The 144179-nt window shown below is 37.0% G+C and overlaps 1 protein-coding gene across 1 annotated transcript; it reads left to right on the top strand.

The window, feature by feature from the left end:
- Nucleotides 1-42600: 42600 nt before the first annotated feature.
- LOC114100130 (steroid transmembrane transporter SLC22A24-like) lies at nt 42601-105863 on the top strand. The gene is made up of 10 exons (XM_027944772.2): nt 42601-43002; nt 43812-43915; nt 64310-64464; nt 64564-64732; nt 66825-66948; nt 87346-87461; nt 102350-102564; nt 104161-104269; nt 104709-104912; nt 105803-105863. Exons 1-10 carry the CDS (start codon nt 42601-42603, stop codon nt 105861-105863), a joined length of 1659 nt encoding a protein of 552 aa, XP_027800573.2.
- The last annotated feature ends 38316 nt before the right edge of the window (nt 105864-144179 follow it).

Here is a 144179-nt window from a genome sequence, read left to right on the forward strand (position 1 = left end):
CTCCCCCAAATCATTTTATCTATCTTGTCCTCCTACTAAGTGACTTCTTTAGATTTCTCTTTCATGTTTTCTAAGACCTAATAACTCTATATCCTCACCTCCTACCCCCTCAACATCTCATCCTACACCTCACCCATGATTCTTTGTTCACCACCAGAATCTGTAGGCCCATTTGCAAACCTACTGTTTACATTGCAGATAATAATTTTACTTACCATTTCTGTTTATTGTGACAAAACCATATATGTCTTAATACCAGCTATTTGGTTTAAGGTTGTAGATTGTTTGTATTTGGATCTGTTCACATTGTTCTCCTACTTGAAGGAGAGGTTTTGGAAACCTGTAGGGACACTATAAGCCTATAGGGTAAAAACTGCAACACCTTGGATCCACAGTGCTAGAAGGGAAAACACAAGAACAATATAAAAAAAATAAGGGAAGAAGATGTCACCAACAAGCCAAGATATTACATCATTAGAATCCATGGCCAGCACAATAGAAGAAATTACAGAGAAGGAGTTCAGGAGTACATAATTAAAATGTTCTGTGAATTTAAGGGTGATATAAGAGAGAAAATACAGGTAGCAAAAGATTATTTTAATAAAGAGCTACATAAGCAAATAACAGGAAGCACAAGATTACTTCAATAAGCAGATAGAGGCTCTGAAAAAAAAGCCAAACAGAAATTCTTGAAATGAAAGAAAAAAAATAAGCCAAATTAAAAGTTCAATAGGAAGCATCAATAACAGATTAGACCACTTGGAAGACAGAACCTCAGAAAATGAAGACAAAATATGTAATCTTGAAATGAATGTTGACTACACAGTGAAGATGGTAAAAAACCATGAGCAGAACATTTAAGAATTATGGGATAACATAAAAAGACCAAATTTAAAATTCATTGGGCTAGAGGAAGGCATAGAGTCCCAATCACAAGCAAGGAACAATCTATCCAATGAAATAATACCAGAAACTTTTCCAAACATGGAGAATAAATTGAAAAATCAAATAGAAGTGGCATACAGGACACCAAATATACAAAATCACAACAGATTCACACCAAGTCATATTATAATGAAAATGCCTAGCATATAGTTTAAGGAGAGAATTTTAAAAGCCACAAGAATAAGGAATCAGATTACATATAGGGGGAAACCAATTAGGATATCAGCAGATTCTTCAACCCAGACCCCAAAAGCCAGAAGAACAACCCATACCAAACTCTGAAAGAAAATAGATGTGAACCAATAATCTCATATCCAGAAAAATGAAGATTTATATTTGATGATGCAATTAAAAACCTTTCATGATAAATAAAAGTTAAAAAAATCTACAACTGGAAAGCATGCACTATAGTTCATCCTCAGCAAAATATTCCATGATAAGGAAATAAAAAACAACAATGAAAACCAGCAAAAAGTTGTATTACACTAAAGGAAATACTAATTAAAAGAGAAACAAAGTCATGGTAAGTACCAAAAATAAATATGGCCAGGAATACAAATCCTGTCTCAATAATAACGCTGAATGTTAATGGCTTAAATTCAACAATCAAAAACATAGACTGGCTGGATTTAAAAAAAAGACCCAACAATATACTGCCTTCAAGAGACTCATCTCATAGGAAAATACATCCACAAACTGAAGGTGGAAAGTTTGGAAAAAATATATCTCTCACATGGACTGTGAAAACAAGCAGGTGTTTCCATCCTTCTATCAAATAAAGTAGACTTCAAGCCAAAGTTAATCAAAAGGGATAAAGAAGGGCATTTCATACTGCTTAAGGGAATCATACATCAAAAAAACATAATAATTATAAATATATATGCCCCAAACAATGGAGCATCTACATTCATCAAAGAAACTCTTCTCAAGATCAAGAGTCAAATAGACCACAACACAATAATTTTTGGTGACTATATATTTATTTTAAAAATACACTACAATAATTTTTGGTGACTTTAACACACCTCTTTTACTGCTGGATAGATCCTTAAAACAAAAGCTAAACAAAGAAACTATAGAACTCAATAATACAATCAATGATTTAGACCTAACAAACATATATAGAATATTTCATTCATTAACAAGTGAATACACTTTTTTCTCAGCAGCTCATGGATTCTTCTTTAAATAGATCAGATATTATGCCACAAAGCAACTCTTAGCAAATACAAAAAAACAGAGATACTACCCTTAATATTATCAGATCATAATGGAATTAAATTAGAAATCAATGATAAAATAAAAAGCAGAAGCTACTACAATACCTGGAGACTAAATAATATGCTACTGAATGAACAATGAGTTGCAAAAGACATCAAAGAGGAGATTAACAAATTCCTGTAGGTAAATGAGAAAACTGATAAAACATATCAAAATCTCTGGGATGCTATGAGGGCAATACTAAGAAGAAATTTCATTGTATGGAGTTCATTTCTTGAAAGAAGAAAAAGTCAACAAACAAATGACTTAACTTTGCATCTCAAGGCCCTAGAAAAAAGAACAAGTCAACTCCAAAAGCAGTAGAAGACAGGAAATAATTAAAATCAGAACTGAAGTCAATTGCCACAGTCTGGCTGGGCACACAATCACGAGCCACCACACAGCTTGTAGATTCAAACAGCAACTCTTTATTCCCGAACTCACACCAGCCGTCTACAATCACGTTCTGGGGAAATCCACGTTCTCTGCCCAAATCCACCCCCACTGGGCTTCTGTCTCCCAAAAAATACTGTCTGAATCCCTGAGAACTCAAGGGGAACTCAGGCAGCAGGATACGCCCTATTCCCAGCAGGAATAACCTTAAACCTGGAACGCCCTAAACTGGGAACGCCCTAAACCCGATTATCCTAAACCAGGAACACCCTAAACCCGGATCCGCCCTGGTCCTTGAGCAAGGTCACCTACATGCAATGTCACTGCAAAATGTCCTATTTCCACGAGTCCTTCCACTAAGCAACGTGGGGTACGCTGGCAAGGAAATTGTCATACCTACTTGGCTAATGGCTCCCAGCAGTCAATGAAATTGAAAAAAAAAAGAAACTATGGAAAATCAACAATACAAAAGTTGGTTCCTTGAAAAAATAAATAAAATTGACAAATCTTTAGCCATGCTAAGAAACAGAAGGAGAGAGAAAACTGAAATTACTAACATCCAGGATGAAAAAGGAAATATCACAACAGACACTACAGAAATGCAGAAGATAATTAGAAACTATTTTGAAAATTTGTACTCCTATAAAATAGAAAATATTGAAGGCATTGGCAAATTTCTAGAGTCATATGATTTGGCCAAACTGAATCAGGATGATATAAGCAAGTTAAACAGATCAATTTCAAGCAATGAAATAGAAGATGCATCAGAAGCCTACCAACCAAGAAAAGCCCAGGACTAGAAGGATACACAGCTGAGTTCTACAAGACCTTCAAAGAAGAACTAATACCAATAATTCTCAAATTGTTTCATAAAATAGAAAAAGAGGGAACATTTTCAAACTCATATGAGGCCAATATCATATTGATTCCAAAACCAATGCAAAAAATTCTCAATAAAATACTGGCAAATTGAATACAAAAACATATCAAAAAGATAGTGCATGACAATCAAGTGGGTTCATCTCATGGATATAAGGTTAGTTCAACATACAGAAATCAATAAATGTAGTTCATCACATCAATAGACTTGAAGATAAGAACCATGTGATCATTACAATAGACACAGAAAAAGCATTTAACAAAATACAGCACATCTTCATGTTCAAAACACTAGAAAAACTAGGGATAACAGGAACATATTTCAACATTGTAAAATCTATTTTACAAGCCCAAGGCTAACATCATTTTAAATGGAGAAAAATTGAAAGCATTCCCTCTGAAAACTGGAACAAGACAGGGATGCTCTCTTTCACCATTTCTTAAAACAGACCAATGTTTTGCAAAAGATATCAAAGAGGAGATTAAAAATTCCTAGAGGTAAATGAGGACACGGATACTCTAGCCAGAGCAATTAGACAGAAGAAAGAAACTAAAGGCACACAAAAAGGAAAGGTGGAAATAAAATTATCAGTATTTGCTGACAATATGAGTTTACACCTAGAAGATCCAAAAAGTTCCATAAGAAAACTTCTAGAACTAATAAATAAATTCATCAAAGTAGCAGTATATAAAATCAACACCCATAAATCAAAGGCATTTCTGTACATCAGTGACAAACACTCTGAAAGAGAAACTAGAAAAACTACCCCATTTACATAGAAAAAAAAGTCCCTTGGGAATCAATTTAAGGAAAGAGGTGAAAGACCTCTCAAATGAACATTGCAGAATGCTAAAGAAAGAAATTAAAGAAGTCCTGAGAAGATGGAAAGATCTCCCTTGTTCTTGGATAGGGAGAATTAATATTGTCAAAATGACCATACTACCAAAAGCACTATACAGATTTGATGCAATTCCAATTAAAATCCCAATGACATTCTTCATAGAAATAGAAAAAGTTGTTATGAAATTCATCTGGAAAATTAAGAGACCCAGAATATCTAAAGCAATCCTCAGCAAGAAGAGTGAAGCAGGTGGTATCATCACTATACCAGACCAAAATTATACTTCGAGAAATAGTAACAAAATTAGCATGATATTGACACAAAAATAGAGGACACAGAGAAAAACCCACATAAATGCAGTTATCTCATATTAGACAAAGTCACCAAAAACATATATCAGAGAAAAGATAGCCTCTTCAACAAATAATGCTGGAAAAACTGGAAATCCATACGCAACAAAATGAAATTAAGCCCCATCTCTCACCATGCACAAAACTCAACTCAAAGTATATCAAGAACCAAGACCCTGTGCCTAATAGAAAAAAAGTAGGCCTATATCTTCATCATGTCTAATTAGCCCCCAAATTCCTTAATAAGACTCCTATAGTGCAAGAAATAAAATCAAGAATAAACAAATGGAATGAATTTAAACTAAAAAACTTCTTCTCAGCAAAAGAACCAATCAGTGAGATTAATAGAGAGCTTAGAGAATTAGAGCAAATTTTGATCACTTGCACATCAGACAGATAATCTATAGGATATATAAAGAACCCCAAAATCTTAACACCCCAAAACCAAATAACCAAGTCAATAAATAGCCCATGAAACTGAAGAGACATTTCTCAGAAGATGATATATAATCAATCAACAAATATATGAAAAAATGTTCAACGTCTCTAGCAATTAAAGAAATGCAAATCAATAGTACTCTAAGATTTCATCTCACTCCATTCAGAATGGCAGTTATTAAGAATACAAGCAACAATGATTGTTGGTGAGAATATGGGGAAAAAGCACACTTATACATTGCTGGTGGGACTGCAAATTGGTGCAACCAATCTGTAAAGCAGTATGGAGATTCCTTGAAAAATTTGGAACGGAACCCCCATCCCACTCCTCTGCTTATACCCAAAGAACTTAAACAGAGTGTACTATAGTGACTAAGTCATATCAATGTTTATAGCTGCACAATTCACAATAGCTAAATTGTGGAACTAACCTAGATGCCCTTCAGTGGATGAAGGGATAAAGAAAATGTGGTACATATATACACAATGGAATATTACTCAGCATTAAAAGAGAATAAAATCTTGGCATTTGCAGGTAAATGGATGGAGTTGGAGAATATTATGCTAAGTGAAGTAATACAATCCCCAAAAAACAAATGCTGAATTTTTTGTCTGAAATGAGGATGCTGATCCATAATGGGGAGGGGGAGGGGGAACTTAGAAGAAATAGAGGAATTTTAGATAGGGCAAAGGGAAGGGAGGGAAGTGGAAGGTACATGAGGGTAGAAAAGATAATGGAATGAGATGGACATAATGACCCTAAGTACATGTATGGAGACACAAATTGTGTGACTCTACTTTGTGTACAACCAGAGACATGAAAAATTGTGCTCTATATGTGTACTATGAATTGAAATGCATTGTATGTCATATATAACAACACATGTAACAAAGTAGAATAAACAAATAAGTTTGAAAAACTAAACATGGAAATGAATTATGGAAAATAACAAAAATATGGAAATTTGCTTTTTATTTTGTTATATAAATACATATGTAATAGCTTCAACTTTGCATCTTGGCCTACAGATCTTAAACCATTTATTATCTACAGGTACATTTCTTACACCTTACAGAAAACATCTGCCAATCCATGATACAAGATTCTTCATGTCTGAGTTTTGAGCCTCCTGCCTCATGATCACTTCCAGAACAGAGTCTCATTTTCACTTCCTTGATGGGCAGTTATTAAGCAACAGAAGAATGAGAACATTTGATCTGCAGGATAAAGATGATTCTTTTGTTCATTTCTTTAAAATCTCTTCTCCAGTTATGTACCCTCTTTACTACCTGACTATGTTAAGAAAGCAATGACTGAACAATGATACCAGGTTCCTCTGCCCCTCTGTTCATAGTTGGGTGCTTATTATCACTCTGCCTGGAATGATCTTTTCCCAGTGTTTAATTCCACCAACCCCTTCTTTAATGCTTGAGGGCTCACTCATCCTCGGATACCAGGTTGGAACTTCATCTCTACAGCTGAGCCTTCCTTACTTTGCATTTACTCAGTACTACAAACACAGTCTCTTTGGTTCTTCTACAGCACGTTGAACATCCTGCCCTCACAAACTGAACTCTTCATTTTTTGAAGAACTATGAGACCACTATGAACACTCAACATGTCCTGTGAACTCTTGAGTTCCTAGCAAGCACAGATGATGTTCTAAAAGTATGTGAAATAAATGAAAAGGTGCAGAATATAAACTGCTTCATCAGAGGGACTGCTAATTCTCCCCTGCCTCCACTCTAGGTCCCAATCCATTTCCCAATTTCTATGAATTTAAAATCATTCTGAACTCCTGGTTAGATGTCCATTGAGGTAAATCTCCAGTTAATAAAATTAATATTTTACATTTAACATTCCATCTGGATTTAATTTAACTCATAATTGAGTGTTTTAACTCATTTTTTAGCTGAAATGTAACACTAACTAAAGATTCACCCTTTATTCTAACAATGAAAAAAAGTTTGAACCTGTATCAACATTTCCACGTTAGAGGAAAATTGCTATAGACCCTCAAGCAGGTACACTTTTGTTTACTTATTTTATTAAACTACAAATCATTTCTGGTTTTCTAGTTGTCCACTGAAGTTAGGGATATTCCCAGAAGAGGAATTGTTTATCAGTTGTTAGAAGAAATATTTAAATAATTTCCTCTGTGACTCTACTGAAGAATTTCTCTGCCTGAACTAACAAAAAGCCTTGAGAAACTGCTAACATTATTTTCCTAAAGCATTGGGGAAGGGAATGTTGATGGATAAGTAATGTTAGGATTAATGCTGGGTGTGTGAATTAGTGGCAAGAGCTATGTTCTCTCTATATAAAGTCATTCTTTGTCAGCAATCACCTGTTCATCCTTGATGATATTTGAGGAGCCCCTAAATCAAGCTGGAAAGCATAGGGAAATTCCGAACCCTTCAGATGGCTTTCTTCTTACCTCTGTCAAGGAAAGGTGTCCTCACATTGTGTTAAAGAACTGCACCAAAAACTTCCCTAGTCAGTGCTGACAGAATTTACTTCCTTGACCATGATGTCTTTTTCTAATGGCACCGAGATTATAATCTCAAATTCCCTCAAGTGAGTTTGCATCACACTCTATACAAAACTGAAGCCATGTGACTGTTATAATATCCTTCACACTCAGGAACAGCTCCTACATCTTGATGGGATTTTTCACATACATGAATGTGTAAAAGAAACCAGATCATTCCACAAAGACCAGCTAAATAAGTAATTCTGTGCATGGCTCAGAAGTTTAAACTTGGTGTATTTATTTGAGTGATTGACATATGCCAAAGTTAAAAGCCACTGTGCTAAATGATGAAAAGAGTGTGAAAGGATGGTGAAGAAGGAGTCCTACTATAATGTACAGGGATCAAGAGAGCATCCTGGAGAAAGTTATGTTTCAGCTGACACTTACTGAATGTTTATCAATTGTTGAACTACTGAGAGTTGATTGTGTAATAATTAGCAAAAAATGCTATTCAGATGAGATAGGAATATTGCTTGAAGCCTAGTAGGTGAGAGTCTTAATTAGTTTAAAAACTGATAGAAGTAATTTTTGAGTGTGGTATTCCCAGGAAAAGTAGCCAAATATAAGGATGGGAGGAAATGGGGCCATATTAGTTTCCTGTGGCTGTCATAGAGTACTACAGACTTAGTTACTTTAAACAATGTAAATTTATTCTTTCACAATGTTTGAGTCCAGTTGTCCAAAACCAAGGAGTCATCAGAGCCATGCTCCCTTTAAAAACTCTGTGGGAAGATCACTCACTGCCTCTTCCTAGATGAAAATTCTTGGATTTCTTTGGCTTGTTAAAAAACTCAAATATCCACCTCCATCATCTCATGATATTCTGCCTATAAATCAGTGTTCAAAATTCTCTTCCAATAAGGACATCAGTCATTGGAAGGGCACACTCTAATCAGTATTAACTTCTTAACTTGATTACATCCGCAAAGACCCTGTATCCAAGCAAGGCCACACTCATGGGTCCCCAGGTTTAGGATTCAACATATATCTTTTAGATTGTGCAGTTCAATCCACAACAGCCCACCCTCTGGAACCTCAAATTCATATTCTTTCCATGTGCATTCATCCCATTTTGACATCCCCCAAAGTCTTAACCCATTACAGAATCAACTCTAATTCTAAAATTTTAACTAAACATCAACTCAAAAAGTCCCAAACCTTATTTAATCATCTAAATTAGGAATGGATGAGAGACCTGAAGAACTAGGGGAAAAGTTATCTGCTTCCAAAATACAATGGTGTAATAGACACAGGGTAGATATTCCCATATCAAAGGAAAGAGTATGAGGGCCTGGGATTGTAGTTCAGTGATAGAGCACTTTCCTAGCATCTGTGTGGCACTGGTTTCAAATCTCAGCACCACATATAAATAAATAAAATAAAGGTCCATCAACAGCTAAACCAGTTTTTAAGAAAACAAAAGGAATAGAATGAGAGAAATGAGGGGATTACTAATATAGATTATATTTGGGATATAGTATAGCAAGTTCAATTAGGTTTTGAGACCTCAGTCCTCCGTCCTCTGAGCCCTTCATTGCAGCAGTCCAACTCCTGGCTTCCACATCATCTCCCTTTGAGTCATTTCTCTTTTGTTTCCTGCTCCTGTTCCTTTCAGTACAATCTGACAGTTTCATGCTGGGCAAATCCCCACCCCCACCCCAAAACACAAAACCTTTGTGGTTTTTCACCTGTGTTAAGGAGATTCACATCATCAAACAAGAGGGTTATCCACAAATCCTGCCCAGATAACCACATCTCTATTCCTGGCTTCTGCTGAAAGGCTGATTATGTCAACAAGTCACATATTTATTCTCTTTAGCAAAAGGTTGTTCATCCACATCCTGGATTCTATTTCCAGAAAATACTATCTGTGAACAAGCTCAAAAGTTTTCTAACTATCAAGTGCTGGTTCCTTTTTGGTTAACAGTTCAATACTCGAGTTGCTTCTTTCTTCTCACACTTTGCCTTAAGAAGCAAAGTCAAAACAAGCTTCTCATAGCATGGGAATTTCCTCTGCTAAATATCCAAGTCCATTGCTTACAAATTCTATTTTGGACCCGGCAGCAGAATTCAACTTGGCCAAAATTTCTGACACTTTATAAAGAGGATTGCCTTGTAAAAGTTCAGCATTAATGTGTGATTAATGGATCCATTAGACATTCAGCAGAGGACAGAAATAAGAAATGGCATTATCCAAACAGTGTCTATGGATAATGTCTAATGATAGGGCACTCCTTGACACTTAAGAGACCCACGAAGGTTTTTGATAGTTTTACCAGCAGGAACACTGCATGACTGGCCAGGTAAGGACAGATACCTCACCAGCGGAACCTTTGCTAATCATATTTCTAGATACCAATATTCTGTTCTCTTTACATCTGTATTAGCCTTCGTCTTAACCAAATTTAATATCTGTTTTTCTCCCAGAGAATCTATACTTTTTCTATTATATACCTCAAAACTCTTATATCCTCTACTTCTTACTGGATTCCAATTCCATCTCCAGGTTTTTAGGTATTTGTTATAACAGCATTCCCATCACTAAATTCTATATTAATTTCCTAAGTTCTACCATACAAAGCACCACTAACTTCATAGCTTAAAACAACATAAACCGATTCTCTCAGTTTGAAACTAGATATCCAATATCATAGCATCATCAGGATCATGTTCTAATAAAGCCTCCAAGAAAGGATCATTGCTGGCATATTCCTAGCTTTTAGTGGTTGATTCCCTGAGTTGTATATGCATTACCCAACCCCTGCCTCCATTATTACAAGGACTAGGGCACACTCTAACCCAATATGACCTCATCTTAACTTTACTACATCTTCAAAGACACTATTTCCAAATGAGGCCTCATTCCCAGGTACCTGGATTTAGGACTTCTATATATCTCTGAGAAGGAAAGTCAACCCATAGGGCCTCATGGCAAAGAATCTTATAAAGTGTGTTAACAACATTGGAATTAATTAATATTTAATTGTTTATACTTGCTTGGGTCAGATTTTTTTTAATCTGTGTCCAAAGGTCTTTATAAAAACAATGTAGGGGAGGAAAAATTTATTTTGCCTCAGAGTTTCAGAGGTCTCAGTTCATAGACAGCACACTCTGTAGCTCTGGGCTCAAGGTGAGGCAGAGCATCATGGCACAAGGGCATAGCAGGGGAAAGCAGCTCAGGACATGGAACAAGAGCCCAAGAGATCTTTTATTGTCAGGTACAATATATAAACCACAAAGACATGCCCTCAGTGACCTACTTCCTTCAGCCACACCCTACCTGCCTACAGTGGATTGTAATCCATTGACCAGGTGGAAAATTTCATGATGTAGTCATTTTGCCTCTAAACAATCTTGCATTGTCACACACATGAGCTTTTGGAGGACACCTCTACTTTCATCTCCTAACAAATGCCTCACATACATTATGCTTCATAAAGTCTACCATATCTGTGATTTTCTCACAAAAATTTTAGAGACACCAGGCACAGTGTGGTGCACATCTGTAATCCCATTGACCTGAGAAGATGAGTCAGACTCAGCAACTTAGTAAGAATCTGACTTAAAAAAAAAAGAACAGGTAATGTGGTTCAGTGATCGAGTACCCCTGGGTTCTAGGTTCAAAACCCAGTTTCTCTCTCTCTCTCCGTGTGTGTGTGTGTGTGTGTGTGTATAGCTTAGATCCAAAATATACCATCTAGGTCAACCCCAACATCATTGGAAACCACTGTACTTTGGATAAATGATACCCTATCTTTTACTCTGAGTTCCGAGAATTCCGTAAGGAATTTTCTGAATACTCAGGTGACTCTTTTAATTGTCAACATTTATTGGGTCTGTTTAACCATAAAAGAATGAACATGTCCTTTCCTTTCTGAATTTTATGTTTCTTGTTCCATGTGCCTAGATTAAAAGAGCCCCAGTTTATTTCTCTCTCACTCTCTCTTTCTCTCCATCTCCCTTTTCTTTCTTAATTCATATAACAAATGTTAATGAAGGCAAACTACTGCTTGGATTACAAATTTGAATAATAAAATTCTTCTTTTTTTTCAGTGAGCACATGACCTAGAAAAACAACTGGTAAAGGCCAGTGATTACTGAGCAGTATGAAGGATAATCTGATAGATGTGTCTACATGTGAGGAAAGCCTTCCTGAAATTATTGCACTGGGAATTCATAGAAGAATAAGACAGGCCTTCTGCTCTCCTGTAGCTTACATTTTAGTTGGAAGAGTGAGTCAAGGAGCCGGTAAACAAAGTAAAAAAAAAGGTCTGATAGTGATAAATGTTCTAAAGGAAACACATGGGGTAAGGGGACAAAGAGTGGCCTGGGTCAGGGAGGGAACCTGCTTTAGATAGATTGGTCAGGGAAATTTCTGAAGAAGAGGCATTTGAACCAAGACATGAAAGATGATGGTGAGGATGTTGTGGAATGGGAGATGATAAAGAGTTCAAGGGGCAAAGGGCACAGCAGATGGACATTCTCCAAGGAAAGGACCAGCTTCATGATGGAGGCAGAAAGTGAAAGTGTGAACAGAGGAGAGGGGAAGAGGAGATGATGAGGCAAATGAACAGAGAGGCCAAATGCATGAATACTAAGGCAGTGCAGGGCATGGTAAGGAGTCCAAGTTGTATTCTAAGCAGACTGGAAAGCCAATAAGATTTCTGCTGCAAAGTTTATGATATAGTGTTTTAAACATTACTTTGGCTGTTTTATTGAGAATAAAGAGTAAGAGAGACAGAAGGAAGAACAGGTAGAATATTACTGAAATTATTGTGTTTGCTTGTTTCTTAGCAATGGGCAGAAATTGATGCCTAAATGGTGCTTTCTCCAGCTGGACATCACTGAGACCTTTATTTCAACAATTCACCTTTACTGCTCTCTATTCTTTCTGGCAGAATTTTTTGGCCTTGATATCATGTTCAAAGTAGTTTGCTCAGTAAGTTGACATCTACCAAAATTAATTTTCAAAGTCCACCTTTGTCTGAAATGAAAAGCATATGTGGACATTGTATCAGTGTTAGGGTGGACTGTGCCTCAATCCCAAACTATGGGTATTTAGTTTTTGTGAATTGTGCTGCTAAAACATGAGTATTCAAATATCACTATAATATTCTAACTTTAGTTTTTCTGGATAAATATCAAGTAGTATAGCTGGCTCATATGGTGGTTTTATTCCTAATCTTTTGAGGAAGTGTCAGGGTTCTGTGTTTGGGATTGAGGTCTCTGATAGCTTCATGACTGTGGCATGCCTGGTGGCTAGGAAGTTTCTGTGCAAGACACAGAATACCTGGCTGCTGGGAAAACTTCTGTGCAAAGACACAGGACACTTGACTGCTGTAGCAATGTCTTTCATGATGAGGTTCCATGCTAGAACTCAACTTTGACCTTAGCCTCAACTTTGACCTCAGGCACACAGCTTCTGGGAATATAGGGACTCTATTTTTAGAAAAGCACAATGTTTCACAGAACTTAAATCTGTCCACATAACAGTAACTTTATACAATGGACTTTCTTGAGAGATACACAAACCTCTTAACATTGCAAATTGCAACTTAGTGTGTCACTGAGCAATAAGCTGCATAATGTTGCTAAGTCTGTAAGCTGCCTAGTAATACAATAAACAATATGTACTAATGACCTAAAGTAACTTATTGACATAAATAATGCTTGGCAGCTTGGCCCTTCTGCCACTCTGCCACCTTTCTTTCCTGCCTCTGCATCTTGCCTCTGTGTCTCCTTTTATTTTCCTGACAAGGAAAATAAAATAACTATCATATGCGTCTCTGTGTCATCTATTCTATTCAATTATACATGTCTACATATTGACATTTATAATGCTTATATTAATTTAAAGGTCCATCAACATTGAATAAGTCTTCCTTTCTGTCTCTGTGTCCTCATCAGTATTAGTTCTTGTAACTTAATGGTTACCATTCTAAGTGGAGTGAGATGAAATTTCAGTGTACTTTTGATTTGCATTTCCCTGATTGCTAATGATATTGAATATAGTTTCATTTATTTGTTGACCCCTTATTTGTATTTCTTCTTTTGCAAAATGTCTTTTTAGTTTGTCCATATATTGATGGATTATATGGTTTTCTGGTGGCATTTTCTTTTTAGTTCTTTTTATATTTTGGACATTAATTTCTTGTGAAAAGTTTGACTGGAAAATATTTTTCTCCCATTGTGTGGGTTCTCTCTTCATTCTTTTTTTTCCCTTTTCTGTGAAGAAGCTTTTAAATTTCATGCTATTCCATTTATTACTCCTGGTGTTTATTTCCTGAGCTTTAAGAGCCGTTAGAGGAAGTTGATGCCTGCACCTATATGTTGGACCTTTGAAACTTTTTTTTCTTTTATCAGTTGCAGAGTTTCTAGTCTGATTCTTAAGTCATTGATTCACTTGGTGTTGACTTTAGTGCAGACTAAGAGGCAGGAATTGTGTTTCATTCTTCTATATATAGCTATCCAGTTTTTCCAGCATGATTTGTTTAAAATGCTGTCTTTTCTCCAAACTGTTCTTGTGGCCCTTTTATCAAGAATCAATAACTATCAGTGTATGTATCTGTGTCATCTAGTCTATTCCATTATGCATGTCTGTTTTTGTGCTAGTACCATGCAAGTTTTGTTACTGTAGTTCTATAGTATAATATGAAGTAGGAAGTTAGGATACATCTAGCATTGCTCCTGCTCACCTTAGAATCGCATTAGCTATTCTTAGTCTTTTATTCTTTCATATGAACATTAAAACTGTTTTATTTTCTAGTTCAGTGAAAAATGTCATTGGCATCTTGATGGGAATCACATTGAATATGTAGATCACTTTTGGTAATATGCCCATTTTAACAATATAAATTCGGAGTATCCAAAAATAAGGGAGGTCTTTCTAACTCTAATTTCTTCCCTCAGTTCTACAATTCTCATTGTAGAGGTCTTTTACATCTTTAGTTAGAATTGTTCCTAGAATTTGATTTATTTTATTTTACTTTATATTTTATTTTAGTTTTTTCATTAGGCTGTTGTGAATGTTTTCCTTCCTTCGTGTTTAGTGAATTTCTAGTTGGCATGCAGAAATCTCTTGATTTTTTATATGTTGATTTTGTATCTGAGTTAGGAGTTTAGGGATGTCAAGGTGGCAGAGGTAGGATGTAAGAAAAATTAATCAACATGCTCCTGAAGAACCAATGAGTCAAAGAAGAAATTAAACCAGAAATTTTTTAAAATATTGAGATAAATGGAAATTGATACACAAAATACCAAACTTATGGGATGCAGAAAAAGACATTCTTTTTTTTAAAAAAATTTGTAGTTGTAGATGGACAGAAGGACTTTATTTTATGTGTTTATTTTTTATGTGGTGCTGAGGATTGAACCCAGTGCCTTGAACATGCTAGGCAAGCACTCTACACACTGAGATACACCCCCAGCCCAGAAAAAGACATTTTAAAGGGAAGATTTAGCAATAAGTTCCTAATAAAGAGAAAGAAAAATTTTTGAACAAGCAGCATAGCTTTCTATCTAAAGGATTCAAAAAGTAGAATAGCTTAAGCTAATGGTGATGGAAATATGTAATAATCAAGTTCAGAATACAAATACATAAAATTAAATCTAGAAATACAATAGAAAGGATTGATGACTTTGAGTTGGCTTTTGAAAAGACAAACAAAATTGACAACTCTTACTAGACAAAAACAAATAAAAAGAGAAAAGATTCAAATAAAATCAGATATGAATGAGGAGATTTTACAACTGATAATACAGAAATAAAAAGAAGTATAAGAGACTACTACATTATTCCAACCATTTGGATAACCTAAAAGAAATGAAATAAAATCCTAGACACATGCAACCTACCAAGACTGAATCATGTAAGAATGGGAAGTCTGAATAGGCCAATAATGAATTTGGAGATTGAAATAAAAATGTTTTTAGACATCTCATCAAAGAGAAGTCCAGGACCTGAAGTCTTTATTGTTAAATTCAACAAAAATTTAAAGAACTAATACCAAAACTTCTCAAACTTTTCAAAAACCTGATTCAAAGAGAATACTCCCAAACTCATTTTACAATGTCAACATTACTCTACACCAAAGAAAACCAAGAAAGAAGGTTATAGGTCAACATCCTTGATGAACATCAGTGCAATAATCCTCAACAAAATACTAGCAAACTAAATCCAATAGCACAGTGCATGGAGTTTGACCATGATCAAGTGGGATTTATCCCAGGAAAGAAAAAAGTACCCATGGAAAGTGATGGATATGTTATTTTGCAAGCATTTCACTATATGCATCAAACACATTGTGTAGTACACCTTAAACACAAGCAAAAAATAAAACTAAAAATTCAAAGAAAAAGAGAAATACAAGTGTGGAAGACATGGGATTTTCCACTTGAGAGAATAACGAGCCCAAACCAGTTGTTAGTTAAACTTTATTCTGTTTTTTAAAGTTTATAGAAAACATTGAGTTAAAATAAAGCAAAGTACAATGTTCAGTATAAGCTTTTGGTTTTTCATTATGTTCCAATGATGGAGAGAAATTATTCCTGTTGGTTTTCCAGAGAAGGATCATGAAGAATTCTTAGGTTAAAGGTCATACATAATCAGAAAGATAAAAAGAGAGAGAAAAAAATTACAATTTAGAGAAGAAGCCACCACCTGAAATGATAAGAATTAAAATGGAAAGATCTGAAATTATCAGGTTGGGCACTTGTACATAGTGCTTGTTCCTCTTAGCATGCAGGAAGCTCACCATGACCTGATCTATGAGGAAAAACATTTCTAACACCTGGTACTTATTTCTCTGAAGAAGAGAGGATAATGAGTTATGATGCTTACTCTGTATTTGTTGGGAAAATATCCAAACAGGAGTTGGTTACTTCTAGAAGGAAGAACTACAGCCACTGTGAGAAGAGTCATCAAAGAGCAACAGACAGAAAGAAACCCCACAGAAAGAAGTCAGGAAACCCTCTGAGCTCCTTTCTGATGATGCCTAACAGGGCCCAACCAGAAAAACAGAAACTTGCTTTGCTTATTTCCAGCACCAGGATCACAAATCAAAACTGATGGATGGATGTGGAGTAGAGACAGTAATGAAAAAACTGACTTAATTAGTAACAGAGTTTCTGCTTCATTGCCAATACAACCACTGCTAACTCAGTGATTTTGAGTTCCAATAAATTGGAAAACAAGAATAGGAGTCATGCCAAGTAAGGTCATGGTAAAAGAATAACTCAACTGGTATGAAAATTTAATTCTCCAGGTTATTATTCAAAGAACATATTAATCTACTCAGAGACAGAGTAACATGAATAAGAAGTTCATTGTCCTTACAAATGCTATACCCATTAAAAGATAAATGATAGTAATGAGGGTTATATATGGTGAATTCACCATATCCACTGAGTACTAGAAAAATTATTTAATGTTTCCTGTGTAGATGACAAAGGACACAAAACATTCTACTGTAAAAGTGAACTCTGAGTCAGGCATTGAAGGACGAAAGTGACTTCCTGAAACAAAGAAAAGTTGGGTGAAAGAGTGAGGAAAGACTATTTTAGGTAGAATAAAAAGTAAACAATGATATGCTTAGAAAGAATACAAAGTAATTGTGAAACTTAATATGTTTAACACCTAGAGATCAAAAATTTTTCTTAATCTGCTGTTTTCATGATTTTGAATATTTCTCTACTGAAGGCTTGAAATTTTACATGTACATCCTGAAATAATTCCCTAATCATCAGAAGTGTACAGCCATGATATTCATGGCTCATCATAGGCCCAGAAACAACAAAGCCTGGTGACTCTGGACTGAAATCTCTGAAACCATGAGCTAAAATAAGCCTTTCCTCCTTTAAGTTATCTCAGGTATTTTGTCATAGATGACTAACACATCAGGTTAGTTGAAAAGTTAACTAACACATCAGTTCATGAAAATCTCTCCTAGATGAAATTATTTTTAAGCTAAAACCAAAAGAATGTGTATCAATTAATGAAATCAAGGGAGTTGTGGGTATAAAGAAAAACACAAGTGAAAGTCGCATGGGAAGAAGAGACTGATGAAGGTTCTGGGATGAGGGTGAGCCAAGTGCATGTGAAGAACTTAAAGAAGTATTACCAGTGTGTGGGTTGCTGAGAGACAAGTGGCATGAGGCTATAAAGAGAGGCAGGGGCCAACTACCAGAGGAACTAGCTATTCAGGAAAGGAATAATTTGTATTATGTTGCATATCAAAGTGCCCAATTCACTAAGACCTCAGATTTAGATACAGACCTGGGGAGAATGTCATATGATTATGGAGGCAGAGATTGGAGAAATGAGTCTACAATAAGGGAGGAGGTAGGAAAAAATAGACGTTTCTTTGGATTAGAAAAAGGGGAGTACACGGAAGGGAGAAGGAATGGAAATAGGAAAGATATTAGAATGAATTGGTCATTACTTTCCTGTGTGCCCATATGATTACATGACCAATGTAATTCTTCATCATGTACAACCAAAATAATGAGAATTATACTCCATATATGTATAATATATCAACATATTCTACTCTAATGTGTAACTAATAAGAATAAATAAAAAAAATAAAGCCCCAAACAACAAAATATGGTGAGAGTGCTTGAAAAAGGAACATTTACACGCTGTTGGTGGGAATATAAATCAGAGTAGCCACTATGGTGGTTCCTCCAAAAACTTAAAATAAAACAAACATATGATCCAGCCATACCACTCATGTGTGTACCTGAAGGAAATGAAGCCAGCATACAAAAGAGACATGTGCATAGCCATATTATTGCAGCATTACTCAAAATATTCAAGATATGAAACCAGCCTAGTTGTCCATCATCAGATGAATGGTTAAAAATGTAAAATGTAAAAAATATTTTGTAGCTACAAAATGGAATATTACTCAACCATAAAGAAGAACAAGATCATGCCATTTGTAGGAAAATGAATGGTACCAAAAATCTTCAGGTTAAGTGAAATAAGTCAGACTCAGACTAACATCCCATGTTTTCTCTCATGTGGAATAAATAAAGAGTAGAAGGATTGCTAGGGAATGGGAAGGGAGTCAGGGAGAGGGGATTAAGGAAAGGTAATAGGGAGGATGGATATGATCAAGTATATTAGAGACATGTATGAAAGTGTCACAATGAAACCCATTATTTTATATAATTAATACACACTAATAATTATAATAAAATGAAAATAAATTGACTTTTAAATTCCCTTCACCAATTACCACTGAAAGTGAATTTCTCAGAGTGGTGAAATGGAGAAGGTGATGGTGCACAGAGGAGTCAGTCAGTGGTAACCTCACTGTTTTACTGCCTTGATGATTCAGTCAGATAGTATTCATGAGCCTCTTTTCGGTTCTAATAGCAGAAATATGGTAAGTAGAAGAAAATTTCAAGGAACTTATAGGTCAGTAAGATGAAGGTACATAAATATACTTTGATATTATTGTGTACCCATATTCTTGTTTTGCATGCATATATATGTGACAAAAATAGATATATAGAGGACTTTAAGAGAATCATCAATTATTTTAACCTCTTTTGATACTCTGACCCTTATTATTGCTTGATTTTATTGATATCATTATAAATTGGACTCCTGTTAATCTAGGCACCCAAGAAATATACTTAGAGTTGAGTTCTTAACTTTCTTTTATTCACTCAAAAATTTACGCCAGCAAAATCAGTTAATTCTGTCTACCAATTTTATCCTCATCACCATGGTAAAATCAGAATAAAATTTGTAGCATTTTTTGACCTGATATAGTTTCAACACAAAGTGAAGAAATAATATTCAGGTTCTAATTTTGTGTAATAAAGTGTTAACTCAGTGGTTTGGGATCCTTAAACCCTCCCCATTCCAGGCAAAGGAGAGCCCTGTTACTGCTTTGTGGGAGATATACCTCTTCAGAGTATCTTACCTATTAAAAGTGATGGTGTATAATTTGGGCTTTGGGCCATGAAAGTTTATTAGTTCTTTTCCATCATTATAACAAAATGCCCAAGGATGTATGATCCATTCCATGGATTTGGAGAATGATAATCCTAACTGAATGGTTCCATCTCTGATGAGTATCCCTCAGGTTGTGTCCTTTCATGCAGATGGCATCATAATAAAATCACTATCCAGAGAGAGAAGTCACATGGTGAGACAAGAAGGCAGAGAGCAGAGAGGGGCCAGTCCTTGGCTAGCAGTTAGGGGAAAGAAGGTCATGCTTCATTGTTCCTTATGTTTTACCCCTTTGTGCTCCACACATGCATTTCCTTAGTATAGAATGTTCAATTCAGTAGGGGATGGCTCCTTGAATAAAACCTGATATAAAGAACTTTGAGGAGGAAAACTTTATTTTGGACCAAGATTTCTTTTTGTTGTCAGCTGGTTCCAAGGCAGAAACATCATGGGATAAGGGCAAGACAGAGAAAAGATGCATGACACATGGCAGCCAAGTGGGGGAGAGGCCAGGGACAAGACAGTCCCCAAAGGCATGCTCCCAGTGATCTGCTTCCTCCATTCATGTTCCACATGTCTACAGTTACGATCAATAGTCCATTCAAATTATTTGATGAAATATAGCCATCATGATCCACACATTTCTGAAAAGCCCCACCTCTGATCATTTCTACATTGTGGATCATACTTTGGACACATAGGCTTTAAGGGATATATTTCAGATCTGAACCATAATAATCCCCAAGAGTACCCTCCAGTGACCTGTTTCCTCTGACCATGCCACCAGCCTACAGGTAGCACTTGGTAGCAATTCATTAAGCAATCTGTGAAGATATCCAAGTTTTTGTGATTTATCATTTTCCCAAAGCTCCATTTGTGATCATTGCAACTCTTTAGATATTTATGTCTTTAGTTAGTTATTTTGTCATGTTAATTTCATTATAATAGTTAACCTTCATGGGTTTTGCTTGGGTACAATTGGGTAAAACTGTGCACAGTAGGGACTTAAAAATCTAAGGCAAACCTCCTGTCCATCAAAAGTTGAGAGTTAGCACCTACCAAGACTCTCTAGAAACTTCCCCAAGATTCCAATATAAAACTAGGGAAAAGAGGTTTCATCACCCCTTTCTTTCTACGACCCACCAAATCCCATAACAACATCTTTTCTTTCCTTTCTCATAAATTTTTAAACTTTTACTATATTTTTGGTTTTGCCTGAAATTTTCTCCTGAGAGAATACAAACATCTAGAAACAAAACACAACAACTCAGATTCTCAGGACGCCTGCTAACACAACCCTGAAAAAGAGCAGACCAGGAGGAGTGGCCTAAGGAACACAGTGAGTCCCTGTTTCTAAATAAAATGTAAAAAAAACATGTCTGGAGATGTGGTTCAGTGGTTGAGAGCCCCTAAGTTAGACATTTTTCTGCATAATAGGTAATTGTTTTAGTCAGCATTTTCATTGATGTGACTAAAGATCTGACCAGAAAAATTGTATAGGATGAAAAGTTTATTTGAGATCTTATGGTTTCAGAGGTGCCAGTTAAAAAATATCTGGCTCCTATTCCCTATCCACCATAAATAGCCATGATGTTTTTCCTCACCTCAAGCCAGGAGGCTGGCTTTGTACATGTGATCCTACAGCCTCAGCTTCCTGAGCCACTGGGATTACAGGCATACAACACCATGCCAGACTCTAACATAACCAATTTGACATTAAAGTACTTGGTGGTCTTCTTAAGGAATGATGTTATATTGAGAGGAAGCACTTTTGGAAACAAGCTTTTATTAGAGGGACTCTGTTCTTAGAAGGTTCTAACCATAAAAGGCAGATGGGTCATGACTACAAGGGAACAGGTGAGTATAACTCAACCCTAGGGGCACACCCACAAAGAAGACCTCCTTACTAACCAGAGGGTCTCTGCCCAAGCCACAGTGAATAAAATGGTTGGTCAGAGCCTGAGGCATCAGGACTGGAAGAGGTGTTCATTCAGTGTGGATCCCCACATATTTCTCTTTCTTTCTTTGAAAAAGCAGGTGATGAGTCACAATCTTGAGTCTCTGAATTCTTATTCTGAAGGTACAACATTCTACAATTACAACACAAGAGAGAATTAGTAGCAAAGAGAAAAATTCAAAGATATACCATGTAGAGTGTTTAAGAATGTTTCCAGGGTTAAAGTCATTTAACTCTCTAAGTATTTTATCAGCTAAAGAAGTAGGATCTGAAAAATCAATCTTCCTTTTTTTGTATATATTGAATATGATGATGTAACTCCAAAAGATCCAAGCTCTTATTATTATTCTGCTAAATACCTAAAAAATGGTTTTTAACCTTCTCCCAAACCAATTGGTAAGCATTGTATCTGGCAGCAGTAACACATGCGTACTTGTAGTCAGTGTGACATTAAAGTCTTTCTTGAATTTCAAAGCTGAAAGTTCATTACAAATATTTATGACAGTAGCTTCTAAGACATTTAGTGTAGTCTCAATCCTTTCATCAATATTTATTGGATTATTAAGATCTTTGAAATTTTCTTAGCCAAATTGTTAAGAAAATCTGCATGTTAAATATTTTGAGATATGGCCACTGAAGCTGTGACAATTGAAGCAATAAAGGAAACTAAGGCAACTACTCCCAATACTACGTATGAATCCAAGAGCACATTTGTATTTCACTAGGTGGGCATGTATTTTTTGAAAACCAGCATCAGTGCACCATAGCTCTGAAATATTAGCTGGCAATAAGACAAAAGAGGGATCATGAAGTATTAGTGTTTGTTCCCCTCTATTATATCTGGTGATACAATTAGTTAAATTGCATTTATTACATGCTACAAGATATCTATCATATTTTCTTTTAACTTTCACATTTCCAATAATTTAAACATAAGGAGACTGAACACTGGCCTGTAGGCCATAATAAACACCCTCCTTAGAGTTTTTGCCTACAAAGTCCGGTAAAGTCTTGTCAGTAAAATGTAAGAATTCTGAGGCAGCAATTAAGCACCAGACATCTTTCTGAATGCCACCTTTGCTGAAGGTCAGCATGTTACTAACAAATCCTCCAAGGGTAATGGCAGCACCTTTGCATACTTACTTTTTGTCAATTCTAGGAGACCAGTCCACAAAGTACCCACTATTTCTAGACACCTTGTGCTGTACTGGGAAAGTATTTATACAATCCATCCACTTAGGAAAGGTGCCAATTTCTATCACAGAATGGTTAGGACAATGAGGTATTAGTGGACGTTCTGCTGAAATGACTGCTTGTTATGATGAAGTCCCATTTTACTAACTGATCTGATATAGGCTTTGAGTCTCCAGGAATAGCACAATTAGCTGGTCTAGGTTCCCCAACTGCTGTCTTTTCCTCAAAGGACACTTTTAGACCGCCAGCATGTATATCGCAGTAACAACACATAGGTAATGTGTTGAGCCCTATAGCCAGAATAATTAAATACAGTCATATGGGAGTCTGTAAATCCTCCCATCATGTATGAGTCATTATTAAATACTAGGATGAATTTTCCAGTCCACACCCTGAGTGTACTAAATGTGGGATCTGGAAAATATGTCCAGTAGGTTTCTCCCTGATTTCCCTTTACCTTACAGCTCAATAGAGCTTGTACTGCCACAAACATCATCATTGGAGATTTAGCTTTTCCTTGCTGTTGAATCATTTATTCAGCCTCTAGTGTCAGATTCCTCAGCTCATTTCACGAGGGTAGCTTCACCTTTGGGTCTCTCTGGGCCATATTTTTTCCCATTTTCCTTTGATAATTCTTCTTGACAGTAAGAGTCAGGTCTGGCATCTCTGGATTGATCCTCAGTTGTTTGAATCTTGGTTCTAGGTTCTCCATGTCTGATGGTACATTCAGATACCCAAGCACCTTCTGTGAAAATATAAGCATGGTCTGTACCCCATATAATCGCTGGATCTGGTTCTCTCCATTGGCCAGTCTGCAAATCCTTCCACCAAACACAGCCTGAAGGGCCTGTTGCTGTGGAAGACATGTGTCACTCAGAGGCAGTGCAACCTTCTGAGTCACAGTTTAAAAAATTTAAAGTGAACAGAGCATGATCAAGGTTATTTTAGGGGGGTCCTAGTTCTATGTCCCCCTTTCTGTTTTTGTAATTGTTGCTTAATAGATAAATGAGCTCATTCAGCAACAGCTTGATCTTGAGGGTTGTAAGGAATACCTCTTTTATGGTCAATATGAAACTCTTGGCAAAATTTTTAAAAAGAAGAGTTAATATAAGCCAGTGCATTATCAGTTTTAATCTATAAAGGACATCCTAATACTGCAAGAGCCCCTAGGCAATGAGAAATAACATGTTGGGTATTTTATTTTGCATGGGCTATGGCAAAGATAAATCTAGAATAAGTATCTACAATTACATGTCCATACATTGTTTACCAAATTGAGGAATGTGAGTTACATCCATTTGCCATAATTGATTTGGTTTTAGTCCATGGGGATTTACCTCAGATTGTAAATATGGAATGTGTATAACACATTGGGGGCAGTGATGTACAATTTGATAAACTTGTTTTCTAGTAATATGAATTTTTTTATGCAAGCTAGAAGCTTTTTGATGATGCAAAGAATGTGAAGCTTGTGCATCGTCATACAAAGACATTTGCTGACAAACAGCAACCAATTTATCCATCTTATCATTACATGATGTTAAGGCCCTGGAAGATTAGTGTGGGCCCATCTGAGGTCTATAAAACATGGGTGTTGTCATATTTTTTGTACTATCCTTTGCAAGGTATTAAATAAATTGAATAACTCTTATGATGGTGCATACCAATTAGTTGAAGTTTCGATATTCTTAGTAACTCCAACTGCATATAAGCTGTCAGAATAAATATTAATGGAATAATTTGCAAAATGATTTAAAGCATAAGTGAGAGCTTGAAGTTCTGCTCAATGGGCAGAAATATATGAGGTTTCCATTATGTCACTTTGAGTGTGACTATAAAAACCTGCTTTACCTGAGCTTGAGCCATCAGTGAATACCGTTAGTGCTCTACCTATTGGTTGTGCATGAACAATCTTTGGAAAAATAAATGCAGCTACCAAGGCAAATTGAATAATTTTATCATGAGGATAATGACTTTCTATATTGCCAGGAAAATTAGCAAATGCTACTTGCCAAGTATTAGAAGTTTGGAAAAACCAATCATTTTATTGAGCAGAAAATGGGATGATTATAATATTAGGTTCTGATCCAACCAGGTGTAAAACTCTCATTCTTCCCCTAATAACTAATTGAGAAATAGAATCATTGAAAGGAGTTAATGACCTTTGAGGAGAGTGGACTAAATGAATCCATTATATAACTTCCAATGATTGCCATATCTCTCCTGTAGGAGCATGAGCAATTGGGAATATTAATAAATATATAGACTCTTGTGGATTATTTCTAGTATGCTGAGCATTTTAAATATCAATTTCAACTTTTGTCAAAGCTGTTCTCACTTCTGTTGTGACCGGATGAGAAGAAGTTGGAGAAGGATCTCCCTGTAATATTTGAAATAAGGGACTTAAATCTGCAGTAGTTAGTTTCAAAGGTAGTCTTAGCCAATTAATATCAAATAATAGTTTTTTGAAAATCATTAAGAGTGTGCAGTTCCTTGACCCTTATTTGTAAATTTTGAGGATGGATTATGTGTCCTTCAATTAGAGGACCTAGATATTGGAAAGTAGATGTCCTCTGTACCTTTTTAGGTGCAATTCACAAGTCCATTGCTGTGAGTGAAGTTTCTAATTGGGCAAGACTTTTAAAAGTACATATGGTTAGCATGAGCTAAAAGTATATCATCCATAAAATGAATAATATATGCATCAGGGAATTTCTTCCTCACAGGCATAATGGCCTGTGTCATAAAATTTTGACATAGAGTAGGGCTGTTACACATCCCCTGAGGCAACACTTTCCATCAGTATCTTTTAACTGGTTTTTTAAAATTTATTGCCAGGACACTGAAGGCAAATCTTTTACAGTTGTCTGAATGCAAAAGTATAGAAATCTATTTAAATCTATTACTATTAAATGATAATTCAAAGCCCTTGTTGTAAGGCTTCCATGGGCTCAGTAACATAATTAATTGCCTGAGATCTTGTAATAACCTCCAGTTGCCAGATTTTTTTTTTATTAATTACAAGGATGAGTGTATTCCAAGGACTGAGCATAGGTGATAAATGGCCAGCCTGAAGTTGTTCCTGAACTAGCATGTGGGCTATTTTAATTTTTCCTCTGTTAAGGGCCACTGACTAACCCAGATTGGCTCTTCTGTGAGCAACTGACCTTTTCGGCTGTTCTCTGGGTTAGGGATAAAGTCAGGGCCCCTACCAAAAAATTTTGGTTGGGTGAATTAATTAGTCTTTGCTGGGAGGACGGTTATAGGTAAATACCCTTCTTGTAAATTTCCCTAGAAATAAATTTTTGATTAATTCCCTCAGATGGCATGATAGAATTTGGAGTTATTAATAGCAAATCTAGGTTGCTTAGAATATCTTGGCCCCACAAATTTACTGGAAAGGTGTCTAAGACATAAGGCTTAAAAATCCCAGAGTTACCATTTTTATCTTTCCATCAAAGATACTGAGCATTTTGTGCAGGCTGAGAGATCTGATTAATCCCCTCCAATATGGAAAGGGCAGCTCTTAGGCCAGAATCTGCTAGATAGAATAGATCTTTCAGCTCCAGTATCCACAGTACCCTGAATTATTTTATGATTTATTTTAATATCCAGCAGAGGGCGCTCTTGCTGAACTAGCTGAACCCAATACATCTGGTCAGGGACCAGGAAGTTGAGCTCTCATCTGGGCCATTTGTGGAGTGGGAACGCAAAAATATTAGCTGCACCCATATATATATATATATCTTGAAGAGAGCTCAGTAGTGGAATTTGACTGTACAATGATTTTGATTTCTCCTCCAAAGTTTGGATCAAGCACTCCTGGCAGCACCTGGATTCTCTTTTGTAAATTGTTTTGCCCCCATCAGGCCTATGGTATGTGGTGGTAGTGGCCCATGAATCCCAGTAGAAATTCGTTGTTGCCCCATTTCAGGGATTAGGGTTATTCCCATGGCTGGCTGTAGCTGTAATGTCTCTGAGGAGCCAGCTGGTAATAATGACAAGAGGACATGGCCTGCCCTGATGATGTCTGAGTCTGTGACTTTTCTTCCGATGCATACTGTAATGCCCCTACTGTTTTATTGGGCCAGGACAGGCCTTGCCCCCGGTTTCCTGGTAGCGAAGAAGGCAGAAGTGAGGTTAGAAATGGTGGTGAGCTGCCCCCTCCATATCTGTTGGAGTTCCCCCATGCCATGTGATCATCTCTCTGGTAGCAACATCTACACAAACCAGGAGAGGTCTCTGCCCTATTGCGCAGAGACCTGTAGTCCCAAGCCATATGCCCAGTTCCACCACAGTTGAAACACTGCCCTTGAGAATGGCATCTCGAAGACTGAGGTCATAGTACCTGTTTCAGAGCCACAGCAAGAGTTAAACCCTGTAGCTGCATGGGACACTCATCCACACAAAGGCAAATAAATCTGGAAACAGTCCCCCTTTTTCCATGGGGTCAGAGTATCTCCTGACAAACTTTATTAGCATTTTCAAATGCTAACTGCTTGACCAGGAACTCAGAGGCATTAAAGACTCCTATTGTTCTGTTTGTTGCCTGGTAGAGTTATGCCATGAAATCTGAGAACCACTCCTTTGATCCCTGGTGTAACTTATTAAAAGCCAAAGCTAATTCATCTCTATTAAGTAGTTCCCTCCATGCCTTTTTGGTACATGCAGCAATTTGATCATAAATTGCCAGATCATAATTTAGCTGCCTTTCCAAATCTGCAAAATTTCCAATTCCAGTTAACAAGTCTAAAGGGGCATCAAAGCCTTGCCTCTGGTTTCTCTCAGCCTGTTCAGTGCAATTATCAGTCCAGTGGAATCACCAAAGCTAATAGTCAGCCCCTGATAAACAAGACTTGGCCAGAGAAATGCAATCATGTGGAGGTAAGGGCTCATTACATAAGGATTCAAGCAGACACTGAATGAAGGCTGAATTGGGACCATAAGTACAGCGAGCAATTTTGAGCTCCTTTAGAGTCTTAAAAGGAACTGCAGTCTGCACAGGGACATGCTGTTTTTTCTGGTTAACCTGTTCAAACATGGAAAAGCTGAAAACCTGTAGTATCTTCCCTCTCTTCCAGAACTGCCTTAAGACCACATTGGAGTGGCAAAAGTGTGGTTACCACCAGTTCAGAGTAGTTATTGAACCTTGTTTTCTCACAGGAGAGTGGCTGGGTCCAAATGGCAGGTGTGGGGCCAGCCAGACTTAACCTACTAAAGCCCTCCTGTAACTCATTTTCACCCTCTGACTGGAGTCTTCAGACTGTGGCTCAGCTTTGTCAGTATCATCCTGTCCATTTTCCTTTCCTTCATCTTCATTTTGACCCACAGAAACCTGATCAGGGCTGGATCCTCTCTAGGATATGCTCCTTGGTGCACTTGCAAATCACTGGTTCTGTCTTGTTCAGCTGTGACTGAAAGTTTGGTTTTAGGTTCAGCCCCAAAGTCACCGTCTGAGTTTTTCAAGCTGCAGACTGAGGGAGAATTGACTGTGCCCTCAGTCTGGCTACAGATAGAGAAACCGCCTAGGAGCTCCATTGGGCAACATTTTTGCTCTAAACTTCTAATTGTCTTCTGGAGCCCTTTCAACAAGTCTTTCAAAGATCATTGGTCCTTGTCTCAGTCCTCAAAAAGACACATTTCTAGAGCAGTTCAGACTTTTTGAATATTTTCTATTATACTTTGAGACAGCTTGGCAGAGAGGCAACCTTTAGACAATTTTCTATTGAATCCCTCCCAAGTATGCAAATCTGGTGAATCTTCTTCACAAAACCATGGGCAAACATCACTGTTTTCAGGAATTGAGCCAGTGGGGCTCTTTTGACCTGTTTCCCTACCCTGTTAATTAAACTCTCCAGGATAATCAGATAAATATGTTTTTCTGAAGACATGGAATTGCCCATGATAGTTCTTTAAAGACCCTGGCTCTTAGTCTGCCTGCTTCTTCTACAACCGCAAAACACAATTCGCTGAATTTCTAAAGCATGCTCCACTTGAGTGTACATGGAAATTCACCCCGAGCGATTGCTGTTCAGAAGCCACCTGTTGCCCTTTACCAGAATGGGCAGCTGAATTAAGATTGCTAATGTGAATTTGCAGGGATGCAAAATAAAACACAGACACAATTTACCTTTACACAATCTTCAGGATGGCTTCCCCAGCTCTCAGACTCAGGCTCCCCCAAAGGGGGAGCAAGACAAAGTCACTAGGGCTGATGAGAGAACGGGAGCATGTTCAGAAACAAGATTTTATTGGGGAGACTTTATTCTTAGAAAGTTCTATCCATAAAAAGGGCAGAAGGGGCAGGACTACAAGGGAACAGGTGAGTGTAACTCAGTTCTAGGGGCACACTCACAAAGAAGACCTCCTTACTATCTGAGTGGGTCTCTGCCACGCCACAATGAATGCAGTGGTTGGTCAGAACCTGAGGCATCAGCTGGAAGGCATTTAGTGGGGCTCCCCACAGGGCCCAATGTTTATGGTCTGATGTTTCTGTAGAAAAATTTGAAATTGAAAGAAAATTTAAAGTAAATAAGGTTTTGTTCAAGGAATTGTGAGGTACTTGATATAGTTACCCCCTCTGTTTGGTAGCATGGTTTTTAATCCCTTGTATGTTCTTTCTATGATGCCTTGAGTCTGAGGATTATAGGGGATCACAGTTAAAGGCTGTATATGCCAATCATTGCAAACTGCCTGAAATGTCTTGCTAGTATAGGCTGGCCCATTGTCAGTTTTAATAGACATGGGAACACCCATGATTCCAAACCATTGTGATAAATGGGAAATGGCCTTTTTTGTGGTTTCTCCTGTGGAGGCTGTGGCCATTATACAGTCTCAATAGGTATCAATGACTACATATTTTAAATTTCCAAAAGGTGCATTATGAAGGACATCTATTTGTCATAAAGCATTAGATTTTAACTGTCAGGGATTCACTCCAGCAGGTTGTAAAGGGCCATTGGGAAGGAAATGTGCACATTTTTTTTTTTTTTGCAATTTCTGACTAGCTGTTTGCATGCCTCCTTATTCCAGATTTTATGCAACTATCATGGTTGAGGTCAGCAGAGAGGCTTGAGCTTCTTTTGTCCCTCTATTCTGGGTGGCCAAAATCCAGTCAACCAGTGTGCCATTTTGTACTGGTGCAACTTCTGCTGTATGCTCCTTATTTAGTCCATCCCAGATCAACTCCTTGGCTAGGGCTGCCCTAGCTTTTTCATGAGACATGTTTCCTTCTACCACCTTGCTTACTCTGTCAATAAACTGTGGTAAGACTTCAGTGGCTTTTTGCCTTAGACCTTGTATAGAAAATGTACCTCTTCCAGCTGGTAACTTCCTTCAGGCTCTTAAAGCACAGAGCCACACCCTATAAAAATAATTTGGTGGATCTGTGGTTTTTACCACAGGGGAACTGTAGATTCCTGCTCCCTGCAAGCATTCAGCTGGGATGTTAACATTTGTGATGTGGTTACAATTCCCCTGCTGTTCACATTCATCGTAGAAAAATGCCTTCCATTTCAAAAATGTTGGGGGCTCAAGAGCCACTCTAGCTATGTCTTTGCAGTCTTGAGGGCAATTAAGTTCAAGACTGAGTGATTTGAGCATTTGCTCTGCAAATGGCCCATGGGGCCCATCCTCTTTTACTGCCTTCTTCAACTCTTTCAGTGTACCCCAATGTGTGCAGATACCAAGTGGCAGGGTGCTGGGGCATGAGGGCAGTGTCGACTGGGAAGGCTTTTATTCCCTTAATCCACTTTTCATCTCTTATCTTATGTAGACCTTTAAAAGGATCTCTGGAATCTTGGAATGAATTTCTGGGATCCATGGCTGAGGCCTGTCTGGTGGCCTGATTATTTCACAGTCCCTTTCTGGCTTTTGCATTGCCTCATAAGGAGGCACTTGCCATTGACTCAGGGAAGGATATAACATTTGCCTGTCAGTAGAAGGTGCACTTGCACCACTTGTGGTTACCTCCTCCTGCACCATGAAGGCTAGTGGTACCATTTCCTGTCTCTCTCCCTCCTGCATATATTGTGGTTGCTTGCTTTGAAATAGATTTTTGCCCCCACTTTTTTTCCCCCTTGTCTGTCTCTCATAGCCTTGTCTTTCCTCAGGGCCATCATTAAATGAAATCGGTCTGTTGTAGGGTCCTCTAATCGTTGGTAAGTGGCTGTCACAATAGGAAAAAATGCATTGGGAGAGTATATCCTTGTCTCACTTCAGCTTTCTGCTCATTTGCCATTATCTTGTCCCATATCTTAGGATCAAAACATCAGCCGCACCAATCCAGGGGCTAATGTCTATTATGAAATCCCCAAACTTCTGGGCTTCTTTCTTATTCATGGTTAAACCTCTAGTGTCTAAGAGAGTGCTCAGCAATTGCAGCTGTGAGTCTTTAATGGAACTTGGTAGGTTCCCCATTTCCCTTTCCTCATTGCTCTGTGAGGGGCCACACCATTTTTATAGGCTTACTTCAAGTCCCTGTAAGGATGCCAGCTGCATGGTCTCTTTTGTCCAGTGAATAATGTCCACAAAACAGGTAGAGGAGACTGTAGCTACAGAGTCATGAATCAAGACCTCTGGAGACCAAGCTGGTTTCTTTTGTGCCAATAACTAACAAATATAGCTCTCAGTTCTAGAGGAATGAGGTGTTGTCCTGATTAATAGCCATGAATGTGTTTGGGGTTTTTCAACCAGACAGTGGGTAGATGAAAGCTTTATTTTTTTTGGAAACTGTTAATGAAAATCTGAAGATTTTGAAGAAATTGTAAAAATATTCTATCCTTTCAGTAAACTATGAAGGAGCTAAAGGGAAGTTAACATGTAAGTGAAAAGTAGATGAAGGAGGATCCTGGTTATATAATGGTAGATTATGAGAAACTGTGCTTCATGGGCTACATAAGAAATTATGTACTCAGACTTACTTGCACATGGATCTGAGTCTTATGACCAGATCAGAGACTTTGATCAATGTATAATAAGAGTAAGAATTAAGGGACCTTGAGAAGGATGAGTGTAGTTTGCATGTAGAAGACATCTAAATAGTTGGTGTCCAGAAGGGAGTCTCTGGGGGATTTAATCATACGTCCAACAGTTGTTTGTTATTCTTCCTATCAGGAAGTGGAGTCTGATTTTCATTCCCATGAATGTGTGCTGCAATTATGGCTTAATACTAATAAATGGAATGCAACAGAGAGGACATGCTCTTCTCTGTAGACAAGGTCATAACAAGGCAGTGATATTCACTCTCAATGCCACAGTACATCACAGATCACCCTCTGCTGGGGAAGCAGCTACTATGTGGTGAGAAATTGAGCCTCTTTTCAAATTCCCAGCTAGGAACTTCATGGTTAGAGTAGCTTCTATTTTTATTTTGTCATTGATTTCTAATTTTATTCCATTGTGATCTGATTAGAATTCAGGATATTATTTCTCTCTCTCTTTTTTTGCATTACTAAGTGTTGCTTTGTGGCATAAGATATGATCTATTTTACAGATGGAGTTGTGTACTGCTGGGTGAAAGTATATTCACTTGTTAAAGGATAAAATATTCTATATATGTCTGTTAAGTCTAAATTGTTGATAGTATTATTTAGTTCTACAGTTTCTTTATTTAGGTTTTGTTTGGAAGATCTGACCAGTCATGAGAGAGGTGTGTTAGCATCACCCAGTATTATTGTGTTGGGGTCTATTTTATTTTTGAAATTGAAAAGGGTTTGTTTGACGTGCATAGATGCTCCACTGTTTGGGGTATAAATGTTTAAAATTGTTATGTCTTGCTGATATATAATTCCCTTAAATACTATGAGATGTCCTTCTTTGTCCCTTCTTATTAAATTTGGCTTGAAGTCTACTTTATCTGAAATGAGGATGAAAACCCCTGCTTGTTTATACAATTCATATAAGTTATATGTTTTTTTCCCCCATTCTTTCACCTTCAGTTTGTGGATGTCTTTGCCTATGAGATGAGTCTTTTGGATTCAACATATAGTTGGGACTTTTTTTTTTAATCCAATCTACTAGTCTATGTCTTTTGATTGATGAATGTAGGCTGTGAACATTCAAAGTTAATATCAAGATACGATTTGTATTCCATAATTTTGATTTATTTCTGTTTTTTAAATTGACTCAGTTTCTCCTTTGGTTGACCTTTAGTCTAGTTTCTCCCTATGCTGGTTTCATTTTTTTCCTCCACTTCATTCTCATGAAATATTTCTCCAAGGGATCATGGTGTATGAGATCCCTGGACCTAAGTCTCAAATCCATCTCCCCAAAGAAAAGGCTTAGGGATATTTATGGGATATAGAAGCTGGGTGGTAGAGCATGGCGGTGCACATATGTAATCCAAACTCAGGAGGCTGAGGCAGGAGGGTCACAAGTTGAAAGACAGCCTTAGCAACCTGAATCCTTAGGTAACATATGTAGACAATGTCTCAAAATAAAAAATAAAAATAGCTAGGTATGTGACTCAATGGTTAAGTGCAACTGAGTTCAATCCCTCGTACCAAAACAAACAACAACAACAACAACAACAATAAACAACCAAAACATGATGGTCAGAGATATGTGGAAAAGGTGACCAAAAGAAGGGAAAAAATAGCAAAATATCTGAACAGATAGCTCTCAAACAAAGACCTGTGGACGTACAATAGGAAAAACAACAACAACAAAATATTCAATATTATTAAAACACAGTAAATGTACATCAGTCCAACAATTAAGCACAGCATGGTGGCATGTGCTTGTAAGTCCAGCTATTTGGGAGGCTGAGACAGGAGAATTATGAACCTGAGCCCAGCTTGAGCAATTGAGTGAATCCTTATTTCAAAATAATATAGTTGAGGAGATACTGGGGATGTAGATTAGTGACAGAGCAACCCTATGTTCAATCCCTGGCATCAGAGAAAACATAATTGCAATGATATATTTACCTGTCCCCACTTAGAATGGATGTTTTTAAAAAATCAAAGGATTACAAGTGTGGATGAGAAGGTGAACAGCAGGAAGCCTTGCACACTGTGGAAATAAAAATCAGTAAAATCATTATGGGAAATAGCATAGAGTTTCTTAAAAAATAGAATTGCTATAATCAGGGTATATGTCCAAAGGAAATAAAATCAGTGTGTCAAGGAGACATCTGCATCTTGTTTCGTCTACCTATATGTACTGATGTCTGGGATATAAATATTTATTATTGATATATCTTTATACTGGCTTGGTCCCTTCTTTGCCTCTTCTGATTGATTTTATTAGTTCTTTTTTTACTTTTTATTTATTTATTTTTAATTTCTTTTATTTTTTAACTACATGACAACAGAATGCATCACTATTCTTACAACACATATAGAACACAATTTTTATTTCTGTTTTTTAAATTGACTTGTTTTCTCCTTTGGTTGACTTTTAGTCTAGTTTCTCCCTATGCTGTTTTCATTTTTTTCTCCACTTCATTCTCATAAAATATTTCTCCAAGGGAGCATGGTATATGAGATCCCTGGACCTAAGTCTCAAATCCATCTCTGTTTGTATATAAAGTATGTTCACACCAATTCATGTCTTCATACATATACTTTGGATAATGATGTCCATCACATTCCACCATCATTGCTAACCCCCTGCCCCCTCCTTCCCCTCCCACCCCTCTGCCCTATCTAGAGTTCATCTATTCCTCCCATGCTCCCTCTCCCTACCCCACTATGAGTCAGTCACCTTATATCAGAGAAAACATTCACCATTTGTTTTTTTTTTTTTTTTTGGGGGGGGGATTGGCTAACTTCACTTAGTATTATCTTCTCCAACTGCATCCATTTACCTGAAAATGCCTTGATTTTATTATCTTTTATTGCTGAGTAATATTCCATTGTGTATGTATGCTACATTTTTTAATCCATTCATCTACTGAAGGGCATTTAGGTTGTTTCCACAGTTTAGCTATTGTGAATTGTGCTGCTATAAACATTGATGTGGCTATATCCTTGTAGTATGCTGTTTTAAGTCCTTTGGGTATAGACCGAGGAGAGGTATTGCTGGGTCAAATGGTGGTTTCATTCCAAGTTTTCTAAGGAATTTCCATACTGCTTTCCATCTTGGCTGCACCAATTTGCAGTCCCACCAGCAAAGTATGAGTGTGCCTTTTTCCCCACATCCTCACCAAAATTAATATTGTCAAAATGGCCATATTATCCAAAGCACTACACAGAGTCAGTGTGATTCCAATTAAAATCCCAGTGTCATTTCTTATAGAAACAGAAAAAAATATGAAATTTATTTGGAAAAATAAGAAACCCAGAATAGCCAAAGCAATTCTTAGCAAGAAGAGTGAAGCAGGAGGCATCACAATACCAGAACTTAAACTATACTACACAGAACTTCTTTTTATTTGTGTGTTTGTATGTGTCCTCTTTAATTTCTCCTTCTCCTCCTCCCCCTCTCCTCCGTTTTCTCTCTCTTTCCTTTTATTTTTAACCTAGCACAGGGGATTGATTTATTGTGCATGCTAGATAAGTATAAGTACCATTTAAGTGAGATACATTCCCAACCCTTTTATATTTGAAACAAGGTCTTGCTCAAGTACTAAGACTGGCCTTGATCTTGCAATCTGCCTGCTTCAGACTTATGAGTAGCTGAGAAAGCCAGGTATGTACCACCACATTTGGCTCATTTCATTTATTCATTTTTGAATAGTTTTCACTGCAGAGATTTTCCAAATCTTTTGTCAAATTTGTTCCTAAGTATTCCTCTATTCCCAGGGAGCTATGTGCCTGAGATCAAGGTCAAAGCTGATAAGACTCTTTCACAGAGCCTCCTTAGGCAGGGTGTTACCAAAGGAACTGGGAAACCTATACTCTTACACATAATGCACAGAAACATTTTCAGGCACCAGTCATGAGGTCATCAGAGACCCCCAATCTCAGTCACTGTTCTCTATTCTGTCACAGCTCTCCAAATATATATATATCTCCTCATCTATCCTGTAACTATACAGAACTGGTTTATCACCAGCAACTTGAGAGGCTGAGTCAGGAGGATTATAAGTTCAAAGCCAGCCTTAGCAACTTAGAAAACCCCTAATCAACTTAGTGAAACACTGTCTCAAAATAAAAATCTTTAAAACACGAGGCTGTGTATGTAGCTTAGTGGTTAAGTGCCCCTGGATTCCATGACCAGTACCAAAAACCAAACAACCACCAAATAAACAAAAAATATAACACACAGATTTGGTTTATCAGTTCTAAGAATTTTTTTTAGTGTAGTATCTTGGTTTTGCTATATATTTGTTTATGTCCTCAAAAAAGGCACATTTTGAGTATTACTTCCCAAATTATATCCTCATAATTTCTATGAATATAAATTTGAATACTAGTTAAGTAAAAGTGTGGGAATTGGAACTTTTTTTTTTACTTCAAGTCTTAGAGGAAAAGCTTTCAATGTTTTCTGATTCAGTCTGATATGAGTGGTTGACTTGTATACCTGGACCTTAAGGTATTGGGGTAAGTTCAATCTATACCTAATTTGCTCTGAGTTTTCAATCATGAAGGAATATTTCCATAAAAAATACCAGACATGAAGACCTACTTTTATGGTCTAGATATAATGTGTCCCCCATAAACTCATATATGACTCACTGCAAGAATGTTCAGAGGAGGAATGATTAAGTTATGAGAGTCTTAATCCAATAGATGACTTAATGCCCTGGTGGGATTAACTAAATGGAAACTGAAGGTGGGTGGGTTGTGGCTAGAGGAAGTGGGACACTGTGGTACTGCCTTTTTGGTATATATTTTGTATCTGGCAAATGGAATCTCTCTCTGCTTCTTGATTATCATGTGTGGAGCTTCTCTCCACTACACTCTTCCACCATGATGTCATGCCTCACCTTGAGCTCTAAGGAATTGAGCCTGCTGTGTTTGGAATGAAACATCTGAAACTGTGAGCCCCAGACAAGCTTTTTCTCTTCTAGAATTGTTCTTGTCAGACCTTTTAGTCACAGGAGCAAAAAGCTATCTAAAACAGAAATTGGTACTGAGAAGTGGGGCCTTTGCTGTCACCATGTTGTTTGGAAGCTTTGGGGGGATTTTTGGAATCTGGGGGAGGAATTTAAGCTGTTTAGTAGTGCAGGCTGGAAATGTTTTAGATTGTTGTAAGCAGAGCTTAATGGCTGATTCTGGTGGGAGCTCAGGATACCAGAATGCCAATAGAACCATGGATTGTAAAGACAGGGCTCAAGAGGGTTCAGAGAAAGAGAACTGTATTGGAATTTGCAGTACAGACCATTTGTGTTATGTTCTGTCTGAGAAGTTGTCTGCATTTTGCCCATATCTATGAGGCTGATTTAAAAGGATTGTACTCTCTAATATGGTGAAAGAAGTATCTAAGCAGCATAGAATTTGGATGGTGGTATACATGTTGCTGGTGGCTTTTAACCACATTTATTGTGATAATCAAGAGAAGAAAGCAGAGCAGAAATATTTGAAAAATTTTGACTTGGAAGGTGGAAGTAAAACTGGGTCTATGGAAGTTGCTGTTGTGAAAAACATTACCTAACTAAAATGCTAAAACGTTTTCCTAGAGACAATAAGAAAGATGGCTACAGAGCATCACAGAAAATGGCAAGATCATATCCATCTCAGACTCAAGAAAGTCAAAGTAAAACTTCTCTTGAGAAGAGACCAGTGGGGACCCCTTCTTGCAGAAGGGGACCTAGGAGTTTTTTTTAACAGAGTAATATACCCAGGCACTCAGAGGCTGCCGCAACCAGGGTCCCTGGAGGCTTGGCTAATGTTCAACATGGTGGCAGACCTTGCTGTCAACCACTTAGTTCTGCAGGAATGTTACATGGTGGAGTCTGGAGGTCAGGGAAGGCTTCATCGAGATTTCAAATGAAGGTGTGGGAGTCCAGAAAAAGTGCACCAGCATCATAGTTCCTGCAAGCAAGGAGGGCAATGCATACAGAATGTGAGGAAGAAGCAAAAGCTGCAGTGGAGACCATCAAGAATAAGAAATTCCAGTACCATGGAATATCCATTGAGAAAGGCTGCAGCAACCGAGGTGAGTCAAACCAACAGATAGGCCACATGGGCTACAATCAACAAGGCCACAGATTGGAGTTAAACAAGCCCTTTGGACAGAACATCATGCTATGTGCCCCAGATGCCAGATGTGGAACTACATGACTTGTTTGCCCAGCTGGATTTCAGACTTGCTGAACTCCCTGTACATTTATATTTTGGATGCATGTACATTGCTTTTGATTTTTTTACAGGAGCTCATGATATGAGCTTAACCCTGAGTCTCAGAGGAGATTTTTTTAATATATAAACTTTTGGGCAGCTTGAATTGTTCAGCCTATGGGAACTCTTGGAAATGGACTAAATGTATTTTCCATAATGAGATGAATATGAGCTTTTGGGGGTCAGGTGTGGAATGTTATGGTTTAAATATTAGTTGTCATCCAAAAGCTCATGTGTAAGACAATGTAAGCATGTTTAGAGGAGAAATGATTAAGTTATGAGAGCCCTATCTCAATTAGTGGATAAATCCCCTGATGGGACTAAATGAATGAAAACTGAAACCGGTAGAATGTGGCTTGAGGAGGTGAGTCATTGGGGGTATGCCTTTGGGGTATATATTTTGCCTGGCAAGTGGAGTCTTTCTCTGCTTACTGATTATCATGTGATATGCTTTCCTCCATCATACTCTTCCACCATGATATTCTGCCTCACATGGAGCCCTGAGGACTGGACTTTGCTGTCTAGGGATTGAGACCTCTGAAACTATGAGCCCTAAACAAACTTTCTCTCTTCTACAATTGTTCTTTTCAGGTCTTTTAGTCACGGTAGCAAAAAAACTAACTAAAACATGAATAGAACAGAATAGAAGATATAAATACAAAACCGCAGATGTATAGTCATTTGATACTCAAAAAGGTGCTAAAAACATAGGTTGGAGAAATGATGATCTTTTTAACAAATGGTGCTTATGAAAACTGGATATTCATATGTACAAGAATGAAAGTAGATGCTTACTTTTCACACTGACAAAAGTCAACTCAAAGTGGATCTGATGCCTAGGAATTAGACCAGAAACTTCAACTGTTGGAGGAAAACATAAAGTCACCACTCCAATATATTGGAGCAGGCAGCAACTTCCTTAGCAAAACCCCTAAAGCTCAAAAAACAAATCCAAGATCAATAAATGGGATGGCATCAAATTAGAAATCTTATGCACAATAAAGGGAATAATTAAGTGTATGAAAAGAAAGCCTACAGAATGGGAGAGAAATCTTTGCCAGCTACTCCTCATAGAGGTATTAATGCCCAGAATATGTAAAGAACTCAAAATACTTAACAAAAAGGAAAAACCCCAGTCAACAAGTGGGAAGAATAACTAAATAGATATTTCTCAAAAGAAGAAATATAAAAAGCCAACAAATAAATGAAAAAATACTCAATATTTCCAGAAATCACGGAAATGGACCTCAAAGCAATACTGAGATTTTATCTCACTCAATTTAGAATGTAAATCATTGAGAATGCAAAGAATAAAAAATGCTGGCAAGAATGGTACACTCAAACATTTTTGGTGATACCGAAGACTAGTACAACCACTTTGGAATGTAGTTTATAGATTTCTCTAAAGTCCAGGAATGGATCAACCCTATGACCCAGCTATCCTGTTCCTTGTCAGACATGAAAAATAAATAAATGAATAAATAAACAAATAAATAAATAAATAAAATTAGGCCATTGTATCTTGTATCACTGTAGTGATACAAGAACATCAATATTTATAGCAGTGCCACTCATGAATAATAACAAGTTATGGGCCCAGAACAGATAAACATTAATAAATAAATAAATAGGATATGGCATACATACACAATGGGTTTTACTCAACCATGAAGAAGAATGAGATTATGGCATTTGCTAGGAAATGAATTGAACTGGAGAACATAACACTAAGTAAAATAAGTTAGACTCATAAAGTCAAAGATTGAATATTTTCCTTCACATACAGAAGCTAGAGCAAAATAAGAGAAAAAAATAGGTGGAGGGCAGTTACTTGAAAATAAAAGGCAAGAGAGTGGAGTAGTATAAAAGAATAGAAGGGGAAGGAAAAGAGAGAAAAAGTAAGAGAATGTGGAATAAAATGGACGACATTATTCTATGTATGTATTTGAATACAAGACAGTGGCTGAGCATGGTGGCACTCCCCTGTAATCCCAGAAACTCGGGAAGCTGAAGAAAGAGGATTGAGGGTCCAAAGCCAATTCAGTGAGACTCTGTCTCTTAATAAAATATTTTAAAAAGGGCTGGAAATGTGGCTCAGTGTTTAAACACTTCTGGGTTCAATCCTCAGTAAACCAAAAAAAAAAATTTAAATACAACACTGTAGAGTTTTCCTTTATGTATATCTATAAAACATCCATTAAAAACAATAAATTAATCAAAGAAAGACCAGGAGAACAAAGGAAGGGGAATATGGGACAGTGGAAGGAAAGCAAAGAGGAGGTAGTAGGGACTGAAGAGGAGCAAATTATTTTCTATGCATCTATGGTTGTGTGAAAATGAATTCCACTATTATATGTAAGTATAATGCACTAATAAAAACATTTTTAAAAAATTGAAAAGAGAAGCCATATGATCCAGCAATTCTACTACTGAGAATATACCCAAAGCGCATGAAATCAGTGTGGAAAAAGATACCTGCGTGCTCATGTTCATTGCAGCCATATTCATAATAGCTAAGAAGTGGAAACAAGCTAGGTCTTCATAGATGAATGAATGTATAAATATAATATATATTCATATATATACATATGTATTCATTAAGAAAATGTGAAGGAGGAGGATTGCAAGGTGGGGGAAGGGGAGGCAATGGAATGTGGAGTAATGGGGATTGAAATGGAGCAAATTACATTTCATGCATGTATGAATATGTCACAATAAACTCCACTACAATGTATAAGGCACTGATAAAAAATATTTGAATTTTTTTAAATGCAAGAGCCTAGAAATTAGTGAAATGAAAAAACAGAAATGAAATCCTGACATTTGCAAAAACATGGATGGATCTGGAGGTCTATATGTCAAGTTAAATAAAACAGGCCCAGAAAGACAAGTATTGCATATCATACATATAGAGAATCTTAAAAATTGAGAGTACAATGATGTTTCCAAAAGGTAGGGAGAATGTAGTGGAGAGATGGCAAAAGTCTGATCAATGTGTACAAAATGACAGTTTGATGGGAGTATAAAATTTTGGTGTGCTATTGTACAGTGGGAAGACTATAGCACACAATAATGTGCTGTACATTTTAAAAGTTATAATAATAATAATTTTAATAGTTTTCACCATGAAAGAAATGATAAGGACTGGAGCTCTGGCTTAGTGGTAGAGCACATGCCTGGCATGTGTGAGGCACTGGGGCTGATCCCCAGCACCACATTAAAAAAACCTACATAAACAAAAAGTATTGTGTCCATCACAACTAAAAATATTTTTAATAAAAGAAATGGTAAATGTTTAAGGAAACAGATGTTTGGCCTGATTTAAATACCATGCAATGTATACATGTGTCAAAACACAAAAGGGTACACAAAATAGGTACATTATTAATGCTTTTATATACGACTTAAAACATTTCATTTAAATTCTCAAAAAGTCATTTCCTGAAAGAATTTGTGCATTCTGGACAGAAATCTGCATTTTAAGATGTTGCACAGGTGATGGATTTAAAGTTAAAGAATAAAAACCTCTAGTTTGCATAATTAATTCCAGATATTCTGTTTGGTTGCTTGTTTTGGTTTTGTTCAACCAGTCCAACTCCTCCTATTATTACCCTGCATGTTCTTCCCCTTTGGAATATCCTGCAGGTACAGTTATGTCAAACCTTTTTAGAATAATTAGGTACTTATAATTATGTACTTTCTTGTTCAGAAACTGTCCTTTTAATCATTCATTGTCTCAGGAATTCTCCTTCACAAGTTCAAAGTTTTACTTCTAGAGGGATGACTCTCCTGTCCCATTCTACCAAGGAATCATTAAACATTTTCAGTGAAATTGTTTATGTATCTATCTCTCACTAACTGGAACATAAGACCTTCTAACAGGAAACTCATATACTGGTTCCAAATTTGTAATTAAGCACATAAATATACTGATATAAAAGGCCAAAAATGCTATTTGAATAAATTAATAAATCTGACAAAATAAACTATGGCATAAAAGTACTGTTTCCTTCCTCCCTGTCCCTTATACTTGTTTCCATATTTTGAAAACTTTAAAATCACTGTCACTATTTAAACTGAAACAGAATTTCAGTTACCAACAGTCAGCATTTACATTCAATATCTCATTTTCCTTTATTTTAACCAAGAATATTTATCAGTAACTTCTAGTGAAAATTCAGTCCTAACTAAGAAAAGCCATGCTCTATTCTTTACACAGTAATATCAGAAAGCTTTTTACTTTTGAGGTTCCAACATTCCTTTTCTAAAAAGGACAGATCATTGAAAGGTATATTTAGGGTCATGTGGAGATTACACCCACTGAAAGTCCACGGTTGACTTCTCAGAAAGCTCAAAGATCAGAATCATTCACAGAGTAATCTTTTAAGCAAGTTTAGTTGTCAGCAAGTAGAAGTCTCTTTGCCAAATATTTCTGTAGCTTTATTGAAACTATCTGCCTGCCTAAACCCATTATTCTGCAGCAGTGAGTCACAGCCCATCAAGGAGAAAGTTGAATGAGGATCAACACATTATAGGTCTTGGAAAAGGAAGCATTTTCTCTTTCCGAATTTGCCTTCATAAAGTGGTTCCTTAAGGTGATCCCCTGTTCAGCCTAAATGTCCTTTGAAGAGCTCCTGGATCAAGCTGGAGGCCTGGGGAGATTCCAAATCTTTCAGCTAGTTCTCTTTTGTATCACCAACCTCCTAACATACCCACATATTGTACTGGAGAATTTCACTGCAGCAATTCCTGATCATCGCTGCTGGGTCCAGATTCTGGACAATGACACTATCTCTGGTAATGAAACCAGAAATCTCAGCCAAGATGCCCTCCTGAGGATCTCCATTCCACTGGACTCAAACCTGAAACCAGAGAAATGCCGTCGATTCATCCATCCCCAGTGGCAGCTCCTCCATATGAATGAAACTGTCACCAACACAGCTGAGGCAGACACAGAGCCCTGTGTGGATGGCTGGGTGTATGACAGAAGCTACTTCCCCTCCACCATCATAACTGAGGTAAGGTGCCTCATCCAAATATACTGTTTGTATGATCAAAGAGTTTGGAGGTAATACCAAGAAAAAGCTTTCTTTATACATTTAGTCCTTCTGCAGGTAGCAATTGCTTATCTACTTACTCTTCGATGCTGTGGAGAATGTACAGTATTGGAGTTAATGAACTGAACAAACAAAACATATACCTATAATTATCATTTAATCTAGTGAGAAAGATCTGTAATTTTAAAAGTATTCAAATGTTACACTGTCAGTGGTTCTCAACACTTGCTGAAAAACTGACCCTGAGAGCAAATCTGGGCATAGGATCCAAACACTAATTTTTTGATGTTCTATAAGTGATTCAATGTGTGGCTGAGGATGAGAGATATTGTAGTAGTTGAAGTATGGACTGCTAAGAAAAGTCAATGGCAAGACCCTAAGTCACTTACATGATGAGAAAAAAAGATAGGGTTTTAAACATTTTTGGTAACTGTATTTTTATATGTTTTAATTATAGTAGCTGAAGAATGTGTGTAATGGAATAAAGAGAGTTGGCGGCCTGAAGCTAAATATGAATAAAGACATGAAGAAAAAAGGTGCAGAATATTGGAAGGTTATTAGGCAAGAGAGAGGCAAGTGCACTTGAAGGGCTAAAATAAGTGGAGGAAGGGTGACCAGGGGAGAGTGACTGTAGGTGAAGCTGGAGATTGGGCAGGATCCACAAAGCAGAGATCATATGTGGGAGTTTGCACTCTGTTTTCACTGACTGCAAAGATTTTAAAGGCTCAAAACCTTCTAAAACTCCACTGTGCTTTTTTATTTTCCTCCAGTGGGACCTGGTTTGTGAATTCCAGTCATTAAAATCAGTGGTTCAAACTCTGTTTATGACTGGGTCACTGTTGGGAAGTCTGATATATAGCCTTCTTTCAGACAGGTGAGTGTCACCTCACTTTCTTTTGGACTGTTGGTAAAATTAAGTATTCAGTACATACTTATTTCTTTATTCATGAAATCTTGACGAGGTCTCTGTGCTTTACACTGAACTGTGTACTGGACTCACTTTCTGACTCCAGGAAACTAAGTATTAGCGCTTAATACATACACTGGAAGTAAAAATTTGTTGTGAAAAATTAATTGTTCTGCATTAAGGAGGACAGAAAAGGGTATGTCTATCATACTAGTTTCAGGGAGCAATTTTCAGAGCAAATCCAGAATGTGAGGTGTATGATTAACAGTTAGTTCAACAAAGGGAAAGAAAGGAGAGTCAGGGAGAAGGCACTTCCATGATTAAAAGTATGTTCCTGGTCTTGGCAATATTCTGAACCATCTAGATCCTGTAAAATAAATGAGCATAAATACTTTTATACTGGCCATCATTTCACACATGCAGTGTAGGCACACATACAGAGGTAATCATCATTATAAAATCTGAATCTGAGGATTGAGTAGCACTGTGGCCCTGATGGGATGGTAAGTCACTGGACCTGTAACCTGGATGCTGGTCCTTGTGAAATGACTTTAATAGGTAACATTTGTAACCAGAAAAGTTAATTATTAAGAAGTTAGGAGGATGAAACTTGGAGGTGAGAAGTTTGTGGCTTCTAGCTCCCTGGCAGAGCTACAGAAGGCAGTCAACCATGGCTCTCATCCATGCATGTCTCCCACAGGAACACTGATGGGGGTGCTGATTCTGAAAGCCACCTAGTATTCTCAGTTCAAAATTGTGACTTTGAGCATACAACAGATAATTGGGTGCCTGTATGGCTTTCTAGATCAGAGAGTTCATTTTCCCCTGGTTTTCAAGTCTCTGTACTACCAATTTATACTGGAGAATGAATAAACAATACCATTAAGTGAAAAATACGAATAAGTAAGTTTTCTTTGAGCATAGATTCAGGTTACTATCCATAAACAGTAGAATAAAAATATACTATATTCATATAAATTTCTATTGAGCCACAAGAAAGAACAAACTACTGCCACATGCAATAACTGGAGCAACATTACATAACCCAGGACTACATAACACATGATTTCAAGTTCCATGAAGATCAAAGCATACAGAATAATATATGGCATTAAAGTTCATGATATTAGATATCTTTGGTGAGAATGGTGTCCAGGAGAATGTTTGAGAACAACAACTACTTCATGAGACTGATGTTCTATTGGTTTAGGACTGGTTAAATAGATAGAGTGGTTTTGTGAAAATAATTAAACTTGTAAACATTTGTTATCTACACTTTTATGTTTAATGTAAATTTCAGTGAAATGCTTAATAAGGGATGTAACAATGGTAGGGATGTGACTATTGGATTAGGAGTATAATTTGATAGAAGGCAATAGTAGCAGCTAGGAAATCAGTTGTAAAAGTATTAACTTTAGTACTGATGACAGAAATTTGTAAGATGGCCCTTTCAGATCTAAAGTAGTAAATGATGGAAGGCAGTAAAGAAACTTACTTTATTAATTATTTTACTTCACAAATTTAGGGAGTACATTAATTTGGTGTGTTTATATACATTAAATACATACAAACAGTGTGTAATTATCACAACAATATGGTTAATATTTCCATCACATTAAACATTTAAAAAATATATATAAACACATAATAATTGTAGTATGAAGTACTATGTGATATTTCATTATGAGTATACCATATATACTGACAAAATCCAGGTAATGAACGTTTATTTCCATCTCCTTATCAATATTTTGGTATACAGCTTTCAAGCTCCTCTATTCTAGTGATTCATAAAATATACTATAGGTTATTGTGAAGTATAGTCACCCAGCTTTGCTGTAGAACATTAGAATTTATTACTGCCATCCATTTGTTCTTTGGTGTCAATTATTCAACTACCTTCTACCCCCCCCCACCTCTCTCTGCTTCTAGTACCAGAAGTTATGGAGTTCAACACCCCTATCAAATGAAGGGACCTCTGCATTCCTGACAAATAACCACCCAGATTCTCTTAGAAAACTTTAGAGAATGTGCAGCTCACATTTACAGCTAGCATTTGACATGCGTTAATAACACACATTTCATCCACACATTATGTTGACCTGTGTCTTCTCAACCTTGAAAATTTTCTGCTTTTCTTACCCAGGTAATATCCAGTGATTTTCTGTCATACATGGAATAAAACCCTGAGTGTTTTTCAAGTCTTGCCATTCTGCGATATGGTTCCTGCCTCCCTTCATCACCTTGTCTACCTACTTCTCCATTCTCTGCTAGTCTTCAGAACATCTAGCTGGATTCTACCACATGGCATTTACGTTTTCTCTTCCTTCTGCCTATTTCTTTTCCCTGTACACTGTTCAGCCCCACTTCTAGGTACTCAGATTCAAATCTTACCTTCTGAAACATCTCTTCCCTGACTCCCTATTTAATGGTACCTCTACCCAAGTTACTCTTGTTGCAATTCCCAGCCTTTAAATTTAATGGGTGTGTGGGCTCTCTCTTGTCCAGCAAGGAGGTCCATAAAACAGGGTAGAGGACTGTGTGGCTGTGGAGTCACTAAACAAGATCTCCGGAGACCAAGCAGGAAGCAGGTCTGATTTTATTGCACAGTTACCATGTATTTATACTCGGGCAATAGCTAAGTAGATTACAGGTAGCCACCAATGCAATTTCTGATAACTGTCCTTGCAGCAACCAATTGAGGAGTGGGCCATGGAGCAAGCACAGGCCTCACACCTAAGTCCTCAAACTCAGATCTGTGCCTACAGGGTAAACAGTTTTCCACTCACATGCCTAGCATGAGGGAAGTGGCCTGCCACTCAAATGCCCTTAATGTATGTGATGTATGCAGTACTCCATGCATTTATCCCCACAAATGGGAATTTTATTACTTTGCCTTTTAAATGTCTTATTTCTCCACTGAGTGGTAACAAGGACCATTTTCAGCCTATTGAAGTATCCCAGAAGAAAATGATAGGAGTATAAAGTAAGTAAATATCATGGAGATGGAATGATGGAGATGGATTTGGGGAACGTTTTAAAAGTAGAGGAATCAAGAACTTCTGGAGATTAAGATTATTTTCCAACAGAGCAGGCCCAGCGGCCGGCTGAGGGGCAGAGCCGCCCCCCACCCGCCTCGCCTGCCAGGTAGGGGAAGGGTGACCACCGACAGAAAAGGCCCAGTGGCCCGCGGCGGGACAGAGCTTCCAATCACTCCTGCAAGGTAGGCAGGCCTGCGACCCTCCGGCAGAAGAGGAGCAGCCGCCTGCTGAGAGGCTGAGCCGCCCCCTCCCCCTGCGCCGGCATAGTAGAGGGAACTGTGACCAAACACAGAGCAGGCCCAGCGGTCGGCTGAGGGGCAGAGCCGCCCCCCACACCCCTCGCCTGCCAGGTAGGGGAAGGGTGACCACCGACAGAAAAGGCCCAGTGGCCCGCGGCGGGACAGAGCTTCCAATCACTCCTGCAAGGTAGGCGGGCCTGCGACCCACCGGCAGAAGAGGAGCAGCCGCCTGCTGAGAGGCTGAGCCGCCCCCTCCCCCTGCGCTGGCATAGTAGAGGGAACTGTGACCAAACACAGAGCAGGCCCAGCGGCCTGCTGAGGGGCAGAGCCGCCCCCCACGCCCCTCGCCTGCCAGGTAGGGGAAGGGGGACCAACGACAGAAAAGGCCCAGTGGCCCGCGGCGGGACAGAGCTTCCAATCACTCCTGCAAGGTAGGCGGGCCTGCGACCCACCTGCAGAAGAGGAGCAGCCGCCTGCTGAGAGGCTGAGCTGCCCCCTCCCCCTGCGCCGGCATAGTAGAGGGAACTGTGACCAAACACAGAGCAAGCCCAGCGGCCGGCTGAGGGGCAGAGCCGCCCCCCACACCCCTCGCCTGCCAGGTAGGGGAAGGGGGACCACCGACAGAAAAGGCCCAGTGGCCCGCGGCAGGACAGAGCTTCCAATCACTCCTGCAAGGTAGGCGGGCCTGCGACCCACTGGCAGAAGAGGAGCAGCCACCTGCTGAGAGGCTGAGCCGCCCCCTCCCCCTGCGCCGGCATAGTAGAGGGAACTGTGACCAAACACAGAGCAGGCCCAGCGGCTGGCTGAGGGGCAGAGCCGCCCCCCACCCCCCGCGCCTGCCAGGTAGGGGAACTGTGACCACCAACAGAAAAGGCCCAGTGGCCCGCGGCGGGACAGAGCTTCCAATCACTCCTGCAAGGTAGGCGGGCCTGTGACCCACCGGCAGAAGAGGAGCAGCGGCCTGCTGAGAGGCAGAGCCGCCCCCTCACCCCCGCGCCTGCAAGGTATTCGGAACTGTGACCACTATCAGAACAGGTCAGACCTGCAACCGAGAGACAGAACAGGCCCAGTGGCCTGAGGAAGGGTAGAGCCGCCCCCCCCCCCAACGCCTGCAAAGTAGGCAGACCTGCGACCCACTGGCAGTACAGCCCAAGAGGCCTGCAGAGGGGCAGTGTCGCTGCCTGCGCCTGCAAAGTAGGCAGAACTGCGACCACCGACAGAACAAGCCTAGCGGCCCGCAGAGGGACAGAGCCGCCGCCCACGCCTGCAAGGTCGGCGGACCTGCTACCGACTGGCAGAGCAGGCCCAGCGGCCTGCCGGCGTGGTAGGCACATTGCCCCAATTGGAGGAGGGGCAGAGCCGCCGCCCGCGCCTGCAAGGGAGGCTTTGCAACTATACAAGACCAATATAAATATATAGGGGAAAAATTCAATAGCACAACAGTTTCACCAAGTAGAAAGGAACGCGAACAGTATGAAGAGACAAGGAAAGAAAGGACCACAAGCATTGCAGGTCAACTCAACGTTAGAAGAGGTAATAGCTGCAGCTGATGGAATGTCAGATAAAGAATTCAGGATATACATGCTTCAGATGATCTGGAGTCTCAAGGAAGACATCAGACAGCAAAATCAGACAATGAAAGATCACTTCAACAATGAATTACATAAACAAATCCAAGAAGCAAAAGATCAACTATACAGGGAAATAGAGGTTATAAAAAACAAATAAACAGAAATCCTAGAAATGCAGGAAGCAATAAGCCAACTTAAAAACTCAATTGAGAATACTACCAGCAGAGTAGAACACTTAGAAGACAGAACATCAGACAATGAAGATAAAGTATTTCAACTTGAAAAGAACATAGACAGCTCAGGAAGACTGTTAAGAAACCATGAGCAGAACATCCAAGAAATATGGGATAACATCAAGAGACCAAATTTAAGAGTCATTGGGATACAGGAAGGAACAGAGTTTCAAACCAAAGGAATGAGCAATCTATTCAATGAAATAATACGAGAAAACTTCCCAGACTTGAAGAATGAGACAGAACCCCAAATCCTAGAAGCCTACAGGACGCCGAATGTGCAAAATCATAAGAGATCCACACCTAGACACATTATAATGAAGATGCCCAACATACAGAATAAGGAGAGAATTTTAAAAGCTACAAGAGAAAGGAAGCAGATCACATTTAGGGGTAAGCCAATCAGGATAACAGCTGATCTTTCAACACAGACTCTGAAAGCTAGAAGATCCTGGAATAACATATTTCAAACACTGAAAGAAAATGGGTTCCAACCAAGAATTGTTTCCAGCGAAATTAAGCTTCAGGATGGAAGATGAAATTAAAACCTTCCACGATAAACAAAAGTTAAAAGAATTTGCAGCTAGAAAACCATCTCTTCAAAACATCCTTGGCAAAACATTACAGGAAGAGGAAATGGAAAATAACAATGAAAACCAACAGTGGGAGGTAGGACACTAAAGGGGGGAAAATACTCAAAGTGGAAAACAAACCATGTTTAGTAACAGAAATAAACAAATATGGCTGGAAGAACAACCCATTTCTCAATAATAACCCTAAATGTTAATGGCTTAAACTCACCAATCAAGAGACACAGGCTAGTAGAATGGATCACAAAACAAGACCCAACAATATGCTGCCCAGAGGAGACGCATTTGATAGGAAAAGACATACATAGGCTGAAGGTAAAAGGTTGGGAAAAATCATATCACTCATATGGACTGCGGAAACAAGCAGGAGTATCCATACTCATATCAAATAAAATAGATTTTAAGCCAAAGTTAATCAAAAGGGATAAAGAGGGACACTACATACTGCTCAAGGGAACCATACACCAACAAGACATAACAATCATAAATATATATGCCCCAAATAATGGTGCAGCTATGTTCATCAAACAAACTCTTCTCAAGTTCAAGAGTCTAATAGACCACCATACAATAATCATGGGAGACTTCAACACACCTCTATCACCACTGGACAGATCTTCCAAACAAAAGTTGAATAAGGAAACTATAGAACTCAATAACACAATTAATAACCTAGACTTAATTGACATATATAGAATATAGCACCCAACATCAAGCAGTTACACTTTTTTCTCAGCAGCACATGGATCCTTCTCAAAAATAGATCATATATTATGTCACAGGGAAACTCTTAGACAATACAAAGGAGTAGAGATAATACCATGCATCCTATCTGATCATAATGGAATGGAACTGAAAATCAATGATAAAAGAAGGAAGGAAAAAGAATACATCACTTGGAGAATGAACAATAGGTTACTGAATGATCAATGGGTTATAGAAGACATCAAGGAGGAAATTAAAAAATTCTTAGAGATTAATGAAAACACAGACACAACATATCGGAATCTATGGGACACATTGAAAGCAGTTCTAAGAAGAAAATTCATTGCTTGGAGTTCATTCCTTAAAAAAAGAAAAAACCAACAAATAAATGATCTCATACTTCATCTCAAAATCCTAGAAAAAGAAGAGCAAAACAACAGCAAAAGAAGTAGAAGGCAAGAAATAATTAAAATCAGAGCTGAAATCAATGAAATCGAAACAAAAGAAACAATTGAAAAAATTGACAAAACTAAAAGTTGGTTCTTTGAAAAAATAAACAAAATCGACAGACCCTTAGCCATGCTAGCGAAGAGAAGAAGAGAGAGAACTCAAATCACTAACATACGGGATGAAAGAGGCAATATCACAACAGACACTTCAGAAATACAGAAGATAATCAAAAATTATTTTGAATCCTTATACTCCAATAAATTAGAAGATAGTGAAGGCATAGATAAATTTCTTAAGTCATATGATCTGCCCAGATTGAGTCAGGAGGATATAGACAACCTAAACAGACCAATATCAATTGAGGAAATAGAAGAAACCATCAAAAGACTACCAACTAAGAAAAGCCCAGGACCGGATGGGTATACAGCAGAGTTTTACAAAACCTTTAAAGAGGAACTAATACCAATACTTTTCAAGCTACTTCGGGAAATAGAAAAAGAGGGAGAACTTCCAAATTCATTCTACGAGGCCAACATCACCCCGATACCTAAACCAGACAAAGACACTTCAAAGAAAGAAAACTACAGACCAATATCTCTAATGAACCTAGATGCAAAAATCCTCAATAAAATTCTGGCCACTCGGATACAAAAACATATCAAAAAAATTGTGCACCATGATCAAGTAGGATTCATCCCTGGGATGCAAGGCTGGTTCAATATACAGAAATCAATAAATGTTATTCACCACATCAATTGACTTAAAAATAAGAACCATATGATCATCTCGATAGATGCGGAAAAAGCATTCGACAAAGTACAGCATCCCTTTATGTTCAAAACTCTAGAAAAACTAGGGATAACAGGAACATACCTCAATATTGTAAAAGCAATCTATGCTAAGCCTCAGGCTAGCATCATTCTGAATGGAGAAAAATTGAAGGCATTCCCTCTAAAATCTGGAACAAGACAGGGATGCCCTCTCTCACCACTTCTGTTCAACATAGTTCTCGAAACACTGGCCAGAGCAATTAGACAGACGAAAGAAATTAAAGGCATCAAAATAGGAAAAGAAGAACTTAAATTATCACTATTTGCAGATGACATGATTCTATACCTAGCAGACCCAAAAGGGTCTACAAAGAAACTATTAGAGCTAATAAATGAATTCAGCAAAGTGGCAGGATATAAAATCAACACACATAAATCAAAGGCATTCCTGTATATAAGCGACAAATCCTCTGAAATGGAAATGAGGACAACCACTCCATTCACAATATCTTCAAAAAAAAAATAAAATACTTGGGAATCAACCTAACAAAAGAGGTGAAAGACTTATACAATGAAAACTACAGAACCCTAAAGAGAGAAATAGAAGAAGATCTTAGAAGATGGAAAAATATACCCTGTTCATGGATAGGCAGAACTAACATCATCAAAATGGCGATATTACCAAAAGTTCTCTATAGGTTTAATGCAATGCCAATCAAAATCTCAACGGCATTTCTTGTAGAAATAGAGAAAGCAATCATGAAATTCATATGGAAAAATAAAAGACCCAGAATAGCAAAAACAATGCTAAGCAGGAAGTGTGAATCAGGCGGTATAGCGATACCAGACTTCAAACTATATTACAGAGCAATAGTAACAAAAACAGCATGGTACTGGTACCAAAACAGGCGGGTGGACCAATGGTACAGAATAGAGGACACAGAAACCAATCCACAAAACTACAACTATCTTATATTTGATAAAAGGGCTAAAAGCATGCAATGGAGGAAGGATAGCATCTTCAAAAAATGGTGCTGGGAAAACTGGAAATCCATATGCAACAAAATGAAACTGAATCCCTTTCTCTCGCCATGCACAAAAGTTAATTCAAAATGGATCAAGAGCTTGATATCAAATCAGAGACACGCCGTCTGATAGAAGAAAAAGTTGGCTACGATCTACATACTGTGGGGTCGGGCTCCAAATTCCTCAATAGGACACCCATAGCACAAAAGTTAATAACTAGAATCAACAAATGGGACTTACTCAAACTAAAAAGTTTTTTCTCAGCAAAAGATACAATAAGAGAGGTAAATAGAGAGCCTACATCCTGGGAACAAATCTTTACTCCTCACACTTCAGATAGAGCCCTAATATCCAGAGTATACAAAGAACTCAAAAAATTAGACAATAAGAGAACAAACAACCCAATCAACAAATGGGCCAAGGGCCTGAACAGACACTTCTCAGAGGAGGACATACAATCAATCAACAAGTACATGAAAAAATGCTCACCATCTCTAGCAGTCAGAGAAATGCAAATCAAAACCACCCTAAGATACCATCTCACTCCAGTTAGATTGGCAGCCATTATGAAGTCAAACAACAACAAGTGCTGGTGAGGATGTGGGGAAAAGGGTACACTTGTACATTGCTGGTGGGACTGCAAATTGGTGCAGCCAATTTGGAAAGCAGTATGGAGATTTCTTGGAAAGCTGGGAATGGAGCCACCATTTGACTCAGCTATTCCCCTTCTCGGTCTATTCCCTAAAGACCTAAAAAGAGCCTGCTACAGGGACACTGCTACATCGATGTTCATAGCAGCACAATTCACAATAGCTAGACTGTGGAACCAACCTAGATGCCCTTCAATGGATGAATGGATAAAAAAAATGTGGCATTTATACACAATGGAGTATTACTCTGCATTAAAAAATGACAAAATCATAGAATTTACAGGGAAATGGATGGCATTAGAGCAGATTATGCTAAGTGAAGCTAGCCAATCCCTAAAAAACAAATGCCAAATGTCTTCTTTGATATAGGAGAGTAACTAAGAACAGAGTAGGGTCGAAGAGCATGAGAAGAAGATTAACATTAAACAGGGATGAGAGGTGGGAGGGAAAGGGAGAGAGAAGGGAAAATGCATGGAAATGGAAGGAGACCCTCAGAGTTATACAAAAGTACATACAAGAGGAAGTGAGGGGAAGGGGAAAAATAATACAAGGGGGACAAACGAATGTCAGTAGAGGGGGCAGAGAGAGAAGAGGGGAGGGGAGGGGAGGGGAGGGGGGATAGTAGAGGATAGGAAAGGCAGCAGAATACAACAGACACTAGTATGGCAATATGTAAATCAATGGATGTGTAACTGATGTGATTCTGCAATCTGTATATGGGGTAAAAATGGGAACTCATAACCCACTTGAATCAAATTGTGAAATATGATATATCAAGTACTATGTAATGTTTTGAACAGCCAACAATAAAAAATTAAAAAAAAATAATTAAAAGTTAGTAAATCAAAAAAAAAAAAAGATTATTTTCCATTATTATAGAGCTGCTAGTGAGAGAAATGGAAGAATCAAAGAGGATATAAGCTTCTAACCCCAAAATATGACTAGACTCCAGACTTAATGCCACTATAGAAGATGGAAGACAATTAGAGAAGAAGTGGAGAAATGTGGTGGAGAAAATCAAGAAGTCTGTTTTTGACTTGCTGAGTGGAGGCTATTTGGCATTGTTTCAGTCAGCTTTTTTGGTGCTGTGACTAAAATACCCAACAAAAACAAATTTAGAGGCTCTTAGGGCTCACAGTTTCAGAGTTCTCAGTCCATAGGTGGCTGACTCCATTCCTTGAAGTATCATGGTGGAAGAATATGGTGGAGGAAAGTATGAGCCAGGAACATGGCACAAAAGAGGGAGGGGGAGAGAGAGAGGGAGAGAGGGAGAGAGAGAGAGAGAGAGAGAGAGAGAGAGAGAGAGAGAGAGAGAGAGAGAGACATAGAAAACACTCTCCTCACCAAGACAAAATATAATCTCCAAAGGCATACCACCAGTGACCTATCTCTTCTAACCACATGCTACTCAACTATAGTTACCACCCAGTTAATCCATTCAACTGGATTTATGCACCAATTAGTTAATATTCTCATAACCCAATCATTTCACCTCTGAAATTTCTTGGATTGTCTCACGCACATCAACTTTTTGGGAACAATACATGGCGGTGGGCACGGAGAGATCAAGTCTCTGACCTCTTCAGCTGTGCGGGCATAGGGAGTCTTAAACCATCTAAATGCTGTTTGCTCAGGATTACTAGGCAATGCTGAGCTGATGTGGATCTGGGGCGAACAGTTTGCACCTCTCAGAACACACACGGAGCCCAGATCGGCTGAATTCAAGCTCCCGTTTGCCTGCATCTCGAAGACAAACCACTGTGACTCAGCGCTAAACGATCCTGCTGAAACAACTGGTCGGCCCTTCTGAACCTGCGGAGGTAAATACCAACCGAGCCTTCATAGGCAGTGGCCACAGGATTGAGACAGGGCTTGGGAGAGCCAGTCAGGACCCACCCGTTGCATCGGTCACCCAGCAAAGGGAACGAACTGTCACCATTTGCATGGGATACCACCATGGCAGAAAACTGATGTCACAAGAATGTGGCGGAGGAGATAACCTCATTGAAACCCGCGGCGGCAGGTGTGTAACCCCCTAGCCTTCCCTCTCCACACAGCGGGGAAACCTCAAGGGCCCCTCCCAGCTCTCCCGTGAGCGCGAAGGTCAGACCGAGGGAATCAGGAGTGGCGCGGGACCCGCGGCGGGGGACCCCAGGCTACCGCTCCCACCAGTGCTGACAACTGAGGTCTCTTGCACCAGCTACTGGGCGCATGGCTACCGGAAGGCAAGCAAAATACGCTGAGGGTTCTCAGCCCCAAGCTCCACAAACTTAGGGTCTGAGGGAATGGCAAATAGGGAGATTGTGCCCAATCATTCAAGAAAATAGGGCTCCAGGGAGCAGCAGACCTGGCATGTAGCCAGTATTGTGGTGAGCATCACCGGTGAGTGGGGCCTGGCTGGAGGAAAAGTGGGGAAGTGACTAGACACAAGAAAAGGCCCTAGGCACTCAGTATTGGAGACCCGCCCAGTCGGGGAGGAGGAGCTGCTGCACAGTGATTGGTTCCTGTGTATTGAGAGGAGAAGCTTGGCCCAGTGGGCACAGCTCCACCTATTTGGAGAGAAGTTAATCAAACTCTAAGACTGCATTTTTTTAATTTAAAAAAATTATTTTTTATTTTTTATTTTTATTTTTTTTGATTATTTTTTTTAAATTTTTTTCTTTTCTACTTTTTTCTTTTGTCTTTTCATTTCTTTTCAATTTCCTTATTTCCCCTTCTTGAATTCTACCTGTTTACTCTCATTCTCTTTAGTGACTTCTTCCCTTCCCTTCTAATACCTTTCCTCCCAAGCATCACGATGCTGTTTACGTGTAATTTACTAAATATGTATAGGTCAAAGTTCTGAGGTGTTATATAGTGCTACCAAGTCCCTAGCTACCCCCAAATACTCCAGACCATTCTCCTGTTAATATCCGTTGTCAGTAGAGCAACCCTCCAAGGTTGCCAAGAGATACCACCCTCAATACCATCACATCATTTGACCTAAATAAAAGTCCCAAGACCAAACTGTAGACCGCTATATGCCATCAGAATCCGTACACAGTTTAGGAATTGAATGAATCTGCATTAAAGTGCAACAAAACTCATCGTCTCTAGTCATAGTCTCCCATCACAAAAGAGAGAAGCCAGAGACACACAAAACCAAATAAATTTATAGGAGTAAACAGTAACTCAGCAGTCAAACAGAACAAGAAGTAACATGAGCAGCATGAAAAAGCAAGGAGGAAAAGGAGTACAAACAATGCAGTGCAGCCTAAATATTCAGGAGGACCTAGAGGCATTAGAAAAATGGTCAAATAAAGAACTCAAGAAAAACCTTAGACAGATGGAATGGAATCTTAAAGAGGATATGAGACAGCAAATTCAAACAATGAAAGAACACATTGAAAATGAATTACATAAACAGATAAAAGAAGCAAATAAGCATCTTTATCAGGAGATAGAGATTATAAAAAAATCAAACAATAATTCTAGAAATGAAGGAAACTATAAACCAAATTATAAACTCAAATGAGAGTATCACTAACAGAGTGCAGCAAGTAGAAGCCAGAATGTCAGATAATGAAGACAAAATATATCATCTTGAAAACAGTCTAGCCAACTCAGAAAGGCTGGTAAAAAATCATGAGAAAAACATCCAAGATATATGGGATAACATAAAAAAACCAAACTTAAGAGTCATTGGGATAGAGGAAGGTATAGAGGTTCAAACCAAGGGAATGAACAACCTGCTGAATGAAATAATTATAGAAAACTTTCCAGAAATAAAAAAGGAAACGGATGTACAAATTGTAGAGGCATATAGGACACCGAGATATAAAATCACAGTAGACCAATGCCAAGACACATTGTTATGAAGATATTCAATATACAGAACAAAGAGAAAATATTAAAAGCTACAAGAGAAAGGAGGCAGATTACACTCAGGGGTAAACCAATAAGGTTAAGAATGGATTTTTCATCACAGACGCTGAGAGCGAGAAGATCCTGGAAGAACGTATTTCAAACACTGAAAGACAATGGATGCCAACCAAGAATTTTGTATCCAGCAAAATTAAGCTTCAGGTATGACAACGAAATACAAATCTTTCAAGATAAACAAAAGTTAAAAGAATTTGCAGCCAGAAAACCAGCACTGCGAAGCATCTTGAGCAAAACACTACACGAGGAAGAAATGAAAAACAATAACCAAAACCAATAGTGGGAAGTACCTCAGTAAAGCCAGAGGGCAGGGGGAAACCTAATCATGGAGAAACAAACCAAATTAAAAAAAAAGATAAATAATCAAACATGGCTGGAAGTACAAACCATATGTAAATAGTAACTCTAAACGTTAATGGCTTAAACTCACCAATAAAGCGACATAGGCTGGTAACATGAATTAAAAAAACAAATCCAACAATATGCTGCCTCCAGGAGACACATCTGTTTGGAAAAGACGTACACAGGCTGAAGGTGAAAGGTTGGGAAAAAACATACCATACACACGGTCCTCGTAAGCAAGAAGGGGTGGCCATCCTCATATTGAATAAAATTGACTTCAAGACTAAGTTAATCAAAGGGATAAGGAAGGACATTATATACTGTTAAAAGGAACCATTCACCAACAAGTCATAACAATTATCAATATTTATGCACCAAATAAGTGTGCTGCGACGTTCATACAACAAACTCTCCTCAAGTTCAAGAATCAAATAGACCACAACACAATAATTATGGGTGACTTCAACACACCTCTCTCACCATTGGACAGATCCTACAAACAAAAGTTGAATAAAGAAACTATAGAACTCAATATCACAATCAATACCTAGACTTAACTGACATATATAGAATATATCAACCATCATCTAGTGGATATACTTTTTTCTCTGTAGCACATGGATCCTTCTCAAAAATAGACCATATATTATGCCATAGGGCAACCCTCAGTAAATATAAAGGGGTGGAGATAATACCATGCATCTTATCTGATCATAATGGAATGAAACTGGAAATCAATGATAAAAGAAGGAAGGAAAAATCCTACATCACATGGAAAATGAACAATATGTTACTGAATGATCAATGGTTTACAGAAGACATAAAGGAGGAAATCAAAAAATTCTTAGAGATAAATGAAAATACAGACACAACATATCGGAATCTATGCGACACAATGAAAGCAGTTTTAAGAGGGAAATTCATCGCCTGGAGGTCATTCCTCAAAAAAAGAAAAAACCAACAAATAAGTGAGCTCACACTTCATCTCAAAGCCCTAGAAAAGGAAGAGCAAAACAACAGCAAATGTAGCAGAAGACAAGAAATAATTAAAATCAGAGTGGAAATCAATGAAATTGAAACAAAAGAAACTATTTTAAAAATTGACAAAACTAAAAGTTGGTTCTTCGAAAAAATAAATAAGATTGACAGACCCTTAGCCATGATAACGAAGAGAAGAATAGAGAGAACTCAAATTACTAACATATGGGATGAAAAAGGCAATATCACAACAGATGCTACAGAAATACAGAAGATAATTAGAAATTATTTTGAAACCCTATATTGAATAAAATAGAAGATAGTGAAGACATCAATAAATTCCTTAAGTCACATGATTTGCCAAGACTCAGTCAGGAGGATACACACAATTTGAACAGACTAATATCAATGGATGAAATAGAAGAAGCCATCAAAAGACTACCAACCAAGAAAAGCCCAGTACCGGATGGGTACACAGTGGAGTTTTACACAACCTTTAAAGAAGAATTAATACAAATACTTTTCAAGTTATTTCAGGAAATAGAAAAAGAGTGAGCTCTTCCAAATTCATTCAATGAGGCCAACATCACCCTGATTCCAAAACCAGACAAAGACACCTCAAAGAAAGAAAACTACAGACCAATATCTCTGAGGAACCTAGATGCAAAAATCCTCAATATAATTCTGGCGAATTGGATATAAAAACACATCAAAAAAATTGTGCACCATGATCAAGTAGGATTCATTCCTGGGATGCAAGGATGGTTCAATATACAGAAATCAATAAATGTTATTCACCCCATCAATAGACTTAAAGATAAGAACAATATGATCATCTCAATAGATGCAGAAAAAGCATTAGACAAAGTACAGCATTCCTTTATGTTCAAAACATTAGAAAAACTAGGGATAACAGGAACTTACCTCAACATTGTAAAAGCTATCTATGCTAATCCTCAGGCTAGCATCATTCTGAATGGAGAAAAATTGAAGGCATTCCCTCTAAAATCTGGAACAAGACAGGGATGCCCTCTATCACCACTTCTATTCAATATAGTTCCCGAAACACTAGCCAGAGCAATTAGACAGACAAAAGAAATTAAAGGCATAAAAATAGGAAAAGAAGAACTTAAATTATCACTATTTGCGGTGACATGATTCTATACCTAGCAGACCCAAAAGGGTCTACAAAGAAACTACTAGAAAAAATAAATGAATTCAGCGAAGTGTCAGGATATAAAATCAACATGCATAAATCAAAGGTATTTCTGTATATCAGTGACAAAACTTCTGAAATAGAAATGAGGAAAAACACCCCATTCACAATATCCTCAAAAAAAAAAACACAAAATACTTGGGAATCAACCTAACAAAAGAGGTGAAAGATTTATACAATGAAAACTACAGAGCCCTAAAGAGAGAAATAGAATAAGATCTTAGAAGATGGAAAAATATACCCTGTTCATGGATAGGTAGAACTAACATCATCAAAATGGCGATATTACCAAAAGTTCTCTATAGGTATAATGCAATGCCAATCAAAATCCCAATGGCATTTCTTGTAGAAATAGATAAAGCAATCATGAAATTCATATGGAAAAATAAAAGACCCAGAATAGCAAAAGTAACTCTAAGCAGGAAGTGTGAATCAGGCGGCATAGCGATACCAGATTTCAAACTATACTACAGAGCAATAGTAACAAAAACAGCATGGTACTGGGACCAAAACAGGTGGGTGGACCAATGGTACAGAATAGAGGACACAGAGACTAATCCACAAAGTTACAACTATCTTATATTTGATAAAGGGGATAAAAGCATGCAATGGAGGAAGGATAGCATCTTCAACAAATGGTGCTGGGAAAACTGGAAATCCATATGCAACAAAATGAAACTGAATCCCCTTCTCTCACCACATACAAAAGTTAACTCAAAAATGGACCAAGGAGCTTGATATCAAATCAGAGATCTGCATCTGATAGAAGAAAAAGTTGGCTCTGATCTACAGATTGTGGGGTTGGGCTCCAAATTCCTTAATAGGACACCCATAGCACAAGAGTTAATAACAAGAATCAACAAATGGGACTTACTTAAACTAAAAAGTTTTTTTCCCAGCAAGAGAAACAATAAGAGAGGTAAACAGGGAGCCTACATCCTGGGAACAAATTTTTACTTCTCACACTTCAGATAGAGCCCTAATATCAGGAGTATATAAAGAACTCAAAAAATTAAACAATAAGAAAATAAATAACCCAATCAACAAATGGGCCAAGGGCCTGAACAGACACTTCTCAGAGGAGGACATACAATCAATCAACAAGTACATGAAAAAATGCTCACCATTTCTAGCAGTCAGAGAAATGCAAATCAAAACCACCCTAAGATACCATCTCACTCCAGAAAGATTGGCAGCCATTATGAAGTCAAACAACAACAAGTGCTGGCGAGGATGTGGGGAAAAGGGTACACTTGTACATTGCTGGTGGGGCTGCAAATTGGTGTGGCCAATTTGGAAAGCAGTATGGAGATTCCTTGGAAAGCTGGGAATGGAACCACCATTTGACTCAGCTATTCCCCTTCTTGGACTATTCCCTAAAGACCTTAAAAGAGTGTACTATAGGGATACTGCTACAACGATGTTCATAGCAGCACAATTCACAATAGCAAGACTGTGGAACCAACCTAGATGCCCTTCAATAGATGAATGGATAAAAAATGTGGCATTTATACAAAATGGAGTATTACTCTGCACTAAAAAAATGACAAAATCATGGAATTTGCAGGGAAATGGATGGCACTAAAGCAGATTATGCTAAGTGAAGCTAGCCAGTCTCTAAAAAACAAATGCCAAATGTCATCTTTGATATAAGGAGATCAACTAAGAATAGAATAGGGAGGAAGAACATGAGAAGAAGATCGCCATTAAACAGGGATGAGAGGGGGGAGGGAAAGAGAGAGAGAAGCAAAATTGCATGGTAAAGGAAGGAGACTCTCATTGTTATACAAAATTATATATAAGAGGAATTGAGGGGAAAGGGGAAAAAAACAAGAGAGAGAAATGAATTACAGTAGATGTGGTAGAGAGAGAAGATGGGAGGGGAGGAAGGGGAGGGGAGGGGAGGGGGGTTAGTAGAGGATAAGAAGGGCAGCAGAATACAACAGACACTAGTATGGCAGTATGTAAAAAAGTGAATGTGTAACCGATGTGAATCTGCAATATGTATACTGAGTAAAAATGGGAGTTCATAATCTGCTTGAATCAAATGTATGAAATATGATATGTCAAGAGCTTTGTAATGTTTTGAACAACTAATAAAAAAAAGTGCCAAAATCAAACATTGGCGAAAAGACAGACTTTTTAACAAATGGTGCTGAGACAACTGGTTATCCATATGTAGAAGAATGAAACTAGACCCTTAACTTTCACCCTGCACAAAAAAATCAACTCAAAATGGATCAAAGATCTAAGAATTATATCAGAAACTATGCAACTCCTGGAAGAAAACATAAGGTCAACAATCTAATACATAGACAAAGGCAAGAACTTTCTCAGTAGAATCCTTAAAGCTCATGTAATAATGCCAAGAGTTAAAAATTGGATGGCATCAAATTTAAAAATTCTGTACATAAAAGGAAAGAATTAGAAATGTGAAGCAAAACCCTACAGAATAGAAGAAAATCTTTACTAGCTACTTTTTTGACAGAGGATTCATATTTAGAATATATAAAGGACTCAGAAAACTTTACACCAAAAAAATCAAATAACCCAACTAGTAAATGAGAAAATGAAGTAAGCAGACAATTCTCAAAATAAATACAAATGGCCAACAAATAAATGAAAAAAAAGTTCAACATCATTAGCAATTAGAAACTGCAAATCAAAGCTACACTGAGATTTCATTTCACATCAGTCAGAATGGCAGTCATTGAGAATACAAATAATGATAAAAGTTGGAGAGAACATGGAGAAAAAGGAACACTTTTACACTGTTTGTGGGACCATAAATTAGTATAATTGCTATGGAAATCAGTATGGAGGCTCCTCAAAGAGTAAGAATGGAATCACTATATGATCCAACTATACCACTCCTCAGTATTTATCCTGCAGGAAGAATTAGCCATCTTCCTACAGAGACATATGTATACCCAGGTTTACAGCAACACAATAGCCAAACTATGAAACCAGCCTAGGTGTCCATTAATGGATGAATGGATAAAGAAAATGTGATATATATATATATATATATATATATATATATATATATATATATATATATATATATATATACATACACATACACAATGGAGCTTTATTCAACCATAAAAAAAATGAAATTGAGTCAACCACCAGAAAATGGATGGAACTAGAGACCACTACATTAAGCAAAATAAGTCAAATTCAGAAGGTTGAAGGTTGTACATCTTCTCTTATATGCAGAAGCTATAAAGGAAAAAAGAAAAAAATGGGGTGGATCTCATGGAAATTATAGAGAGATCAATAGAGGAAAGGGACCAACGGTTTGGAGGAGTAAAGCACTGGGGAGTGCTATTGGCCAAATTATATCGTTATATTGTGTGCATGTACGAATATTAACAACAAATTCCATCAGTATATACAAATATAATGCACCAATTAAAAATGTGAGAAAAAAGAAGTCATTCCTATGTATCATTGATGTGGAAACTAAAAAGAAAAAAGATGATCTGAAAGCAGAAGATGAACTATTATAGACTAGGAAGTGGGCCAGGGGAGCAGAAACAGGAAAGGGAGGGAATTAAAGAAATGGATGGACATGATTAATACACAATATATATCTGTATGGAAATATCATAGTACATCTCAATAGCTTTAATGATAAATATGTTAATAATTATAATTTTAAAAAACTAAGACAGCACCACATAAATAAATAAAATAAAGGTATTGTATCCATCAAAAAAAAAATCTTTTTGGGAACAGCTCACATTTGTTCACATCTAAACCATAATGGACATATACATGTAGATTCAGGTATCTAGTTGTACACGTACATTTGGGTCATAGAAGAGTTCCAGGCTATGAATATCTTGAAATTTTCTATCACACAAATATTTATTTAGTTAGAGGAGTGAGGATAGGAAAAAAATCAATACAGCACAGTGATACAAAGTAGTTTAAACCTGCCTAAAGCAATAACACACCATGTGCACCATTTTACATCACTGTAACTGAACAGGTCTCAGGTGATCAGGCAAGTTTTCCAGTCCTGACATGTTTCTTCTTCAGATTTCAAATACATACAAATTTATTTATTATGTACAGTTCAGTATCCATCTATACTTTTCTTCATTTTACTCGAGGATACTGTCTTGTCATTCTTCTCATCTACAATGTCTTTATTGGTTTGGGCAAAGACCCTTTTCCTTGTGTATTCCCATTCATATTCATGAATTCCCATTAATCTCCATTCCCATCCATCATGACAGAGAAATATCTCATGTGTTTACTATTTCTCTTTCTACATGATATGAAATATGTAATGTTTTGAGTATGATAGTTTTCAAGTCTATATAAGATGTATCTTTTTTGTCTAATCTCTTTATTACTTTTCTTGATATGGTTCCACATGGCATCAAAGTCCTCTACCATGTGCTTTGCTGCACATTCTGGCATCACTCTCAGATTAGCAGGGATGCTTACATCTGTGATTTTTGTTGTTGACTAGTATTGTGATTCTGCTAGATCACAGTACAATGTCCTACTTGTTAAACATTTTACCCTAAATCTCAAGTTATTTTATCTTTTCTTGTTTTCCACATATTGTTTTTGTTCTGAAATAAGCTTACCTGTTCTGATCTTCCTTAGGTTTGGGCGGAAGGTGGTGTACCTGTGGTGCTTACTCCAGCTGGGCATCGTTGACACCGCTGCAGCCTTTGCCCCCACCTTCCTCATTTACTGCATATTACGCTTCTGGGCTGGGTTGAGTGTCGCGACTATTATGATAAATTCTTTTTGTCTTAGTAAGTCAATAATTTGAAACTTTCATTTTCTCCATGCCTGAATTGACTGTGAAATTACCCTTTGCCTGGAATGACAATTATGTACATATTTTCTTCCAGTGTCGGAATGGACAATATCCCAAAGGAAGTCTGTGGGAATAGTCCTGATGATGTCTTCCTACAATATTGGGCAAATGTTCCTCGGAGGACTGGCTTTTGCCATTGGAAGCTGGTACACACTGCACCTGGCTGTGTCTATACCCTTGCTTGTCCTCCTCTATCCCTCCAGGTATGAACAATCTCCAAATTATTTACAAGAGAGGCCAAGGTGATAACAGAAGAGCTATGTCACTGGGTATGTTTTTGGTCCCAATACTGGTCCCCATTAACACCCTTTGTGCCATCCAAGGTGAGGAAATAGGATGGCAATTTAAGTGGAGGTTGGCACTATATGTCACCATTTTTGTATAATAGGCAGAAAATTGTCATGAAATAATTGTAATAGAAAAAAGTCACAGCTGGGGATGTGGCTCAAGTGGTAGCATGCTCGCCTAGCATGTGTGAGGCACTGGGTTCAATTCTCAACACCACATAAAAATAAAATAAAGATATTGTGTCCACCTAAAACTAAAAACTAAATATTTAAAAAATCAAACATTTATTATACTTTTATGAGGGCAGTATAATAATGCATAATAGTGAGGATCATTGTGACATACTCATAAATGCATATACTATAATTTCCTATATCTCATTTTCCCTTACCTCCCTTTTGCCTGCCCTCTCACTTCCTCTGATTGTCTTCCTTATGGTCTCTCTTCTATATATTTATTTTCTTAATTGGTGCACAATGATCATATATAAACATGGAGTTCATTGTGATTTGTTTATACATGCACATAGCACAGTTTGGTTAATTTCAATGCCAGCACCTCTCCTTGGCATCCTTTCCTCCCTCATCCTTTTCTGCCTTTCTCTGCTATACTGTTCTCCCTTCTAGTCTCATGAGCTCCTTTTATTTTATCCATTTGTTCTTCTCTACATTCCACATATGAAAGAAAATATTCAATCTTTGACTTTCTGAGTCTGGCTTATTTCACTTAGCATTATGCTTTCCAGTTCCATTCATTTACCAGCAAATAACATAATTTCATTCTTCTTTATGGCTGAATAAAAGTCTATGTGTGTATATACCATATTTTCTTTATCTGTTCATCTGTTGATTGACACTAACAATGGTTTTATAACTTGGCTATTGTGAATTGCACACTTACAAACATTGAAATTCGTGTATCACTAGAGTATACAGATTTGGGGGTTTTGGCATAAATTTCCTAAGTCTGGAACTGCTGAGTCATGTGGTGGTTCCATTTCTAGTTTTTCGAGAAATCTCCATACTGCTTTCCAAAGTGATTTTTACCAATTTGCAGTCCTACCAATGATGAATGTTATTTTATTCAGTTTTTTCCCCACTGTTATTTAAAGACCAACCAGAACAATTGTAGAGGAGGAAAAGTTTATTTGAGTGCTTGGTTTCATAGGCCTTATTCCATAGAAGGCCAGCCTCACAGCTCATGGTTTGAACATGAGATGTGTATCTATTGATTTTAAATTTTCGTTCTCTTTTTTCCTTCAGCAATTTTTTTGCAGTTTTTATTTTATAAGTCCTTGGTTAATTTTTAACCATTTATTCTGATTGTTGACATTATAAATGGAATTATTTTATAATTATCTCTTCATGTTCTTCATTATTAGTGTATATAAACACCACTAACCTTCTATGTTGAGTTTGTATTGTGCTATTTGGCTGCATTTTCTATTCATTAGCTAACATATCTTTTTTTTTTTCTGGAATCTTCAGGATTTTTTACATGGAAGACCATACCATCTGCAAACAGATAGTTTTACTTTCTCCTTTTTTTAATATAGATGTCTTTTATTTCTTTTTCTTGCCTAATTAATCCACCTATAACTCTCAGTACTATGTTGAAAATAAGTCGTGAAAGTGGGCATGCTTGCCTTGTTTCTGATCTCTGAGAAATATCTTTTAGTCTTTCACCATTAAGTATGATGGTCACTGACTTGGGTCCTACAAAAACATTATAATGTGTGAATTATATATAAAAAATTGAAATGGAAATGGATGATTTATACCTTTTGATCCTTGTTTACTGATCTCTATAATTATTTTCACACATTAGTGGCCAGATATGTCCCTCATCTTAGTGAAAGACAAGTCCAGTGGAAAAGGAAGATTTGGTTAGAAATTACACTGCTACAATAATAAAGTAATAATAAATGGAAAGGCAAATGAATCTCAAGGTTGTGTGAAAATTAAGTAGTTGAATATTTACTGTACCTTCCTTATCTTCTTTAATCAGGAAGCTGGTGGAGTCCTTCCGGTGGCTGATTGTCAGAAATCAGCTAGAAAAGGGTGTAAAGGAACTTAGAAGAGTTGCACACATAAATGGAAAAAAGAATACTGAAGAGACCCTGACCATAGAGGTGATCTGGAAGGGGGACCTGGGATGAAATGAAATGACCTCATAATCATGTTAGGCTATGTTCCTGGGCCTCTGGGGTGACTAAAGGGTCTGAATGAGAATGCTGAATGAGCTCTTACATCTCTGTCCTGGTTCTCCATGGATTCACTGTAGAAAGAAGACAATGAAAAAATATATCAAGTATTTGGACATAGATATTGCAATTCATTGATGGAAATACACTAATTGTATACTACTTCATTGCTCACTATTTAAGTAAATCATGATCCATTTTAAGCAAAATCATAAAGCCAGTAAGACAAAGAGTAATTGAGCATGCAAAAGATAGCATTAAAATTATTATTTTAATTCCATCCATTTACTTAGCAATTCAACAAATATTTATTGTGCAACAAATGAGTCATATACTCTTCTACACAATATAAACATGACAGTAAAATATATTCTGCCAAGTGTCAAGTGCTGGCTTCATTAAATAAGGTTCAATTCATGAGAAAATGCTAGGGAGTTTTAAATTAAAGAGACAAGACTCTAATTACCTTTAAAACCAGCTCCAGGATGGCTCTTCCTAGCTCCAGCCTCCAACCACCTAATGTGGTAGCAAGGTTTACTGAAGAGGCTAGCAAGAGAGAAAGAACATGCCAGGGAGTGGACTTTTATTGGGGAACAAAAATTCCAGGGGAAATTCCATCCAATAAAGGTTAAGGGGGTCAGCATCCCAAAGTCAGGGACGATGATTGGGTTTTCGGGGCAGTGGCCAGAGACGCCTCTGCACGGACAAGCCCTTGGACCTGGAGAAGGGTGGGGAAAGCTCTGACACACCTGTGTCTAAGCACCTTTCACCCAGCCAGGGAGGTAACTCAAATCACATGTGAGGATGGCCTCCCCCATATTTCCCCTTTTTTCTTTTAAAAAGCAAGCGATGATTTACTCTCTCGAGTCTCTGCACTCTTGCTCTGAAGACTCGCCATCCTATAATTACAACACAAAAAAGAATTAACAGCAAAGAGAACAATCTAATAATGTACCAGGCTGAGTGTTTAAGAATATTTCCAGGGTTAAATCCATTTAATTCCTTTAATATTTAATTAGCTAAAGACGAAGGATCCGAAAAATCAGCTCTATTATTTTGAATATCTTGGATATGATGATGGAGTTCCAAAAGATCCAAGATATTATTATTATTTTGCCAAATACCCAACAAATGGTTCTTAACCTTCTCCCAATCCCAGAGAGAAGCATTGTACTTGGCAGTTGTAACACACACATAACTTGCATGGCATTTAAGCCTTCTTTAAACTTTAAAGCTGAAAGTTCATTACCTATAGTTATAACAGTCACCTCTAAGGTGTTTAACTTAGTCTCAATCCTTTCATCAATATTTACTTGATTGCACAGAGCCTTGGAAGTATTTTGGGATAAATTATTAAGAGATTTTTCATGTTGAATATTTTGAGATAAAGTTATCAAAGCTGTGATGGTGGATGCAATGAAAGAAACCAAGGCCATAACTCCCACAATTATAATTACAATGGCATGTCTAGGTATTACTAGCTGGGTATGAATTTACTGTAAGACTTGAAAACCAGCATCAACATACCATGGCTCTGAAATATTAGCAGGAAATAAAACAAAAGAGGGCTGATGAAGTACCAGCACTCCTTTTCTTCTATTATATCCAGTAATACAATTTGTTAGGTTACATTTGTTACATGTTACAACATATCTGTCATCTATCCATTTAACTTTTACATTTCCAATTATTAAAATGTAAAGACATTGGACACAAGCTCATAAGCCATAGCAAGATCCTTCCTTACAGCTCTTGCCAACAAATTTTGGTAAAGGCTTGTCTGTAAAATATAAGAATTTCGAGGCAACAATTAAGGGCCAAACATCTTTTTGAATACCACCCTCACTGTAAGTCAAAATATTGCTAACAAATCCTGCAGATGTCATAGCAGAACTTTTCTATAATTGTCTTTTATCAATTTTTGGAGACCAGTCTAAAATATAACCACTATCTTTAGACACCTTAGGTTGTACTGGAAAACTGATCTTATGGGAAGATGTGGATACTTGAAAAGTATTTACACAATCTATCCATCTAGGAAAGGTGCCAATCTCAATTGTAGAACTATTAGGACAATGAGGTATTCATGGAGATTTTGCAGAAATGACTGGTTTGTTATAGGAAAGTCCCATTTTGATCACTGATCTAGTATAATGTTTTAAGTCTCCATAAATGGTATGATTAATCAGTCTAGGTTTCCCAAGTGCTGTCTTTTCCTCAAATGATACTCTCAGATAGCCAGCATGTTTATCAGAGGACCAACACAAAGGCAATTGGGCACTGTAGCCAGAATAATTAAATCTAGTCACATGATTGGGAGTAGTATGAGTATCTGTAATTCCTCCCATCATGAATGAGCCATTAGTAATCACTGGAATAGATTCTCCAGTCCACACAGCTGGATGTACCAGGAGTGGATCTGGCAAATATGTCCAGTAAGTGTCTGCTCAACTCCCTTTTACCTGATAGCCCAGCAGGGCAATCACTGTAGCTACCATCATCAATGGGGTCTTATTTCTTCTAGAGTCAAATTATTCACGAAGTGTGTGTTGTCAGCTCCTTCACATTTTCCCATGAGATCAGCTTTTCAGCTGGGTCATGTTGGTTCCTCTTTATTCTTCTTCAATGTCTCTTCCTTTTGAGTGGAGGCTTCTCCAGGTCGATTTTCAGTCACTTGAATCCCGGCTCTATCTCTTCCATGTCTGATTGCGCATTCAGGCACCCAGATAGGATGGAAAGTACCTTCTGGAAAAATACAAGCATGACCTCTGCCCCACATAATCACTGGATCTGGGCCTTTCCATTGATCAGTCTATAAGTCTTTCCACAAAACTCTGCCTAAAGGGCCAGTTGTGGCAGAAGACATATGTCTCTCAGCTGCAGTGTGACATTCTGTGTCACAATTTAAACAATTTTAAAAAAACAAGGCATGGTTGAGGCTATTTTGGGGAGTCATAAACCTATTCCCCCCTTTTAATTTTTGTAATTGCAGCTCTCGTTCCACAATGGCTTGACCTTGGAGGTTATAAGGAATTCCTGTTTTGTGGTCAATTTGAAACTCTTGGTAAAATTGTTGAAAAGAAGAGCTCACATAAGCTGGTGCATTATCTGTTTTAATCTGTAAAGGGCAACCTAACACAGCAAAGGCTGCTAGACAGTGAGAAATTACATGTTGAGTATTTTCCTTTGTATGTGCTATGGCAAAAATAAATCTGGAATATGTATCAACTATTACATGTACATAATATTGTTTCCAAATTGAGGAATATGAGTTACATCCATTTGCCATATTTGATTTGGTTTTAATCCATGGGGATTTACCCCTGATGGCTGAGATGGAGTGTTAACAACACACTTAGGGCAGTGACTTACAATTTGATGAGCTTGTTCTCTGGTAATATTAATTTTTTTACATAAGCTAGAAGCATTTTGATTATGTAAAGAATCTGAAGCTTGTGCACAATCATATGGAGACATCTGTTGACAAATGGCTACCAATTTATCAATTTTGTCATTACCTGAAGTTAAAGGTCCTGGAAGATTAGTGTGAGCCCGTATGTGTTCTACGAAACATGGGTGTTTTCACATTTGCACCATCTTTTGTAGATAATGAAATAATTTAAATAGCTCTTGTGATGAGGTATATCCAATAACTGAAGTTTCAATATTTTTGGAAACTCTGACTGCATATAAGCTATCAGAATAAATATTAATAGGCTCATTTGTAAAGTAATTTAAGGCACAAATGAGAGCTTGTAACTCTGCTCTTTGGGCAGAACTATATGAGGTTTGTATCACCTCTGTGTGAACATGGCTATAAAAACCTGCTTTACCTGAACTTGAGCCATCAGTGAACACCGTTAGGACCCCATCTATGGGCTGGGCATGTACAATTTTTGGAAAAATAAGCAGTGTTATTAATGCAAATTGAATAATTTTATCATGAGTGTAAAGACTTTCTATCTGACCAGGAAAATCAGCAAAAGCTATTTGCCATAAACTTGAAGCTTGAAAAAGCCAATTATTTTGTTGAATAGAAAATGGAATAATTATAGTATCAGGTTCAGATCCAATTAATTGTAAAACTCTTGTTCTACCTTTAATTACTAATTGAGCAATAGAGTCATAAAAAGGAATTAATGTCTTTTGGGGAGAGTGGGCTAAATGAATCCACTCAATGACTTCCAATCTTTGCCATATGGCTCCTGTAGGGGCATGAGCAGTTGGAAATATTAATAAATATACTAGCTCTTGAGGATTAATTCTGGTAAGCTGTGCATTTTTAATTACACTTTCAACCTTTTTTAAAGCTGCTCTAGCCTCTATTGTCAGCTGATGAGGAGAGGTTGGAGAAGGATCTCTTTGTAATATCTGGAATAAAGGATTTAAATCAGAAGTAGTTAGTTTTAAGGATGGCCTCAGCCAATTGATATCTCCTAATAGTTTTTGAAAATCATTAAGGGTATGTAACTTCTTAACTTTTATGTGTAGATTTTGTGGACATATTGTATATCCTTGAATTATTTGACCCAAATATTGAAAGGGAGGCATCTTTTGTATCTTTTGAGGAGCAATACAAAAACCCATTGCTGTAAGTGAAGCCTCTAACTGAGTAAAATTTTCTGAAAGTACTTCTGGATTAGCATGAGCCAATAATATATCATCCATAAAATGAATAATATATGCATCAGGAAAGTTATTTCTTATAGGAGCTATCACTTGACCCACAATTTTTTTACATAAAGTAGGACTATTACACATCCCTTGAGGCAAAACCTTCCAGCAATATCTTTTAACAGGTTTTTAAAATTAATTTCTGGGACACTGAAAGCAAATTTTTCACTATCCTCATGATGTAACCTTATTGCGAAAAAATAATCTTTTAGATCTATTACCATTAACCTATAATTTAAACGAATTGCTCTGGGGGAAGGAAGTCCAGGCTGCAATGATCCCATAGGCTGAATTGCATTAACAAAAATGGGGATGTTCCAATAATTGATTCTATATGACCAGCCTAAAGTTGTTCCTCATTTAACATGTGAATTATCTTAAGTTTTTCCCCTGAGATGGGCCACTGAAAAATCCATATAGGCTCTTCTGTGAGCCAGGTGATCTTTTCTGCTGTTTTTTGGATCAGGGAGACACTCAGGGCCCCTAGTAAAAATTTTGGTTTGGTGTATTTACTAATCTCTGTCAAGGAGACTGGTTTATAAGCAGATACTCTCCCTGATAATTTCCCTCATTATCTTCAGGAAGAAGCCCTTGATTAATTTCCTCAAATGATCTCATAGAATTTGGAGTTACTAATAATAATCCTATTTTGCTTAATATGTCTCTTCCCCATAGGTTTATTGTTAAGGACTCTAACACATAAGGTTTAAAAACTCCACTGTTCCTATCAGGATCCTCCCAATGGAGATAATTAGCACTTTAAGCAGGCTGTGAGATTTGTCCAATTCCTTCTAAGTTAGCTGGTGCTATATGTAAGGGCCAATTCTTAGGCCAGAAGTGACTGGACAAGACTGATATATCTGATTCTGTGTCCACTACACCTATGAACCTTTTATGATTAATTTTAAGTTCCAGTAGGTGGCACTCCTGCCTCACTAGTTGAGACCAGTACACTCTGTCTGGTGGTTTGGAAACTGAATTTACTTGTGGGTGTTCATCCGAATTACAGGGTTATAAAATTAATTAAGCAATAGTATTTTTTGGGAGTAAGCCAAAGGGCACAATTTGCCTTATAGTAACATTTAATTCTCCCTCAAAACAAGAATCTACCACTCCAGGTATCACCTCGATGGCCTCTTTTAAATTATTAGGTCCCAAAATTAACCCCATACTTTCTCTAGGAAATGGCCCAAAAATACCAGTAGGGATTGGTTGTGGCCCTAATTCAGGATTTAATTCAATTATCATTGATGGTTGTAAATAAACTGTCTTTGAGATCTGCTCTGGTAGAAATGTCGGCTCCCCATGGTTGGCTGTGATGATGTTAAATTGCGCAACCTTTCTTTTGGTTCCCCTGTTTTTCCAGCCCGGGAATGGGCAGATTGGAAGTTTTTGACTCCCTACTAGGTGGAAGTAAAGGCCAGAATGTAGGCTGATCAGTGCAATCTTGGCCTACCACGTGGTCTTTAATAGATCGGTTTGCAGTCTGATAGATCCACCAGATAAAATTAAAATAGAGTTTATTGGCACCCCAGTCACTGGAAGGGAGTGGCTGGCTGCGAATTGTCTTAAGCAAGCTCTGTACAAGTGGCAGATTAGGACCGTAAACATCATAAGAATTCTTTAATTTCTTAATAGTTTTAAATAGAATTACTGCATGGATGCAAACACACTGGTCTTGGTTATTAACCTGTTCAAAAACCGGGAAGAGTTGGAAGTCACTAGTGTCTTCCCCAGCTTCCTGTGCCTTTCTAATTTCCCTCTGGAATGGAGTAAGGAAAGTCATCACCAGTTCAGAATACCTATTAAAATTCATCCTTTTAACAGAGAGCAGCTGAATTTGAATGGCTAGGGCAAGTGCCGTTAAGCAAATTCTGTTGAAATTCCCTGGAAAATCTTGGACTTCATTGTCTGACTCCTCTCCCTCAGACTGCGATTCCTCCGTGGACCCTTCCCTGTTGCCATGTTGACTCTGAGATTGTAAGTCTCATGGAGGAGAACTCCCTGTCTCCCTGTGAATCTCCTCTGGATCCTCCTCTCCAGGAGAAGGCCCTTCTATCCCCCTGGAGGCCTCCTCTCTATGACACTCCTCTCTGTGGTCTTCCTCCAGATTACTCCGGTTTGGCTCAGGCAAGGCAAAGATTTTACTTTTGGTCTTGTTCTGAGGTTTTTTTGTTTGAATATAATTTGTTTTAGTTTTTAACCAACTTAGAGGAAAAGAGGTTTCCTAAGCCTCAGGCAATTTTTCCAATTGAATAGACTTAATGGCTCTCTGAATACCTTTCAATAGATCTTCAGGGGGCCACAGACTATGGCCCATGTAATCAAAAAGACAGATCTCTAATGCAGTCCAAACCTTTTGAATATTGTCAATGTTTCCAGGTAATTCATTAGAAAGGCAAATTTTATGTAATTTCCTTCCTAATTTTTTCCCATGTATGTAAATTTGGTGAATCTTGGTCACAAAACCAAGGGCAAAATTCACCTACAATCTTTAAGAATTGTAGCAACTGGGTCTTTTTGACCTGCTTTCCCTTCTGATTAATTATTGTCTCTAAAATAGTCAAATACATGTCTTTATTGGTAGAAGTTAAATTTCCCATCATTAAAGTTTTTTTTTTTTTTTAATGTCTCTTTGCTCCAAAAACTGCCTGGTAGTTTCGTGACCCTAAAAATTGTCACAAATTCTGCATTTCTATAGCACGCTTTCTAACTCAACCTAGTCAATTTAACTCATGCCTCATGTTGGGTGCCACTTTGCCAAGTGTCCAGTGCTGGCTTCATTAAAGAAGGTTCTATTCATGAGAAAATGCTAGGGAGTTTTTAATTAAAGAGACAAGACTCTAATTACCTTTAAAACCAGCTCCAGGATGGCTCTTCCTAGCTCCAGCCTCCAGCCACCTAATGCAGTAGTGAGGTTTACTGAAGAGGCTAGCAAGAGAGAGAGAGAGAGAGTGCATACTAGAGAGTGGGCTTTCATTGGGGAATGAAAAATTCCAGGGAAAATCCCATCCAATGAAGGTTAAGGGGGGCAGCATCCCAAGGTCACGGGCGATGATTGGGTTTTCGGGGCAGTGGCCAGACAAGCCTCTGCACTGACAAGCCCTTGGACCTGGAGAAGGGTGGGGAAAGCTCTGACACACCTGTGTCTAAGCGCCTCTCACCCAGCCATGGAGGTACCTCAAATCACATGCAAGGATGGCCTCCTACAATATATAAAAGTCCTCTCCTACTTCTTTTGACATTAACATTATTCTCACTAGAGAGTAATAAAATTTTACCTCTGTGAAAAATCTTTGGACAAATCTTGTTTACTTTTTTTTCTCTCTGAAGTTCCCTCCTCATAGGAGCCAGATTCTGATGTGGCTTATTCAAAAATACTCTCATTAACCCATTTAAAAATACTTATGCATCTACTGTGTGCCAGCATTTTAATATATATTAATGAGCAAATAAATCAGAATCTCTGCCTTTAAGGAACATACATTTTAATTTGGGACAAAAATTAAGAGACAATTACAAAAAGAGTGTTATGACAAGTCATATGAAAAGAATTTTTGAGATAACACAGAGAATCTTAGCTTTAATCACCAAAAAGTATTCGGGGATGATTGATAAAAAGAAAGCTAAAAAGCATTTCAGGCATCACACAAACTGCTTGGTGGAAGGACAAATGATAGACTTTCCCACATTAACTCTGAAAGAGAGTAAATGCCCTAGTGAAGAAATTGTTAATAAAGGAAAACAGATAAAAAGGGATAGATTCTCTGGCTACAAAATTATTCTATCTTTCTGACCCACTAAATAAATTGATACATTCTCAATTTCCCCAAAAGTCTTATTTTTATAGCATATTCTTGAAGTCCAGAATATTTTTAATTGCCATCATTTGAACTAAAGACTTCACACTTGATAGGAGTGCACTCTAACACTGAGCTACACCCTGACCCCCAGAATCTAAACACTTAAATGAGGTCCAAGTGTGGATGAGACTACTTATGTGACTACTTTTGTCTTGTTCTCTAATCATAGAACCTGTATTTGTAAATCCATGAAACTAAAGGGACAAAGCACATGTCTGAGACATATCCAACATATACAGATGATACAAGTGTAGAATAACTACTGTACACATTCCTATTCAAAAAGGAGATTGAGACACAGAGTCTATAGCAATTATGAAATGAAGAAAGGCAAAGTTTAGAAATGCTGTGAGTAGGTTTCAAGGCTTGGAAAATTGAAGCAATCTGGCTCTCACAACTGCTTGTCCCTTGGCTACAACTTCTGAATTTCTTTCCTCTCATAAAATGTATAAATATATTTTCATTTAAAAGGTGTTTTAAGCAGCTTATCAGTGGTAGCATTTTTGGGAGCCTTTCTCACTTGATACTATTTTTGTTCCCTTCAGTCAAGTTTGAAATGTTTTTTGTGACAAATATTTCTCAAAAACATTGTGGAGCTCCTATGGACTTCATTAGGGTTTACAAAAAATTGTAACACTTCAACAAATATCTTTGACATAAGCCCTTCTCTGCTTTGTGTGCCTGAAATGGCTGAGAGAAAATACACTAAAGTATCTCAGAAGTTCTATTGTTTGTTTGAGATCTGTTCCCTCTAAGATCTTTAGAAACATTGCACAGGAGGTGATGTATATGCTAATTACCTAATTTGTCCATGTATACAAAACATACATTGTACTTTATAAATGTCAACTAAAGTTATAATTAATTACTAAGAAATATTGTTCTTTCACTTGCTGGACTTTATCTGTAAATTAGGATTTATTTCCAGTCATGTTTTCCTGAAAATGTTCCAAAGCTATTCCTCAATGTTAGTCTCAATTGCCAAATGGAAAGGCTGAAAAATCCTAGTTTCTTTTATTTAGTTTTACTTCAATGTACTTTGCTCTCCTTGTTTTTATTATTAGCAAGAAATCAGAATATTTCTACCCACTGCCCAATTCTACATCCATTTCAAAAATTTAACCTTTTTTTTTACACTGGCATTTCACTCCTAGTACCAACATGTAATGAGTTCTCTGTTGTTATGGAGTAATTTGAACCTTGCCGCAGTCTGGCTGGGCACAATTCAGGAGCCACTTGTCAAAAGAAACGAACTTTATTTTTAGAACCACACATCCCAAACCACACAGCTCTTCAGGAAAACCTTCAGAGCCCAACTGCCACCACTGGCTTCCCACAAGCCTCTCAACCTCCCCCACTCCTCCTGCTCTTGAGGCCGATTGGCTGGGTCACATGGGCGGAGCCAAAAAAAGTCCCCCAATTATCAGCTCCATGGTCTGAAAGGGCGGGGAAACAGCCCAATGAGCATCACTGCAAAGGAGCTAATTAGTTGGCAGCAAGAAGTTTGCTGGGGCAGCTGTGAGCCAATTATCAGCTGGCAGCTGGAAGTTTGCTGGCAGCTGGAAGTTTTCTGGGGCCCCTTAGGCTGTGGCTCTCAACATCTCCCCCTCTCTGTTTAAACAACAAGCGTGTAGCTTAGGGACCGTGCCTACCTTAGGTTGTCCAATAGTACATATGGTCCTTACCATTCATAGGATGAGCTGACCTCAAGGCGTCAGCCTCCTGTCTTAGGTTGGTACCATTGCAATTGGATCTTACCCGTCATTGACTACCGGTCCAGCATACAGTCACACCTGTGACTGTATAGGTCTTTGTACCAGCGGGGGGTGGGGGGGGTGAGGTTCTTTGCCTCACCTCTGTTGGCCCCCAAATTTTAGTTGAACGACCATGACAAGCAGAAGGGAGGAAGATACACCAAGCCAATTGACGGCTCCTTTTGGAAAAATTGTACCACCGATGACACCATCAGCAAAAATACCCCAACACTACCACAAGTCGCTGCACCAACAGATAGTTCACAATGCATACAAGTGAGTTCACAATGCATACAAGTGATACATAGTCCAGGCAAGTTTTGCAAATAGTTCAGATGCAGAAGCTGTAGATTGGTTTTATCTTTGTCTTCACTGGCACTGGGATGAAGATAGGAATTCTGACAATAATGGCTAAAGAAAAAATTATGTAACATTCCAGAAGGCACTAAAAGAAAACAATTTTCTTAACAATTTACATTATCTTGAACAGAATTATTAAATATAATGAAAAGGAAAGGTGAAAGTAAACAAACAGATCTGTTAACCTCCTTTTTTGTTCACATATTAAGACAATCCTCAACAGCTGTTTACCAAATTTAAATTAAACCATTTAAATCATGTGAATAAAAAAATATTTGGATCCATTTTTTCATGAGCTCTCATCATATATGATATATGGACATACATACATACAAACATACAACATAAAACACAAGTGTGCACACATAATATAATACATACAACACATAACATAATAGTAAAGGCCTTATAACTTTTTACAGGTTTAATCTCCATTGCAGTGTTTAAAAACTCTATAGTCAAAAAATAGAATTGATCAGCAAAACATTAACCTGGGTCTGTATGAGCTCAAAAAACAAAATAGAACTTCATGATGTGGGAAAGGGTAATAATAAAATAGATATTGAAAAAAGCATCCTGGTTCTGTCGCAGATGTAAGGATAGCCAAACTGGAGTTATGGATATCAGCTGTTATGGATTTGAGCCAAATCATCTTCTTTTTGGTCTGTAGAAATCGCTTTAGTTAATCTCTCTGGAATCCAAATCGGCTGCTGATCTCCCTGTGGAAACACACAAACAGACCCCCAACTCCAGACAATTACTGGGTCAGGACCTTTACATTGTCCTGTTAGAATATCCTTCCAAAGTACCTTGGGCTTATGTACATTTTTTGGACACATATGCCTTTACGCAGCAATAAGCCCTGATGAATCCAAATTTAAAAAGTTTAGAGTAAAAAGGGTTATTTTAAGTTTATCTTTGGGGAATATATACCCCTTCCCAATTCCCTCTTTTTGCTTTAATAAGTACATTTTAATAGTTTGATGAGCTCTTTCAACTATGCCTTGTCCCTGTGGATTGTATGGGATTCCTGTTATATGAGTAAGGCCAAATGATGAGCAAAATTGTTTAAAAGAGGTAGAAGTATAACCAGGGGCATTATCTGTTTTTAACTGTTTTGGAACGCCCACAGTGGCAAAATTTTGTAAGCAATGAGCTATAATGCCGCAGTCCGGCTGCAGCAAAATAACCGGGGGGTGACGATTAAATTGTGTACGTTGATACAGCAGGAGTGGAAGCCGTTTATTGTAGGACAGGAGCAGTATTTATACATTCCACACAGCTTATCTAATTAACATAAACTAGATACATCAGTCAACCAATAAGAAATCTCCACACTTAATGGCTCGCTTTTGTTACTTCTCAAACCACTCCCTCTGGCATTTTGCCAGGCACCATCCAGACTTGTTTACGAACTCTAACATTCCCCTGGCAAAATGCCAGGTGTTATTTTGACTTGTTTACAGACTCTAACACTATAATATCTTTAGTTTTTTCTCCAGCATGAAGGGAGCCCATCAAAAATCCAGAAGAAGTATCAACTGTAACCTTCCAATATTTTAATTTTCCAAATTCTGGCAAGTGTGTGACGTCCATCTGCCAAATATGGTTAGGTATCAGTCCTCTAGGATTGATTCCAAGATTAACTTGTGGTAAAAAGGTCACACAATTTTGACATTGTTTTATTATTTTTCTAGCTTGTTCCTTAGTTATTTTAAAATGCTTTTGTAAAGTATTAGCATTGATGTGGAACTTTTTATGAAAATTTGTAGCTTCTTCTAGTGTAGAGAAAATATGTATGTCATGTGTAGTTTTATCTGCTAAATCATTGCCCAAACTAAGGGCTCCAGGCAATCCTGTATGTGCCCTGATATGTCCTATAAAGAATGGATCTTTTCTGTCCCAGATTAGACTTTGTATAGTGGAAAACAAAGAGAAAACAGTAGAGGAAGGGGAAATCCTACCAGCATCTTCAAGGGATACTATAGCATTAACTATATGCTGACTATCGGAAAATAAATTAAATACAGAATCTTTAAACATCACAAAAGCTTGTAATACTGAATTAAGCTCTACCTTTTGAGCTGATTGTTTGGGTACTAAAAATGTAAAAGTTTGATCAGGTGTAACTATTGCTGCTGCACCATTATTTGACCCATCAGTGAATATATTTGGAGCATTCATGATAAGTGTTTTTCTTGTCATTTTTGGAAAAACTACAGGATGCTTAGATCCAAAAGACAATAAAGGATTAGATGGTAAGTGATTTTCAAATGTAACATTAGATTTACACATGATTATTGCCCAAGTATTTACCTCATTAGCTATCTCATCAATTTGATCCATAGTATATGGAGTAATAATTTTATTGGGAGAAATTCCAAACACTCCCTTTGCTGCTTTTATTCCTTTGAGTATTAATTGTCCTACAGCCTCAGGATACCTAGTAAGAATAGTGTTAGGAGAATAAGATAAATGTATCCACAATAATGGACCTTCTTGCCAAAATACTCCTGTAGGAATATTTTTTGTTGGTAGTACAATAAATAATAAAGGCAAACATATCAATTCTATCCAAATGCATATTTTCCATATATGTTTCAATAATTTTTAATGCCTTTCTTGCTTTAGGAGTTAACATGTGGGGTGAATTTGGATCTGATGGACCTTTTAGAATATCAAATAAAGGTCCAAACTCTCCTGTTGGTATGCCTAGATAAGGCCTTATCCAATTTATGTCTCCCAATAACTTTTGAAAGTTGTTAAGTGATTTGAGTTGATCTACTCGTATTTGAATTTTTGGTGGACGGACCATGGTTGAGGATAATAGAACTCCTAAATAATTAATTGGAAAATTTAATTGTACTTTATCTATTGCTATCTCTAGATTATAATTTTTTAATAAGTTTGTAAGTGTGGCATAACATTCCAGCAATGTGTTTTTATCTTTATGTGCTAATAACACATCATCCATATAGTGAAATATTTGTAGTTCAGGATTTTGATTTCTAAGTGGCTGGATTGCTTTGTTAACATAGATTTGACACATAGTTGGACTGTTAGCCATCCCTTGAGGGAGTACTTTCCATTCAAATCTCTGATCAGGACCTTCATGATTCAGTGCAGGGATAGTAAATGCAAAACGTGGACTATCCTCAGGATGAATTGGTTGAAAAAAAAAACCCAATCTTTAATATCTATAGCTAAAACATGCCAGGTTTTTGGCAAAGCAGACAATTGAGGAATCCCTGATTGAGCAGGTCCCATAATAACCATCTCATTATTAATGGCTCTTAAATCTTGCAATAATCTCCATTTACCAGATTTCTTTTTGATGACAAAAATGGGAGTATTATGGGGAGATATGGAAGGTTGTATATGTCCCTCCGCTAATTGTTGTTTGACGAGATCATGGGCTACTTGTATCTCTTCTTTAGTCAGGGGCCACTGAGGAACCCACACTGGTCTTTCTGATTTCCAAGTAATTTTGATTGTCTCAGTGGCACTTTCTGAAAATCCAACCCATGTCTCTCTGTTCCTTGATCTATTTGTATTGGTGCTGCTATACCTTGTTCTTGTTCTCCTAATCTTTTTTCTTTCCTAAAACCTTGTCTAGCCCTAGTAGTGGGCACATTAGGATTGATGTTATTTGTTAATGTCAAACCTAATTGATCTAGGACATCTCGTCCCCATAAATTTATAGGAAGATGATCCAATACATATGGCTGTATATTTCCTTCACATCCTTCAGGATCCTTCCAATCTAATATCATAGAACTTCTATGGGGATTAGTCGCCACTCCTAGGCCTCGAAGTGTTTGAGTGGCTTGTTGTAATGGCCAATGTTTTGGCTGGCCATTCTTGACGAGATATGATGCTAAGGTCAGCTGCTGTGTCCAGTAGCCCATTAAACTCATGACCTTGAATATTTAGTTTTAGCATTGGGCGAGAATCTAAATTTAAAGACAACATAGCCCAATCTACACCTGTGGAGCCTAATCCCCTGGAACCTCTTTCTACACTATGACTAGGAAATTTATTATGTAGGCTGGGTATTATTAACAACTGTGCTATTCTATCTCCAGGTGAAATTACTGATATACCTCTTGGAGAACTAGCTATAATTTTTATTTCACCTACATAATCAGGATCAATTACCCCAGGATATATCATAAGTCCTTTTAGTGTAGATGAACTACATCCCAATAATAAGCCTACTGTTCCTTGGAGAAGAGGTCCTTTTACTCCTGTGGGAATGATTTGAACTCCCATCACTGGAGTTAGTACTGCTCTGGCAGAGGCGCAGATGTCCAACCCTGCGCTCCCTTGGGTTTGTCTGATGAGGGATTTCATGGACAATGTGTCCTGGGCACTACCCTGATGGTGTTGCTGGGTTCCTCTACTGCCCCGTATATTTGTGGTTGTGGGCCCCGGAGCATTGGGCCCCCCAGTCTGTTTTTTGGCAATGGAGCCTGATGCCTTTCTCCATGATATCGTGGGTAAATACCTGGTCCTTGTCTGTTTTTTGATAAGGGAGTACCCTCTATGGTGATTTGAGAACGGCATTCATTAGCCCAATGTCTCCCTCTATGGCATCGTGGGCAAATACCCGGTATTCTATTCCTTTGATACCTAGTTTTGTTAAACCCTCCTCCTATGGGGCAACTCCTTTTAAAATGTCCTGTTTGTTCACAATTATAGCATGTATTTGGCCTGACATCTAAAGCCTGTTGTACTGCAGCTGCCAAGACTTGCCCTTGTTCATTAATGTGTCTACATAATTTAATATATGTGTTTAAATCTTCATGTCTCCATGGTCTAATGACCTCTCTGCAGCAACGATTTGCTTGATCATAAGCCAGTTGTTTTATTAATGGCATTGCCTGTTCTGTATCCCCCAAAATTCTGGAAGCTGTTTGAATAAGCCTATCTACAAATTCAGCATAAGGTTTATTAGTTCTCTGTATTACCTTAGATAGCTGACCTTGTAAATCTCCATGTCCTTGTAAAGTCTTCCATGCCCTAACTGCATCTGCAGCTATTTGTGCATATATAGCAGGATCATATTCAATTTGTTGCTGTTGACCCTCATAAGGTCCTTTTCCTAACAACATATCTAGATTTCTTTGAGGGTAACCGGCTGCTCCATTTTGCCTAGCTGTCTCCGTGCAAAATTCCTCATTGGCAGCCTTCCATAACAAATATTGTCCTCCATTTAGTACAGATTTACATATGCTAGCCCAATCTGCTGGCGTCATGTCCAAGTTAGTAATGGACTCGACCATGCTTATTGTGAAGGGTGCTTGGGGACCATAGGTTGTTACAGCCTCCTTTAACTGCTTCACTGTTTTAAAATCTAAAGCACGGTGAATTCGCTGACCTCCTACCTGTTCAAGTACAGGGCATGCTAATCTTTGAGGTCCTGTCTCAGGATCCCATTTATCATCTACAGGGTTTGAGGGCCACTCAGCTGTCTCCATAGGTGGGGCTGTTGGTTGAATTACACCCTCTGGTGATAAAACGGAGTTAGTAACAGCCTCCTGTTGTAGCCTTTTTCCTAATAACCCCTTTTCCTTTAAATTTTCTTCCTCTGTCTGACTAGCTCGAGAGACCTTCTCTTTTGCTTGTTCTAAAATGTCTTTCTCCATGGTCTGAATCTCTAACAATTTACCTAACACCTTTTTGGTTTGTTTTTTATGAATTTCTAATCTACTATAAAGATAATGCAACCCAATACGATAACACAAAACAAAACCGAAACTGAATGAAACAAAAACGGAATAAAAAATTGTTGTATCAATTTTCTCTTCCTCAGGGCCGACAAACTTCAAACCTTTAGCCAACCATTTTTCCCAGGTTGCCTGAGAAATTTCTAGGGATAGGCAGCTTGAAACAAAAACAAAATAAATCAAAATAAGAACACATTGTTTTTTGAAATGGTCACCCATTCTCTCACCTTCCCTCAGGGGCAAGCAATTTCACTTACCTCTAAGTTTCAGACGTTCCATGTACAGGCCACCAAATGCTGCAGTCTGTCTGGGCACAAAATCACGAGCCACTCACAGCCTTGTAGATTCAAACAGCAATTCTTTATTCCCCAACTCATACCGGCACTCTACAAACACGTTCTGGGGAAATTCACATTCTGCGCAAAATCCACACACTCCACCGGGCTCTGAATCCCAAATACTCTCTGAATCCCGTGAGAACTCAATGGGAACTCGAGGAGCAGGTGTGCCTGAGGCAGCAGGATACGCCCTATTCCCAGCAGGGTACACCTTAAACCTGGAACCGCCCTAAACCCAAGGAGAGGGATACTCCCTAATCCCAGCAGGATACACCCTAAACCTGGATCCGCCCTGGTCCTTGAGCAAGGTCACCTTACATGCAATGTCACTGCAAATGACCTGGGTCATGCCATGCGTCATACCTACTTGGCAATGGCTCTCAGCATACACTAAAGATACATTCACAGAAATGTCTATGGCAGCAGAAATCACAAGAGCCAATGTATGGAGCAGGTATTCATCAATAGATGAAGGGATAAAGACAATGCTATACTTATACACAACAGAGTTGTATTCACCATAAAGAAGAATAAAATTTTGTCATTTGCCAAAAAATAGATAGAATGTGAGATCATTATGTTAAGTGAAATAATCCAGACTCATAAATTCAAGGTCATATGTTTTCTCTCATATGTGGAAGCTGGATAGAAAAAAGGAAAAAAGGAGAATCTCATGAAAATTGAATAAGACTGTCAGAGTAAAGAAAATTATAAGTGGGAGGAAATGTAATGGGGGTGTTACTTGGAAATGAAATTAACCAAATTATGTTATGTGCATGTAGGAATAAGACACAATGAAACCCACTATTCTGTATGATTTCTATTTGCACCAATAAAATTTTGAAATTAAAAAGTTATTCCCCATGTGTGCTCTCAAGCTGATGATTTTAGCTTGCTACTTGAGCACTTTGAGCATATAGGCACTTTTCCTCTCAGTAGACAAAACTCCTCCCAAACACATTATATTTTCTTTTAGTCATCTGGTAGGAGGAATATAGTAATAAATCATGGCAGGGAAATTATGTATTTTCTTGCAAGCATAAACCTCTGTACTATCTTTAAACCAGGCAGTAGTACTAGATTTTAGCAGGGAGGAGGGGTCAATATTTTTTCATGCCAAGTAGTACTCAGGAATGAAGGGATTCAAAAGGATCAAATGCCTCAACTCAGATATAACCATCCCAAAATAAGTTCTATTTCTCAATTAAGGCCAGGTCCTTTCACACAGAAACAATACAAGGTTCATATCTTCAGATTTTATTGACATTATTTTTAAGCATTAGTCCTGGGTCTTGGTCTTCAGATTTTTCTGTCCTCTACTTGTGGAAGATGAGGGTCTCCTTATACACTGCTCTTTATATACATCTTCTGGTTTTCACATTCCACTTTAGATTGGTAGTCAATCACTACTAGTCTTCCATTGTCTTTCTTAAATGCATTCATAGCACTTTACAAGAGCTACTGAATTCTGAAGTCCTAAAAATTATTCCTTTTATAAAAGCTTTTGAAATCCTGGGATCATAAACAACCCATCCCAGTTGATCACCAGTGAAAATTTTAATACCTGAATTACAACAGCATGTACCAGCTACCACCACTATGGGATATTTATTGGATGATGTAGTTCTAGATTCTCATTATAGCATCAATTTATTTGACTACTACCATACAATTACAAGTATTATAGATATGCTTTCCCCAAAACTGGGAAATCTGAGATTTGTGTGCAGAATGTTTATTGAGGTGTTTTTTCAGGACATTATCTGTGAGGAGAAAAAGTGGAATTAGGCAGAAATAAAAGTCAGAGTATAATGCAGTTGTAATAGAGAACCCAGGAGATCTTGAAAGAAATACTAGGATTGCCCATGAGAATTCCTCTGCCTTGAAGCAAGGAAGCATGATTCTAATATGCTTGAATCCTTCAGTTATTGGATAAGGACAATGGTATGGCATTGGGTGAGGAGGTTTTCTTTATCTAAGGGAAATTCCCAGTGGGGGCCACAAGAACCAGCCATCAACACTCCCAGAAACTGGAGAAGTGAATAAAACACGTGAGTAGGATATAACAGCATCCACTAACCAGAGATTATTGTAAATAAAATATTATTGGAACATAGCCAAACCCACTTCATCTTGTATAATGAATGACTTTTTTGTGCTACAGCATCATAATTAAGGCGTTGAAATAAAAATCATTGCCTGTATGGCCTAAAATATTTATTTACTGGAGCTCAGGGGAAAAATTATCTGTGGTATCCTGTGCTAAGTCAATATAGTTTTTTTTGTTGTTGTTGTGGGGAGGGTGCTTTTTTTTGTTGTTCATTTGATTGTTTTTGTTTTGTTTTGGTCTGCTTTGGGGGAGTTGATTTGTTCTGCACCAGGGATTGAAGCCAGGGAACTTAACCACTGAGCCACATCCCAGGCCCTTTTTATATTTTATTTTGAAACAGGGTCTAGGTAAGTTGCTTAGTGTCTCACCAAGTTTCTGAGGCTGGCATTGAACTTGCAACTCTCCAACCATGGCCTCTTGAGCTGCTGGGATTACAGGCATGTGCCACCATGCACAGATCACTGTATTTTTATTATCAGAAATAATGTATTACTATTTTAAAAATTATTAAGTGCCTTCTCTTGTGATGATATTTATATTGTAACATTGAGTAATCTTTAATAACTCCAGTAAGAAGTGATGGGCTACATTCACTTTTTAACTGATGTGTAATAAATTTACATACTTGGTGATATTATGTGACATTCTGATGCAAGGATACATTGTGTAATGTTCAACTTGGAGTAAGGATATCTATCATCTCAAACAGTTATTCTTTGTACTGAGAACATTCAAAATTCTTTATTCTAGCATTTCTGGAAATACACAATATGTTATCATTTTCAATAGATACCTGCTGTACCATAGAACACAAGAATAGAACATTTAGGTACCTATTGACCAAACTTCTCTAAAATATAAAGTAACAGTAGTGTCAGGCCTAAAAGTTCTAACTCTGAAACCAAATGTTTTTGCAACTATTATATTTCACTTGGAATTTCACCAAATTTAATCTGCTATAACATCTGGCCTAGGTGTAAATCATACTCCATTGACAGATACCCTACTTTTTATACTCTTGTAACTCTGTACATTCCAATCATGAGTGGAGGCAGCATGCCTACAATACCTAGAAAATGTCTACTTGGAACCAAATCATAAAGTGGACCTAGCTTTATAAAATTCATTGATTTACAGAGATAAACTTTAATTCTAACAATGAGGGAAAAGTCTCATTTCCAGTGAATAGTGAAGAAAGTCCAAATCATTAAACAAGTACCTTTTCATTGTTTTCAATTTACAGTGCAAATCTTTTGGTTAATCCTTTTTACCTCTCATAAACTAAGTCTTTAAACTGGCTTTATTCATAGATAGTTTTCATTCTCCCCAATCCCATTGTAGCTCTCCCTACATGAGGTAGATCATTTAGCATCCATGTTCCCAACGAGTCAGAGGTTTCAACGATAATGAGCATGTTTATCTCATCCTATAGTACTTTACCACTATATCAGACCATTATTGACATATTATAAATGCTTGTTGTTTTTGTTGTTTAAGTTTGTGAAATCTACCATACAGAAGGAGTTGGATGCAGTCCAGGTCAAACCATCAATTTTTCAATTGTTCCATGCACCCAAAGTGATTATGAGAACCTGCTGCTTGTGCTTTTTCAGGTAAATTCCATCTGGTGTTTAGTAACTTCAAAATGTTTAAGATGTAATTGCATTCCTCCTTTCAAAAAATATTAGCCATGAGGGACAAATATGGTAGAGTAGAGAAAGGTTGCACCTTCCAGTTTCTCTATGGCTTTGAATTGAATCAACGGAAATACTGTGTCTCAGTGAGGTAGATATTAAGGGAATTCACTAAAATTCAATACTGGACAGTCAGAGATTTGGAGAGGCCCAGAAGTACTGATATTTCAAATAGAGGATATGAAAGAGTACATCAGTGCCATGACAGTGGTGTCTACACGACACAGGGGAGGGGTGTCACAAAAAGATTTTAAAAAATCAGAAAAAATTGTCATGGAGGTACCCATAGAATAGAAAGGTAGCCTGAAATTAGCTTACTCTGAGTCTACACTTGGAGTTGGTGATTGAAAAGTGCTCTGTGTTTCTCAAGTTGGGAAAAGTGGGAAGCCAACTCATGGAAGTCATACTAGATGTGGGGAAAACCTTTGCTACAGGAACCATTAGAAAATATTGGCACAGAATCCTGAATGGTATCTACCATAAGGTCTAGAATACATGCTGTTGAAACAGGTACACAGAAGATTTCATCCAGGAGAATTCAGTTCAGGGATACAGAGAGGAGTGTGACTTACTTTCCCATGGAGTCTGGCAACTCATTTAATCAGCTGAAGATATTTAGGAAGCCAAATAGGCAGGCATGATTACATTCAAGGATTGAGCCTTGGAAGGCCATAGTCAAGGGTGGTGAAGTGTGCTGTGACCTGCTGTGCCCCCTCCACCCAGGGAACTTGGTTACCCTCTGAGTGAAATTATCAAAAAGTGTCCGGGATTGGGACAACCAGAATAGATTGCCATCTACCTGGTTTTATTGGTTTCTTTTACTAATATCTCCAGAATATGACAAAGAATATGACAAATAATGGATAGATCCCAACTGTGGGAACTTTCCATTTAGATCTTTGCCTCATCTCTGCCCTAAGCGTACATTGACCTAGACTTTCTAGACAATTTTCCAACAGATGGTATTTCTCATACATACTACCTTGTACTGATGAACTGAAAACCTGAGAGTCATTTCAATGAGCTTTGAGTCAGACCACTCCATATTTGGTTCCAGGTATTTAAATTAAGAAAAAAGGAGAAAGGGTAAATAATCCCCAAATCTTTGCTATAAGATGCACATACCCCAGGAAGAAATGGAAGGAAGAGTAGTCCGGCATTTGTAGTAAATAAGTATCCTTGGTCAGTTTCAACCACCACAATGAAGATAATTCTTTCATTCGTTGTTAACAAATTTTTTGTTCTTCCAGTTGTATTTGCAGTTTGGTTTGTATGTATAAATAAGTATGTGTGAATGTATGTATGTATATACATTATCTTTTTCATATTTTATCAGATTCTTTTTTTATTATTTTGTTTTTTTAGGGTTAATGAGGTTTTTTCTCTTTCTTTTCTTTTCTTCTTTTTTTTCTATGTGACTTTCTCTCCTATACTCTCCTTCTAATACTAAAATTTTTCTGTTATCTCTCTCTCTTTTTCTCTCACTCTGTACCCCCATCCCTCTTTCTCTCCACTTTATTTCATTTTTTACATATTTGCATCTTTTTTTGGCATCACTTTATCCCTCTATTTTGCTTTATTTCTGTCCTTTATAATATTCCAATCTTTCTTTTCACTTTTTTCCATTTTTTCTCTTAATGAACTAAAGTTTTCCCATATTTTAACACTATTTTATGTAATTTATTCTCACACCATTCACATTGTTACAGTTATTATTATTTTGGAAGTCATAGTTGACACCTGGTATTTCCATTAGTGATATAGGCTGATTGTAATTTTTGCTGTTGCTAACTTTTGACCCCACTATTTCTGTTTTGTGGCTATTAGTGCTGAAAATGTCAGTTGGCATCTGGTATTCATTTTAATGCTATGTATTGTTTGCTACTATTGTTGCTGTTATTTATTTTTCTTTTTCTGTGAGATGCTAGAGATCTGGTATAACACTTTAACTTTATTGCGTAGATATTACGCTTCTGAACCACACACTCTACCCATTTAGGAGACAGCACATTTTTCTCCATATATTACCTAACTCACTCAAACTTTAGCAACACAACATCACAAAGAATAGGACAAATTGACAACCAGGAATGACTAGAGGGACTCAGTGGTCACTCATTAATATCTTTTCTTCTAGAAAAAGCAAAGAGAAATAACACAAAGACTGTGAATACCACATCTATGAAGTGTTTCAAAATAGATTGCTCCCATACCCCTTTAATATACACAGAATTATCAAGTCTAGAAAAGCAATCACAGAGGGTATACTACTAATGCCCTTCCATATATAACACAATTTCCTGACTTACCAAAATGACCTCCCTCTTTTGAGATCTCATAGAAAGTGGAATTCTCGAGCTCCAATGCAATACACACTATTAGAATATACTAAGCTTGATATATATTGTTCCCAGGATCTTCTAGCTTCCAAGCTCTGTTTGAAAAATCTGCCATTATCCTAATTGGTTTTCCCCCATAGGTAATCTGATTCCTTTCTCTTGTGGCTTTTAAAATTCTTTTCTAATTCTGTATGTTGGGTATTTTCATTATAATGTGACTTGGTGTGGATCTGTTTTGATTTTGTACATTCAGCATCCTGTAGGCTTTTTGAATTTGGACTTCCAATTCATTCTTCATGTTTGGAAAGTTTTCTAATATTATTTCACTGAATAGATTATTCATTCCTTTGGTTTGTACCTCTATGCCTTCCTCTATCCTAATAACTCTTAAATTTGGTCTTTTTATGCTATCCCATATTTCTTTGACTTTTCTGTTCATGGTTTCTTACCATTATCACTGTGTGGTCTATGTTCTTTTCAACTTTATATATTTTATTCTCGTTGTCTAATGTCCTATCTTCCAAGTGGTCTACTCTGCTGGTGATGCTTTCATTTGAGCTTTTAATTTGGTTTATTGTTTCTTTCATTTCAAGTATTTCTGTTCTTTTTTTTTTTTGGACCTCTATCTCCATGTTGCTTCCTGTATTTGTCAAAGTGATCTTTCACTGCCTGTATTTGCTCTCTTCCTTGAGTTCACAGAACATTTTAACCATGCATATCCTAAACTCCTTCTCTGTAAATTCTTCTTCTGTGGCTTCCAATGATTGTAATGATGTGGTGTCTTCATTTGTTTGGGGCACTTTCTTCCCTTGTCTTTTCATGTTGCTCGTGTGTCTTCCTTTCCATCTCTATGGGTCTGGAGTGCTCTTGTAGGGTTCCAAGACCTCTCCTTTGTGGGGAAGGGCAGTGTTAACAGATCCCAATATCAACAGTATACCACTTATGAACAATTTGTTGTTATTAAGATTTCTACCATTTAATCTCAATGTCCAGAATTGTTGGATTCAATTATTATCTAAAATATAATCAGTAGTTTTATAAAAAGGTTTCCAGTTTCTGACAGTGGAGAATGAACTGGGGGTAGGGTGTAGGACGATATGCTGAGGAAGTAGTATAGTGAGGATATAGAGCTAATATATATTAGGAAGTGCATAATAGAAATCTAATGAAAAGGGTTAGTAGCAAGAGAATAGACAGGAAGTAATTTAGGGTAGACAAGTACGTGGGAAGACAGTGGAGTACATAAAATAAACACACATATGTATTTAGAAAAATACAGATGTTAAAATAGTAAAATTTGCAGGAGAAAAGAAAAATGAAAGAAGAAAAAGGAAAAGAAAAAGGGAATATACAACACCTCTATATTATATTATTCAGATGACTCAATCCTCAAATTCTATTTCATGCAAAGTTCTTGGTTTCACCTATGTTGGAGATGTGAGTGCCAGAGGATAGAGGGGTAAAACAAAACAAAACGAAACTAAACAACAACAACAACAACAACAAAAAAAAAAAAACAAAAAACAAAAAAAACCAACAACTTGAAGGAGGAAACCAGGTTTGTTGCTAGCTTTAGAGTTTTCCACTTCTCTTCTCATCCAATAGGTGGGGTTGTTTGTTGTAAGCTGGTGTCTCTGCTCTCGGGATGGTAGAGGTAACCTGGGTTGGAATCCAGGTCCTGATTCAGGGCCCTGGAAGTGGGGAGTGGCACCCACCAGTCCCTGCATGGAGACTGCAACTCATGGGTCTCCTTTTGGGACTGCTCATATGACTTTAGTGCTTGGTCCTATCTCCCTATCTTTCCTGGAGATTTCCCAGTTCCTGGTCTCTCTGTTAGGCTCCAAACTTTAGCCCCATCTCCCTCTCCCTTATCTGTTCCCAATTGAGGAAATGCTCACCCTGGGGCTCCCATGGGTGGCTCCCTGATCACACTGCACACCTGTGTTGGGCAGCTACTGTGTTGGGTTACCTCCACTGGGGAGGAGGGGAGATACTAAAATACATTGCAAAACAAGTATCAGGAAAGCTATACTATTAAACACACCTGGAAATATATTCAACAATTTACAACACCCTGATATCAAAAAACACTTCAACAAGAAAAGATTGTACCCTACAAAGTTCTTGACATAAAATTGGAAGAGAAATCCACCCCAACAGATGCACTAACCTCAAAACTGGAAATATGAAAAATTGTGGTACAATAAAATCTCCAAAGGTTAATAACTCACAAGCAAAAGATATTGCAGTATATAAAATGCTGGATAAATAATTCAAAATAATAACTATTTAAAAAAGAGGATTGAATACCAAGAAAAGTCAGGAAAACTGAGTAAACTAAGGAAGACATTACAGAATATGAATGAGAAATTCAACAATAAGATACAGATATTAAAAAAAACTGAAAAGAAATCTTGGAAACAAAAGGTATAGTGAGTCAAATAAAAAATACAGCTGAAATTAAATCCTTTTAATGTATTAGAGCAGGTAGTAGATACTCAAACCTTAGAGATAATGTCATCATTCAGACAGTATTTAAGAAAAAAATGAAACTACAATAACAAAATACAATATCTCTATGACATTATGAGAGAAATTGAAGGCCCATAGACATTGAGTAATGAGAAAAAATGTAGGACTACCAGGTGCCTGAGAGTGACCATAGGCATCAGCACCCACATAAAACTTTCATCCACTCACCTGAGCAGAAGTCCCAGATGCAGCTCCCACACAGGACACCTGACAGCTACCCAAACACTGGATCTGAAGCCACCACTCCTGTGTGGACCCCCAAGTTACTTCCATCTTGGGATTCTGCAGCAACAGAGATAGTCCCCTATGCACCATAGCCTGCCTGCACAAGGGAATGTCACCTAGGCTCTGAAGAAAGCCACAGCCACACACTGCATGCCACATATCCAGTCTCTAAACTCATTGTCCAAAACCATTGCCTTTCTCCCCCCCCCACCCAACCCGACACCCCATGGCTAAAAGCAAATGCCTCAATTTTGGGTCACCTTCATGAGCATCTTTAGTGGGGGCAACTCCAGCTAGCCAGGTTCTCAGTTTCTAACTCCTCCTGCTCCCCAGCAGATGCTTACCTGGCATAGTGACTGCCCAACACAAAGCAGCTCTTAGCAGGGCAGGTGCACAGGATGCTCAAAGCCCCAGAAAGAAATGTCCTGTATTAGGAAGCAGTAATGAAGAGGGTGAGTGTGATACGTTTAGAGATAAAGAGACTAGGAACTGGGAGGCCTTCAGGTGAGATAAGGAAATAAGACCAGGTCCTCACATCACAGGAGCAGGCCCCACAAGAGATCCTTCTGGTGCCGTCTCCCCTTGGGGACAAGTGGGTGTCACATCCCACTTCCAGGTGCCCTACACCCAGGACCAACTCAACCTCCCCTGGTTACCTTCACCATCCTGAAGGTGGAGATACCAGCTATCAACAGAGAAACCCACCTATTGGATGAAAAGGGAAACAGGAAAGATACTGATCCCCAACCAACACAATCTGTATTCCTTCCTTCAATTTTTTTTTCATTCTTCTCTCTCTCTTCTCCTGCTCTCATATCTTCCACATATGTGAAACCAAGTTCTTTGCATGAATTAGGATATGAAAAATGAAGGGCTGGAGATGTGGCTCAAGTGGTAGCGTGCTCGCCTGGCATATGTGCGGCCCGGGATCGATCCTCAGCATTACATACAACAAAGATGTTGTGTCCCCCGAAAACTAAAAAATAAATATTAAAAAAAAAGGATATGAAAAATGAGATGACTGAATAGTAGGATATTACAGTTATGTTGTATATTCTTTTCTTTTTCTTTTTCTGCAGTTTTTACTATTTTAACATTTTTTATATTTCTTAATATTTATGTGTGTTTGTTTCATGTACTCTACTGTCTTCCCATTTACTTGTCTACCAAAAATTATTTTCCCTCTACTCACCTGCTACTAACTTCTTACTTAGATTTCTCTTTCACACTTCCTAAGATATAATAACTCTATATCCTCACTTTCTACTTCCTCAGCATATCATCTTACGCCTCACCTCCAGTTCTTTTTCCACCATCAGAATCTGTAAACCCTTTTACAAATCTACTGATTATATCATAAATAATAATTGAATTCACCATTTCTGTAAATTATGACCAAACTGTAAACATCTATTGCAGCTATTTTTTTTTGCTTGGTATATTGTTTATGTTGGTATCTGTTAACATTGTACTACCCATAAAAGGAGAGGTATTAAAATCCTACAGGGGCACTATAAGATTATAAGGTAAAATGGTAATGCCTTAGATCCACAATGCTAGAAGCGAAGACACACAAGCAGCATGAAAATACAAAGGAAGAAAATGCCTCAAACAAACCAAGATACCACATTATTAGAATCCATGGCCAATACAGCAGAAGAAATTACAGATAAGGAGTTGAGGATGTACATAATTATAATATTCTGTGAATTAAAGGATGATATAAGAGAGCAAATACAGCGAGCAAAAGATCATTTTGACAAAGAACTACATAAGCAAATACAGGAAGCAAAAAGATCACTTCAATAGGGAGATAGAGGTTCTAAATGAAAACCAAACAGAAATCCTTGAAATGAAAGAAATAATAAACCAAATTAAAAGTTCAATTGAAAGCATCACCATCAGATTAGACCACTTGGAAGACAGGATCTCAGACAATGAAGAAAAATATGTAATCTTGAAAAGGATGTAGACCACACAGTGAAAATGGTAAGAAACCATGAGCAGAACATTCAAGAAACATGAGATAGCAAAAAAGACCAAATGTAAGAGTTATTGATAAAGAGGGAGGCATAGAGTTTTAAACCAAAGGAATGGACAATCTACTCAATGAAATAATAGCAGAAAATTTTCCAAGCATGAAGAACAAAGTGAAAAACCAAAATCAAGTGGCTTACAGAATGCCAAATGTACAAAATCATAATAGATCTACACCAAGGCACATTATAGTGAAAATGCCTAACATACAGCATAAGGAGAGAATAATAAAAACCATGAGAGAAAGATATCAGATTACATATTGGAAAAACTAATTAGGATATCTGCAGATTTTTCAACCCAGACCCTGAAAGCTAGAAGATCCTGGAACAATATATAGCAAGCCTTGAAAGAAAATGTATGCGAACCAAGAATCTTGTATTCAGAAAATTTAAGCTTTAGATTTGATGATGAAACAAAAACCTTCCATGATAAAAGTTAAAATAATTTACAGATAGAAAACCTGTACTATATAACAACCTTGGCAATATATTCTATGAAGAAGAAATAAAAAAACAACAATGAAAATAAACAGAGGGAGGTATTACACTAAAGGGAAAATTAATCAAAGGAGAAACCAAGTCAAATTAAAGAACTAATTTAAACAAAAATGGCTGGGACTACAAATCATGTCTCAAAAATAACGCTGAATTTTAGTGGCCTAAACTAACCAATCAAAAGACATAGACTAGCTGATTGGATCCAAAAAGAAAAAAAAGAAAAAAGAACCCAACAATATCCTGTCCCCAAGAGACTCATCTCATAGGAAAAAACATACACAGACTGAAGGTAAAAGGATGGGAAAAATCATAACATACATGTGGACTGCAGAAGCAAGCAGAGGTTTCTAATCTCATTTCAAATAAAGTAGACTTAAACTAAATTTAATCAAAAAGGATAAGAAGGACAATTCATACTGCTCAAGGGAACCATACACAAACAAGACATAACAATTATAAATATATATGCTCCATTATTGTTCATCAAACAACCTCGTCTCAAGCTCAATTGTCAAGCTGACCACAATACAATAATTCTGTGTGACATTAACATACCTCTTTCACACTGTATAGATCTTCCAAGAAAGGTGAACAAAGAAACTATAGAACTCAATAATACATTGAATTACATAGACATAATTGATATATATATATATATATATATATATATATATATATATATATATATATAAAATATTTCATCCTTCACTGAGTGAATGCACTTTCTTCTAAGCAGCACATGGATCCTTCTCTAAAATAGACCATATATTATGCCACAAAGAAACTCTTAACAAATACAAAAAGTAGACACTACCCTGCATTCTATCACACATCATTGGAATAAAATTAGAAATCAATGGTAAAATTAAGAATAAAATCTGCCCCAACACTTGGAGACTAAATAATATGCTACTGAATGAACAATGGGTTGCAAAAGACATCAAGGAGGAGACTAAAAAATTCTTAGAAGTAAATGAGAACATTCATACAACATATTGAAATCTCTGGGACACTATGAAGGCAGTACTAAAAGGAAATTTCATTGCATGGAGTTTATTCCTTAAAGGAAGAAAAAGTCAACAAATGAATGACCTAACATTGCATTTTAAAGCCCTAGAAAAAGAAGAACAAATCAACGTTGAAAGCAGTAGAAGACAGAAGTAATTAAAATCAGAGCTAAAATCAATAAAATTTAAACAAAAGAAAAAACTGAAAAAACCCCTTAGCCATGCTAACAAAGAGAAAGAGACAGAAGACTCAAATCACTAACATACTCATGAAAAAGAAATATTAAAACATACACCACAGAAATACACTATACGATTAGAAATTATTTTGAAAACTTGTGCTCCAATAAAATAGAGAATATTATAGGCATTGACAAATTTCTAGAATCATATGATTTGCCCAAATTGAATCAGGATAATATAAACAATTTAAACAGATCATTTTTAAGCAGTGAAATAGAAGACACCATCAGAATCCTACCAATTAAGAAAAGCCCAGACTAGATGGATACACAGCTGAATTCTACAGGACCTATAAAGAAGAAATAATACCTATACTCTTCAAATTATATTGTGAAATATAAAAAGAGGGAGAATTTCCAAATTCATTATATGAGGCTAATATCACCCGGATACCAAAACCAGACAAAGACACAACAAGGAAAGAAAACTTCAGGCCAATATCTCTAATAAACATAGATGTAAAAATTCTCAATAAAATTCTGGCAAATCAAATACAAAAACATATCCAAATGATAGTGCCCCTTTATCAAGTGAGGTTCATCCTAGGGATGCAAGGTTGGTTCAACATATGGAAATCAATAAATGTAATTCATCACATTAATAAACTTGAAGATAAGAATCATATGATCATCTCAATAGATGCAGAAAAAGCATTTGACAAAATACAGAACCCATTCATATTCAAAGCACTATAAAAACTGGGGATAAAAGGAACATATCTCAACATTGTAAAAGCTATCTATGCTAGACCCTAGGCCAATAACATTCTAAATGGAGAAAAACTGAAAGCACTCCATCTAAAAACTGAAACAAGAAAGCAATGCCCTCTTTCACCACTTCTTTTTAACATAGTTCTTGAAAAACTGGCCAGAGCAATTAGAGAGAAGAAAGAAATTAAAAGAATATGGATAGTAAAAATAAGAACTCAAATTAGCACTAATTGCTGATAATATGACTCTATATATAGAAGACCAAATATTTAAACAGAAAAATTCTAGAACTAGTAAATGAGTTCATCAAAGTAGCAGGATACAAAATCATAAATCAAAGGGATTTCTGTACATCAGTGACAAATACTCTGAAAAGGAAATGAGGAAAACTACCCCATTTGTGATAGCCTCCTCCCAAAATAAAATACTTGGGAATTAACCTAACAAAAGAGGTTAAAGACCACTACAACAAAAACAATAGAAGGCTAAAGAAAGAAATTAAAGAAATCTTTAGAAGATGGAAAAATCTCCATTGTTCTTGGATAGGCAAAATTAATATTATCAAAATGACCATATTACCAAAAGCACTATACAGATTTAATGGAATTCCAATCAAAACCCCAATGAAATTTATCATAGAAATAGAAAAAGTGGTCATGAAATTCATCTGGAAAAAATAAGAGACCCAGAATCACTAAAGCAATCCTTAGCAGGAAGAGTGAGGCAGATGGTATCAATATACAAGATCTTAAACTATACTACAGAACAATACTAACAAAAACAGCATGCTATTGGCACCAAAATACAATGGTAGACCAGTGGTACAGAATAGAGGGCACAGAGACTGTCCCACATAATTACCGTTATATTATACAAAGTTGCCAAAACATATTGGAGAAAAGATAGTGTCTTCAACAAATGGTACTAGGAAAACTGGAAATCCATATGCAACAAAATGAAATTAAAGCCCTATCTCTCACCATTCACAAAACTCAACTCAAAGTGGATCAAGGACCTAGGAATTAAATCAGAGACACTGTGCCTATTAAAAGTTAAAGTAGGCCCAAATCTCTATCATGTCAGATTAGGCCCCAACTTCTTTAATAATACTCCTATAATGCAAGAATTAAAATTTAACAATTAATAAATAGGATGGATTCAAAAGCTTCTTCTGAGCAAAAGAAACATCTTGGGAGCAAATTTTTACCACTCTTACAATGGATAGAGTGCTAATCTCTAGGGTATATAAGGAACTCAAAAAGCTAAACACCAAAAAAAAACAAAAAAAACAAAACAACAACAACAACAACAACAACAAACAAATAGCCCAATGAATAAATGGGCCAAGGAACTGAACAGACACCTCTCAAAAGATGATATACAATCAATCAACAAACATACAAAGAAAGTTCAACATCTGAAGCAATTAGAGAAATGCAAATCAAAACTACATGAGATTTCATCTCACTGCAGTCAGAATAGCAGCTATTAAGAAGACAAACAACAATAAGTGTTGGTGAGGATGTGGGGGGAAAGGCACACTCATACATTGCTGGTGGGACTGCAAATTGGTGCAACCAATATGAAAAGCAGTATGGAGACTCCTTGGAAAATTGGGAATGGAACCACCATTTGATCCAGCTATCCCACTCCTTGGTCTACACCCAAAGGACTTAAAAACTACATACTACAGGGAAATAGACATATCAATGTTCATAGCAGCACAATTCACAATAACTAATTGTGGAACCAATCTAGATGCCCTTCAATAAATGAATGGATAAAGAAAATGTGGTATATATAGATAATGGTATATTACTCAACAATAAAAGAGAATAAAATCATGGCATTTGCAGGAAAATGGATGGAGTTGGAGAATATAATGCTAGATGAAGTAAACAAATCTCAAAAAAATGCTGAATGTTTTCTCTGATATAAGGAGACTGATTAATTGTGGGGTTGGGAGGGAAAACATGGGTGGATTAGACAAACTCCAGATAGGGAAAAGGGGAATGGATATAAGGGAAGGCATACGGCAGTATAAAAAGATGGTGAAATGAGATGAACATAATTACCCTAAGTACGTGTATAAAGACAGGAATGGTGCAAATATATTTTGTATACAATCATAGATATAAAAAATTGTGCTTTATATGTGAATATGAATTGTAATGCATTTTGTTGTCATATATAACAACTTAGAATTTTTTAAAAAAGAAATACTACACACAAAAGATCTTGCAAACAAACTACAAAGCTCTGCAATTGATTACACTCACTAGAGGAGCAGTTACTAATTTTTAAATTTAAATACAAGAAACAAATCAAAATGGCAGAAAATAATTATGATCTCTTCATAAGAACTCTGAATAAAAGGGCTCAACTTCTGCTAGTTGTAGACAAACAGAATGTATTTAAAAACAAGACCCAGGTATATGCTGTTTGCAAAATTCATCAACAAAGATAGCCATAAGCTGATAGAGGAAGAAAGAAAATTATATTCTATGCTAATGGAGTTAAAAAAGTAGTTGTCACTATACTCATGTGTAACAAAGAGATTTAAAGCAAAAGTTAATCAGATGAGACAAAGAAGGTTAGTACACACTTGTAAAGGGAACAATCCAATAAGAAGAGATAATCATAGCGATATTTATGGCTAAAGTAAATATCAGTGCACCTAATTACATGAAATAAATTCTTCTTGACATTAAGTCTAAGATAGACCTGAATGGAATAATACTGGTGATTTCAACATGTCCCTCTCATAAGATATAAAATCAACAGATATGTTATGGCTTGGGGATGAGGTGCCCCGCCAAAACTCTTGTGTTAATGTTCTGAGGTGGAATGATTTAATTATGAGAGCTGTAACCTTATCATAGGATTCATTCATTTGATGGATTAATAATTTTTTTATTTTAGGGGTACTGGGGATTGAACTCAGGAGCACTTGACCATTGAGCCATATCCTCAGCCCTATTTTGTATTTTATTTAGAAGCAGTGTCTCACTGAGTTGTTTAGTACATTGCTTTTGCTTTTGCAGGCTTTGAAATCATGATCCTCTTGCCTCAGCCTCCCATGCAGCTGTGATTATAGGCATGTGCCATCCCCCTATCTGGGTAATAATTTGAATGGACTAACTGGGTGTTACTAATAGGTAGATGGGATGTGGCTGGAGGAAGTAGATCTCTGAGGGTGTGACCTTGGAAACTATATCTGGTTTCCCTGGCCCCTCTTTGTCTCTCTGTGTTTCCTGATTACCACAATGTGAACAATATTCTGTCATAATGTTCTTTCTGCCTTATCTTGGGCCCAGAGCAATGGAGACAGCTGACCATGGACTGAACCTCTGAAACTATGAGACTAAGTAAGCTTTTATTCCTCTAAATTTTTCTAGTCAGGTATTTTGCTTACAGCAACAAAAACAACAAACACAACCCTTCTGATCTAAATAATACCATAAATTGAATGCACCCAACAGAAAATTATAGGCTATTTCATCCAATAACAAGCAAATTCACCTTCTCTCAATAGCTCACTGAACATTCTCCAAAATAGACCATATTTTAAGTTACAGGTGTTTGAAAATACAAAATAATCAATATAATCCCTTTGATCAGATCATAATGGAAATCAATTAGAAATAAACATGAAATTACATAAGCACATGGGGAATAAATAATTCTCTTTTGAAAAGAAAAGGGTCTTAGATTAAATGATAAGAGAAAGTTTATAAATTTCTAGAATCAAACAAGAATAGTAATACAACATTAAAAAGTTCTGGGACATTATGCAGAGTTGTTGCTAAGAGGAATTTTATAGAAGTAGATGCCTACATTAAAAAAAGAGAAACAAGTCCCAAATAAATGATCCAATATTATATCTCAATGTGCCATAAAATCAGGAAAAAAACTAACTCCAAAATGAGAAAAAAAGTTTAGAGACAAATAAATGAAATAGTGTGGGGTTGAGTCGGTGGAGGATCAATATAACAAATACTTCATTCCTTAAAAAGTTCAAAGATTGATAAACCCTTAGGCAAACTAGCCAAAAGAAAGAGTTTAGAGACCAAGTTAATAAAACTAGAGATGAGAAAGGCGATATCACCACAAACATTTTTGAAATCAAGCGGATCATTAGGGACTACTTTAAAAATTTATATTCCAATAAATTTTTAAATCTAGAAGATAATGACAATTTCTAGACATCTATCACTTACTCATACTGAGAAAAGAGAATATGGGAAACATGAATAGAACAATATCAGGGAATGAGATTGAAGACATAAAGGAAGCTTTCAACAGACAACTAATGTCAATCATCATCAAATTATATCATAAAATAGAAAGTGAGGGAATACTTCCAAATTAATTCCTTGAAACCAGTATCAGTATTATCCTGATGCCAAAACCATGAGGGAAAAAATACAGACCAACATCTCTGATGAATATAGACACAAAAATCCTTACTAAAAATATTAGAAAAATGAATTTGAAAACACACTAAGGGGATTGTACACTGTGATCAAGTTGAATTAATCCCAGGATGCAAATTAGTTTCAGCATATACAAATCAATAAATGTAATTCTCTCACTAAGTTGCCCAAAGTGGCCTTGAACTTGCAATGCTCCTTCCTTCGTCTCCTGAGTCACTGGGATTGCTAGGTGGACACCTCTGCAGCTGCCTAGGTCATTATACTCTTAAAAACCAGGAAACACATGGAAAACTCTTCTCCCTAGTGCCCTGCACCCTTACTTACTAGGATTAAGGTGAAAAAGGACTCCATACCAGGGATCAAACTAGAGAGACTCACTGTTGCAAAGAAACAATTTACCTAATTTCGAATGTCTACCCCTATCTATGTTCATTCCTTTATCCCCTTAAATTGAATGATTAGCTCAGATTTCAAATTACCTTTTTCTGCCTAGAATTAAGCAGTTCAAAAATTAACTTTTACTGGAATATGTGTGTATCTGCTATATATTCTTTTGTGGCCTCAGTAAAAATTATACAATAAAGAGCCCATGGTAATTTATGGTAATTTAAGATCACTGCCTTAAAAACAATTGTTCTATTATTCCATTCTACAATTATCATTGAATATTTACCATCTTGAGCCAATATAATTATCATGTAGGAGTCTCCTTCAAAATCTTAGGGAATGTTCCTTAGGCTCTAAATGTTATTAGATGTCTCTTCTCCTTTCACTTCAGATTTTCAAATGCTGTATCCTTTTATGGCCTCGTACTCAACCTGCAGCACCTGGGGAGCAATATCTTCCTGTTCCAGGTTCTCTTTGGAGCCATCATGCTCACAGCCAGCTTTCTTTCCCTTTGGACTCTGAATTACATGGGTCGTCGGACAAACCAGATATTGTTCTCATTCCTGGCTGGAGTTTCCATTCTAGTCAACACATTTTTGCCCCAAGGTGAGAGAGAACAAGGTTTGGGGAAAGAAAGTGTTTCCCTCATTCCTTAGGAATTAAATTATCTTACCTGCCTGATGCACAAAAATATCATTAAAAGCCAAGGATTCTTTGTAGTTAATATGAAGATTTGAAATGGATTATGGCAAGCTCTTGGAAGGACTTAGGCTCCAACTGTGCCTATGTCCTTAAGGTATGGTTCAGACACAAAGCTGTCCTGACCACATCCAAGATGAACCTGAACAGCAGTTCCAATGGTACAAAACAGTGTCTTTAGAAGAGGAGCTAATGCCTCTGGCTAATGACAATTTTCATAATAATCCTGGAGGATGTAGGCCTTGCAACTGCATCTCCAAGTGGGCATGTGATACTCTCCCTGAGACTCTTCCTGATTTTTAAGGCCTCCCTAACTCATAATATTATTAGGAAAGGTTTCTTGTATTCAGTGAAATAAAAATCCTTTGTCTTCAGACAGAAAGCAAGAGCACAGCAGGAGTAAGGGAATCATTTAATCTTAATATGTCTTCTAATCTGTTTTGTAATTTGTCCTTAGAGAAGAAATGAATAATGACTTCTACTTTTACATGTAATTATAATGCACCAATTAAAAACAATAAATAAATGAAAGGAAGATCAGTAGAATAGAGGATCAGGGAGATGGAGGAAGAGAGTGAAAGGGGTTGAAATGGAACAAATTATGTCATATGCACTTATGAATGTATCACAACTAACCCCACTATAATGTATAGCAATAATGCACTAGGAAAAACACTAGAAACAGATTAAGAATCTAACCCAACCTATTTTACTAATTTACCCAAATGATCTCATTAATGATTGTAGGATTTCTGTGGTCACCATGCTCCACCATGTTCCCAGAGGAGGAAAATATTTTGTAGGATTTCAGACTGGAAGTTTCCATTCTTCTCCCAAAAGAAGTTTTCTGCCATACAGGAGAACAATCTGTATTCTTTTAAAGTCCTATTTTGATTATTTTAGTGAATTAAAGATAATCTGTTTAACCTCTGTTAATTCTGTAATTCAAAAGTATGTGATTAATACCCAGGATGACATTATTCACTTCTGAACAGACTTTCTAATACCAGGCCTTTAAAATCCTGAATTATTGCCTAGAACTTGCCTCTTTTCAGATTGTCCAATCTCGTTGTCACTATGTGGAGGAGGACCTGCCCCACATCACACATTGTTCTCATAACCTTAGTTCTAAGCTATTCAAGACATGGGTCATAAACTCCTCAGTTTTTGTTCACATATAGTTCTAGGCCCTTCAGAAAATGCCCTGAAAAACATTGACAGAATTAATAAAACAAATATTTCCTGATTTCTCTATTCCCACCATTATGAGCAATACACACATGTGCAGAGAAAATTGAGGCAAGAGATTTAGATCCTTTTGTTTAGTGTTTCAGCCCAGTGTTCAGATGCTCATCAACCTCTCCATCATCTCTGAGGGGTTGCATTTTGTCTGTCATTTGTTTCTCACCTGCAAACACTACAACAGAATCACCTCACAATTAGTTAGAGATAGCATATTTCTTCAGCCAAGATTTTTTATTCTTCCTGGTCCTTTCTCTCCAGAAATGCAGACTCTGCGTGTATCTTTAGCAACTTTGGGAATTGGATTTGTTTCTGCTGCCATGACTGGTTATGTTCTTCACCAAATTGAGCTCCTCCCCACTGTATTCAGGTACAAGAGCTCAAAGACCTTCTATCTGCTTTCCAAACAGGACTTTCTGAACTAATTGACACTTAATGCAGGAATAAAAATGAGGCTGCTGATGTGTCCAAGACATGAATTGTAATACAAATTTTAAAAGAAACTAATAATCCACAATTATTTAAAACAGACTTTATGCCTCACAATGTGCCAAGTCTTTTACTGCAGTTTTTCACTTAATCTGAAGAGCCACTCTACAGGATGCTATTAATATTCTTGTTTTAATTATGATGAAAATGATTAATTAGAAATCAATAGTGGTCAATATCACAATTAAGACCTGGTTGTCAAAGCCCATATGTTCAATAACACTGCCGTTTTGTCTTCCCAAATGAAATGGAGTTGACAAGTGACAACATATATACAGATTTGTAAAAGATTTCCTTTGTTTTGTTATTTTCATCCTAAGGTCAATACTGATGGGCATCATTTCAGGATTCCACAGAATAGGGGCAATAGTGGCTCCTCTCCTGATGACCTTACTGGGGTATTCTCTCCGTCTGCCCTGGATCATCTATGGAGTCATCACCCTCCTTGCTGGCCTTGTTATCTTGCCCCTTCCAGAAACCAGGAATCAGCCTCTTGCTAACACCATCCAGGATGTGGAAAATAAGTAAGCAAATGTCCTGGTCATCACCTGAGTAGGAAGTGACTATGTTCTATAGCTCTGTGATGAAGAAGCAAATGACCATTTTCAGCCATCTGTCCTTCACATAGACTCAGATCTGAGCTATTTCTGCTTGACCCATGTCTTTAATTCAGTAGTAGCTCTCCTCTACCCACAAAACTGTATCACTCCTTTTGAGACTAGATCACACAGACCATCTTGCACCAGTCCTTTAATAGTGAAAAGGTCAAAATTAGTCCTACTGTGAAGGGCACACACTCTCTGCCCTTAAGGAAAGCCCACTTCTGGTGTTTTCTTGTAAATATGTGAAGACTCAAATACTTAATTCTCATACTTGTGGTGTTATCAGGCATCAGTCCAATGAGTGCTCAATATATTATGGGGAGGAAATGGCATGCCTCAAAGATACAAACTTGATTACTGCTTAAGTCAGAAAGGATTATAGGACTAAAACAGAACAACCTTACTTATAAATATGACAATATATCTAAAGGAAGTAGATCCTATAAGATTTAATCCAATTTAAAGCCATGTATAGTGAAAATTTTAAGGAGAAATTGAAAAAGTGGAATGACAGAATTTGAAATGAGGAAAAATGAAAAAATGCCCTCAGAAATTCTTAATTTCACTTTGACTTTCCCCCCCCAAAATGTCATTAACCAAATGTATAAATTGACAAGGTAAGAGTATCAATACTCAACACTGTCTTCCCAGGCATTCCCAGATATCAAGGCCTTTCCCAGCACAATGGTGTCTAGCAAGTATTGAGATAGAACAATATCAAGTAGAACTTGTTACAAAGCTCATCATCTAGCATGGAGGATATGTGCACTTATTCTACACCTTTGCTTCTTTTTTTTTATTCTTCTTCCCAGCACAAAATATTCAAGAAATGTAAAGCAGGAAGATACTTCCACAAAAGTAACACAGTTTTAACAACTTCCCAAGAGTTGATCCAAAGAAGAATAAAATAAGAAGTAAAAAGTCAAGATTCTTCTTTATGCCAATAAAACTAGTCAAAAATTTAATGGACAAATGGATGCCACCTAAAATCTCTCAATATACAAATTTTCTCAAAATAATTTATGAGTTTTTGTAATCTCACCAAACAATTGTTGGTTTGAAGGAAGACATTGCAAATAGTTTGAAGTTCATCTTGAAATTAATAATAGAAAAAGAAGCCTTGTTTCCATGATCCAGCAATCCCATTACTTTGTATACATCCAAAAGAGATAGAGTTTGTATGCCAAAGAGATACCTGCACTTCCATGTTAATTGTAGCACACCTCATTGTCCTTCAAAGGATGAATATTTTAAGAAAGTGTTTTATATTACATGAAATGGAACACTACTCAACCATATAAATGAAAAACATTCTGCCATTTGCAATAACACAAATGAACAGGGAGGAGATTATGTTAAGGGATGTAGGAAGTACAAACAGAGAATGACAAATACCACATAACTCACTCATATATGAACCCTGAAAATGTTGATCTCAAAATACCGTAGGTTGGTGATTTCTAGAGACTGGAGCACTTGGGTAGGGGGAGTGAATGTAAGATGTTCAAAAGATGCAAAATTACAATTAGGTAGGAGAAGTAAGTAAAAAAGATCTGTTGTGCAACATATTGACTATAGTTAATGACAGCATATTGTATTCTTGAAAAATGCTGAAAGGATGGCTGAGTGCTATTGCCACAAATAAATGAGGCAATGCATGGGTTAATAAGCTACATTTAACCATTACACAATGCACATGTACTGCAAAACATCATGTTGCACAAAATAAATACATATAATTTTGTATGTCACTTTGAATAGATAAAATTTGAAAGCAAGAAAAGGAAAAGGAGTAACAAAGAGGCTGGCTCATATATCATGAAACATGTGCTACATTTTATCAAATTACAGGAATCCAAAGAGTAATAGTAAATGCCACCACAAATCATAATAATTCCAAAAAACATACTGTGTATAAATCAACACTTAATATATGAAATTTTTGGCACCAAAAAAACACTTATCAATTGAAATATTCTGTAATAAATATTATTGATTAGCTATCTGGGAATAAATTTACAAAAATATTTGCAATGACTCTATTTGTGATAATATTTTATTGTTTTTCCCCTGGATTCTTTCTGGCTTCACACTTTAAACCACTAATATGAATCACTTTATAATATTATAAATATTATCAGACACTAAATCACTATTTATATGATTGATGAATTCAACACATACATATATATATATATATATATGTGTTTAACATATAATTAGGAATAAAATTATACTTCAATGCAAAAGTGGGCAAAAACAAGAGCAAATAATTCTCAGAGGGAAAAAGCCACATAAAAATAAATATAAGAAAATATTTCTAAATTTGTGATCAAATAAATATACACTAAAATGAAATACCAACTTTCACTTGCCAAAATAACAAAAATTCTTAATCCTATTATTTATTCTGCTACAGTAAATAAAAATTCATACAACACATTATCTCAATACAAATTGCGAAGCCATAGTGATCAAAAGAATATGGTACTGGTATAAAAACAGAAGCACACAGCATTGAAACAGAACAGAAAATCCAGAAATTAATTCCCATATTTATAGACATCTGATGTTTTACAAAGGCACCAAGAACACACCTTGAAGAAAAGATCATCACTTTAACAAATCATGCTGGAAAAACTGGATATACACATATAGAAGAATGAAACTACACCCTACTTCTCATTACACACAAAAATCAACTCAAAGTGGATCAAGTATCTAAATGTAAGTGCTGAAACTATGAAACTACTAAAAGAAGTCTTAAGGAAAACACTTGAAAACATTGAAACTGAAAAAAAAAACCCAATTTTTTGATAGATCCTCCCAATGCACCAACAGTGAAAACAAAACTAGATAAGATAATATCAAACCAAGAAGTTTCTGCACAGGAAAGGAATCAGTCAACAGAGTCAAGGCAACCTACAGAATGGGAGAAAATATTTATAAACTATTCATCAAAAAAGTGATGATTGAAAGGTGAGTGACTCATCTGAGACGGAGATTCAACCAAGAGATTTATTGGGGTCTGCTGAAGGGGAAGAAAAGAAGAGGCAGAGAGCAGGGAAAGGAGGGGAGAAGGGCATAGAGGAAGAGAGCAGAGACAGAGAAAGAGAGTAAAGAGAGGAGAGAAAGAAGAGAAAGAGGCCAGGGAGTGTGAGCTTGTAAGCCTCGGCTTAAGAAGTGTTGCATAGGTGACATGGTGGGTGCTGATTGGCAAGGTGACTCAGAAACTGCTAGCAGACACTGTGTCTTATGGGGATTGGTGGAGGAAATGTTTAAATTTGACTGCTCTTTGGCTTTGCACCCTTCAGAGAGGAGGGGAGGGGTAAGGGATTACGCAAGACTGAAATTTAACTTCGGTGGGGAGTCTCCCACACACCCAACAGTGATGATTGGGTGATAACCACTAAATAACAACAAAAAACTGATTTCAAAATAGGCAAATGGTCTAAATAGATGTTTTTCAAATGGCCAACACTAGTCATTAAGGAACTGCAAATCAAAACTACAATAAGATATCATCTCATCCCAGTTAAAGTGGATATTATCAAAAAGACAAAAATTACAAATGCTAGCCAAGATCCAGAGAAGGGTTAAATTTCATACACTGTTGATGGGAATATTAACTGGTATAGCCATTGTGAAAAATGGCGTGGTGAGTGCTCAAAAACTAAAAGTAGAATTATCCCATGATCCAGTAATCTCACCACTAGGAATATATATCCAAAGCTAAGGATATCATTCTATCAATGAGATATCTGCATGCTTATGTTTACTACAACACTATTCACAATAGACAAGTTATGGACTTAGCAAAGATAATCATTTGAATGGAATTTTAAATGAGGAGATCTGGGGAAGTATGGTGGTCTATGAGGCTCACTGCTAACCATGTAGCAGTGATGTCCCTGAGTCAGATGGATGCTACAGATGGGGTCTGGCCAGAAGCAAGGTGGCCTAGGCTTTTGCTTCCTTAGAAGCAGGTGGCACCCAGCACTGAAGCAGAAAATCAGAGGTGTATCTCCCCAACCTCAGCCTGGGCCAAAGGAAGACAGGCAACTCGGGTGGCTGGAGAGGGGTCCACTGCTCAAGAATGGGAATTCTATTCACTCAAACATGGAGATAATTTAATTGCCAGGAGCACTGTTATCATTGTTGAGTTGGCTAGTGCAGGGAAAACCAACATTCTTTACAAATTTTCTGTGAGTTAAGTTGTAAATAGTACCATAAAAGGTAATGTAGAAGAGAGGATGGTTAAAAATACACATTACCAATGTTGGATATTGATGACCAGATGATCAATTCATTTTCCCTGGAACACTTATTATGTTAACATGGAGTTTGTAATAGCTGTTGTGGACATAAAGAGGACCTCTATAACTAGAGAAGAACTCCATAAAAATGTTCAGTGCATCAGAACCTAAAAATAACTAGGATTATTAATTTTTGTTAACAATCAAGATGTTAAAGAATTCATGGCTTTAGCATAAATCTCTCACTTTTTGAAATAAGTGAGATTAAATTTTCTTCCTTTTGAAAAGGTTTAGAACAGTTTATGATAAATATACGTAAACCATTAACTTTTGCAGCCCTTTGGTAAAGCCCAGCCTTTTATGGATAAAGAGTCTATGGAAAGGGCTGGGTATACAACTTAGCTGGTAGAGTGCTTACCTTGCATGCACAAGGATCTGGACTCAATACCCAGCACCACACAAAAAAGTCTTTGGAAATAGGACACTAGAGAACTTCTCATCTTTGTATGTGATATCATCCATTCAAGAATCACCATGTCAATGGGGACTCTTATTAGAAGTTGATAAATACATATATATAGATGAATGGCTTAGACATATTTATCTGGGCTGAGGATATAGCTCAGTTGGTAGAGTTCTTTCCCCACATGCACAAGGCCTTGGGTTCAATCCCCACCAACAAACAAAATTAAATATATTTATCTAATGGTTTAGATATATTTATCATAAACTGATCTAAATTTTTGGTGGATATATTTATTATAAGTTGATTTAAATTTTTTGATAGGAAGAAAAATCAACATTACTTATATGAAAACAAAGATGAAGTCTTACCTTCCAATTTATTTTCTCTTATTTCCTTTCAAAGTAAGATAGTAAAGCTGTGTTTGACAGTTTCCCCATAATGAATCTATTCAGGACATGGTGTAGCCTGCAGCAAATAAAAATTGAAAGGAATATATTTTTTACATTAAGAGATTTGTTATCAGTATAACCCTATGTAGTTGAAGGTTGATCCCTTCTTGTTCCATTCAGTCAAAATAAATCTTAGCACAGATATTGTTTCCAGTACTTGAAAATGTTGTAACTATTTATATATAAAGTACTTCACATATTATTGTGTATGTATTATGTATACACCTCAAATTCAAGTTAGTGGCTTTGATTTATGTTCTAAAGAAAAGCAGATAACAAAAAATTAATAATTTCCTTTGTTATAACCCTAAAAAGATAGGTACTGTCATTGGTGGGAAGTTCCATTTTGTTCTTTTCCTCAGACTTTCTATAATATACCAATCAAAACCCAAAATCGCTTAGTGACTCTTAATAAAGAAGGAAATAAAAAGGAAAAAACTTGAGAAAAAGATGCATACATACACAATGGAATATTATTCAGCCATAAAAAGAATGAACTCTGGTAATTTCCAGCAACTAGAGAAAATGAGGTTATGTGAAATATGTCAGGCAATTACTGGAATAAGAAAGACAACTTGTGAATGTTTTCATTCATTTGTGGAAACCAAAAACCAAAAATAGTTAATCCCATAGCAGTAGAGAGTATAGAAGTCACCAAAGGTTAGGAAGGGGAAGTTTGGTCACCTTTCTGTCACTGTGAAAATATATCTGAGAAAATCAACTTAAGCGGGTGAAATATATATTTTGGCTCACAATTTTTCCATGGTTGCTTGTTCCTGTTGCTTTGTCAGCACGGTAGTTCACCATGGCAGGGAGTGCTTGGTAGAGCAAAGCTGCTCATCTCTTGGTGACTGGGAAGCAGAAAGTGATAGAAATTAGTTGGGATCCCAATCTTCTTTAGGAGCACAGTCCCAGTGACCTAATTGCTTTCAACTAGGTTCTACCTCCTAAAGCCACCATCCAAATAGCCACCTCTCCACCCCCTCCATCTTCTAGAGTGCAAGCCTTCACACATGAGCTGTGGGGGAACACCTAAGTTATAAACTATACTGGGGGAGTAGCTCTAATATCATGTAGTGTGATAGGACAACTACAGTTTATGCAGTCTATGGCAATTAGGTACATATTCCAATATAGCTAGAGAACAAGAATTTGAAGGTTCCAACACATAAATATGACAATATTCAAAGCCATGAAAATGCTAACTACCTGATTTGATTGTCATACAGTGTGTGTATGTGTGTATATATATATATATATATATATATATATATACATATATATATATATATATATATATATAGAGAGAGAGAGAGAGAGAGAGAGAGTTACAATACTGTACACCATAATGAGCACAAATACATGCCAATTATAAAAAATAAAATTAATTTTTACAAAACAGATGCTATAATTTGCCAGATCTATTGAGATGATATGTTTTCTTTCTTTTTACTTTCCAAGTATGGAAAAGTACAGCGATGACTTTTCAAATGTTGAAGCACCCTTGTAATTCTACAATAATACAAACTTGGTCATGATGTTTGGGTTTCTTTTTCATAGAATTCACCAGTGAATCTATCTGCCACTGTAGTTTTTAATTTTATTTCATTTGTCTTTTTTTAAAGGTGGAATTAAGATTGTTTTATCTACAAACTTTATTTTTTAGTAGATATATGAGACTGTTAATATTGTCTACTTCTTTCATAGTGATTTTTGTCTTCATTAAGAATTTTAAAATGCAAATATTAACCATAGTAAATTTTATTACAATTATTTTGAAGTCAGAGGCAGGATTAATGTTTTTCTGAATGCAAAGACCATCCTCTATTATCATACACAGAATGGCTTGGAAAGTAGATTGTGCTTTTAACTCTATAATGTTTCTTTATGAGTTCAGCCTAAAATTATAAGTCAAAATATCACTGAGAGGTGAACCTTATAATACACCAAAGTCACTCAGATTACAAATAATATTTTTTGAATAAAAAGCGATGTCAGCTGCTTTATATAATTCCTGTACTGTCTAATGTTCATGCAAAAGGCAAGAACCTTAATACCACACAAATTTTCAACAAAAAGCATTTTGACTCTTGTGAGAATTCACTCAAGGAGACCAATATTCCCTTCCAGGGACAGGTCCACAGTGAGCTAACGACATCCTACTAGACCTCACAACTTAAAGGGTCCACCACCTCCCAATACTACAGCCAAGTTCCTAAAAGGAGAAACTCTGGGGAGACAGACAACACCAAATCCATAATAAAATCTATTGCCAGTTTTTATTTAGGTTTGTGTTATTTGTTTGTTTGCTTTGCTCTTGAGTTGTTGGAGTTCCTAATGTGGTATAGACATCAGCCCCTTGTCCAGTGAATAGCTTGAGAAGACTTCCTCCCATGCTGTAAGTTGTCTTCAGGATGTTGATTGTTCCATTTGCTGTGCTGAAACTTTACACTTTGATGTTTTTGCTGTTTGTCTAGTTTTGCTTTTGTTGCCTGTGCTTTGGGGATCGTATCCAAAAAACTTCTTGTCCTGTCCACCATATTGAAATATTTCTTTCTTAAATTTTTCGTAGTTGTAGATGGACATAATGCCTTTATTTTATTTGTTTATTTTTATGTGGTGCTAAGGATCGAACCCAGAGTCTCATACAGGCTAGGTAAACACTTTACCACTGAGCTAGAACCCCAACTCCATATTTAAGTATTTCATGTATGTTTTTCTCTAGAAACTACCTAGTCTTTGGTATTACATTTATGTCTGTAATTCATTTTGAGTTGATATTTTTGTGTGATAGGAGAGAGAGATCTGGTTTTGTTCTTCTACATGTGGACATCTAATTCTCTCAGCAGCATTTATTGAAGACATTTTTCTTTTTCTTTTCTTTCTTCTTTCTTCCTTCCTTCCTTTCTTTCTTTCCTTCCTTTCATTTTTTACTAATGTGTGCTCTTGGCACATTTGACAATGATCAGTTGACAGTCAATGCATTGATTTATTTCTGAGTTCCTTTTAGTTCCATTGATCAATGTGTCTCTTCTTATGCAAATAATATGCTGCTTTGCAATCCAGGAGCTTCTGTGTAACCTAATATCTAGAGAAAACTCTAATAAAATTCTTTAAGTGACTTCATGCAATAGATATGCCCATGAATTAATATCAGTTTTTAGTATTACCTACTTATGTGAAAAGACAATTTCAAAGATTAAATATGCACAAGTAGCACTAACTTTGAATTCAAATAAATAAAATGTCTCAAAAGAAAAATAATTTAATTCTCATTGGCAGGCTTTTAATACAAAAATTCATACTCAATTATTGTTATAGTTTAGTCTTGTCAAAAAACTAATTAGAGAGGAATTATACCTGCCATGTTGAACAATGTCTCTAGGCCTCAGTGTCAGTGCGGACTCCCAGCTACTTGTCTACAGAGGACCTCTTGGTAACCGAGTAGGACCACCAGCATTAGCACCCATGCAAGAAACCTGGCCACAGCCCATGGGCTGGAAATCTGGCCACCATTCCTGTGTGGACCCCCGTCTAGTAATGTCGGGATCCCCCAGTTGCCTCCATCTTGGTACATTGCAACCGGAGTTGTTTTCTGGAGACAGCTGCCAGTCAGAATACTGCCACAGAGCTGCATCTCTGAACATGCTGCTCAATGCCACTGCCTAGCCCCACCTGACCTGACACCCCATTGCTGAAAGCAGCCACCTGCATCTTGGGACACCTTCATCATCTTATTTACCTGGGTGAAATCCCAGCTTGTAACACTGGCTAGGTCTTAGAAGCAATTTCAAGGTGCCAAAACTCGCCAATTCCCCTCTCCTTGGCAGCTGCTAATCTGGCACAGTGCTTTCAGCTATGAGGCTGATCTGTAGCTCACAAAACTGGGTCCTGAACTGTCCAGTATAAAACATCTCTTCTTAACATGTTTGCATCCCCTAGAACAGAGCCCACAAGACCTCTGGAGAGAAGAGTTCATGATTGGGAAATAGAAAGGGTGGAGGAGAGAAAGATACAGTTTAGAGACATAATTAGAGATCAGGAATTGTGAGGTCTACAGACAATATAAGGAGATAATACCAAGTGCCCACATCACAAGAGTGGTCCTAAAGAAGATCCTTGGTGTGCAGTCTTCTATCGGGGATGGGCAAGTGCTAAACCCTACCTCCAGAAGCCATGCCCCCAAAAGCAATCCTCTCACCCTAATAACCTTCACCATCCTGAGGGTGGAGAAACCAGCAAGCAACAGACAACCCCACCTATTGGATGAGAAGGGAAGCTGGAAAGATACTGATCTCCAACAAAAACAATCTTTGTATCTTCCCTTGAGAATTTTTCTCTTTCCTCCTGATCTCATATCCCCTAAATTTCTGAAACCAAATAGTTTTCATGAATTAGGCTCTATAGGACTGGGATGTCAAAATAATATATTGCAATGGTGTGTATATTCTTTATCTCCTATTTTTACATTTTTAATGTTTTTAAATATTTGTTTGTTTATTTTTAGTATTCTACTGTCTTCCCACTTACTTGTTTCCCCCAAATTAATTTTTCTATCTTCTCCTGCTACTAATAACTTCTTTTGTGCTAGAAAGGAAGACACAAAAACAATACAAAAAAAAAAAAAAAAAACAAGGGAAGATAGTGCTCCCTAAAAACCAGATATTACATTATTAGAATCCAAGGCCAGTGCCATAGAAGAAATGACAGAGAATATTACTTCAATTAGCAGATAGAGGTTCTGAAAATAAACTCAAACAGAAATTCGTGAAATGAAAGAAACCATAAACCAAATTAAAAGCTCAACAGAAAGCATCACCAACACTTTAAATTACTTGGAAGGCAGGACCTCAGACAATGAAGGCAAAATATGTAATCTTTCATGCTTTCTAAGATCTAATAACTCTATATCCTTACCTCCTTCCTCCTCAACATCTCAACCTACACCTCATCCATGGTTCTTTGTTCTCCATCAGAATCTGTAGATCCTTTTGCAAACCTACTGTTTTTATTATAGATAATATTTGAACTTACCATTTCTGTTTATTGTGACAAAACTGTAAATGTCTTAATAGCAGCTATGTGGTTTAAGGCTGTGTATTCTTTGTATTGGGGTCTGTTTTTATTGTTCCCTCCTTGAAGGAGAGGTATTGGAAACCTGAAGGGACACTATTAGCCTTCAGACACTATAACACTTCAGATCCACAGTGTCACAAGGGAAAACACAAGAATATCATGAAAAATCAAGGGAAGATAGTACCCTAAACAAACCAAGATATTACATTAATAGAATCCAAGGCCAGAACAACAGATAAAAATGACAGAGAAGGAGTTCAGGATGTACATAATTAAAATGTTCTCTGAATTAATGATGATGTAAGAGAATAAATACAGAAAAAAGGATCATTTAAATAAATATAAGCCAAGACTGGAAGCAAAAGATTACTTCAATAGGAGATGGAGGTTCTGAAAATAAACTCAAACAGAAATTCTTGAAATGAAACAAACAACAAACAAAATTAAAAGCTCAACAGAAAACATCACCAACACATTAGATCACTTGGAAGACAGGATCTCAGACAATAAAGACAAAATATATAATCTTGAAAAGAATGTTAACCACACAGTGAAAATAGTAAGACACCATAAGCAGAATATTCAAGAATTATGGGATGACAAAAAAGTCCAAATTTAGGAATTACTGGGATAGGGGAAGTCATAGAGTTCCAAACCAAAGGAATCAACAATCTGTTCAATAAAATAATATCAGACAAATTTCCAAAAATGGAGAATGAATTGGAAAATCAAATACAAGAGGCTTACAGGTCACCAAATGTACAAAACCACAACAGATCTACACAAAGGCACATTATAACGAAAATGAGTAGCATACAGAAAAAGAAGAGAATTTTAAAAGGCACAAGAAAAATGAGTCAGACTACATAGAGGGGGAAACCAATTAGGATATCTGCAGATTTGTCAATTCAGATGCTGAAAGCTAGAAGATCCTGGAAAAACACATATCAAGCTCTGAAAGAAAATGAATGCCAAAGAAGAATCTTATATCTAACAAAATGAAAATTTAGATTTGATGATGAGATAAAAACCTTTGTGATAAACAAAAATTAAAAAATTTACAACTAGAAAGCATACATCACAGAACATTCATCACAAAATATTCCATAAGGAGGAAATGAAAAACAACAATGAAAATCAGCAAAGGTATGTATTACACCAAAGAAAATACTAATCAAAGGAAAAACCAAGTCAAGTTAAATACCCAAAATAAACAAATATTACCAGGAATATAAATCATGTCTCAATAAAAACCCTGAATTTAACGGCCTAAATTCAATAACCAAAAGACATAGACTGGCAATCTAGATTTTAAAAAAGACCCCACAATATGCTGCCTTCAAGAGACTGATCTCATAGGAAAAAAATCCACAAACTGAAGGTAAAAAGTTGGAAAAAAAATCCCACTCATGTGGACTGTGGAAACAAGCAGGGTTTTCCATCCCCATATTAAATAATGTGGACTTCAAGCCAAAGTTAATCAAAAAGGATAAAGAAGGACATTCACACTGCTTAAGGGAACCATTCATCAGCAAGACATAACAATTTTATATATATATATATATATATATCCCCCAAACAATGGAGCATCTATATTAATCAAACAAACTCTTCTCAAGTCCAAGTGTCAGATCACAACACAATAATTCTGGCTGATTTTAACATACCTCTTTCACTATTGGATTGATCTTTCAGACAAATCTAAACCAATAATTGATAAAAATCAATCATGCAATCAATAATTTAGACTTAAGAGACATATATAGAATATTTCATCCATCAACAAATGAATAAACTTTTTTCTCAGCAGCACATGAATTCATCTCTAAAACAGACAATATTTTATGCCACAAATTAACTCCTAGCAAATACAAGAAAATAGAGATACCATATGATCATTTGTATATGATCATCTAAGTAGATGCAGAGAAAACATTTGACAAAATACAGCACCCCTTGATGTTCAAAATACTAGAAAAACTAGGGATAACAAGAACATATCTCAGTGCCGTAAAATCTATCTATGATAAGCCCAAGGCCAACATCATTCTAAATGGAGAAAAATTTAAAGTGTTCCTTTTGAAACCTGGAACAAGACAGGGATGCCCCCTTTTATCACTTCTATTTAAAAGAGAACAATGTGTTGCAAAAGACATCAAAGAGTAGATTAAAAATTTCTAAAGGTAAATGAGAACACTTATACTCTAGCTAGAGTAATTAGATAGTTGAAAAAACAAAAAACTTAAAGGGACATAGATCAAAAAAGAAGAATTCAATTTGTCATTATTTTCTAATTATATAATTCTATTCTTGGAAGATCCAAAAAGTTCCACCAGAAAACCTCTAGATCTGTTAAATGAATGCATCAAAGTAGCAGGATATAAAATCAACTCTCCTAAATCAAAGGCATTTCTGTACATCAATAACAAAACTTCTGAAAAAGAAACTCGAAAAACCACCCTATTTCCAATAGCCTCAACAAACAAACAAACAAACAAACAAACCTTGGGAATCAACTTAATGAGAGAGGTTAAAGACCTCTACAATGAACACTACAGAATGGTAAATAAAGAAATTAAAGAAGTTCATAGAAGATGAAAGATCTCCCTTGTTCTTGGACAGGCAGAATTACTATTGTAAAAATGACCATACTCCCAAGACCACTATACAGATTTAATGCATTTCCAATTGAAATCCCAAAGACATTCCTCATAGAAACAGAAAAAGTGGTCATGAAATTCACCTGGAAAAATAAGAGCCCAGAATAGCTAAAGCAATTCATAGCAAGAAGAGTGAAGTGAGTGGCATCATTGTATCAGACCTAAATTATACTACAGAGAAACAGTAACAAATAAGGCACAGTATGGGCACCAAAATAGGTTTGTAGACTCATGGTGCAGAATAGATGACACAGAGACAAAACCACATAAATGCAGTTATCTCATATTAGACAAGCCTACCAAAAACATATATTTGAGAAAGAGCAGCCTCTTCAACAAATAGTGCTGGGAAAACTGGAAATCCATATGCAATAAAATGAAATTAAGCCCCTATCTATCACCATGCACAAAACTCAACTCAATGTGTATCAAGGACCAAGACCCTGTGCCTAATAGAAAAAAAAGTACTGCCAAATTTTCATCATGTCTAATTAGGCCCTGATTTCCTTAGTAAGAGTCCTATAGAGGAAGAAATAAAATAAAAAATCAATAAATGGTATGGATTTAAACTAAAAAGTTTCTTCTCAGCAAAAGAAACAATCAGTGAGGTAAATAGAAAGCCTAAAAATCGGAGCAAATTTTAACCATATGCACATCAGACAAAGGACTAATCTCTAGGATATATAAAGAACCCCAAAATCTTAACACTGAAAAAGCAAATAACCAAATCAATAAATGGGCTAAGAAATTGAAGAAAGATTTCTTAGAAGATGATATACAATCAATCAACAAATTTTTGAATAACATGTTCAACATCTCTAGCAATTTGAGAAATGCTAATGAAAATTAAGATTTCATCTTACTCCAGTCACAATGGCAGTTATTAAAAATACAAGCAACAATGATTGTTGGTGAGGATGAGGGGAACAAGGCACACTCACATATTGCTTGTGGGACTGCAAATTGTTACCACCAATCTGGAAAGCAGTTTGAAGATTCCTTTGAAAACTTGAAAGGAACCCCCATTTGACCCAGCTATCCCACTCCTCGGTTTATACCCAAAGGACTTAAAAACACCACACTATAATGATGTAGCCACATCAATGTTTATAGCAGCATAATTCACAATAGCTAAATTGTGGAGCCAACCTAGATGTCCTTCAGTAGATGAATGGATGAAAAAATGTGGTATATATACATAATGGAATATTACTCAGCATTAAAAGAAAATAAAATTATGGTGTTTTCAGGTAAATGGATGGAGTTGGAGAATATTATGCAAAGTGAAGTGAGCCAAACACACACACACACAAAAAAAAACCCCCAATGCTGAATGTTTTCTCTGATATGAGGATGCTGATCCATAATGGGGAAGGGGAGGGGGAGTTTGGGTGGAATGGAGGAACTTTAGGTAGGGGAAAGGGGTGGGAAAGAGGGTGAAATGAGAAGGATGTCATGACCCTAAGTACATGTATGAAGACACAAATTGTGTGACTCTACTTTGTATACAACCAGAGACATGAAAAATTGTGCTCTATATGTGTACAATGAATTGAAATACATTCTGCTGTCATATATTGCAAATTAGAATAAATAAATAAATTTTTAAAACTAATTAGGGAAATGAATTATGGAAAATAACAAAAAATATGGAAATTTGCTTTTTATTTTGTTAAATAAATACCTATGTAATAGCTTCAACTTTGCATCTTGGCCTACAGATCTTAAACTATTTATTATCTAAAGGTCATTTCCTAGACCTTACAGAAAACATCTGCCAATCCATGATACAAGATACTTCACATCTGAATTTTAAGCCCTGCCTCATAATCACTTCCAGAACAGAGGCTCATTACCATTTCCTCAATTTGGGCAGTTATTAAGAAACTGAGGAATCAACATGTGATCTTCAGGATAAAGTTGATTCTTTTGTTTATTCCTTTAAAATCTCTTCTCCAGATATGTACCCTCTTGAATATCTGACTATGTTAAGAAAGCACTAATTGCACAATGATCCCATGTTCCTCTGCCCCTCTGTTCATAATTGTGCTTGTTCCTACTCTGCCTGGAATGATATTTACCCAGTGTTTAATTCCACCCACCATTCTTTTACTCTGGAGGGCTCACTCATCCTTGGATACCTGGTTGAATCCTCATCTCTACAGCTGAGACTTCCTTACTTTGCATTTACTAAGTACTACAAACACCATCTTATTTATTCTTCTATAGCATGTTGTACATCCTGCCCTCACAAACTGAACTCTTCCTTTTTTGAAGAAATATGAGACCATTATGAATCCTTAATATGTTCTTTGAACTCTGTGTTCCTAGCAAGCACAGATGATGTTTTAAAAATATGTTAAATAAATGAAAATATGATTAAGAAAGTAGACTGCTTTATCAGAAGGAATACTAATTCTCCCATGCCTCCACTCTCAGCCCCAAATCCATTTCCCAATTTCCATAAATTTAAAGTCATTCTGAGCTCCTGGTTAGATGTCCATTGAGGTAAATCTTCAGTTAATAAAATTTATATTTTATGTTAAGCATTCCATCTGGATTTAATTTAATTAATTGTTTTAACTAAGTCTTTTAACCAAAATGTAACACTAACTAAAGACTCACCCTTTATTCTTTCTAACAAACAAACAAAAAATCTTGAACCTGTATCAACATTTTCACTTTAGAGGAAAATTGCTATAGATCCTTATCATTTTGGCTGTGTGGTCTATGTTCTTTTCAAGATGATCTATTTGATATTTATTGTCTGATGTCCTATCTTCTAAGTGGTCTACCCTGTTGGGGATGCTTTCATTTGAGTTTTTAATTTGGTTTATTAGTTCTTTCATTTTTTTAGAACCTCTATCTCACTGTTGCGGTGATCTTTTGCATCTTGGATTTTTTTATGTAGTGGGGTGTCTGTTGATGTGGGGGGGGAGCTGGGCAATGGCCTTGTGCTGTGGATATGTAGCATCTGAGTGACTTGCGTGGGAGCTGAGCACAGTCTGGAGTTCTGCAGAGGTGCTGGTAAGTGTTTCTGCTAATCCGCTTGTGAGTCCTGTGTGAGCTAGAACTGCAGGCTTTGGGTCTGGAGTCTGGAGACTTATTTGAGCCCAGAGGCTCTGATTTCTGTGCCGGTGGTTGCAGCACTTGTGATTTCTGCTAAAATTCACTGTATAGGGGTCTTCTCACACTCTCTGAGATGTTGTATTCTACCTAGGCAAAACCTTGTGGAGAACTCTGCCTGTCTGCTTTCTTGGTTTCATGTCATAGAGCAGCCAGAAACAGGCTTTATTTTCCTCTATGATTTTGGAATTTGGAGTCCAAGAAGCTGCTGTGAAAGCTGGAGGCCTGCTTCCAGCCCAAATAAGACTTATTGCAGATAGGGAAGGAGGAGAATCTGTTAGGTCCAGGGCTGACCTGGGAGTTCTGAGCTTGGCACAAAAACTATAGTATACCGCTATAGACCCTTAAGAAGGTATACTTTTGTTTACTTACTTTATTAAACTACAAGTTCCTTCTGGTTTTCTAATTGTTCCCTGAAGTCAGGGACATTTCCAAAAGGGGAATTTAATATGTGCATTTATCAGTTATTAGAATAAACATTTTAAATAATTCCCCCTGTGACTCTATTGAAAAATGTCTCTGCCTGAACTAAAAAAAACCCCAAGAAACTGTTAACACTACTTTTCTAAAGCATTGGGGAAGGAAATGTTGATGGATAAGTGATGTTAGGATTCATGCTGGGTGTGTGCATTAGTGGCAGGAGATATGTTCTATCTCCATAAAGACATTCTTTACCTGTTCAAACCTGATAGACTTTAAGGAGCCCCTAAATCAAGCTGGAAGCATAGGAAAATTCCAAACCTTCAAATGGCTTTCTTCTTACCTCTATCAAGGTAATGTGCCCTCACATTTTTTTGAAGAACTGCAGCAAAAACTTTCCTAGTTATTGCTGACAGAATTCACTTCCTGGACCATGATTTTTTTTTTTTTTGCTAATGTCACTGGGATCATAATCCCAAATGCCCTCAAGTGAATTTGCATCACACTCAATACAAAACTGGAGTCATGTGACTGTTATAATATCCTCCACACTCAGAAGCAGCTCCCACATCTTTTTTTCATATTTTATTTTTTAGTTGTAGTTAGACACAATACCTTTATTTTGTTTATTTATTTTTATATGGTGCTAAGGATTGAAACCAGGGCTTCACACATGCTACGCGAGTGCTCTACAACTGAGCCACAACCCCAGCCCAGCTGGGGATTTTTCACACACATGAATGAGTAAAAGAAACCAGATCATTCCACACAGACCAGCTAAATAAGTAATTCTGTGCATGGCCCAGGAATTTGCACTTTGGGAATTTACTTGAGTGCCAAGTTAAGAGCCATTGTACTAAATGATGAAAGGAGAGTAAAATAATGGTGAAGCAGGAGTCCTATTATAATGTACAGGGTCAAGAGAGCATCCTGGAGAATGTTATGTTTCAGGTGACACTTAATGGATGTTTATCAATTGTTGAACTACTGAGAGTTAATTGTGTAATAACTAACAAAATATGCTATTCAGATGAGATAAGAAGATTGCTTAAAACCCAGTAGGTGAGAAAGAATCTGAAGCAGTTTAAAATCTGATAGAATTTCAGTAATTTTTTGAGTGTGGTATTCCCAAGAAAGCACCCAAAGAAAAGGATGGGAAGAAATGGGGCCATCTTAGTTTCCTATGGCTGTCATAAAGTACTACAAGTTTAATGGCTTTAAACAATGTAAATTCATTCCTTCATGATTTTGGAGTTGAGTAGTCAAAAATCAAGGTGTCATCAGGGTGATGCTCCCTTTGACAGCTCTATGGGAAGATCACTCATTGCCTCTTCTTAACTGAAAATTATCGGATTCCTTTGGCTTGAAAAAAACCTCAAATTTCCACCTCCATCATCTCATGATGTTCTACCTATATATCAGTGTCCAAAGTTCTCTTCCAATAAGGACAACAGTCATTGGAAGGGTATAATATAATCAGTATTGACTTCTTAATTTGATTCTATCTGCAAAAAACCTATATCCAAACAAGGCCTCACTCATGGGTCCCCAAGTTTAGGATTCAACATATATCTTTAGATTGTACAGTTGAATTCACAACAACCCACCCTCTGACATCCCCGAATTCATATTCTTTCCATGTGTATTCATCCCATTTTGATATCCCCAAATGTCATGACCCATTACAGAGTCAACTCTATTTCCAAAATTTTAACTAAACATCAACTCAAAAAGTCCCAAACTTTATCATTTTATCATCTAAATTAGAAATGGGGGAGAGACCTGAAAGACTAGGGGAAAAGTTTTCTGCTTCCAAAATACAATGATGGACCAGACACAGGGTAGATATTCTCATTCCAAAAGGATCAGAATGAGGGGCTGTGATTGTGATAGAGCACTTGCCTAGCATCTATGTGGCACTGGGTTCAAACCTCAGCACCACATATAAATAAATAAAATAAAGGTCCTTCTACAACTGAAACATTTTTTAAAAGGCAGAGAATGAGAGGAATGAAGCTATTACTAATCTAAAATATATTTGGGATACAGAAGAGTAAATTCTACTAGGTTTTAAGGCCTGAGAATAATTCTCTGGGGGCTCAGTCCTCTGTCCTCTGATCCCTTCATTGCAGCAGTTCCAAACCCTAGCTTTCACATTAGTGGCTCTCCCTTTGTTCACTTCTCCTTTTTTCCTGATCCTGTTCCTTTCCATCCAATCTGACAGTTTTCCTGCTGGTCAAATCCCCACCCAACCACCCCCCAAAAAACCCCTTGTGGTTTTGCACAGGTGTCAAGAAGTTTCACATCATCAGACATAAGTGTTATTCACAAATACTTACCAGATAAACACAGCTTTCTTCCTGGCTTCTGCTGAAAGTCTGATTATATCAACAAGTCACATGCATATTCTCTTTGACAAAGATTGTTCAGCCACATCCAGGATTCTATTTCCAGAACATGCTATGTAAACAAGCTCAGATTTTTTTTTATCTATCAAGTGCTGATTCCTTTTTTGGTTAAAAGGTCCATCTTTTTTATTATTAGTTGTTCAGAACATTACAAAGCTCTTGACATAACATATTTCATACATTTGATTCAAGTGGGTTATGAACTCCCATTTTTACCCTGTATACAGATTGCAGAATCACATTGGTTACACATCCACGTTTTTACATACTGCCATACTAGTGTCTGTTGTATTCTGCTGCCTTTCCTATCCTCTACTATCCCGCCTCACCTCCCCTCCCCTCCCATCTTCTCTCTCTACCACATCTACTGTAATTAATTTCTCTCTCTTATTTTTTCCCTTTCCCTTCAGTTCCTCTTATATGTAATTTTGTATAACAATGAGGGTCTCCTTCCATTTCCATGCAATATCCCTTCTCTCTCCATTTCCCTCCCACCTCTCGTCCCTGTTTAATGGTAATCTTCTTCTCATGCTCTTCCTCCCTGCTCTGTTCTTAGTTGCTCCCGTTATATCAAAGAAGACATTTGGCATTTGTTTTTTAGGGATTGGCTAGCTTCATTTACATAATCTGCTCTAATGCCATCCATTTCCCTGCAAATGCCATGATTTTGTCATTTTTTAGTGCTGAGTAACACTCCATTGTGTATAAATGCCACATTTTTAAAAATCCATTCACCTATTGAAGGGCATCTAGGTTGGTTCCACAGTGTAGCTATTGTGAATTGTGCTGCTATGAACATCGAGGTAGCTGTATCCCTATAGTACGCTCTTTTAAGGTCTTTGGGGGAATAGTCCGAGAAGGGGAAGAGCTGGGTCAAATGGTGGTTCCATTCCCAGCTTTCCCAGGAAGCTCCATACTGCTTTCCAAATTGGCCGCACCAATTTGCGGTCCCACCAGCAATGTATAAGTGTAACCTTTTCCCCACATCCTCGCCAGCACTTGTTGATGTTTGACTTCATAATGGCTGCCATTCTTACTGGAGTGAGATGGTATCTTAGGGTGGTTTTAATTTGCATTTCTCTGACTGCTAGAGATGGTGAGCATTTTTTCATGTACATGTTGATTGATTGTATGTCCTCCTCTGAGAAGTGTCTGTTCAGGTCCTTGGCCCATTTTTTGATTGGGTTATTTGTTTTCTTATTGTTTAATTTTTTGAGGTCTTTGTATACTCTGGATATTAGGGCTCTATCTAAAGTGTGTGGAGTAAAATTTTGTTCCCAGGATGTGAGCTCCCTATTCACCTCTCTTTTTGTTTCTCTTGCTGAGAAAAAACTTTTTAGTTTGAGTAAGTCCCATTTGTTGATTCTTGTTTTAACTCTTGTGCTATGGGTGTCCTATTAAGGAATTTGGAGCACGACTCCACAATATGTAGATTAGAGCCAAATTTTTCTTCTATCAGACACTGAGTCTCTGTTTTGATATCAAGCTCCTTGATCCATTTTGAGTTAACTTTTGTGCATGGCGAGAGAAAGGGATTCAGATTCATTTTGTTGCATATGGATTTCCAGTTTTCCCAGCACCATTTGTTGAAGATGCTATCCTTTCTCCATTGCATGCTTTTAGCTTTGTCAAATATAAGATAGTTGTAATTTTGTGGATTGGTCTCTGTGTCCTCTATTCAGTACCATTGGTCCACCTGCCTGTTTTGGTACCAGTACCGTGCTGTTTTTGTTACTATTGCTCTGTAGTATACTTTGAAATCTGATATGGCTATACCGCCTGTTTCACTCTTCCTTCTTAGAATTGCTTTTGCTATTCTGGGTCTTTTTTTTCCATATGAATTTCATGATTGCTTTTTCTATTTCTACAAGAAATGCTGTTGCGATTTTGATTGGCATTGCATTAAACCTATGGAAAACTTTTGGTAATATTGCCATTTTGATAATGTTAGTTCTGTCTATCCATGAACAGGGTATATTTTTCCATCTTCTAAGATCATCTTCTATTTCTCTCTTTAGGGTTCTGTAGTTTTCATTGTATAAATCTTTCACCTCTTTTGTTAGGTTGATTCCCAAGTAGTTTATTTTATTTTTTAGGATATCGTGAATGGGGTGGTTGTCCTCATTTCCATTTCAGAAGATTTGTGGCTGATATACAGGAATGCCTTTTATTTATGCCTGTTGATTTTATATCCTGCCACTTTGCTGAATTCATTTATTAGCTCTAGTAGTTTCTTTGTAGACCCTTTTGGGTCTGCTAGGTATAGTGTCATGTCACCGCAAATAGTGATAATTTATGTTCTTCTTTTCCTATCTTTATGTCTTTAATTTCTTTCATCTGTCTAATTGCTCTGGCCAGTATTTCGAGAATTATATTGAATAGAAGTGGTGAGAGAGGGCATCCCTGTCTTGTTCCAGATTTTAGAGGGAATGCCTTCAGTTTTTCTCCATTTAGAATGATGCTAGCCTGAGGCTTAGCATAGATAGCTTTTACAATGTTGAGGTAAGTTCATGTTATCCCTAGTTTTTCTAGTGTTTTGAACATAAAGGGATGCTGTACTTTGTTGAATGCTTTTTCTGTGTCTATCGAGATGATCATATGGTTCTTATCTTTAAGTCTATTGATGGGGTGAATAACATTTATTGATTTCCATATATTGAACCAGCCTTGCATCCCAGGGATGAATCCTACTTGATCATGGTGCACAAATTTTTTGATATGTTTTTGTATCCAATTTGCCAACATTTTATTGAGGATTTTTGTATCTAGTTTCATTAGAGATATTGGTCTGTAGTTTTCTTTCTTTGAAGTGTCTTTTACTGGTTTCAGAATCAGGATGATGTTGGCCTCATAGAATGAATTTGGAGGAGCTCCCTCTTTTTCTATTTCCTGAAATAACTTGAAAAGTATTGGTATTAATTCTTCTCTAAAGATTTTGTAAAACTTTGCTGTATACCCATCCAGCCTTGGCTTTTCTTGCTTGGTAGTCTTTTGATGGCTTCTTCTATTTCCTCCATTGATATTGGTCTATTTAAATTGTGTGTATCCTCTTGACTCAATCTGGGCAAATCATATGACTTAAGGAATTTATCAATGTCTTCACTATCTTCTATTTTATTGGAATATAGGGTTTCAAAATAATTTCTAATTATCTTCTGTATTTCTGTAGTGTCTGTTTTGATATTGCCTTTTTCATCCCGTTTGTTAGTAATTTGAGTTCTCTCTCTTCTTCTCTTCGTTAGTATGGCTGTTGACTTATTTATTTTTTTGAAGAACCAACTTTAATTTTGTCAAATTTTTCAATAGTTTTTTGTTTGTTTGTTTCAATTTCGTTGATTTCTGCTCTGATTTTAATTATTTCTTGCCTTCTGGTACATTTGCTGTTCTTTTTCTCTTCCTTTTCTAGGGTTTTGAGATGAAGTGTGAGCTCATTTATTTAAAACTGCTTTCATTGTGTCGCATAGATTCCGATATGTTGTGTCTATATTTTCATTTATCTCTAAGAATTTTTGGATTTCCTCCTTTATGTCTTCTATAACCCAGTGATCATTCAGTAACATATTATTCGTTTTCCAAGTGATGTAGAATTTTTCCTTCCTTCTTTTATCATTGATTTACACTTTCATTCCATTATGATCAGATACGATGCATGGTATTATCTCCACACCTTTATATTTACTAAGGGTTGCCCTATGGCATAATATATGGTCTATTTTTGAGAAGGATCCATGTGCTACTGAGAAAAAAGTATATCCATTTGATGATGGTTGATATATTCTATATATGTCTGTTAAGTCTAGGGTATTGATTGTGTTATTGAGTTCTATAGTTTCTTTATTCAACTTTTGTTTGTAGGATCTGTCCAATGGTGAGAGAGGTGTGTTGAAGTCACCCATAATTATTGTGTTGTGGTCTATTTGATTCTTGAACTTGAGGAGAGTTTGTTTTATGAACATAACAGCACCATTATATGGTGCATAAATATTGGTAATTATTATGTCTTGTTGGTGAATGATTCCTTTTAACAGTATAAAATGTCCTTCCTTATCCCTTTTGATTAACTTAGTCTTTAAGTTGATTTTATTCAATATGAGGATGGCCACCCCTGCTTGCTTCCAAGGACCTTGTGCGTGGAATGATTTTTCCCAACCTTTCACCTTTAGCCTGTGTATGTCTTTCCAATCAGATGTGTCTCCTGAAGGCAGCATATTGTTGGATCTGTTTTTTTAATCCAGGTTACCATCCTATGTTGCTTTATTGGTGAGTTTAAGCCATTAATGTTTAGGGTTACTATTGATATATGGTTTGTACTTCCAGCCATGTTTGATTATTTATCTTTTTTTTTTTTAATTTGGTTTGTTTCTCCAAGATTAGCTTTTGTTTTGCCTCCACTCTCGCTTTACTAAGGCACTTCCCACTGTTGGTTTTGGTTGTTGTTTTTCATTTCTTCCTTGTGTAGTGTTTTGCTTAAGATGCTTTGCTATGCTGGTTTTTTGGCTGCAAATTCTTTTAACTTTTGTTTATCATGAAAGATTTTTATTTTGTTGTCATACCTGAAGCTTATTTTTGCTGGATACAAAATTCTTGGTTGGCATCCATTGTCTTTCAGTGTTTGAAATACGTTGTTCCAGGATCTTCTTGCTTACAGCATCTGTGATGAAAAATCAGCCATTAACCTTATTGGTTTACCACTGAATGTAATCTGCCTCCTTTCTCCTGTAGCTTTTAATATTTTCTTTGTGTTCTGTGTATTGGATATCTTCATAACAATGTGTCTTGGCGTTGGTCTACTGTGATTTTGTATGGTCAGTGTCCTGTATGCATCTAGAATTTGTACATCCGTTTCCTTTATTATATCTGGAAAATTTTCTAAAATTATTTCATTCAACAGATTCCTCATTCCCTTGGTTTGGACCTCTGTACCTTCCTCTATCCCAATGACTCTTAAGTTTGGTTTTTTTTATGTTATCCTATATCTCTTGGATGTTTTTCTTGTGGTTTCTTACCAGCCTTTCTGAGTTGGCTAGATTCTTTTCAAGATGATATATTTTGTCTTCATTGTCTGATGTTCTGACTTCTACTTGCTCCACTCTGCTAGTGATACTCTCATTTGAGTTTTTAATTTGGTTTATAGTTTCCTTCATTTCTAGGATTATTGTTTGATTTTTTTATAATCTCTATCTCCTGATAAAGATGCTTATTTGCTTCTTTTATCTGTTTATGTAATTCATTTTCAATGTGTTCTTTCATTGTTTGAATTTGCTGTCTCATGTCCTCTTAAGATTCTATTCCATCTGTATAAGGTATTCCTTGAGTTCTTTATTTGACCATTTTTCTGATGCCTCTAGGTTTTCCTGTAGATTTAGGCTGTCCTGCATTGTTTGTACTCCTTTTCTTCCTTGCTTTTTCATGCTGCTCATGTTACTTCTTGTTCTGTTTGACTGCTTAGTTACTGTTTACTCCTATAAATTTATTTTGGTTTTGTGTATCTCCAGGGTCTCTCCTTTGTGATGGGAGACTGCCATGTCCAGCTAACGGAGCTGAGTCCGGCGAGGGACGGCGGGGTTAAAAATACACAGGACACCAAGGTTCTTCATCCAGGAGGGAGCGTGTGTGCGCTTTATTTTCAAATTTGTTCCCCTTATATATCTTTTTAACAGCTGCGGGAAATTACTCAAAAGTGAGGAGGGAAGAGTAATAACTGCGTCCTTGGGTTACCGTCACGTCACCGTTCCCTATCAGGAGGCTTGAACAGGTCAAGATGTTCCCAAGAGACACATATGCTCCAGGCAGATAAACAGGGAACCGCAAGCTCGCGTCACGGCCTTGTGAGCTGGCCACATTGACATGCATAACAAAGAACTGGGGGTTGAGTCCCCAGGGGCCAGGGCAGGCCTGCTACCAGCAGGAGACTATGACTAGAGATGATGAATTTTATTGCACTTTAAAGCAGATTCATTAATTTCACAAAATGCGTACGGATTCTGATGGCATATAGCAATCTGCAGTTTGGTCTTGGGACTTATGTTTAGGTCAAGTGATGTGATAGTATATATCTTGGCAACCTTGGAAGATTGCTCTACTGAAGAGGGATATTAACAGGAGAATGGTCCAGAGTATTTGGGGATAGCTAGGGAATTGGTAGCACTCTATAATGCCTAGGAACACTTACCTATGCACATTTAGTAAATTACACATAAACAGCATCATAATGCTTGGGAGGAAAATTATTAGAAGGGGAGGGAAGAAGTCACTAAAGAGAATGAGAGTAAATAGGTAGAATTCAAGAAAAGTGGAATAGGGAAATTGAAAAGAAATGAAAAGACAAAAAATAAAAAATAAAAAATATAAAAAATAAAATAAAATAAAAATAAATTTTAAAAAATTTAAAAAATGCAGTCTTAGAGTTTGATTAACTTCTCTTCCAGTAGGTGGTGCTGTGCCCACCGGGCCAAGCTTCTCCCCTTCATAGGCAGGAACCAATCCCTATGAGGCGGCTCCTCCTCCCCCACTGGGTGGCTCTCTAATCCTGAGCACCCAGGGCCTTTCCTGGTCTCAGTCACTTACCCGCTTTTCCTCCAGCCAGGCCCCACTCACCAGTGGTGTTCACCACAAAACTGGCTACACGCCAGGTCTGCTGTACCCGGGAGCCCTATTTTCTTGAACGAATGGGCACACTCTCTCTGTTTGCCATTCCCCCAGACCCTAAGGTTGTGTAGCACAGGGCTGGGAACCATCAGCTTATTCTGCCTGCCCTCAGGTAGCCACACCCTGGGGAGCTGGCACAAGAGACCTCGGTTGTCAGCACTGGTGGGAGCAGTAGCCGGGGGTCGGGCGCCACTCCAGACTCCCTCGGTCTGACAATCGCGCTCATGGGATAGCTGGGGGGGCGGGCCTTGAGATTTCCCTGCTGTGTGGAGATGATGGGCCTGGGGGTCACACACCTGCAGTCGCCAGTTTTAATGAAGCTATCCCCTCCGCTGAATTCTGGTGATGTCAGTTCTCTGCCATGATGGTGTCCAATGTGAAGGGCGGCCATTTGTTCTCTTTGCTGGGTGTTCAATGTGAAGGGTGGGTCCGGTCCGACTCTCCCAGGTCCCATCCTAATTCTGGGCCTGCTGCCTGTGAAGGTTCAGTTGGTATCACCTCAAAAGGTTCACGGAGGAACCAAAGAGTTGTTTCTCTATTCCACGGGAGCATCTGTAGCACTGAGTCACGGTGGTTTGGCGGCTAGACGCAGACAATCAGCCAGAAACTGCATACGGGGAGCCTGAATTCACTGCTCCAGGCTCGGTGTGGGCTCTGAGGGGTGCAAACTGCTCGCCTTAGGTCCACATCAGCCCAGCATTGCCAACTGATTCTGAGCAAACAGCATTCAGTCAGTTTAAGACTCCCTTTGCCCGTGCAGTTGAAGAGGTCACAGAATTGATCTCTCAGCACCCGCTGCCATGTTGGATCTAAAAGGTCAATCCTTAATTTGCCTCTTTCTTCTCACATTTTGCCTTAAGTAGCAAAAACAAAACAAGCTTCTCATAGCATGGAAATTTCTTCTGCTAAATATCCAAGTCCATCCCTTACAAATTCTACTTTGACCCCAACAGTAGAACTCAACTTGGCCAAATTTTCTGACACTTTATAAAAATGATTGCCTTCTAGTAGTTCAGCATTAATGTGTGATTAATGGATCCATTAGACATTCAGCAGAAGACAGAAATAGAAATGGCATTACCCAAACAGTGTTTATGGATAATGTCTAATAATATGGCACTCCTTGACACTTATAGAGACCTAAGAAGGTTTTTGATAATTTTACCAGTAGGATCACTGCATGACTGACCAAGTAAAGAAGAAACCTCACCAAGCAGAAGCTTTACTATTCATATTTCTAGATACCAACATTCTGGTTATGGTGATGGAAGCTTTCTCTGTTCTCTTTATATCTATCTTAGCCTTCATCAAGACCAAATTTAACATCTTTGTTTTTCTCCCAGAGAATCTAGAATTTTTCTACTATAAACCTCAAAACTCTTATATCCTCTACTTCTTACTGGATTCCAATTACATCTTCACATTTTTAGGAATTTTTTATAACAGCATTCTCACCACTAAATTCAACATTGATTTCCTAAGTTCTACTAACTTGATAGCTTAAAACAACAAGGGGCAAAGGAAACAGCAGATGGACATTCTCCACGGGGCAAAGGAAACAGCAGATGGACATTCTCCAAGGAAAGGACCAGCTTCATGATGGAAGCAGAAAGAGAAAGTGTGATCAGAGGAGAGGGGAAGAGGAGATGATGAGACAATCGAATGGAGAGGCCAGATGCATGAATACTAAGATATTGTAGGGCATAAGGAGTCCAAGTTGTATTCTAAGCAGACTGGAAAGCCAAAAGATTTCTGCTGCAAAGTTTATGATATAATTTTTAAGCATTACTCTGGCTGCTTTATTGAGAATAAAGAGTTAGAGAGACAGAAGGAAGAAAAGGTAGAATATTACTGAAATTACTGTGTTTGCTTGTTTCTTAGAAATGGGCAGAAATTGATGTCTAAAAGGTGTTTTCTCCATCTGAACATCACTGAGACCTTTATTTCCACACTTCACATTTACTGCTGTCTCTTCTTTCTGGCAGAATTTTTGGCCTTGACTATCATATCCATTAGTAGTTTGCTAGGTAAGTGGACGTCTACTGAAATTAATTTTAAAGGCCCACCTTTGTCTGAAATGAAAATCATATGTGGGCATTGTATCAGTGTTGGGGTGGACTGTGCCTCATTCTCAAGCTATGGTATTTGGCTTTTTGAATTGTGTTGCTAAAACATAAGTATTCAAATATCACTATAATATCCTAACTTTAGTTTTTCTGGATAAATATCAAGTAGTATAGCTGGCTTACACAGTGGTTTCATTCCTAATCTTTTGAGGAAGTGTAGGGGTTCTGTGTTTGGGATTGAGGTCTCTGATAGCTTCATGACTGTGGAATGCCTGGTGGCTAGGAAGTGTATGTGGAAAGACCCAGAATACCTGGCTGATAGGAAGTTTCTGTGCAAGACACAGTATACCTGGCTGCAGGAAAAACTTCTGTGCAAAGACACAGGACACCTGACTACTGTAGCAATGTCCTTCATGATGAAGTTCCATGTTAGAGTCCTATCAGCCTGAACTTTGATCTCAGGCACACATCTTCTGGGATATAGGGTCTCTCTTGTTAGAAAACCACAATGTTTCACAGAACATAATTTGTCCACATAACCAGAACTTTATACAATGGACTTTCTTGAGAGATACACAAGCCTCTTAACATTGCAAATTGCAACTTAGTATGTAAATGAGCAATAAACTGCATAATGTTGCTAAGTCTGTAAGCTGCCTATTAATACAATGAACAATATGTACTAATGATGCCAATGACCTAAAGTAGCCAATTGACATAAATAATACTTGGCAGCTTGGCCCTTCTGCCACTCTGCCACCTTTCTTTCCTGCCTCTGCATCTTGCCTCTCTGTCTCCTTTTAATTTCCTTACAAAGAACTTCCATATTGAATTTTATAATGCTTATACTAATTTAAAGTTCCATCAACATTGAATAAGTTCCCCTTTCTGTCTCTGTATCCTCATCAGTATTAGTTCTTGTAATCTTAATGATTACCATTCTAACTAGAGTGAGATGAAATTTCAGTGTACTTTTGATTTGCATTTCCCTGATTGCTAATGATGTTGAACATAGTTTCATTTATTTTTTGATCACTTATTTGTATTTCTTCTTTTGCAAAATGTCTGTTTATTTTGTTCATATATTGATGGATTATATGGTTTTCTGGTGGCATTTTCTTTTTAGTTCGTTTTATATTTTGGATATTAATCCCTTGTGAAAAATCTGACTGGAAAAAATTTTTGTCCCAATTGTGTGAATTCTCTCTTCATGCTTTTTCCCCCTTTTCTGTGAAGAAACTTTTAAATTCTATGCTATCCCATTTATTACTCCTGGTGTTTATTTCTTGAGCTTTAGGAGTCTTTAGAGGAAGTTGATGCCTGCACTTATATGTTGGACCTTTGAAACTTTTTTTCTTTTATCAATTGCAGAGTTTCTAGTCTTATTTTTAAGTCATTGATTCACTTGGTGTTGACTTTAGTGCAGACTAAGAGGCAGGAATCATGTTTCATTCTTCTATATATAGCTATCCAGTTTTCCAGCATGATTTGTTTAAAATTCTGTCTTTTCTCCAAACTGTTCTTGTGGCCCTTTTATCAAGAATCAAATAACTATCAGTGTATGTCTCAGTGTCATATAGTCTATTCCATCATACATGTCTTTTTTGTGCTAGTACCATGCAAGTTTTTTTTTTTACATGGACACAATATTTTTATTTTGCTTACTTATTTTTATGTGGTGCTGAGGATTGAACTCAGTGTCTCAAATTTGCAAGGCAAGCACTCTGCCGTTGAGCCACAACCCCAGCCCCTCTCACTTTTTTGTTGTTGTTGATGACAATGTATTTTTTTATTTGTTCTTTTTAGATATACATCACAGTAGAGTATATTTTGACATATTATATATTCATGGAGTAAAACTTCCCATTATTGTGGTTGTATATGATGTGCTGGTATACTGCTCATGTATTCATATCTGAATATAAGAAAATTATGTCCAATTCATTATACTGTCTTCCTATTGCCATACTCCTCCCCTTTATTCCCCTTTGTCTAATCCAGTGAACTTCTACCCCCCAGACCCTTATTATGTATTAGCCACATATCAGAGAGAACCTTTGGCCTTTTGGTTTTTGGGTTTGGCTTATTTCACTTAGCATGATAGCCTCCAGTTTCATCCATTTACTGGCAAATGCCACATTTTCATTGCTCTTTAAGGCTGAGTAATATTCCATTGTGTATATATACCACAGTTTCTTTATCCTTTCATCCCATTGAAGGGCACCTAGGTTTATTCCATATCTTTGGTATTGTGAATTGAGCTGCTATAAACATTGATGTGGCCAGGTCACTGTGGTATGCTGATTTTAATTCCTTTGGGTATATGCTGAGAAGTGGAATAACTCAGTCAAATGGTGGTTCCATTCAAAGTTTTCTGAGGAATCTCCATATTGCTTTCCAGAGTGGTTGAACCAATTTTCAGTCTCCCCAGCAATGTATGAGTGTTCTTTTCTCCCCACATCCTTCCCAACATATATTATTACTTGTAGAGTAAGTATTTTTTCACCTTCCTTCCAAATGCCAGTACTTTTTTTATTAGCTACACATGGACATTACAATGATCTTGGCAATTCATACATTTGAATCAACTGGGGTATAATTTCTCATTTTTCTGATTGTACAGATTGCAGAATCACATTGGTCATACAGTCACTTATATACATACAGCAATCATAATGTCTATTGTATTCTGCTGCCTTTCCTATCCCCCCTTCCCCTCCCCTCCCCTCCCATCACTTCTCTCTATCCAATCTAATGTAACACACTTTTTTTTCTTTTTCTCCTCACAACATCATACATGTATTCTGTATAACAATGAGGGTCTCCTTCCATCTTCCATGCAACTCCCATTCTCCCTCCTTTTCCCTCCCACCTCTCTTCCCTATTTAGTGGTAATCTTCTTCTCATGCCCTTCCTCCCTATCCTATTTTGAGACACCCCCCTTATATTAGAGAAGACATTTGGCATTTGTTTTTAGGGATTGGCTAACTTCACTTAGCATAATCTGCTCTAATGCCATGCATTTCCCTGCAAATTCCATGATCTTGTTATTTTTTTAGTGCTGAGTAATATTCCATTGTGTATAAATGCCACATTTTTTAATCCATTCATCTCTTGAAGGACATCTAGGTTGGTTCCATAGTCTAGCTATTGTGAATTGTGCTGCTATAAACATTGATGTGGCTGTGTCCCTGTAGTATGCTCTTTTTAGGTCTTTTGGGTATAGTCCAAGAAGGGGAATATCTGGGTCAAATGATGGTTCCATTCCCAGCTTTCCAAGGAATCTCCATACTGCTTTCCAAATTGGCTGCACCAATTTGCAGTCCCACCAGCAATGTACGAGTGTACCTTTTTCCCTGCATCCTCGCCAGCACTTACTGTTGTTTGACTTCATAATGGCTGCCATTCTTATTGGATTGAGATGGTATCTTAGAGTAGTTTTAATTTGCATTTCTCTGATTGCTAGAGATGGTGAGCATTTTTTCATGTATTTGTTGATTGATTGTATATCCTTTTCTGAGAAGTGTCTGTTCAGGTCCTTGGCCCATTTGTTGATTGGGTTATTTGTTTTTTTCTTGTTTAACTTTTTGAGTTCTTTATATACTCTAGAGATTAGAGCTCTATCTGATGTGTGTGAGGGGTAAAAATTTGCTCCGAGGATGTAGGCTCCCTATTCACCTCACATATTATTTCTCTTGCTGCGAAAAAAAAAAAAAAAACTTTTTAGTTTGAATTCGTCTAATTTGTTGATTCTTGGTTTTAACTCTTGTGCTATAGATGTCTTATTAAGGAATTTGGGGCCTGCCCCCACGTGATGAAGATTAGGGCCAACTTTATTTTCTATTAGACACAGAGTCTCTGGTTTGATTCCTAGCTCCTTGATCCATTTGAGTTAACTTTTGTGAGAGAAAGGGATTCAATTTCATTTTGTTGCATATGGATTTCCAGTTCTCCCAGCACCATTTGTTGACGATGCTATCCTTTCTCCATTGCATGTTTTTAGCACCTTTGTCTAATATAAGGTAGTTGTAATTTTGTGGATTGGTCTCTGTGTCCTCTATTCTGTACCATTGGTCTACCTGCCTCTTTTGGTACCAAAATAGGCTCTGTAGTATAGTTTAAAATCTGGAATCGCGATACCACCAGCTTCACTCTTCCTGCTTAGAATTACTTTAGCTATTCTGGGTCTCTTATTTTTCCAGATGAATTTCATGATTGCTTTTTGTATTTCTGCAAGGAATGCCATTGGGATTTTGATGGGAGATGCATTGAATCTGTAAAGTGCTTTTGGTAATATGGCTATTTTAATAACATTAATTCTGCTATCCATGAACGTCTTCTTCTATTTCTTTCTTTAGGGTTCTGTAGTTTTCATTGTATAGATCTTTCACTTCTTTTGTTAGGTTGATTCCCAGGTATTTTATTTTATTTTTTTTGAGGATATTGTGAATGGGGTAGTTGTCCTTATTTCCATTTCAGAGGGTTTGTCACTGATATACAGGAATGCCTTTGATTTATGGGTATTAATTTTATATCCTGCAACCTTGCTGAATTCATTTACTAGTTTTAGAAGTTTCTTGGTTTAACTTTTTGGGTCTGCTAGGTATAGTGTCATGTCATCAGCAAATAGTGCTAATTTAAGTTCTTCTTTTCCTATATTTATTCCTTTAATTTCTTTCATCTGTCTAATTGCTCTGGGTAGTGTTTCAAGAACTATGTTGAATAGAAGTGGTGAGAGAGGGAATCCCTCTCTTGTTCCAGATTTTAGAGGGAATGCCATCAATTTTTCTCCATTTAGAATGATGCTGGCCTGAAGCTTAGCATATATATATCTTTTACCATATTGAGGTAATTTCCTGTTATCCCTAATTTTTCTAGTGTTTTGAACATAAAGGGATGCTGTATTTTGTCAAATGCTTTTTCTGCATCTATTGAGATGATCATATGGTTCTTATATTTAAGTCTATTGATGTGGTGAATTATGTTTATTGATTTCCATATATTGAACCAGCCTTGCAGCCAAGGGATGAATCCTACTTGGTCATGGTGAATGATCTTTTTGATATGTTTTTGTATCCAATTTGCCAGAATTTTATTGAGGATTTTTGCATATATATTCATTAGGGATATTGGTCTGAAGTTTTCTTTCTTTGAAGTGTCTTTATCTGGTTTTGGAATCAGGGTGATGTTGGCCTTGTAGAATGAATTTGGAAGTACTCCCTCTTTTTCTATTTCCTGAAATAGATTTAAGAGTATTGGTATTAGTTCTTCTTTAAAGGTCTTGTAAAACTCTGCTGTACATCTGGCTTTTCTTCGTTGGTAATCTTTTGATGGCTTCTTCTATTTCCTACTTGATATTGATCTTTTAGGTTGTGTATATCAAACTGACTCAATCTGGGTAGATCATATGACTTAAGGAATTTATCGATGCCTTCACTATCCTCTATTTTATTAGAGTATAGGGTTTCAAAATAATTTCTAATTACCTTCTGTATTTCTGAAATGTCTGTTGTAATGTTGCCTTTTTCATCCCATAAACTAGTATTTTGGATTCTCTCTCTCCTTCTCTTTGTTAGCATCATTAGTGATCTATCAATCTTATTTATTTTTTCAAAGTACCAACTTTTAGTTTTGTCAATTTTTTCGATTGTTTCTTTTGTTTCAATTTTATTGATTTCAGCTCTGATTTTAATTATTTCTTGCCTTCTACTTTATTTGATGCTGATTTGTTCTTCTTTTTCTAGGGCTTCAAGATGTAGTGTGAGGTCATTTACTTGTTGGCTTTTTCTTCTTTTAAGAAATGAATTCCATGAAATGAATTTTCCTCTGAGTACTGCATTCTTAGTGCCCCAGAGATTTCAATATGTTGTGTCTGAGTTTTCATTTACCTCTAAGAATTTTTAAATTTTCTTTTTGATGTCTTCTGTAACCCTTTGTTCATTCAGTAGCATATTGTTTATTCTCCATGTGATGTAGGAATTTTTCTTCCTTATTTTATCATTGATTTCCAATTTCATTCCATTATGATCAGAAAAATTCATGGTAGTATCCCTACTCCTTTGTATTTGCTAATATTTGCCCTGTGACATAATATATGGTCTATTTTTGAGAAGGATCCATGTGGTACTGAGTAAAAAGTGTATCCACTTGGTGTTGGGTGGTATATTCTATATATGTCAATTAAGTCTAAGCTATTAATTGTATTATTGAGCACTATAGTTTCTTTTTTTTTTACATCCATACAATTTAATATTATGAAGGCATTTAAAGGAATAAAATTCCTAATATGTGCAACAGTGTGGGTGAAATTCAAGACCACGTGCAAAGAAAAAGAAACCAGACACACAAACATGATCTGTTGACATTCAGGAAAATGTTAAACTAGGAACAAGAATCGGATCAGTGGATTCAGAGACTGAGAGTGATAGAAGGAGAGTATGTACAAAAGGGCATAAAGGTTGGGTGTTACAGCTTGGAAAGGTAGGCCAGGAGGATTGCAGGATTGAGGCCAGCCTCAGAAAATAAGCAAGCCCTTAAGCAACTTAGCAAGATCCTGTCTCAAAACAAATAAAAAAGTGAATGAATAAAAAAAGAAACAAATAGAGTTGGGAATGTGGCTCAGTGGTTTTTTTGTTTTTTTTTTTCTTTTTTTTCTTCTTCTCATGCTCTTTGTCCCTACTCTGTTCTTAGTCACTCTCCTTATATCAAAGAAGACATTTGGCATTTGTTTTTTTTAGGGATTGGCTAGATTCACTTAGCATAATCTGCTCTAATGCATTCCATTTCCCTGCAAATTCTATGATTTTGTCATTTTTTAATGCAGAGAAATACTCCATTGTGTATAAATGCCACATTTTTTTTTATTCATTCGTCTATTGAAGGGCATCTAGGTTGGTTCCACAGTCTTGCTATTGTGAACTGTGCTGCTATGAACATCGATGTAGCAGTGTCCCTGTAGCATGCTCTTTTTAGGTCTTTAGGGAATAGACCGAGAAGGGGAATAGCTGGGTCAAATGGTGGTTCCATTCCCAGATTTCCAAGAAATCTCCATACTGCTTTCCAAATTGGCTGCACCAATTTGCAGTCTCACCAGCAATGTACAAGTGTACCCTTTTCCCCACATCCTCGCCAGCACTTGTTGTTGTTTGACTTCATAATGGCTGCCAATCTTACTGGAGTGAGATGGTATCTTAGGGTGGTTTTGATTTGCATTTCTCTGACTGCTAGAGATGTTGAGCATTTTTTCATGTACTTGTTGATTGATTGTATGTCCTCCTCTGAGAAGTGTCTGTTCAGGTCCTTGGCTCATTTGTTGATTGGGTTGTTTGTTCTCTTATTGTCTAATTTTTGGAGTTCTTTGTATACTCTGGATATTAGGGCTCTATCTGAAGTGTGAGGAGTAAAGATTTGTTCCCAGGATGTAGGCTCTCTATTTACCTCTCTTATTGTTTCTTTTGCTGAGAAAAAACTTTTTAGTTTGAGTAAGTCCCATTTGTTGATTCTAGTTATTAACTTTTGTGCTATGGGTGTCCTATTGAGGAATTTGGAGCCCGACCCCACAGTATGTAGATCGAAGCCAACTTTTTCTTCTATCAGACGGCGTGTCTCTGATTTAATATCAAGCTCCTTGATCCATTTTGAATTAACTTTTGTGCATGGCGAGAGAAAGGGATTCAGTTTCGTTTTGTTGAATATGGATTTCCAGTTTTCCCAGCACCATTTGTTGAAGATGCTATCCTTCCTCCATTGCATGCTTTTAGCCCCTTAATCAAATATAAGATAGTTGTAACTTTGTGGATTAGTCTCTGTGTCCTCTATTCTGTACCATTGGTCCACCCACCTGTTTTGGTACCAGTACCATGCTGTTTTTGTTACTATTGCTCTGTAGTATAGTTTGAAGTCTGGTATCGCTATACCGCCTGATTCACACTTCCTGCTTAGCATTGTTTTTGCTCTTCTGGGTCTTTTATTTTTCCATATGAATTTCATGATTGCTTTCTCTATTTCTACAAGAAATGCCATTGGGATTTTGATTGGCATTGCATTAAACCTATTTTGGTAATATCGCCATTTTGATGATGTTAGTTCTGCCTATCCATGAACAGGGTATATTTTTCCATCTTCTAAGATCTTCTTCTATTTCTCTCTTTAGGGTTCTGTAGTTTTCATTGTATAAGTCTTTCACCTCTTTTGTTAGGTTGATTCCCAAGTATTTTTTTTTTTGAAGATATTTTGAATGGAGTGGTTGTCCTCATTTCCATTTCAGAGGATTTGTCGCTGATATACACGAATGCCTTTGATTTATGCGTGTTGATTTTATATCCTGCCACTTTGCTGAATTCATTTATTAGCTCTAATAGTTTCTTTGTAGAGCCTTTTGGGTCTGCTAGGTATAGAATCATATCATCTGCAAATAGTGATAATTTAATTTCTTCTTTTCCTATGTTTATGCCTTTAATTTCTTTCGTCTGTCTAATTGCTCTGGCCAGTGTTTCGAGAACTATGTTGAACAGAAGTGGAGAGAGAGGGCATCCCTGTCTTGTTCCAGATTTTAGAGGGAATGCCTTCAGTTTTTCTCCATTTAGAATGATGCTAGCCTGAGGCTTAGCATAGATTGCTTTTACAATATTGAGGTATGTTCCTGTTATCCCTAGTTTTTCTAGAGTTTTGAACATAAAGGGATGCTGTACTTTGTCGAATGCTTTTTCTGCATCTATCGAGATGATCATATGGTTCTTATTTTTAAGTCTATTGATGTGGTGAATAACATTTATTGATTTCCGTATATTGAACCAGCCTTGCATCCCAGGGATGAATCCTACTTGATCATGGTGTACAATTTTTTTGATATGTTTTTGTATCCGATTCGCCAGAATTTTATTGAGGATTTTTGCATCTAGGTTCATTAGAGATATTGGTCTGTAGTTTTCTTTCTTTGAAGTGTGTTTGTCTGGTTTAGGAATCAGGGTGATGTTGGCCTCGTAGAATGAATTTGGAAGTTCTCCCTCTTTTTCTATTTCCTGAAATAGCTTGAAAAGTATTGGTATTAGTCCCTCTTTAAAGGTTTTGTAAAACTCTGCTGTATACCCATCCGGTCCTGGGCTTTTCTTAGTTGGTAGTCTTTTGATGGTTTCTTCTATTTCCTCAATTGATATTGGTCTGTTTAGGTTGTCTATATCCTCCTGACTCAATCTGGGCAGATCATATGACTTAAGAAATTTATCGATGCCTTCACTATCTTCTATTTTATTGGAGTATAAGGATTCAAAATAATTTCTGATTATCTTCTGTATCTCTGAAGTGTCTGTTATGATATTGCCTTTTTCATCCCGTATGCTAGTAATTTGAGTTCTCTCTCTTCTTCTCTTCGCTAGCATGGCTAAGGGTCTGTCGATTTTGCTTATTTTTTCAAAGAACCAACTTTTAGTTTTGTCAATTTTTTCAATTGTTTCTTTTGTTTCGATTTCATTAATTTCAGCTCTGATTTTAATTATTTCTTGCCTTCTACTTCTTTTGCTGTTGTTTTGCTCTTCTTTTTCTAGGATTTTGAAGTGAAGTATGAGATCATTTATTTGTTGGTTTTTTCTTTTTTTAAGGAATGAACTCCAACAATGAATTTTCCTCTTAGAACTGCTTTCAATGTGTCCCATAGATTCCGATATGTTGTGTCTGTGTTTTCATTTATCTCTAAGATTTTTTTAATTTCCTCCTTGATGTCTTCTATAACTCATTGATCATTCAGTAACCTATTGTTCATTCTCCAAGTGATGCATGATTTTTCCTTCCTTTTTTTATTGTTGATTTTCAGTTTCATTCCATTATGATCAAATAAGATGCATGGTATTATCTCTACTCCTTTATATTGTCTAAGAGTTGCCCTGTGACATAATATATGATCTATTTTTGAGAAGGATCCATGTGCTGCTGAGAAAAAAGTGTAACTGCTTGATGTTGGGTGGTATATTCTATATATGTCAATTAAGTCTAGGTTATTAATTGTGTTATTGAGTTCTATAGTTTCCTTATTCAACTTTTGTTTGGAAGATCTGTCCAGTGGTGAGATAGGTGTGTTGAAGTCTCCCATTATTATTGTATGGTGGTCTATTAGACTCTTGAACTTGAGAAGAGTTTGTTTGATGAACATCGCTGCACCATTGTTTGGGGCATATATATTTATGATTGTTATGTCTTGTTGGTGTATGGTTCCCTAGAGCAGTATGTAGTGTCCCTCTTTATCCCTTTTGATTAACTTTGGCTTGAAAACTATTTTATTTGATATGAGTATAGACACTACTGCTTGTTTCTGAAGTCCATATGAGTGATATAATTTTTCCCAACCTTTCACCTTCAGTCTATGTATGTCTTTTCCTATCAAATGCGTCTCCTGTAGGCAGCATATTGTTGGGTCTTGTTTTCTGATCCATTCTACTAGCCTGTGTCTCTTAATTGGTGAGTTTAAGCCATTAACATTTAGGGTTATTACTGAGATATGGATTGTTCTTTCAGCCATATTTGTTTATTTATGTTAATAAACATGGTTTGTTTTCCTCTTTGATCATTTTTCCCCCCTTTACTGTCCTACTTCCCACTGTTGGTTTTCATTGTTATTTTCCATTTCCTCTTCCTGTAATGTTTTGCCGAGGATGTTTTGAAGAGATGGTTTTCTAGCTGCAAATTCTTTTAACTTTAGTTTATTGTGGAAGGTTTTAATTTCATATTCCATCCTGAAGCTTAATTTCGCTGGATACACAATTCTTGGTTGGAACCCATTTTCTTTCAGTGTTTGAAATATGTTATTCCAGGATCTTCTAGCTTTCAGAGTTTGTATTGAAAGATCAGCTGTTATCCTGATTGGTTTACCCCTAAATTTAATCTGCTTCCTTTCTCTTGTAGCTTTTAAAATTCTCTCCTTATTCTGTATGTTATGCATCTTCATTATAATGTGTCTAGGTGTGGATCTCTTATGATTTTGCACATTCGGCGTCCTGTAGGCTTCTAGGATTTGGGATTCTGTCTCATTCTTCAAGTCTGGGAAGTTTTCTCATATTATTTCATTGAATAGATTGCTCATTCCTTTGGTTTGGACCTCTATACCTTCCTGTATCCCAATGACTCTTAAGTTTGGTCTCTTTATGTTATCCCATATTTCTTGGATGTTCTGCTCATGGTTTCTTAACAGTCTTGCTGAGCTGTCTATGTTCTTTTCCAGTTGAAATACTTTGTCTTCATTGTCTGATGTTCTATCTTCTAAGTGTTCTACTCTGCTGGTAGTATTTTCCATTGAGTTTTTAAGTTGGTTTATTGCTTCCTGCATTTCTAGGATTTCTGTTTGTTTGTTTTTTATAACCTCTATCTCCCTGTATAGTTGATCTTTTTCTTCTTGGATTTGTTTATGTAATTCATTGTCGAAGTGATCTTTCATTGTCTGATTTTGCTGTCTAATGTCTTCCTTGATACTCCAGATCATCTGAAGCATGTATATCCTGAATTCTTTATCTGACATTCCATCTGCTGCAGCTATTACCTCTTCTAACGTTGAGTTGACCTGCATTGCTTGTGGTCCTTTCTTTCCTTGTCTTTTCATACTGCTCGCGTTTCTTTCTGCTTGGTTGTG

The sequence above is a fragment of the Marmota flaviventris genome, chromosome 9, assembly GCF_047511675.1.
Source record: "Marmota flaviventris isolate mMarFla1 chromosome 9, mMarFla1.hap1, whole genome shotgun sequence".
Classification (NCBI taxonomy): Eukaryota; Metazoa; Chordata; class Mammalia; order Rodentia; family Sciuridae; genus Marmota; species Marmota flaviventris.

Coding starts and splice junctions, on each gene's coding strand:
- LOC114100130 (XM_027944772.2), top strand. CDS start 42,601: ATGTCCTTTGAAGAGCTCCTGGATCAAGCTGGAGGCCTGGGGAGATTC. Junction 64,465..64,563: donor GATAAATTCTTTTTGTCTTA/GTAAGTCAATAA, acceptor ATTTTCTTCCAG/TGTCGGAATGGACAATATCC. Junction 102,565..104,160: donor CAACACATTTTTGCCCCAAG/GTGAGAGAGAAC, acceptor CTTTCTCTCCAG/AAATGCAGACTCTGCGTGTA.